The sequence below is a fragment of the Convolutriloba macropyga genome, chromosome 4 (assembly GCF_964194025.1).
Source record: "Convolutriloba macropyga chromosome 4, txConMacr16.3, whole genome shotgun sequence".
In the NCBI taxonomy this organism is placed as follows: domain Eukaryota; kingdom Metazoa; phylum Xenacoelomorpha; order Acoela; family Convolutidae; genus Convolutriloba; species Convolutriloba macropyga.
The window spans coordinates 79,686,952-79,831,130 of record NC_134471.1 but is presented as its reverse complement, the minus strand read 5'-3'; the positions used below and the strand labels follow the sequence as shown (position 1 = coordinate 79,831,130).

At 35.6% G+C, this 144,179-nt stretch overlaps 2 protein-coding genes, 1 long non-coding RNA gene and 1 pseudogene across 3 annotated transcripts; all 4 read left to right on the top strand.

Annotated features, from left to right (window-relative positions):
• Window positions 1-17,339, top strand: part of LOC142337923 (organic cation transporter protein-like) — a 21,617-nt pseudogene extending 4,278 nt beyond the window's left edge.
• Window positions 17,340-44,188: 26,849 nt separating this feature from the next.
• LOC142337921 (uncharacterized) lies at window positions 44,189-129,640 on the top strand. The gene is made up of 12 exons (XM_075387561.1): window positions 44,189-44,278; window positions 44,626-45,473; window positions 68,692-68,844; window positions 69,688-69,886; window positions 82,548-82,681; window positions 84,604-84,885; window positions 89,990-90,294; window positions 90,475-90,732; window positions 94,859-95,083; window positions 121,946-122,156; window positions 123,153-123,400; window positions 128,840-129,640. The coding sequence occupies exons 2-12, from the start codon at window positions 44,644-44,646 to the stop codon at window positions 129,217-129,219; spliced, it is 3,225 nt and encodes a 1,074-aa protein (XP_075243676.1). The 5' UTR covers window positions 44,189-44,278; window positions 44,626-44,643; the 3' UTR covers window positions 129,220-129,640.
• Window positions 110,243-112,924, top strand: LOC142337941 (membrane frizzled-related protein-like). The gene is made up of 4 exons (XM_075387574.1): window positions 110,243-110,753; window positions 111,569-111,818; window positions 112,518-112,833; window positions 112,898-112,924. Exons 1-4 carry the CDS (start codon window positions 110,543-110,545, stop codon window positions 112,922-112,924), a joined length of 804 nt encoding a protein of 267 aa, XP_075243689.1. The 5' UTR covers window positions 110,243-110,542.
• Window positions 113,429-117,080, top strand: LOC142337922 (uncharacterized). Its single transcript, XR_012758959.1, has 3 exons — window positions 113,429-113,554; window positions 114,326-114,478; window positions 116,693-117,080. It is a non-coding gene; the product is annotated as an uncharacterized LOC142337922 (long non-coding RNA).
• Window positions 129,641-144,179: the final 14,539 nt, after the last annotated feature.

Sequence of the window (144,179 nt, the reverse complement as noted above, 5' to 3'; positions counted from 1 at the left end):
TGGTTTACTACCCTTACTTATCAAGGTACATTGAACTTCATGGTGTTTTGTTTATGCGTGATCTGTTAAGAAACAATTATGACTACACTACCACTGACGAAATGAATTTCAAAGAGAGTAAAAGAACAAGACAAGATGCACGAAATGAACTCGAAAATTTCTTCCATCGAACTGCCAACTTAGTCAACATCCTCTCGAGAAAATTGGGACCTTTGGAGGATTTAAACAAGCCAAAATTGAGTTATTTGTACCGAAACTTTTTCCTGGAACAGTACAACGAGTTGAGTGCGTGCAGCTGGAAGATTCTGTGCAGCTGTGGTAGCTGCAACCCTCACTCAAAACTCTGAAACTGTTATATTTTTATTTCAAAGCAACGAACTGATGAACTGAAGGGTGAAAACCCTTGGCTGTGCCCTAAAGTCTCGACTATACTTGGGCATAATCCAGAAGTCTCAACTACTACTACTAAGGGGGGTTTTAAGTTCCTGGTGCTGCTCAGGGAACAAATATACTACTGCGGCTTCTACTTGCATGTATTTCAGTTATGTAGTGGCTGCGAATTATTTGAGAAACTAAAGCATGAAGTCGGACGCTTTGTTTCTCGCCATAGGAGAGTTCGGAAAATTTCAAATCTTAACTGTAACCTTTATTACTATCTTGGGCGTTATTGGACATTCAGATTTCATTGGGTACACCTTATTTTATTACGTTCCTGACCATAAATGTATTATACCTGACAATTATTTAAGTAATAAGACGAAAAATTTAATAGCCATCAACAACTCGACGATTGATGAGGCGTTTCAGTACGAAGGTGAAAATGACGATGACCTTTTGGAGACCTACTGTTACCACTACACTATGCCTTACTTCAGGCAATCGTCGACACCGGAGCCGGCTAAAGCGAAACGCTCAGAATGGACGTTCGATGATGGATACCCATTTGGTGAAACTTTTGTTTCCTCGTTTGATATGTTATGTCAGTACAAATTCCGCAGAGCTCTTGGACAATCTCTGACCGCTATCGGATTTCTTATTGGTGCGACTATTTTTGGAAGCGTGTCTGACAAATATGGCCGCGTGTGTACAATAGCTTTATCTGCGGTTCTCAAATGCCTGTGTAATTGGTTGTTAGTTCTCGCGGGCGAGACGGGTCGATTATGGCTTTTTTACATCAGCTACTGCGCTTGTTGTGGTTGTTCACATGGTTTATATTTGGTATTTTTTGTGTACATTATTGAAATTACAGGGCCACGAATGCGACTGTTCGCTCCTGCTTTGAGAAATATGTTCGAAGTCGTGGAGGATATTTATTGTCTTAGTTTTGTTGTCATGGGTTGGGAAAAATACCAGATCTTGATGTGCGTTTGTGGTCTTCTAATATTACTGGTGCTGAAATGCTACGAATCGCCGCTCTGGTTAATATCGAAAGGACTTGAAACTCAAGCAGAGCTGATTTTGCTAAAGATAGCTGATATAAATAAGAGGAATATTCCGATCGAGCATTTGAGGAATTTTGTGGCCCAAGCGGTCAGGGAAGAGAGACCAAATGAAGAACAAAGGAATGGATCTGTACATGGCAGGGACTTAAGTACCAAATGGACCAGATGGCTCAACTTCCATTATACAAGTATGTTGATTGATTTTGATCACAATTGGCTATGTACATCTACTTTTTTAATGGCAATTTGTAACTAAAATGAAATTAGTCATTTTTTGTTACTTTAAATGTTTTGAAGGGCTTTTTAGAATAGCACAACTATCAATTTTTTTAATCGATTTGAACGAAGTTGAAGAAGTCAGAAACAAATACTTTATTAATTGCTCTCATACGAAGTTTTTTTTAGTAATTATATTAAGGCTGCTTGTTTTTGCAATTTTTCAAAACTTTCATCAAAACTTTAGAGACCAAAATCCAAATTGTTGTTGTGCGCGAGGGACGCCAAGTTTTACCAAGCTGTCTTATCCCATCAGGTTCTGTGATTTGTGTTGTACCACTAGAATGTAACACTTCGGGGCAAACCACGAGCCGGAGGATAGATCCAATTGGAGTTGTCCAATTATTGGTATGTTTTTATTGCTGATGCATCGCAACGGTGTGTTTTCGTTGTATTATTCGATCTTGCTTTTTGTGATGTTCTTCGCTGTTTCGCAATCTATGAAGCATCACGGGGATCCGGTGACTGCTTATGGTTGTTGTTCGTGTAATTATTCCTCCGTTTGGAGTAATCTTGTTGAAATGTTTTTTTGTTTTCAAATGTTCTTGTAACAAGATTTGTCTGCGCCCAGTTTTCCATCAGTTCTGTAATATACATTATTGATTCTGGGTCGACGGATTCCGGTTTCCTCTTCGAGTGGTGGTGGTGGTGTTTCTTCTTGTATTGTTTCTTGGATGTTTTTGACTCTAGGTGTGTGTTAATTATTTCTCGGTGCATATTGGTTGTTTCTTGGAGGAGGCCTTTGGAGATCGACATATTTTGCAAAACGTTCCTGGTTTTTTACAGATGTTGCACTGTGCTGCTTTTACAGTGCAGTTTGCATTATGATTTGGGGTGAATGAGCCAGCACAACTCCAGCATTGTGGGTACTGTTTTGTGTTTGGTGTTGGTAATATTGGTGGTTTCGTTTTTCTTGCAGACAGGCGTGACACTGTTGTGCTCCATTGGGAATGATTAATCCTTAGGATTTCTTTTTGGTTTTGTCCTGTTTCTCGTGCTACTGCAAAGTGACATGCTTGTGCCGGTGTTCTGACCTCTGATAAGCTTATTTGGATAGTAGTATTCTTCATTCTTCCTATGAAGAAATCGTACTAAATCCTCTTCTACTGGTCCTAAAGCTGCTTTTGCTTCAAGTTCTTTTGATCGGCTGAAGAATGTGGTTCCTGTTGTGCGTTGATTAATTAGAAGCGAGCGTATGCGGTGTTGCTTTGTTTTGTGAATATTAAGTTGAGTTCGTGTGTAAATTTTTAAGTGGTGAAGGTGTCTGTTTTTGTGTGAGGGTTTTGTTGGTGGTAGATTTGTTTGGCTTCTGCTCCGATTGATAAGTAGATGAGGCTCTTTATCTTTGGGTCGGCTTCGTCCCATGGTTAACGATCAACATAGGGTCACCGGAATTTTATGTTCTTGCATTATTATCCCAATCTACCTCGCTCCGTTGGTTTATTCTTTCTTTTGCGTGTTTCGTCCTCCGCTTCATTCTCTCTTCCTTCTTCAAATGCTGACATTGTGGGGTAAATTAGGTAAGCTGCCGTTGGTCGTATTCTTAGAAGTTTATCTACTTTGAGATTTTCTTTCGCGGTTACAGTGAGTTTAAACATCGTGAACCAAAGCGAACACTCGTGAGGAGGGTTTTCTCCCGTGTCCCAGAACAGGGGTACTCCCATAGGAGATTTTGAATTGCCGGACTGCGGCATGGTATGCGTGATGAAAACGGAGGCAGCGAAAAAACTTTGTTTGCGGTTATGGTTTCATTCCAACTTTGTAACAATTACGCTGAGGCAAATCTGCGCTCGCTTTGTAGCGTGCGTTTTCACCCTAGCTAAAGAAGACTATATAACCTGCCATCACTAACAGTATTACAAAGATTATTCTGCGTACTTGAAGAGTTCATTAAGCTGTCTGTTTATAATAGTAATGATATATAGATCACAGTATGGTTTGAAGTGTTTATAATAATAGGTTTACTGTGCTTGGTTACGTTCCATATGGAGTCTTATATGAGTCCGTATGACTTGACTTCCCCTTGGTCACGTTCCTCTTAACCCACCATTTTACCCCCACTCCAACTTATTCCACCCGTATCCCCGCATGCTGGCACCTATCTGCACCCCCCGTTTTGTTATTTTGCGTTTTTGTCAATGAGGAAATTTTTTAAAAATGTGTTTTATGTAGAGTCAATCGCATTAAACTGTTGAGTTTTGATATGAAGACAGATCCGGGATGACAGTCCTTGAAAACAGACGATTTTGATTTAGTGACAAAAACAGAAATTGCATTTAAAAAATGATATATAAATTCGTTTTAGTATGTTATAGTCCATACATCACGTACGTCAATTAGGCTAGAGGCCTGTTTTCAGACGCCGTACAAGATTTTCAAAAAAGGGGCGCTCAATTAAAAATTAAAAAAACCTAGTCGAATACGAAAAAAGTCAGTTTAAAGGAAAAATTGTTCAATTTATTATAAGCGCTTACCAAAATAAGTTGGTGAAATACTGTGAGTCTACTATATACAGATATCTGAACTTCTGAACAAAATCGTTCAATTTGCTGTTTTCAACACTAATAATATCTCTCAAAATCTGTCGGTCGAAATTAATGTTGGAGTTGAATATCCGTGTTTCGGTCCTTTTTTTATTAGTCGTTGTCATTTTATATTTAGTTATTAGTGATTTGGGTTTTCTCTGATCATAAACACGTCTATTAGTTTCAGAAGTAGATATGAAGTTGTTAACAAATGAACTATGATGCTCTCTGCGAAATATTCTACAAAGTAGTTTAAACAATTCGTATACATGAAACTCAAATATTGAGAGAATGGAATATTTTCTAAAGTTCTCACTTCATCGGTTCGTTTCAGCCCAAGAATTATCCGAACGAGATAGTTTTGTTGTCTTTGAAGAGCCCCTAGATGGCTTTTTGAGGCTGTGCCATAAAGAAGACTTCCGTATTGATAAATGGATTTAACATACATTTTGAGGATGTTTATCCGCATGTTGGTTAATAAATACCTTTTTTGTCTGATAGAAGAGAGAGATGAATTTAGTGCATTTGTTTTTTTATGACTCGTAAATGTTGTAAATAATTAGATCTTCATCTAACCAGACTCTGAGCAATTTTGCTTATCCAGGTTGCTCGAGCCTGACTTCATTCCAATTCAATTTAGACGGCATGTTCAAACCAAAGGTGATAACCCTTGTTTTGCTCTGATTAATTGTAAGTTTGTTCTAGACATCCATAATTCCACTGCTGGTAGATCGTCTTGTATGTAATTTGTTTTTAGTTCCCCAACAATTGTGGTATCATCAGCATAAAGTACAGGATCGCCACGATTCTATAAGTTTACCAAGTCATTGATATATAGAAGAAAAAGAAGCGGTCCTTAAACAGAACCTTGTGGTACTCCACAGGTAACTCCTAGATTGCTCGAGCTTTCACAATTAAAATCTACAAATTGTTTCCGGTTACTCAGATACGATGTTAGGATACTCGATGCTTGGCCTCGTAGTCCATAGATCTCACACTTTCTGATTAATAGTTTATGATCTACTGTGTCAAATGCTTTCGACAGATCAAGTTAAAAACAGTGAGCGACTTGTTTTCTAGATATAAGTTCACAAATACGTTCAACTACGTCAACCACAGCATCTATTGTTGACCGTTTATTTAAAGCCGAGTTGCTTTTTTGATAAAACATCGTTTTGATTTAGGAAAGTCATCAATCTTGAATGCAGCACTTTTTCACATGTTTTCCCATTTATTGGTATGAGTGACATTGGTCGGTAGTTATTCGGGTTGGATAGAGGACCTTCTTTATGTAAAGGAATAACTCTAGCAACTTTCAGGCATTCTGGATAAACGCCATTATCTATTATTTTATTAAAGTGATCACAGAGACATGGAAATGGATGGCGTGACAATTTTAAAAGATTGCTTGAAAAACCATGTGATCAAGGCTGAGTTTGTTTTTTTAAGTTTTCTGGTTTCCTTCAGAACTTCAGTTTCCGTAATAGGTTCCAGACATATTGTGTTGCCTATTTCTCACGTGGTTTAAGTTTGTGTTACTGGCTTTTTTTGCGGCGAGTGTTGGCCCTATTTCGGCGAAATAGGAGTTTATCTGGGTTGCTGTTGATAGATTGGATATATCAACTTTTGGTGCTGTTGGTTCCGATTTAGTTTTGCTTACAAATTTGTAAAAGAGTCTCTTCTTGGAATCGTTGTCTTTGCTGAAAAGATTTTCAAAAAATTGTATTTAGTTCTCCGCACAAGGTTCTTTGTGGTGTCTGTGTTTTATATAAATACTTCTGTCTTTTTCTGTGTATGATTTGAGACACGCTTGAAAACATTTTTGTTTTTTCACACGAGTTTTTCACCTCGTTGTTTACCCAGCATCTTCGGATTGGTTTGTTTGAGAGTTGTTTAGGAGGTATTACTTCGTCCAGAGCATCAATATTTCCTCATTTTTACGGAAGGCTTCCTGTGTTGAGCATTGTTTCAAAATATGGTTTTCCTCTCTTAATTTAGTTGTCTGATTACAATTCAAACGGGCTTGCATTTTGTGCTGTTTCAGTTACCAATTTCTTCCTATTTATTTTTCTCTATTCGAGTTTCTGTCATTTTTGAGGTTTTTCCCTGTTCGTACTATGATACTACAGTAATCTGTTATGGTAGTTTCAATAACATTTGATTCGCAATTAAAATCTGCAAAAACTATGTCAATAGTAGTTTTTGTTAAATGTCGTATTTCTCGTTGTTTCATTTGGTCTTGAGATTAAATTAAAGCCCAGGTTAGAGAAAGCTTCGATGAGCTCTGTTGTTATTGCAGATTTTTTATTGAATTCTTGATTGAAATCCCCAAAACTACGTGGTTCGCATTGCTATGGTTCCCAATTTCTATTTTTATCCCAATTTTAATAAAACGTGTTCTGATCAATTCTACCCATTCAACCTTTCTTTGGAATATAACTTTTACTCCCTCCCAACCTCCTATCATTACCCTCAGTAATATAACATGCGACAATATACTTGTTAAGTAGGAGTTCATAAACGGCAATAGCAACAGAGTCAAAGATTAACGAGCCAGACTTTTTCCAGTCTATTTAACTGAAGCGTTTTAGAAGCGAGTATCTCAGCAAAGTTACACGATACCAGAATCTTCATTCGAAGCTATCCCAACATTTGTATCAAAGGAATGCTGCTGGGTGTGAACTGGTGTGTCGTATCTGCAGGATTCTACGCCATTTTCTTCTCAGTTCCAAATCTGAGCGGTGACCAGTACTTCAATTTGTTCATTATTAGTGTGATTGATTACCCCGTTTACTTTCTGTGTTACCTGGGTATGGAGCGTTATGGCCGAAAAATAACATATCTCATTTGAATAATAGCAGGTGGTCTGTCAGGACTTTTCATCATGGTATTTCGTCACAATGATGCGCATGAAATTGTAACAATTATAAGTTTGTTTGGAGCCATGTGTTTTTCGTCCTGTTTTACGATTATATACATTTGGACCTCCAAAGTGTTCCCGACGCCAATTAGGAACTTCTCGATGGGATTGTGGTGAGTTTTTTTTCGAAAAAATTTGATCTTTTACCGCATTTAATCATTAGTTAATCAAAAATGATAGAGGATGTATCATTTAGCTGTCTCATCACCCTAGAGGGATTTGATTTTGAGGAAGAGTGTAAAACCAATTTCTCTCTGCCAATTTTGGCTGCGAGTTATATTGCGTAGAAATCCCGTCAAACTTAGATTGTTTATTTGCTCTCAAATGGAGTTTGTAGCAGTAGCATTTATATTAGTCTGACTGGTCTTTTAATGCAATTTTTCGCGCGACAAACTTTTTATCTAATAATTTTTAGAACACATATATACAACGTTTAGAAACCCTCTACCAAAATAGTATATACATTAATGATAGTCTAATGACATTGCCGTCCTCTAAGAGGAGTAAATTTATAAATGATAGAAAATTGTCACATCGAAACTTGGGTACATTAGTTAAGTTAACTTTTTGACCGTGTCAAGCTTTGGCATTTCGCTTAGTTATATTATTAATAGCCGCGAAGCGATAGCGCCTATTATTGGGGACATCGTGGTTTTTTACAATTCACAGAATTTGAATTGTAATGGGGCGCTGTCTTTTTTTTAAAGATCTCTTCAAACATTTTCATGATTTTTGAAGTCAAATTGGAGTAGTGATTTTGGTCACGCCGAAACAGGAAATGGAGCAAAAAAGCGAGTGGTTTTGCGGCGTGAATTTTTTTTCGCTGTAATTTTAAAGTAGAGTAAGAAAACGGTGTTTGAACAAAAATTCGGTTTCTCGGTAGTGGTTTTTTGTTCACATGCGGCAATTTCACTCTGATTTTTACTGTTTTTTCGATTTTTTGGATCGGATTTTTTTTTCTAAATGGTTTTCCCAATCCATTCACAGCTCATTCTAGGCCTAGTTTTTTGGTTTGAATTAAATTTTAATTTCTCGGTAGTGGTTTTTTTGTTCACATGCGGCATTTTGACATTGATTTTCTGTTTTCTTCTTATTTTTTTTTATCTGATTTTTTTAAAAATTGTTTTCTCAATTCACTCATAGTCCATTCTAGGTCTAGTTTTTCTGTTTAGTCAATGAAAATTCTTTGAATTGTACGTCAGGACTTGTCCTGCTATGTTTTTTTAATTCGTCGTCTCCATCGATGATTCTTACGACCTGACTTCTTGGAATTGACTTCAGTGACCTCTATTGCTTTGCAGTTAAAATGTCTGTTCGTGACATCATTTCTGCTTTTAGGCCAATTGCGTGACTTACCTCACTCAAGAAAATGACTTCTGAACTCACTTATGGAACTTTAAATTTTATGAACATTTGCTAATTAAAGTTCAGTTGTGTGCATCTAAGTAGTGCCAAATTATATGCCCTAATTCTTGAGTAATAGAGTCTTGAGTTTTAATATCGAATATTGATTTTGAAAAAGCTCCATTAGGGTTTTTTCCTTGTAGAGCAAATGTGGCTCATAAAAATGACAGTCCGAATCTAACCCAAAAAGTAGTGGTCTATTAAAAAGCTGGTGGTCGATCTGTCTATCTTATTTCTTTGGTTGTTTCAATTCATGGAAGGCCACAAACGTCTATCGCGGCTGTTTTCCGGCAATCTGCTGGCTATGTTTAACTTGCGTTGTTTATTTTAGCTTTTCGTAGGTTTAACATTCCAAATGCTTTTTTCAGGGATTATTTTTCAGGGAAGTTATTTTAGCAAGTAGGAAACTTTTCATATCGCGTAGTACCTTTATGGTTAGTACAGTACTAAAGATCAAAACCCGTAGAACAATATTTTTTATTTTTTCAGTCTTAAATCGCCTTTAGCGTTTTCAAATCCTGTATCTGTTTTCCAAGAGCTACAGGTTTTTCAGGAAAAATTGTGATTCCTATGATATTGTAATGAAGCAGAAACTAGCAATTTTAGAAATTAGAAGATGTTCGTCTCGTCACTTGCAAGTTCAGCATTGCCCACCTTTTGATTCTTCTTCTCCTTTGATTTAAAATGAGATTTTAGATCACTGTTTTGAGTCCTGTGTTTAACTTTTTGGTTAGAAAATTCTTGGGTTCAAACTGCAGTTTTCAATTTATTACCTCAAGTTACCAAAATGTTACCTCGCTTCGTTTATTTGGATAGGTGATCTTAAGCAATTAAAACTACTTTTGATGTCTGATTGATTAGTACAGGACTTCGTTTCAACTTGGCTCCGTTTTGTCTTCTCTTCCCAGTTCACTAATTAATTCATACCTGCAAATCTATCTCTCTAACTAGTACTTTTCTGTATGACTTTTCGTCTTCAAAAACGGGATAAACGGGCATTTCGCTAGAGCATTATGCCTTAAATAAGCTCTAAGTATGCGGTTCCTCGAGTCATGACATAAATTCATTGTGTGAAGGGTGGTGATTAGAGTTTGACACCCCACTGTAACAACCTAACCCCCACTCCATCCCCTCGTACATCTCATTCTACTGGTAACCCGCACTCTCGGACGTTCGTCGATTATTTTGTTTGTCGAATTTTTTCAATTACTTCGTTTTTCAGAAGTTATCGAGGGTACAAATTTTTCGAACAGGGCCACTTTCCTGACGATCGTTCATTTCGCTAAATTATGTCTAGTTTTGTATTGATGTAGCAAAGTTTTGTTTATTTTGACTGACAGAAATCCATCCATTTTTCGGCTAATTTTCTACGTCTTTTCCAATGAATTGCTTCTAAATTTTATGACGACAGCTTCAAAAGAACATGGGAATTTTTAGTTGGTTTATCTATTTAGCAAGCTTTCGAAGGCAAATTTAAGCTTTTTTGGAGAAATTTCAACCAAATGGTTTTATTCATTTGTCTTGTCGTGAAGTTTCAGTGCTGTAATTTAGCATCTTTGAGACCTTGTTAATTTGCACCGTTTGTTTTTCATCTGAGGTTATATTTGTGCAAATTCATTGTTTCAGACACATCTATCTGTTCTCTGAGAGCATTTTTGTCAGACAATACTCTGATTTGATTTCAAAATGTTTAAACCATGTTTAGAAGTCAAGAACTATTAAATTAATACAAATATTTGTTATCAAACTTTGATTCGGAATCAAAAGTTTTTGCTCATTAAATGTTCAAATAAGGAAGTGTTTGTTTTGTTGAAGAATTCTTCATTCTTCTCAATCGCTCGCTATAACATCAGTTTTGTTCTCCTTAAATTTCAGAATTCTTCTCTTTCCAATCTTCAATGAACTCTTGAAAATTGTTTAGAATGTTTTAATATGTTTACCCCCACCATGTCTCCAAGCTTGCTGTTCCACTGTCAATAACTGTGAAAATAGTCTTAAGCGTATTTGATTACCACTAAAAACAGTTTTGTGATAGCAGTGAGAAAGCAAGCCAGTATCGGAACAAATTATTGAAAACTCGAATGACCTCCAAAAAGTCATGAATTGTTGTCTGTTGAGATTTGTAGCTTATTATAAAGCTAAGTGGCTAGATTGTTATGACTGGTGCAAAGTTTTATTACTATATTTAATGCGACGTAGTTATATTTATATCTCTCAAGCCGTTATAAATAATATTTAAAAGTATTGTTAGTTGGCTTCTTTTTTTCAGACGACTGAATCTGCAGAGTTAGTGAGTTTGCAAAGCATGAAATTATAATTAATTTTAATCAGAGAGCGATAGCATTTTTCACTATTAACTAATAGTTATGAAAATATTTTTTTTCAAAATAGCATGATTACTAAAAACGATAGCACCAGCACAGTAATGCGAACCTGTTTTCCTCAAACGAAAGATCAGATAATAACTGGATGTCTATATATTGGCGATTTTTCATAATTTCAGAAAGCGGGGAGAATAAAAACAAAACATTTTACATGTGAAAAATAAAAAATTCCGATGAAATGAGATTTATAAACTGTTGATCTGTTGTATTGACAACCACCGTTTTGTTAACCAAGTTAATTGTCAATTAACTTTTACTTTCCCCTGAAAAAAAAATTTCAGAAATATGACAAACAGTTTTCTGCATTCGCTGATCAACCTTATAAATTTGGTTTGTTTCAAGCCTATTAGATACAGAGTCGGCATAAATAAAGCAGAAGTTTCCACAATTCAATTGCTGGGAGATTTTTTGAATCAATAGTTCGCTAGCCTAAATATTCTGAGATGTGAAAATGTATGAGAAAATACAAAGTGCACAAACCCGTGCGCAGCTTTTTGAATTTCTTCTCAAACCTCAATTACTCCCTCACAATTCAACAACTAAAAAAACTATTTAGTGAATTTAATCTAACCCTACAAATCACCTGCTTCAAAACTAGAGACAAAACCTAAGTTCTTCGTCATCGTTTGTTTTAGCAAAGGACACAATGATAGTTTTGAGAAATTACCGTTTTCAATCATAATTTCCAGGAAAAAGGTTCTAGCCGCAAATCTATAGCGGGACTATTATTGGCTGTCTCTTGGGTGTTTTTACAATCAAAAGAATTTGAAGTCTGTTGCGGAGCTCTTTTTACGACTACGAAGTATTGGCGGACTACGAGGAGTATTGGTTGAGCGTTTTTTATAGGCAATTTTGTTGAGTGTAGTTGAAACAGGAAGTGAAATACATGTTTAATTGCTCTTGAACGAAGTTCATAGCAATTATTGTAAACGTGTTGCTTTTTATGCAAATTTTTCTTGCGCTTTTCTTCTAGAACATTCTTTGACTTCTCAAGTGACTTTTTCACGCTTTCGTTCTTCGTTTTTGAGTGATCTCTATTGATCTCACTCCGACGTAAAGCTTGTTGCTAATATTAAATCGGCTTCAGCATAGCAAAATTTAGGGCCTGATAGCCGAGTTAGCAGTGCATCTGGTTATGGAGCCGGAGTTGACTGGTTCGAATACCTTCTGGGTCAGATGTTTTTCACCCGCCTGTCCTTCGAGAGCAATTCTTCCGACATTAGTCGGTTTATGTTTAGCAGAGAGAAGCGAAAAGCGTGGAAACGAAGTGATTAAGTCAAACTGCTGAAGAGACCTGAAGAGTAGAGAGTGATTTTCTGTTCGTATAACTTTTTTGACAGAGTGTGAGAAAGTAGCTGTGAAAAAATTTTCACGTGCCTTGTTTTTCCTGTTAGTTTTTTTGTTTTAACCCCAAAGTTTTCAGTTAAAAGCGTTTCTCGTAATTAAAGTTCTGGAACGAAAGTTTTTGCAGTTATATTAGTCCTCTGGCCTTTTTAATGCGATTTTTTGGTTGACCGATTTGTCGTCTGAGACTTTTGATTTTTTTGTCCTCAAAAACAGGATAAACAGGTAAGGCTCGGAGGGCATGAATTTTCTCATTTCTGTTTGTTAGACTCTAATTATGCGTTCAACCGTAACTGTTTTGGAGACAAAAAGGGTGTGAAAGAAGGTACTTAGAGCTTGAATCGACAGTAGTTTGAAAGCAATTCGCTAGATGTTAGTCAGTTAAGTTTCTCGAAACTAATTATAGTGGATTTAGAAGCGTTTTTGACCATCTGATTCATTTGTTGATTAGCCGCTGTTAGCCTTTCAACGGATATTGTGTAGGCGCTCTTTTAAAAAATTTGTTTTACCTTTTGATGACGTTTTTCGTTTTACATAAGCTACGAATTTCACGTTGCTTCAATCGTTACTTCAATCACTTTCATTTAAATTGATTTTAAGTTCTATTACCCGTTGAATTACGCAATGTAAAGAAAGGGTCAATGTCAAAAAAGTGAAATCAAAAGAAACTGGATAAACTGGTAGTTACAATGCATTAGGCTATGAAAGTTCATTAGAGCCATTGCTTGCTGACAGTAGTATTAAGCTTATTGGCTTTGTTAAAAAGCCAAATTAGTCATAGTTTTGGAATCTATCTGAAAGTGCACACCAAAAGACAAAAATTCTGCCAATTTCTATCGCCCTTTTTTCTTTTTCTGTTTCAATCCTAGTGTGCGTCAACGCGGGATTTCTTCCGGCAATTTGCCGGCGATATTTAAGCTTATTTAGCAGTTTCTGTTTTCAATATTTAAAGCGTTTGGGTTTATTGTGTTTGAAGTTTGTTTCGCAAGTTTGAGTTGACTTTTGTTTCGGTTAATTTTAATTTTGAGTTGTTTTTGTTAAAGACCTTTGAGTAAATTTGATCAAATTTTCGCTCTTTTTTATTTTTTTTTCTTTTTTGTTTGATTTTATTGTTATTGCTATGCTTTGTATCAATTAAGAGCTATTCTCTAGGTACAGCTACCGTGAAGTGACACTTAAAAGCTAGACTCGGCTCTCCTTGCTGAAATAAATTATAAAATTTTTTCAGGTTTTTGCTCTTTGAATTTTTCATTACTATTTTTTATATCTCTACTGTGTATTGCAGAATTAAACTTGTGCCGAATAATGTTTGGGAAGACACTTGGAAGCCAGATAGGGCACTTTTTTGAGAATTAAAGTCAACATGTTTAATTTTAGGTTTGTTCTTTGCATTTTTGAATGTTTCTATACCTAGTAGTGTGTAGGTGACTGACATAGTAGAAGATATAATTAAAATATGTTGCCGCATAATGGTTGGGAAGACATGGAAGCCAGAAAGGGCGCTGTTCGCTGAATTAAATTCTGCAATTTTCTATTATTTTCAGGTTTTTTGTTCTTTACAATTTTCAATTGTTGTTTAATATTGCTGTGAAAAGTAATGGTCAGGTGTCTGATTTAGAAGTAATTAATTTTAAAATTGTTTCCGAATAATGCATTTTATGAAGATTTTTGTGTTTTATGTTTTTTAGATTATTTTTTGATTTGCTCCGTCACATCCTTTGCCATACCGGGCTTTTCTCTTTGCAAACAGATTTTTTAGATTATCTATTAGTTGGTATCTCTCATTCCAAGCTATTTGTATAACAGCCTTTGAAGAATAATTGTTTTTTGAGCCGCAACTAAACTTGAACTTTATCAAATGTTATATCAGTTTTTGTCTGGTACTTTCATATTACTTCTCCTGTTATTGTTTCAAAACGTTTGATATAATTTGTAGGAGGTGCATTTGAAGGAGGTCTGTAAGTATAGTCAGTCTTCTACTTCGAGTCGTTTCCGGAATTCTTCCTGCTATGTTTTAAGATCTGTTCGCATATTTGTGATTTTTGAATCCAAATTAGAATAATGAATTTGGTCACGCGGAAACAGGAAATGGAGCAAACAAGCCAGCGGTTTTTTCTCCGTGAAGTTTGTTCACCCGAAATTTAAGTGGTTTTCATTTCATCGACAGGATTTTTCTTTAGACCATATGGCGGCACGAGCACTTCAAATTTGTTTTTGTTTTTTATTCATGCGTTTCCGACTGCATTGCCTTGGTTACGCTTTTTTCCATTTTTTATGGAGTTTTTTTTCATTTGCATGATTGGGCCCGATTTGACTGACATCACTCTAAAAAATGACTCCTCACTGTAAAAATGAATTTACTTTAATTCAAGTAGATTATGCCAGCTGAGTGTATGTCTTTCTAATTGGTTAGTTGATAAGAACTAATAGAAGCGGCAATAGGTTATACAGATTTATAATCAAATTAGCTGCAACAGCTCAGCAATTAATAAAAAGGTAAATTTCTCGTTGGGTCGTTTTTAATCATCTTAGTGAGATGCTAGATCTACAAAGCTATCGCGGTTTTTTTTTCTGTCAACCTGCTACCTATGTTATTTTACATTTTTCAATTTCCTCCGTAAGCGTGAAGCATTTCGTTCTTTGAAAGGAATGAGAAGACGATAAAAAACGTTCGAATTTTCGAAAAGATGAAGTAGGGTGTAATTTAGTAAGTTTGTTAATAGCCGCCGCCAGCCTCTCAACGACCATTATTCGGGCGCTCTTTTTTGAAAAAATTGCGATAACTTTTGATCACGTTTTTTGTTTTATTTAAGTCACGGATTTCACGCTTAACTCTTGACTTATCTCGTTCACTGTTTCAACTAAATGGGCTTCAAATTTTTCTCTTAATGCAAAGAATATAAATCAAGAGAAACGGATAAACCGATGAAGGCCGGTTATTAAGTCAAGTGCATTAAGTTATCAAATTTCATTAGAGCGGTTGCCAGCTGGCATTAGCATTGAGCTTTATAGCTTTGTTGAGAAGCTCAATTAATTATAATTTAACTAGAATCTAACTTGAACTGCTCAATAATTTATACACTTGGAAAATTATGTCAGTTTTTATTATTTTCTTTTATTTTTCTGTTTCACTCACGATGTGTCAAGTGGGTCAACGGCTGCTATCTTTGGCAATTTGCCGACTATCTCACTTTCCATCTAATTTGAAATTCAGATTCGATAACGTCATGATTGATATCTGACTAAGCAGTTTGTAAGAGACATGAACGAAGGTAGCGGAGCCTTAGTGACGGCGTTTTTCCTCATCTAAATTCTTTGAAATTTTGTGCATTTTCAAAATTTGAAGGATCAGATTTTTGTTCTCTGAAAGGGTATTGGACGATAACCGGAATAACATGGAAGTCCCTCAATTTTGGCGCAATGTTAGTATTTCCGGATAAGTTGCATACAAAAGAAGTCGATGTTTGTTACTATCCAAAATTCGAACTGTTCATCTCAATGGTACAATTAGACAGATCCTAGTAGGTGATTTTTTCCAGAAAAGCTTTCAAATCATAAATGATTGACAGAGCGCTTTCGATGAAAATGCTATCTATGAGAAATTTTGCACCATCGGATTCTTTCGTGCATCACATGTATTCTCTCGCCTAGTTTAGTTTTCATTATCAGTAAGTTTTTACTGGAATTATTTTGAATGGTCAAAATTAACTGAAAGAAGAGTGACTTCAAATTTAGTATCTGACAGTTGTTTGGGAAATGTCTTACAATTGGATTGGTTTGTAGCAGCAAGAAACCTATTTTTCTGGATATAGACTTGTTTTGAATTTCAGCTCTCTCAGTGGTCGCATCGGAATGTCAATAGTTCCCTTCTTTCTTCTCATTGGAGTGTTTGCTGAGGCTGCCGTGTGCATGCTGGCTTTCGGGGCAGCAATTTTAGCCAGTCTTCTGCCAGAAACAAACAAACTTCAACTGCCACAAACCCTAGCCGAAGTTGAACGAATTGGTCTTAGTTTACTTCCGGGAGGTTTGGGTTCTTTCGGGCGAAAAGTACAGGGCTTATTCTACAGTAAATACAAAAGAGAAAATCTAAACGAAGACACTAATTCGAATCAGGGTAATGTGAGTGAACAAAATAACAGCGGGCGTGATGGATCACGTGACCAAAATAATGGCGACGTTCAAGCTGCCGATTTGCAGTTCTCGACTGTAGTTGACGACGTTGTAAGTTCTCACGTCAATAATAAGGACGTTCAAGTGATCAACGGTTCTCAAAATCAGATGTTGGGTAATGCTGCCAATTTGACGCCAGAAGTTGTAACTTCAGATTTGATAGTTCCAGGCGTTGAAATGCAACCTGGTGGTTTATAATGTGGTCGACAGCACATCTCATATAGAAATTTAACGTTACAATAATCAGTGTTGTTTTTCGTGCTTTTTAACGCCTTTGTATCTTAAACCTTTTCTTTTCTGCAAAATAAATAAGCCATTCATGACATTCCAAATTGTTCAATGTAAATTATGGTAGTTATGGATAGTCTCATTTATTAGTTAATTGTATTTTCAACCTGAACATAATAATTTGGCGTGCAATTTTTCTGTTTATAATTGTGTTGCACTGATATTTTGTTGTTTTCATTCACCTCTATCGTACTGTAAAGTGTAAATATCCTTTTCTCCTCTTCTCTGTTTCTTAATCTGCCAATTTATAAATCTTTTTTTTTTCAAAGTAAAAAATGTCAGTATCAATTTCTGAACTCAATTTCCAGATCTGTGTGCCATAATTTTATTTGACCCAACGGCTTTCAAATTTCAAAACCAGCTCGTCACATACGTAAAAACGGTTTATTGTTTAGTTTTCCTTGAAGATATCAGCTGAACGTTTATTTTCTTTCAGCCCAATTCTAATGATTTCAAATGATTCAATGCAGTGATCTGGATTCTATTTGCTATAAAAGCTGTTCTTTGGTGCAATTTGCTTTATAAAATGGTGCCGCCTGCAGTGATGAAATGTGAAGTTAAACATCAAAAGTTAGCATCGATCCCCCCCCCCCCCCCCACCGATGTAATGGCCCCTCTTCTAATTGCAATTGATCTTTTTTACCCCCAATTACAAATGGGTTGGGTAGTAAAAAGGGAGTCTAGGAAATTACACAAGAAAAAACCTTTGAATAACATTGTATGTCCATTGAATAAATGTCCACGCGACTTACACGAAAGCGCTCATATGCATACCTAAAAAAATGTTTCGTACCAAGGCGCGCCCGATAAGGCATGGCTAAATGCCCAGCTATTTACAGTCAAGTGGGGTTTAATTATTTCTGAGGGGTTTTCTCCTGAGATAAAAAAAGGTGTGGTATTAAATATTCAGCGTGATCTAACTCGAAAAAAAGTGGAAGCATAAAAGTTGATGGAAACAGTATCTTTTTTACGAGACACCCATTATGAATCAAAAATGGACCTTGTTCTGGGTTCATCGCTACACCAAGAATTGAATGAACAATTTAATTTTTAAACAATTTATTGCTGTAGCTACTATTCGTTGTTCTATAGTAATTAAATCGCTCATAAAATCGACAAAGTTATCTGTCTTCTATAAATGCCCTCGTTTAGTTCCTGTTCTTATACGATACGTGTGCTTTAATTAGATTTTTAGTTTTGTTATCAATATTTAATTTTCAATTTCTCAATTCAAGCCTCTTAATCACTAATTTACTTAAAACTCAATTTAACCCCAGAAAGTTCACAAATTTAGAATATTTTCTCTTAACCATTTTGTGTAAAAAAAAGTTTGAGACAATAATCAGTGTTTTAGTTAATCAAGTTTTCCATTAAAGGCAGAATCATAGCATTGTATGTGTATTATGATATAACAAGAGCAATAGACATTAGATACAATATGGCCAAGAATCGTTTCGAGAATGTCGAGCCGAATGGGGGTAAAGCCGAATGATGAGCAAAAAAAGTTGAAAAGTTGGACCTCCGTCCATATATCGAGCTCCTTTCGCTTGAGCCGATTGAAATCACAGATGGACCTTGATTGCACTCAAAAAAAGCTTTTAAAATAATGGGATCTGTTCCGTTTTTGTCCCCAACTGTGGGTGTATATCATTTTCACTCTAAGGGAACGTGCTAAATTATCGCGCATGATTTGCTGCTTAATTGGCAGTGGTGGGGGTGGGGGGGAGAGGGGAGGGGGGGGGGGTTTCATGTATGAGGAAGAGTAACGGAAGAGATCAACATAATGCTGCTAGAATTGACCATTAAGAACTCGAGAAGTATTTGGCTTGAAATATTATTTTATGCCATTCTGCTACACGACCTTTCGTCTCTACCGACAGCCCCCGCAAGAATCATCTTTGTTTGTATGGTATGAGTAATTGAGAGATGGTACGATCTACCTCAGAAGAGGTTTAAGAAGGCTTCATTTTATTTGTTGAACTGATTAGAGAACTGTATTGCCTTACATACCAAACCCTCACTTGCTTTCACTTTGTGTTTGGTCACTCCTTTCTTCTGTCTCTCTTTCCAAAACTGATTTTTTCATCCGACAGGTAAAAGTTAAACTTTGTCAAAAGTTGTCAATAGGCTTTGCAGAAAAAGTATTTCAAACCTGAAGCAGATTTTCGCCGCTTTGTTTTTCGCAGCATTCATCAAAAGTTTTTTCGTCAATAGGTTATGACATTTGTTACCGCAACGAGCGTTGCATGACGGTATTAGGTAAAAATTAAACTTTTCAGTAGACTTTTACGTGCGAGTGTTAACCCATTCAAGAGATATTTCAAATTCTATTCTGTTCTTACGCATGGCCGTCGATATCTGCAAAACCTAATTAACAACCCTCGGGAGAACTTTGAAGCAATTGTGCAATTTAGTGTTTCTTTTTGCTTGACCGTATTTGAAATTTGATCGACTTTTGGAGTTCTGAGTAATCTAAATTGCTCTCTCATTCACAATTTCGGGCAGCTTTTCGAGCGAAAGTTAATGGAAAATTCGACAAAATTAATCTAATTTTTCCTTTTTAAATCATTGCAATGGTTACCGACATTTGTTACCGCAGCGAGAGTTGCATGACGTATTGGAGAAGGGCGCTTTTTGTGCAGTTGATTGGGGGGGGGGGGGGGGTATCTGCCCACCAAGGGTGAGAGTTAAATGTGAAAGAACACAGGATGTCAACGCAGCGTCTTTTCAGCAAATCTGTAACTCTGTTCAAACAATATAATGCAACAACTTATTTCTACAAGAAATGAGAAGTTATAATTAGGATTAAGTTCACATTGAATGAAAAGGCTAGCAGTTAATTGTCTTCGCAAATTTCTGATTGTCAAAAATTTTGTCAATAACCAATGACTTGATGTAACACAGCCCGCAAATGAAGTTTATGCTCATTATTTCTTTTGTGTACACGCGCTGTGAGCATTTGTTTACAGTCAATTACCCCCCCCCCCCCCCCCCCCGCGTATTCGCGTGAACTTTTTATGAGTTTACAATTAAGCCAGGCTAATTTTAGATCTGCCGGTTGTCATAACTTTGGATTTTTTGTTCTCTGCAGAGATACGCTTTCTGTTAACTTTGCAGAGCTAATACCTGGAAAAACAAACAAATTAGTTCATTTTCTGCGCCTTCTTTTTTAAACAATTTTCCCGTTTTTCAAGTGACGAAAAGTTAAATTTGCATTTTGTTATAATATAATAACTCTTTTGTACATGTAGCAAAATAAGAGTTCATTATTTTGTTTATCACTTTTGCAAATTTGTTTACAGTTTAGCACACATTGTATACTTGATTCTAGTTCTTATTTTCATTTGTCTGTCACGTTCATTAGCAAGTTATTGCCTGCAGACGACGAACTAGACCAGATCAAACATAAACCAGTCTGTTATGTCTGGACCTTGTCTGGTATTGTCCAATGATGCAGGTTACAATTTTTAACCAGAAAATATAATTGATACATGTCTGCTAAGGTTGCATTTTTGGTTTATTGTTTTATGTTCTTGATACATTTTGCTTCATATTATAGAATTTTTGACAGTATTTGATTAAATTTTTTACATTTGATACTAATATTTTTGCATATTATTTTTGCATAATGTTATCGTTTTTGCATGAGTTTATTTATCTTAGCAAGCCATATAAGTTTTGCAACAATTATACACTGTTTGCTATTATTTTCTGAATTAGGGTGGGGTCTATTTCACCCGACGATTTTCGTCTTGTCTTGACCATTGGCTGGATCAGTAACGGCAGGGCAGTGGATAGGGGTAATGTAGAAAATATCCTAAGTTTTTGACCGCCATTTTAACCGATTGTCTGGGACAACTATTTAGTTAATCTTTATTGCGCCAGCTTGATCCCAGACAACTTAGTTTGTTTCTCAAATGTCTACTAATTTTTTTTTACTCATTCTTTAGTCGCTTAATATCTGATCTTGTACTTTCTTGTTCTTCAATTCTTTTTGTGCCTAAATTCTGCTAGCCCTAAGATGTATATTGTGTCTTGAAAATAATGCGTGTATGTCGATGTTATTCTTTGAATCATTAATTGGGTAATTTAAGATTTAATCATATTTCACCATTTTGGAGTGGTCGTGGAGCAGAGTTAAGCAAACTTTTTCAAGGCGACGTGATGACATTCGTTCCTTAAGTGATGACGTTCATTAAGTGGCGAAGTGATGACTTCGTTGTCAATAATTTTTTTTCAATTTCGCTCATCACTGATCTCATTTCGCTCATCACAAAGTCAACCGTTTTTTCAGTTTTACACATTAGCGAAAGAAGATTTATTATGCAACTCTAAAGTTTTGAACTGATTGCAAGAAAAGGCACTGTGCAAAGGTCAGCCCAGGCATGCGTGCCAAAAAGGAACTTTTATTCCAAGTTTTTAACTTCAGTAACACTGGCGTTAGTAAAGCCAGATGATTAGCTTGGTTCTCTGACGTCTAATTGCAGCACCGCCATCACACAGGCAAAATTCAGTGAAGGCGAAACGAGGATCTTTTCTGCTAGCGCCCCAGCCTTTTATAGCCGTTAAATTTGCACCCCCCAAAATCTAAGTTTTCGCGAATTGTAAGAGCGATATTTGCATTTCATTGAAACAAGAGTTTTTAGGTAGATTGAAGACACTTTTAGAATAGTTTCCATAAAATATTTCAAAAAATCAAGCCCTTATTGTAGCCGATAACACCAAAAATTATCTAATACAGAAATTTTTATTGATGCTTACGTTATATGCAACAAATTTTGGTTGAATACGTAATACTTTTAGACCAAAGCTGTGCTAGCTTTTAGTAAATGCATATTGCTCATATATGTTCACGTATAAGATTACTTAGCTTTAACAATATGTTTACACATTTATAGGGGGGGGGGGGGGGGGGGGTGCCTAACTAAGCGGGGGGGGGGGGCGCTAGCAGAAAAGATCCCGAAACAAAAGCACTTCTAAAAATTGCAATTTTGCACCAAAACGCTTCCAAATATCCAAATCCTATTGTCGGTGGATCAAATTCTGTTTGCACAAGAGAAAGGTTTTTTAAAACAGGTTCTTGGGGCTAGAAATAGGGAGTCATGGTAACTTTCTGGAGAAATATTCAGTCTGATGTACTTTTAAGAGGTGGCAACTTGATCACAAAATTAACCAATCCATTTCAATTAGCGTAAATTGTATCACATTTACGCCAATTAGAGCGAATTGTACCGCAATAGTTGACAGGCCTATTTTCTTCAAATATCTCCAAACCCAACTGCAAGGAAGCTTTTCCCGCATTTCAGTATCTCAAAGGTACCTATACAAATAATTTTCTTTTCCTTCCCTTTTTTGTTAGGAAAAGGCGCATATTTTCATCAATATTTGAAGAGAATACTTTTTTGTTATACTTCTCAGGAATACTTTTAGTATAAGAAAGTTTTAGTATAAGAAAACTTTCTAGGGATAATTACGTAGTGTAAAAGTGCTTAAATTGCTGCTTTTCTGTTTTGCGAGGTGCCGTTCTAAAAAATTACGAATTAAATAGAATTTTGCATATTAAGAAAAAAGGCCCCGATTCAACACCAAGCTTCTTTTTCACTATAATTGCCTTTCTGATGGTGAATATCTTTCTAATTTCATAATTTTCTCGATGAAAATTTTGGCTTCCAAACAATTTAATTAATTACTTTGAACTGACTATGAATTGTAGATCCCATTTTCGAAATCCAGGACCTTACGGCAAAGTAATTCCCCAATTTTATTAGAGCGTGCCTTGATTGTCGAAAAGACAACTTGCTCATAATTAAACTCATTTTGTTCATTGCTACTATTTTCGTATATTCTTTGTGTATTGATAATGTCGAGCTTGGTAATTATGTTGATACTCCATTCAGTTATTTCACTTTCCATTAAATTTCAATTTATTCAGCTTTTTGTCAGCATTTTCAAGGGAACAAATTCAAGTACCATTGCATTAAGCATTTTGTATCTTATCATTCAACTCGCTTGAAGGTGCTTTTTAATTATTGATTTGACCGATTTTAACACAGCTTCTATTGCTGGAGGAAATGAAATAGGTTGCTAACAAGAACTGAGCATTTGATTTACGTGTGCTTTTTTTATTGCCATGTTTTTACATTTCAGGGGCGTTTTGCTTAATGACAAAAATTAATCCCTTTTCCCGTTTTTCATGGCATGAACATGTTTGCAATACAAATGCACTTGTGAATTAAAAATGCTGATGTTGAGCTATTTAAGCAGCACCTAAAACTAGACGTCTTTGGTGTTCTTTTTGTCTTTTTTACAAAGGCGAAATTTGGGATTATTTTCTGAAAGAACGCATTTTAGAAATGTTGATCAATTAGTGGACAAAAGCACCCTTTTTGAATGAAGCACATTTTGCTTACCAAAATTGCAATATGCCCCTGATGTGGTATATTTGGTAAAACAATTGATATACTCAGTTCATGGGTGCAAAATTTCAAAAATTTATTTAGACAGAACTTTTTTTAAACAGAATTTTTTCAAACCTTTTTTTCTGACTGCCTACTATGAGAAAATTGTTACACCTGCAAAACATTCAATCACTTGGAGCTAACTATGATAAACTGAATGCTCAACTTTGAAATCTGTTATAGAATTATAGTTGAAAGTGTACTCAAATCTTAGTACCCTTTTACAGATAGATGGAGTTATTTAGAAACTTGCGACGGAAAACTTGAGGTGGCTTAGCAACTATTAGTACGAAAAGTATTTGTCTTACTGCCAATAAGAAGACTAAATATAAGATTGTTCAGATTATTACTTTGAAAGCTTCTCTAGCTAAATCAAATAGCTTACGAATTATGGCTCTTTCTAGTGAAATAGGTCAAGCTTTGCCGAATATTTTAACAACAATATTGATAAATGAAGCAAAGCAGGGAATAAAAAATTAGTATTATTAGACAAATCAAAAGGAGATTTTCAATGAGCTTAATTGAGCATCTCATTGTGAAAATGTTCGGATTGTTATGGACAATCTAATTTTTTACTGAAAGTATTGTATAGATTTCTACAAAAGGATAGTAACTTTAATGATCAAAGACATCCTATCCTGTCAAATAGAAAGCTTGATTTTCTTAGCAAACTGTCAACTGTTGGGACAGTTAATATTGCGCACTTCTTGACTTTAGAAAGCCTTCGATAGGGTAAACCGCCGAATGCTTCGAGATAAATGTGGTTAGATATGGTCTGAGAGGGAAAATGCATTGCCCTATAATTTGCTATTTATCGGACCTGAAACAGTTTGTCGAGAAAACAGTTTATCAAATCGAAAACAGCTTGCCGAGAAGTGTGATTGATAATACATAGTGTGCCAAACATTTCGTCGAATGAACTAAGTAGTATTTCCTAGTAGATGAAAGATAATAAACTTAAATTGAATGAAGTAAAAATGCGGTTAATGTGTCAGTAAAAGTGAAAATCACCTTCTCTGCGTTAATTAGAACCTTAACTTTTATCAAAATTGAAAAAGTTGTTTTGTATCGTGGCTTTTGACCATCAATTAATTTTCTACACATCATAAGGTTTCATTTGAAACAGATGAGCCAGCTTTAAAAGCATCTTGTACAAAACACGTCAGTACTTAGAGAAAAAAATGTTTTGAGAGATTATGGAGCTATCTATGCAACCTCCTTATCAATATTGCTTACTATTATATAGAACAGCAAGTGAAGTTTTACTATTGGATCTACTAAATGTTCTAATTCGAAAAGTTCTTAAATTACAGAAACGGGAAGAAATGTGGACGACAAGAAGACAACTTGAAATTGCGCCAATATTTTAACTTCATGTATATGAAGTTTATGTGTTATTTTTCAATCTTATTAAAAGTCATTCACAGGATTATTCTGTTAATAGCTTCCTTTAGTTTTCTGTTGAATTTTGAAAGATCGGTAATTGATGCAAAGCTGATAATGTTTTACCACACAAAATTTTCAGCTCACAAAACAGAATAGGATTTGCGATATCTTTTGGACTCGGATTTTTTTTGCAATTTGTTTTGGTAGTTCGTTAGTTTCTTTTCGCGAAGTTCGTTCAACAGCGAGTTGTTTCGTTTTAGGCCTTCGAAACTTAAGGCGATTGCCTTGAACGTAGAAAAAAGCTCTAAAGCGACATTTCACACAGGTTTTCAGTCTTTTTGTTCCCATGCGATGTCTACTATTGAGGTTTAATCATTTGTATATCGCAAACGGGGATTTATTATCAAGAAAAAGTGGATTGTTGTTCTGATAATTTTAAAAAAAAATTATCTGAAGCTTAGAGGGGTGTGGTCGAATTTCAGTATGAACTAGAACACTTGTCGCCTTTTTGTTATGATACTTTACATAAATTTTAATTGAGCTACGGAAACAATCAGAAGGTTTCTTATAATAATAATAAATTTGTTTTCAGTACTAAATACTCAAGCTTCGAATAACTAAACCAAATTAGAGTATAATGCGTCGTACTGAACGAATGCTAGGAGGCAATTTGCCTGTTTCAGCACCGTTACAGAGCTATTCAAAAATAGATTGTGTGTTCGAAATTCATTTACTTACTTACATTGAGACCATATAAGAGGAATTGGAAAAAGGGGGGGGGGTCAATAAGCCAATTTTACGCAACAACTGTCTAAATGGTTTTACTTAAAAAAAGGTTTTTTTCTTTGTTATGGAGCATGTTACCAATACATTTTTCCAAAAAAATCGGAATCGATTTTGTAATTGTCCAGAAAGGAGTGTAACAGTTTTTTTAAGTTCTTTTTTTTTGCAGATTCTCAAACTTTTTATTATATCAAAATCAAGAGTGCAAAGGCTATTGTAGAGTATTCTCAATCGAACTGAGATTAGTTTTCGTTTCTTGCATGTTAATTTTTCTATGATAGGTATTGTTTTGATTCTCCGCTCATTGTCGAATGATCTGTCGATTTCCCTGTCAGTTATAAACGAGTTAATAGATTCACTAGGATGTTCTCTTCTGATTACTTTTGATAAAAGTTTCAGAAGTTCGTACACATGTAGCTCAAATATTGATGGAATTTTGTTTTTTGATCTACAACTGCGAATTTCTTTATGTTTTGGGAACCCAAAAACTATTCTGATTAGGAAATTTTGTTGATGTTGTAGTCTCTCAAGAACACTTTTGTTTGCGGTGCCATATATTAGAACTCCGTATTGATACTGTGGTTGAACGTATTGTTTATAAATTTTCAGAAGTAATTCTCTTTGCAGATAGTTTTTTGTTTGATATAAAATCGAAATGTACTGGTTACATTTCATTTGAACATAGTCTATGTGCTCTTCAAAAGAGAGTTTTTTGTCAATTTTAACACCTAAATATTTGACACATTTGCTCTCCTCTACTTCTTCCTCATTCCAAATAAGTTTTTTGTCTGATAAGTTGTTGGGTCCTAGCAGAACTAGTTGTGTTTTTTTAATATTTGGTGTCAGTTTGTTACTCGCTAGCCAGCTGGAAATCAATTTGAGATCAATTGTATGTTGAGTTTGCTCATATTTGCCAAATATGTTTGTGTCATCTGCGTATAACAGAATATTATTGTGCTTTGGTATATCTACGATATCGTTTATATAAATCAGAAGCAGAAGTGGTCCTAATACTGATCCTTGAGGGACTCCGCACTCAATTTTCTTAGTTGAGGAAGATTTTCCTTTATATCGAACGAATTGTTTGCGATCTTTCAGATAAGATTTGAGTATCTCTTCGGTTTTGCCTCTCAAACCATATTTGGAACATTTGTCTAGCAATATGCTGTGGTCAACAGTATCGAATGCTTTTGAGAGTTCAAGCAAGGTACAATGAGCCGAGACATTTTTCTCCCTTAATCTGTGAATGTTTTCTATCATCTCTGTTAAGGCATCGACTGTTGATCTCTTACCAAGGAAACCAAATTGTTTTCTGGAGAGCACTTTGTTTTTCAGCAGAAATGACATTAGTCGTCGTTTAATAATTTTTTCAAAAATTTTGCCAAATAGTGGTACTAAAGAAATTGGTCTATATTTGTTTGGCTCGCTTGGATCTCCATCCTTGAAAATTGGCACAACTTTTGAAACTTTTAAGCTTTCGGGATAATGTGATTCATCTATGATTTTGTTGAAGATATCTGTGAGGTATCCACTAATGACTGGATTAATTGTTTTTAAAAGATGGTTTGTTAAACCCATATAATCGGAACTCTTTTTCCCAACAAGTTCCTTTATTTCGGACTTCACTTCGTCTTTTTGGATCGGCTTTAAAACAAAAGAGTCAACAACCCGATTAATATTCCCATCATATGGTTTCTCATTTTTCTTTGCAAGTGAGGGTCCAATATTTATAAAGAAATTATTGAGTGTTTCGGAGTCAATTGTGTTTGTGATTTCTGGTTTTGTTTTTTTATTTGGATGGCAAATTTGATTCAGATACCTATAAAAACTTTTGCCATTGGAATCATTTTGTTTATCGAAAATTTTTTCGTAGTAGTTCTTTTTGGCGTTTCTTACCAGTGTTTTCGCTTTGTTGTTCTGTAAGTTGTATTGTTTTTTTACTTCTTGTGAACTGGACTGCAAAAAATTATTCCAAAGACGTTGTTTTTTGGTACAAGCATTTTTAACTTCGTTGGTAATCCAGTTTCACCTGTTTTTGTTTGTGATGATTTTTTTAGGAGTTATAAGATCCAGAGTTTTATTTATAATATTCTCGAGATTGCGAATTCCTTCCTCCGCTGTGCATAACCGAAAAATATCATCTTTTGACTTAAGTTCTATTGACAATTCAACATTCAACTCCAGAACGTTAGTAAACCTGTTGAGGGCATTCCAGTTTCTCTGTTTTTCTCTTTCATTTTCTATGGTGTTGTTTTGATCATCGTTAAGGTCACTTACTTTCAAACAAACTCCATAATGGTCTGACACTTTTGTTTTCAGAACCTCTGTTTCACATTCAAAATTTGAGAAAAAAACATCTAAAGTTGAGTTGCTTCTGATTGTTTCTCTTGTGTGCTCGTTTTTCTTTGATTTTAGGTAAAGGCTTACGGAGCCGATTTCCCTCAGAAAATTTTCTGTTTTTTTTTATTATATTTCGAGAAATCTATATTTAAGTCCCCACATAAAATGTGATTGATTTTGGTCCCATGGCAAAAAGATGTTCCAGAGGAAAATTTTGGAATGTTAGTATATCCGTTTGTGGAGCCTTGTACACAATCGTTACTACAAAACACTGATTTTTTGAAACGCAATTTGCCGTTAAAACTTGTATATCATTGCTTGCAGAGCTCTTTATTGTTGTTAATTGATATTCTTTGCTCGCGAGCAGAGCTACTCCTCCACCCCTTTTTTTAGGTCGGTTGCACGTGACAATATTTTGTAAACTTTTGCTACAAAACAATTGGTTGTTTGAGTAATCTTTCAACCAGGTCTCTGTAAGCGCCAGCAAAGGCGGCATTATTTGGTTGGCCTCAAAAGTTGCTATAAGTTCATCGTAGTTTGCACCCAATGATCCTATGTTCTGCAAGAACAGCAGCATGGCTAAAGGTCCTCTCTGTTAAGCGCTCTGTTGTCATTGTTTGATTTTTTGAGAAATTCTTCCTAGAAGGTTTTATGATTGTTTTGATTACCTAATTACATTTTTTGTTCTAATGTTGGGCTTTCTTGGCGTACAGTCGCCGATTGCCCACTAATTATCTTTTTAACGGAAAAAAAAATTTTAAACAAAGTTGTGGTTTAAACAACGAAAAAGTTTTCATGAGGATTGTTTGTTGTTGTTTATTCAGCTTATTCAGCGTACAGTCGCCGAAAACGAGTAAATTAGCTATCTACAGAACTAAAAAAAAATCTTCAAGTTCTCAACAGTTTTTTCTATACTAGTGTCAGCGGACAGTCGCTTCCACTATAGAAAAAACTATAGCACTTTATGATTGGTATCAAATGATTCCTTAATGTTTGCGGACAGTCGCCTGGAATCTGTTTGGTTATTTTTGATTAACCATCAATTTTAAATAAATTTAATGGATTTTATAAGAAAGAAAATTTTATTTAAAAAAAAAATGAAAAAAATTTAAAAAAAAATTTGAAAAAAATTTAGTTTTTTTTCCTTTTTATTTTTGAATTTTGAAAAAATTAAAAAAAAAAAATTTTTTAAAAAAAAGTTCTTTTTTTATTAAAAAAAAAATTAGTTTTTTTTTATTATTTTTGAATTTTTTGCATGACTTCGATGATTTTGAAAAAAGTCTCAAAAATCCAATAATTTCGTGGTATGCAAAAACTTTTGGTTTTTTTTTATCATTTTTGAATTTTTCTTATGATTTTGTTGATTTTCAAAAAATCTCAAAGACCCAAAAATTTTGAAGTTTATTGCAAAACTTTTAGTTTTTTTGATCATTTTTCGATTTTTTCTATGATTTTGTTGCTTTTCAAGAAATCTCGAGAACCCAAAAAAGAGGTTTTTGCAAAATTTCAGTTTTAATCATTTTTAGTTTTCCCATGATTTCGGTATTTTGATTTTTCCCATGATTTCGGTGACTTTCAACAAAAAAAAACTCAAAAAAAACTGATTATTCAGGAATAACTTCAATACCCATAAAAATAAAATAACTTTTTAGGTCTGGTAATCTGAATAACTGTAGAAGTTAAGTATCAAATCAAGGCGAACGTAAGAATTAATTTTTTACTCATTTGACTTAAAGTTTTTCTCAACTTCAAGTTTTTATCTTGTTAACAGCACTCACAGCTTTTTTCTTTAAAGACTTTCATCATTATGTACATAGTGATAACATTTTACTGCATTCACAAAGTTAAGTATCAAATCATCGCGAACTGAAAAATTATTTTTTTTTCTATTTTGACCCAAAGTTTTCAGAACTTCAAGTTTTGATCTTACTTACAACACTCACAGCTTTTTTTAAAGACATTCAACATTACGTACATAGTAAAGGCACTTTTACTGCATACATTCCTGGGTTTAAAATTGTCCGTCAATAAAATTATCCCGGAAGAACTTTTTTTGCTCAGGCGATAGTTTTTCAAGGATTTCTTTGGCTTTATCAGCATCACTTTGTGTTGAGAGGAAGCTTCTTTTGAATGGATTGCCAGAAGGAAGTGGTTTTCTTGGCAGGTTTTTAGTGACAGGGTTTTTCAAGTTGTTCACTTCGTCAGCATTTTTTACCGGTATCATTTTTTTGTTTACACCATTTGGATCATTGGGATCTAAACATAGCACCGATACAACGCACTTATTAGTTGAAGTAATATAGTTTTTCTCTTCAGCATAGTTTTTTATCATGTTTTCAATAGCTGGTAGTCTCTCATTTAAATAGATTTGCTTGTTGTTGATAGGGTTTTTCGGATAATAATTTTTCTTAGGATCTGGCTTGAGGAGTTTTCTTTGCCTATAAGCTGTCTCTTTTTCTCGGAAATAAATAAACTTCAAGATCACAGGTGGCATCAAGTTGTCTGGTAGATTTCTTCGGGTGGGTAAAACATGAAACGCTTTCAGATTTTCCTCTTTCAGGTCCAGTTTTAGATACTCATGAAAAAAGGTTTTCAAATTCATGAAAAGGTTCTCTGAGTCTCTTGAGTTGAAGGGCGGATTTTTTATTACAAGAGAATCTTTGCTGCTGTACCTTTCTTGCTCTCGCAGTCGGTCATTTATGTCGTTGTACAAATTGAAAATTTGATCAAACCTTTCGTTGTCCTCAATTTGTTTTTTTTTTCTGATTCTTACGGCCAATTCCATTATTGCCTTCTTGGTTGCTTCGTCTTGGACAGCATCAATGATATTCTGTAGTTCGGGATCCAGGTCCACATCACATTGGTTTTCCTCACAGCCATTCAAAGTTTCCATGATAAGTAAGAAAAAGAGCAGTGGTCAAAGTTTTCAAAATCTGTAAGTTTTTTCAATGTGTAAGTATAGAAATGCTTAAGAAGAATTCTCAAGGTTAAAATTGTGTTAGCGCTGTAGAGAGAGTAAAGTTTCACGCTTGCAACTGCATAGCAGCAACGCAAAAATATTTTTTTTTCTTCTCATTTTTTTATTCTGGCATGCATGATCTAATTGCTGCACAGCACTTCTTTGAATATATTTTTGACATTTGTCAAAAATATCCAATATGGATGGATTATCACTAATGAAGGCGTGCTTGATTTGCGGTGCTGTAATTTTTAATTTCTGTTTTGCGAGATGAGATAGATCTAAATGACGTCAATTAGTTAAAATTGGCTCCATTTTAAAAGAAAATTTGAGGCAATCAAACTTGTTAATTCGAGCATTGATTCTCTTAAGCTGTCAATTATAGGTTTTTGCAGCAGTCTTTTATGTCGAAATCGATTACCTGTTTTTGTCAACATGAAAGTATATGTTTTTTTTAGATACACCTCTATTATTTGTTCAACAGACATTTTTAGATTTTAATTTTCAGACTGTTTTTGTCATTGACAACCAGATGCGTTCAAATGTAATTTGAGAACTTTTGGAGAAAATTTAGTTCAAATGAACCGAGCACCTTTCAAAAAGTTTGTTAGAGGGCCAATGGGAATAAGCGCAGCCATTGATATTAACATCAATTATATATCTTATTGGCAGATTAAATACTCTGCTCTTTCCTATTTTATATGCTCTTTTTTTGAATACACAAAATCGTTTCGTGCACATTGAATTGAACAAATTCTCTCAGTTTCCTTTACATAAAACATTTCTTGTGAAGATTAAAGCAATGAATATAGATAGCAGCTGTCAAGTTCCCAACCTGCTAACTCTTGATGAATGGAAACAGCTAAGTAAAGATACTTCCTACAAACTTTATGTTGATTTGTCTAATAAATTACATCGAAAAGATTTATTTATTGAACAAGTGTTAACGGGACTCAAAACGAAAATTGATGCTCATCCCTGCCTTGGAGGAGAACAAGGCAACAACTCTGAGAAACAGTCAGCATCATCCCCCAATGGTTTTGGTTTGTTCCAGGAACAGGTCAGAGATTTCAAAAAAAATGATTTCACGACTTTGCAGGAGAATTGTGTTTTGGGTAGTAGCATAATAGCAAAGCTGTATGATGATGCAAGTATTCCACTGGACGTTGCAATTCATGCATACCGGGGTTCCACGACGCTTGAAAAATTAAAAGTTGTTGACAAGTATGAATCAAAAAAACTAAAAACCCTAATTTTGCAGGATGGGACTAATAGCGTTTCAAAATCTTCCAAAAATGGTAAAGATTTGTTTGCGGACTATCAAAAACTGGTTGATAAATGCATGGAAAAATTTACTCCCGATTCAATGGTGCTGTGTGAAATTCCTCCTTTTAGAGAGATACCTATAAACAGTGATAAAAATGAAAAAATTGCAGTCTTTAATGATTTGCTAAATAATACTTATGGGAATGTTGATAATGCAATTGTAGTGCTTAAGCTAAATGATATTATTCGAAGTGTTTCAACATACAATCCACGCATCACACATTTCAACCAATTGTACCATGACAATGTGCATTTAAATTATAAGTTGGGAATACCATTCCTGAAAAACATACTGCTGGGATACCTATTAAAAACCTCAAATGGGGTTATTGACTTTAGTAAAGTAACATCTAACGCTTCTTATAAAATACAAAATAAATTCTCTAATTATCAGCAACGCTACTTTTCACAGCCTCCAAACAACAACCTATCATTTAATCGCTATCATCCATATTAACTGTTGTCAAACCTTGACTTTTAGATGAAATAAATGGAAACATTTTGATAGTTTGTTTGATTCATTAGGCACGAGCGGTTTGACATCAATAACTGAGTATAATGTTGAAAGCTGTAATTCTGATAAATTTATGTTATTATTTTTTGACGGGGCAAACAGTGGTTTTAAACTTTCCCACGCCACTGAGCCTCACTTACAATTCTAAATTAAAAAAACTTGATTTGTGTTTGATAAAAGTTGACCTGCTGAAAGTTTTCGGCTTTGTATGTTTTTTCTCATCTGGGCTCTTTTTCCTTCTATATGTTCACATACTTATGTTAATTCACGGGGATGTTGAAAGAAACCCAGGGCCTTTGGAAACCTTAAATAGTATACACACAAAATGTAAAAAATGGCCCATGCAGCTGAAAATTGTGCATGCTAACTGTCAAAGTATCCAGAAAAAACAGCTACAGTTGAAGAGTTTACTCAATGACATCGGTCCAAATTGTATTTACGGTTTAACAGAAACCTGGTTGACCAGTATTGATAGTAATAGTTTTTATAACCCTAATCCCTATCAGTTTGATATCCACAGATGTGATCGACAGGATAAAAAAGGAGGAGGATTGTTATTATTAGTACCCAAATTTTGCAATTCGAAAATCAGGAAAGACCTTAACAACATGTCCAAAATTTTTGAAAGTTTATGGGTTGAATGCAAATTATCCTCTCACAAAAGTATCTTGATTAATATTTCTTACAATCCAAATAAACAATTTTGTTCACAGTTTTTGGATGAATTGGCTTTATGCATCGATAAGGCTTCCACTGAAAATAAATCAATATGCCTAATAGGAGATTACAACATTAATTACTTGAACAACAAAGAAAAACAGAAACTGGATACAATTATTCTACCGTACGACTTGCACTTGATGAATTCAAGAACTGCAACCAGGCACCAGAACGGTAGCTGCAGTTTATTAGATTATATCATAACTGATAATGGGCTGAGAGGGAAATACTATTATGTATTCGACTCTCCTATCAAAAGCGATCATCTTGCACAAATTCTATTCACTGATTTCACGCTGACTCAAAAACAAAAACCACTCAGGAAACTGATATTTGATAAGCGTAATTATGATCCCCACAAATTCAGAAATTCTTTAAATTACATTAACTGGAGCCTCATCTATGAATCTAATGATATCGAAGAAATGTTCTCACGTTTTGAAAGTCTGATTGCAAATGTAATCAGATTACATGCACCAATCAGAAAAATTTTTATACGGAACAACAAACCTAATTTTTCACTTGCAGATAAGTTTGTCTCAAACGCAACAAAATGCCTCAATAAAAAGAGGAACGAATTTCTACTATCAGAAAATTTTGATAATTTCCTAAAACTAAAAGATCTGACGAGTAAAGAGTATCTGAAAGATTATGAACGCTTCCAAACACAATTGATTGAGTCTGCTAACAGCTCCAGGAAACAATGGAATCTGATCAACGAAGTCAGAAATAAATCTAGAACAGGAACTAAAATTCTCTCTTTGAAAAACTGCTTTGAGGATGTAATAACCGACAGCAAAAAAATAGCGAATTTGCTTAACTATAAATTTAGTAAACTTGGTGAATTTCTTTTAAATAAACCAACCATTAAACAAAACTTTCAGCAGATCAACCCTAATTTGTTCTCGTTTCGTTTCTTTACCACATTTGAGTGTCGTAAAGCTCTCAACAACCTCAATAAAAACAAACCATTGGGTCCTTCAACTATTCCGGCTTGGGCATTAAAAGATGGTGCTCATATTTTAGCAGAGCCGTTATGTTTTCTCTTCAACGGATTTCTTAAACAAAACAAATTTCCTTCTCTACTGAAATTGGCAAATATTACACCTATCCACAAAAAAGGAGACACTGAGAACCCGCTGAATTATAGGCCTATTTCTATAACGCCTGCTTTGTCAAAAGTTCTTGAGATTTTAATCAAAGATCAAATAGAGGAACACCTATCAAAATACAACCTCCTATCCAAAACACAGTTTGGATTCAGGAAAAAATTTTCAACAATTGATGCTCTTGTATATCTGACAGAAACTGTAAGACAGAAACTTGATGAAAAAAAAGTGGTCACTGCGGCGTTTTTAGATTTGTCAAAAGCTTTTGATTCAATCGATCACTCAGTTTTACTAGAAAAACTTAAACACCTTGCTTTCTCTTCTTCGGCTATCCTTTTCATTAAGAGTTACCTCACTAACCGACATCAAAGAGTAGTGATACCAGAAGCTGAATCTGACTGGCTGGAGGTTAGGCAAGGAGTTCCACAAGGCACAGTTTTAGGACCACTCCTATTCAACCTATATGTAAATGATCTACCAAATTTCATCAACTGCAGTTTAATCCAATACGCTGATGATGCAGTTGTTTATACTTTCGGCAAAAAAATTACTGATTGCAAGCTGCATTTAGAGAAATCAATTTCTTCGCTTGTTGACTATTTTTCATACCATTCTTTAAAACTGAATTCAGAAAAAACTGAGTTCATTGTCTTTGGCACTTCTTCCGCAGCAGAGTCTATTAAAGTTGACAACCATATAATAAAAGAAGTTGAGAATGTGAAATATCTCGGAGTAATTTTGGACAAAAAATTGATGTACCAACAACAAGTTAAACAAATACTCAGCAAGATGGCGCAAGGAATAAAAACACTTTACGTCCTGAGAAACGTAGTACCATACCATTTGCGCAAAATCCTACTGAATTCTCTTGTTATTAGTCATCTCCAGTACTCAGCTGTTTTGCTTTCGTCAATTTCCAAAAAATCTTCTGACAACCTTAGAAAAGCAACTCAATTGGGCAGTTAAAGCTTGTTATGTTCAACGATTTAACAGTTCATCACTTAGTATCAAACTAGATAACTATATACTGCCAATTAAACAACTACTTGAATACAGAACAGCAATGTATGTCAATCAACTCTTGACATTTAAGAAGCCTGCCTTCCGAAGAATAACAGGACTTAGCTTGCCAACCTATAAGTTCTACAGACATTCAAGGACGAAAACTATTTTTCTTGAGAGGTCAAAAACATCATGGTTGGACAAAAGTATTATCCGAAAAGGCTTATCAATTAATAATTGTCTTGAAAAATACTTAAAAGGGAATGAATCAAACAGGCGGGTTAAAAAAGTCTTCAAGAACTACTTTTTCCAACAACTTCAGAAGGACCCAATGGGAAACATTGTCGGCAATGTTTCTTGGAAAGCTTTTAAATTTAAATAACGCTTCATTTTTGAGTTTGTATAATTTGTTTCTTCTACCTGGAGAAGAAAATCTTTTACCTGTTATTTATTACTTATGTTATATCTTTACGCTGCCATTTGTGTTATGTTTAGGCTCCTTGACCTATTTATACTCATTTGGAAATTCAGTGTTTTTTTTTTTTTTATTTTATTTTTTTTTTATTTTTCTGTTTTAAAAGTGTGCATAATATTACCGTCAAGTTGTTCGGTTGTTTATATGAGATTAGTTCTTTCTTGCAGTCGTCGTTTCAATTTTTTAGAGGTAATTCTCTGAAAATCAAGACTGATGAAAATATCTCTGTTCATCAATTTAGATTAATTTTCTCGCAGGAGGAAATGTTTTCGAATTTTTATTCTGAAGTGAAATGTTTTTTGTCATAATGTTGTAACGAAATTAGAGCCAGATATTTAATCTAAATTTTAACGAGATATATAAATGATATCTTTTGTGTTTTCTGCCATATGCAGCTTAGCTGGATATAGTTATGTTTGCAATCATTAGATAGAGTTTTCGATATTTTATGAGATCTTGCGCGTTACTCAATTCTGTGTGCTATGTATTGTTGAGTTTTAATTGGGAAATACGATAATTGACAATAGTGAAGGCTTGAATTGCAGTTATAAATGATAATCCTGTTTTTGACAAGCATTTTCAAAGTCCTTGAATCCATGAGTCGACGCAGAATTTTAAACCTTGTAATTGCACCGCACGTCTACATTTTCGTCGACTAATAAAACAAGGCGGCTCGGTAATGTACGATGGCACATAAGGTTCCGACCCCGCCCATCCACAATTATGGCACAATTGTCTACCAAATGAGGAACAGATAGAAAAACCCAAAAATTATTTTTTGCGAATCCCAAAAAAGCCGAAGTCTTTTTCAAAAAATTCTGTATGAACGATAAGATAGCCTCCAAAGCAAATAACTCAGTGGAGTAAAAATTGATGCATTAGATTCCTGTAATATGTCAATATTAAGCAAGAGAGTCAAGACGAACAGCAAAATCAAACAACAACAACAACAATAAACATTAATTACATCAAAAAATTTATGTCCCTCTGAAAAGTTAAATTTAATAACAAAGTCAACATATCGTCAGATAACCTAAAACTAAACAAAAACAACTTATAAATCACCAGAAAACATATGCGACCAGTCCATAAAAAGGTTTGGTAACAATTATACAAAAAAGAAGAAAAACAGTAAAGTAATAAAATTAACTTATTTTTTGAAACAGTTAATATAAAAGTAATAAATACCATTAGAAATCAATTAATATTACCACAAATTTAACGATTACCACTGCTTCTATAGAAGGGCATTAGGACCTGTCCTTATTCCTTTTTTAAAGCGGCTAAAAAGAACAACAAAAAAACAAACAAAATTTCAATTGAAACTTGCCAGAAAACGCTGTCAAAACCGTCAAGCCATATTTTGGCCCTAAAAAAATATTTGATTGCGCCTTCTTCAAACAGCTATAATGTAGTACGTGGCCATTCATTAGTAAGACTAGGTAACAAGTAGACAAAAAAGCGAAGTGCTAAAGTATTTAATACTTTTAATTTTTTTTTTCGAAACAAAATTACATTCAATGTCATGAAAGGCATTAATTACAAAAAGAACTATTTAAATAGGGTCGTTTATTCATGAAAATGAAGCCCTCGAGTCCTGCAATTATCCAGAATATTTCTTGCATCTACAAAAGGAACGCCAAATATGACAAAAATCAAATTGATTTACTTTTTTTGTGAAAAACCGGTGTCGAAGCCAGTAAGGTCATGACAAATTCTTAAAAATAAAGATTTTGGGACACCAATGCCTTTTATTCCCTTGACACCCATGATGTCATATTTGACCTGTAATTATTTAACGAGATTAGGTAACAAAAAGAAACATAAAAAGAACAAAATTGCGAAGTTAAAAAGTTTTTTTTTGAATTTTGGAAAACGATTGTTTTCAAAGTCATGAAAGCCACCAGCTATCTACTATTATCAGAATATCAGTTCTTCTATACCTCCATGAAAAGCCAAAGAAAGCTATCACTATACAGGAAATTTCATACGACGGAAACGACAAAGTATAAATGACAGTTAAAGTCAAAATTAAAAAACTCAATTGATTTCTTCAAGAAAGAGGCGTCGAGGCCGTTAAAACGATGATGTATATCTTTCAGGATTTTAATATGTTCAATTGTACCTTATTTTGAACGCTAATAATGTGACATGAGAACTGTCAATAATGTGATAATGTGACAAAATTAGAAAACGTGAAAAACTGGCAAATATCAAAACAAACAAAAATCTGAAATCTTGTATCAAAGCCAGAAAACAATAATTTCAGGCTTAAAACTGCAACCGAGAATAAATGTTAAATCAGTAGAAAGAAGAAGCATTCTTTCTTTGCTGACACTAAGCTGGAAATTGAACAAATTAAGATAAAAATAGAGGAAAAGTTAATTAAGCCATTATTTTTTGAAAAGTCAATTATTTGAAAAAGAAACGACCATAAACTTTCAAGTAAAAAACTAAATGCATTACCTTGGAGCTGCTTAGTAAGCGAATTGATTGGACCTATAACTCCTGAGCTTTGATTTGATATTTACTGTTCTTTATTATTAAAAAAGGTCTTTTTTAAAAAAAAAAGACCGACTGATTACAACCCGATTTTTTTTTGAATTGTAACAGTCCAAGAATGGCACAAAACTAGCCCTGCTAATGCTTATTGTCCACTAGGAACAATTGATTTTTCGAATGTTGTAGATATAGATAATTTGCTAGTTAAAAACTCAAAATAAATTCTGCATTTTTGATAATCAACGAGTAGAGTTTTAACTACAGAGCACCCTCAGCGGACTCTGATGTAGAAATAGTCCCCTCTGATTCTACAAAGATTGTATGAGTGTTGTTTGGGGTTGCACTGTCGGCAAATTTAATCAAAGTGGACTAAAGTAGCTTATTTCGTGCTATTTTTGATGAAAAAGGCTAAATTTTGAAATGCTAATCCAGATTTCTTGACCAAAAATATTAAATCAAAACAATCAACAATGCTTGTTCGTCTTCAAAAATAAAATCAACGACACTATTCTTAAAAATTATAACAAATTTCAGCAAAATTGTCGAAAATTTAGGCAAAAATTCCGGAAAATGTGAATAAAAACAGCGTGAATTCACTCTAGTTTTCGCAGAAGTTTAAACCTTGATAACTCCCTGTAGAAAACGAAAATTAAAAAAATCTTTTTAATTCCATATTCTACGCTGGACGAGCTTTCTAATGATACCAGTCTCACCTCTCTACGATGTATATATCGATCGGCGAAAATTCACGGATAAAAAAACCCATTTGAGTATATAGTTCCTCCCCCCTCAAGAGGGTCGGAACAATGAAATTGGAAAGATACTAAAAGTTGTGATTCCTATTTTTGTGAATCAGTGTGCTCTATTTAGAGGAGCAATGGGAGCATATTGACTGGCGTCAAATAGAGGCATGTTTTTGCCTCGGGCCTTTGAGCAGCCTAAAGTTTTCGCCTTCATATTACCTTTGAGAGGTTGTTTTGAACAAGAAAATTGGGATGTGGGTACGATGAAAACGGTGCCGTGAATATTAGCCAAAAGGACAATTGGCCGAATGGAATATTAGCCGAACAGGAGATTTTAACCAATCAGATTTGAGAACGGCGGTGATGTTTTGTTCGGTTGTGATAGGTTCATATCAAGTCCCATAGGCCGCTGAGGCATGGCCAAATGCATTTTTTTCATGTGTAAGTGAGTTAGATAATAGCGCGTCCCACTTATGTTTGCTTACCTCAATGATCTCATGCAATTAGTTCTTCTAATTTTCCTTCTTTTGACTTTTTTGGCTAATTTTTACGTCGACTAATATTCCGGACACCGATGAAAACGTTCTGATATTTTCCTTCTGGTTTCAACATTTCATTGTTAATATAATCACCAGCCAATTAGTCTGGCGGTAGTATATATGGAATAATGAGATGTCACTTCTTCGCTCATAATCTCATTTTCCAAAAGTGAATTGACAAACCCTCGAAAACTCATAAAAGGTAGAAAACTCAATCTAATGATTGCAAGTATAACTATAACCAGTTATTTACTGTCTTCGCTATCCAAGGCCTTGTAGTTCCTTTCACCCGACTCATTTAACCCTCTAATTTTTAATAGCGTATCGTTTCAGCCCTACATCATTGAACCCGTGTACTTATGACCTTAAAACCGTTTCTCAAACCCTACATATCCCTAAATTTGAATATTATTTGTGAATATTATTTATTTTCCAAAGAATAAAATCGGAATGAATTGAATGAGGGGTCATTAAAAAGCGGTTAAAAACGGGGCGACCTAATAGGGGTGAAAAAGCGGGACTCGGTCACCCCCCCCCCCCCTTTTTATCAAGTAATGATGATCCAATAATGACAATTTCTTTTTCAGATTAGTGTACGTAGGTGTCTGTTAGGTGTCGTTCGTGTCGTGAACAGAGGCTGTGAAACATTCATAAAATCAGCTCCCCAACAATACTGACGATCAAACAACACTTCTCGATATTTGGCATCAACACTAATTTATTATAACCACTTCGCTTACTTACCTATTATTACTTTTGAGCACTATTAGACGTTTCCATCACTGCTTTGGGGTATAAAGTTGAATTTTTATGACAAAATATTCAAAACAATTATCGTTGGCAAGAAATTTTTGACCGAAAATAAACCAATTGTTCGCTGAACTTATTTGTATTATCTAAGAATGAATAGATGGTTAGTACAGTTTAGTTGTTTTCTGGTTAAATGTCTACTCCTCAGAAATTAACAAGTTCAAATTAGATTAATTCGCCGAATCAATTTATCATTAATAGACACTTGCATAAGCTCAGTTTATTTATGTGCTTTATATAGGTTTGTTACACGATTTCTAAGAATTCAATTCATCTAGAATGTGACTGTTTATTGGGTTTTGTCAATGCTAGTCTGAACGTGACAGCGAGTTCTATAGTTGTTGTTATTTATGAAATTTACTTTCTAGTTATTAATTTGAAGACTATGACAGAGTTAAATCCAAATGTTGTCTTGTCTTGTTCATGAGGTATTCTGAAGATTGCACAGCATTTTCTACTTTAGATTACGTAATAATTAAATAATTTCACTTAGTGACGCTACAATTTTGAAATCCTCTTTTTGTGTGTGTGAGTGAACTGCAAAGGTGGATGAGCTTTTCGTGGTATGTGGCTACTGTCGTCGATAAATGATGCTTCATGAGATCTCCTCCCCACGACATTTTCGGACACTGTCTTCAGTCATTACGACATCTTGCAACCGACCACACCTTTTCTTACAGGCGTTCAAACACGTCCTCACTCTCACAGGTAAGATGTCACGCAATTGTGTCTTTTCCCTTTTGCTGTAATTTTTTCCCAAAAAGGTTTTAAACAAGATTTAAATTGAATGACCTAGTTATGCGTGAAAAAGTAATCAGTCAAAACATTTATAGATCAAAGGTGAATAACCAAATGTTTTAAATCTTTCTGCATCGGGTTAACATCTCATTGGGTGTTTTTCCCCAAAAAGTCAACTTTATGATTCGAAAGAAAACGCGAAATGAGAGATCCTATGAAACTTAAGTGTTTGGTCATATCACATTCTTTTTCTCGGATCATTTAAGTGAAATGTTACGTACCGGCCGTAAAAAATCTTCATACTCCATTTAAATAATTTCTAGGTTCGGTTAGTTGTGCAAGAGGTCTTTGAAAACATTTGGCTTAAAGCACTTGAAAAAGGGTTAACTAGACTAACTAATGGGCTCTCGGTTGCAATAGTTAGCAACATGTCTAAAAAGAAATCTTGACGTATTTTTTATTTCAATAATACTAACAAAACTGTGATGATTTTCTCAATCGTGAACAACTTGTTAATTATTTGCTTCTGATTATCAGATGCTAATTGACCATACAACAATTGTTAATTGCTACTGGAGCCGTATTCGGCAAAAACTCTTCGACGAATTAGAATTCTGAAAAAAGCTCATTTTGTTTGGAGTATAACGAACGGGATGGGACCAAAACTTCTGTTCTAAAAGGGTATATTCAAGGAAGAAGAGTTTGTTAATAATTACTTTTTCCATGAAAGATGCATTTTGCGTGTTACCATTGAATTGTTCAGGAAATTTAGATCATGGGTTAAATGCTTTATTATATAATCTTTCAAGTAATGCTTATTTCTCTCGTTAAACTTCTCGTTTCAACATAATTTCAAAATGAAAAATTATTATTTTTTTATCTCTTCATACCATTGATCCCCTACACCAGTCCTCCTACCTACGTATGAATTTCACATAAAACGCAACGTTGACTTACCAGAAATCTCAATGTAAATTTGATGAACTGTAATCAGGCTTCACAGTGAAAAGATAGTTGTCACAAGATCACAATTTAATCTCATCTTTTCTCTCTCTAATGTTTAACTTACGTCCAATCTTAGCCATTGTTGAACAAACCTGAAAACATATCACATCTTTTTTTTTTACTGTGAGACTTGTATGGAGTTCATCAACTTTACGTTAGGATACACTCACTGACAAAAGTAAACTCACAAAATGCAGTTCACAATGGTAAATTTCCTGTTTTCAAGTCTATTTTAGTCAATCTAATTGTGGTCGTTTTTTTTATTCTTCTGTCAATCGATGCATAATCATTAGAAGTTGAATAGATCTATTTTTGGGTAAACTGACCCGCTTACTTACAGAAGAAATGCAGGTAGAAGTTGGTCAGTTTTTCATAAGCAGCTGAGTTTTGAATCCCACGTGAAATCTGTCCAACTTGCTCATAAATTTGTTGATTTCACAATGCAAAAACTTGTTTAAAATTAAGGAGGCATGTAGGTTATAATATATTTGTAAATTTAATGATCTTTTTAAAGCCATGGCTGTTCTTTTAATAAAGATTCTTTTTCTCACAAGTGCTTGAAATAATTTCATTTCTGGACCTGTTTATTTTTCAAAATAAGTTGACTGCTACTAATGGTGGATGTTTTGCTCAGAAAATTGAGTAAAAGTTTATTTTGATTTGGGGTAAAATTTTTCAAATGATTATGATTTGTACATCCGTAGCGCCAGATATTTTGCGTTGTGTATTTTCTGCAGATTTTTCTCCACAACAGTCTGAGCTATTTCTTCTTCTGCTTCACAAAAAGTTGAAATCGTATTTTTCTATTATTTTTGTCGGCTAAACGAGCCGACCCTGAAATTCTCAGTGATATTAGTGGACAAATCTCAATGCAATTGAAACCGATAGTAGAAATAGAAATAATCTGAAAAAAAATCGAAGATAAATGAATGACCAAGATAAAATTTATTTTAGTTTCATAAATTCACCGAATTCAATCTGGTAAAGAAATGACTGCAGAATAGTTCAGTGTTGACGGTGTGGCTAGTTTGCTATATGGATCCGTTTTCGGTATTCTTCCGGAATTATACCGGAAATATTGTAGTTTTTTGTCATTGCGTGGATAAGTTTTTAGAAACTCGTGATTTACTGCACTCTCAAATTAGCGTTTCGCACTCTCAAATTAGCGTTTCCTCTCCCCCGAATCGACTTTTGCTTATTTCAATGGGGTCATTGAAATAGGATTACTGTAATTGCAGGTTATTTGAGCGCACCGTTCATAAGTCTCAATCAATCACATATCAGAAAAATCTTTTTAATTTTTTTTACAGCTCCTATTCTTTTTCATTTCCATTTTGAGACTACAGGTCTACGAAGCAATTGCAGATATTTTCTGACAACCTGCCAGCTATCTTTAAATTTTTCTCGGATTGAGGAACGTTTAAACTGTGTTTCAGTGATTTGTCTGCTTCTGTGCCAGCAATCCACGGCAGAAATACTGTCACGTTCAACGTCTGACTCTGCCCTCAAATTCAATTGGGGTCCACAGTCCGCAGCTGCCAAGGTCAAGAGGTCAAATCTCAGGAGCAAGCGCGACGTCAACACCACCAGCCATTTTGACAAATTGACACGATGTGACCCCATTGGCTGGCTAGACTGGCGACAGCCCAAGTTCGAGTGCAATGCTTGGACTAGATGGGGGCTGAACACTTCTTCTGGTTTGAACTCTACTGGAAAGGTCAATGACCTAAATCAGAGCAGAGGTCAAGAGGGGTCAAACGTATTATCAACATCTCGCCAATGTGTGTCACTATCGCGACGATGTGACTTTGTGAGTGATTGCCCGGACGGATCGGACGAGTATGGTTGCTACCAACAATTTTGCGACAACGAATCGGATTTTGTGTGTGAGAGGGACTTGACATGCATACCCCATTCTGCACTGTGTGATGGACGATACGACTGTAGTGATCTAAGTGACGAAAATGCACCCCACCTTTACTGTCATCTGTGGGGGAGGGGCAAGGAGTGTGAGGAGGGGTATGGGGCCATACCTTGCGACGGGAAATGTATCCCAAATGAAAAATTGTGAGACGGCAGGGTAGATTGCAGCACGGCCATTGACGAATCATATGCGGTAGGTTCTGAATCGTCTATTTTTTCAAGGAACTCGGGACGATGATTTGGAATGAACCTGAGTTGCGACCAGATCTTTGAACAAAATTGGTTGGTCCAGTTTTGAAATTGGGTTGATCACCCGGGGCTCATAAAATTACTAAGGGGTGCACCCAAGCTAGTGAGTTAATTGCTGCAGTTTTAATCGTGGAAATTGCTAAAAACAGCAGGTTTATATTCATATGAATGTCGTGTACAGGAAGAATCTGGTAAGAGCTGTATGTCATTCTCGTTCGTTGAGAAGTTGTGAACAAAAAGATTCTATTTTTCTTTGATTTTCAGAATTTTTGAAAATTCGTCCAATTTCAGGCGTGCAATTATCTAAATATGGACAGTGGTCAGAAAAGGCCTTGTGGGTTGTCTCATTTTGAATGTTGGAACCCAGAAAACCCAACAGAACCCGAATGTATAGAGTACAACCAAGTGTGCGACTTTATCTATGACTGTTTTGACGGCTCCGATGAATCACAGCTATGCGGTGTTTCTCGGAGCAGTAGTTGTCAAGACTCAATATTATTGCGAAATTGTCTCGAATCAGACAACAATACTTCAATATGCAGAATTGATCTCAACAATGGTGCTAAACAAATAAACAACACTTCTTGTGTTTATCCACTGTGCACATTTGATTTGTCTCAAGTTTTACGAGACGACTCAACTTGCGAACCTGTTTGCCCGGACCCGCTCGACAGAATTTGCCTCTGTAACCCAAGTTTGTTAGCGGGGACATCTGAAAACCGGGCACGTGAGAAAATACTTCAGTGCGTACCCCTCTCGGCTTTTTGCAATTCGTCTGTTGAATGTCGCAACGAAGCGGACGAGCTTCTATGTGCTGCCATAATTTGCGACAATGCAACTCAATTCCACTGTGGAGGGTTAGCTGGTCAGTGTATAAGTATGGAGCTCGTTTGCAATGGATTTAACGATTGCTGGAATGGAACTGACGAGCAAGGTTGCACTCGTAAAGAGATTCACTGTAGTGAGAACCAGTTTTACTGCCCAGATAATTTTTCGGACGCTTCCAATTCTGAGACGCACGGAAGGTGTGTGGATTTAAAGTATGTTTGTGAGCCTGATCTGGTTCCGTGCTTACTAGATGAGGGAAAGATGGAGAAAATGGGCAATCGCAACTGTACGAGTAATCCGAATGTGGCAAAGTAAGTGCTTATCGAATGCGAGCGAACAAATGGTGGGGAGGTATATTTTTAGGTCCATTTTTTTGTCAATTTTCTCTGAGCGATATGATTAATTGCTCTCGAACGAGGTTTGAAGCAATTGTAAGCATGTTGGTCTTTTTTATGCAAAAATTGAGAGCATTTTTGCGCTTTTGTGAGCATTTTTGCGCTTTTGTTCTAGAATATTGTGACTTCTCGAGTGACTTTTTCACGCCTTCGTTCATCATTTTTGAGTGATCTCTATTGCTCTCCCTTGTTGCTAATATATAATCGGTTACTGTATAGCAAATATTAGTGCATCAGAGCGCAGTGGTTAGTGCGGTTGGCTGTGGATCGGGAGGTCCAGAGTTCGAATCCCGTTGGCGGAAAGGATTTTGCACCCATAAAGAAAAATTGATTTAGGCTACAGACACTGAATTAAATTGCCTCGCCTGTCGTCCAAAAGCAATTCTTCCGACATTTGTCGGTTTATGTTTAATAGCCGCCCTCGTCTTCTCAGCTGGCTATTTTAGCGCTCCTATTTTTTTACTTCGTCGAACAAAAAAATGTTTCGCTTTACCTCATTTTGCCGCTTTTTCAACATTTTGCGTGAAAACTTTTTGACTTCTCTAGGCTAGTTTCTCTCTTCTCTCATGCTGCTAAAAGTGATTTTGAACATCAGTTGCTTAGCAATGCAATTCAAAATGATCAGAGTCGGTATAAAAAATTGAAGTCAGAAATAGAAACGGGATAAACCCATAAAGCCAAATTTTAAACCCATAAACCCATAGTGCCCGCCATTTGAACGTCGTTCCTATAAGTCTTAGTTACCATCTCTAATGCTTATTGGTATTGATAGTAGCCCCTGTAGCCTCTCTCTAAGAAACAGAAGTATGTTCAACTACGAAATGCCATCAAAAGAAATCGAACTTAAAAAATGTTTTTGTACAAAAATCTTTTTTTAAATTTATTCTATTCTTTCAATCCCAATCATGCTTATTGGAATCAACGGCGGCTATTTTCCGGCAATCTGCCGGTTATGTATTCAATTGCTCTCTCTCTCTCTCTCAAATTAATTTTGTTGCTGATATAAACGTGAATTTTAGCGGTTGAATGACAACGCCGTTGTGGGTTAGGTGTAAAGATGTCTGACTACTATCCAGGAGGTCGCGGGCTCCAACCCCTATAAGGTCTCAATTTTTGCACCCAAAAATTTTAAGTTACACCTCTATTGAGCTTTAAAAGAGTCTTAAAATCTTGAGTGAAATTAATCTAATAATCTTTCGTTTCAAATTTGAAACAGTTGGACTCAGTAAGTATCTAATTTCTAAGAACTTCGAACAAGTACTACACGTTAAATTTTTTTAAAAGAAGAAGCCTAATATATCTTGCTCGGAAAGTTATGTTAATGAACTCTACTATTATTATTCAAGTTGCTCTTTTAAAGAACTGCATTTAAAAGTGCTCCAATACTTCTGTGTAGTAAATAGCTCTTTTGGTTTTGACTTCAAGACTGGCTGATTTCCATTTTCTCTGCGTGCGTTTGTCTTCAGTTTCTGAAATTTTTCCCTTTCAAAGAGGGCGTTCAATCAGACGTTAAAGAGAGATGTAGTTATATACCGGAAATTGCTCAAACCTCTCTCATTTCTCTTTAACTTTGACGCAAATTTGCCATTTGAATCTTCATCAGTTGCAGAATAGGTAAACATTTTTTTTTGCATGCAGTTTGATAGGGTGCGTAAGATTGTAAGCACGAATAATTGTATTTTTTTTGCGCAAAGAAACAGCTAAAATTTTTCGTGGGCATTTTCTGAGCTTTTACCTTAGTAGTAAGGTGTCTTACTGGGCACGCAACGGGGGGGGGGGGGGGGGACATTTGGGTGTTACTGTGTTCGCAACGGGGGGGGGGGGGACACGAAAAATTTTTTCGAAAAGTTGATAGCTTTTGGCGTTCTCCAAGAGCGGTGGAGAACGCCAAAAGCTATCAACTTTTCGAAAAAATTTTTCGTGTCCCCCCCGTTGCGAACACAGTAACACCCAAATGTCCCCCCCCCCCCCGTTGCGTGCCCAGTAATACACAATTTTGGTATTTTTCTTGAATTCTTGATGTTTTTGATGGGAATGTTTTGTATTAAGAGGGTTGTTGGGAAGTAGCAGTTATGTAATGTGTGTCATCGTCAGCCCAGGTGAGCCTCATCATTTAAAAAATTTTAAAAAATTGAAAATCTGAAAAATTGATGAATTTTGAAGTGATAAAATTTTGTGTAATATTTTTAGCACCGGTTTGCAGATCTCAAAGACAATCGGCTCTGAACGTGAGCGCCTCCTCCCCCCCCCCCCCCCCCAGGTTCAGCGGTTCAGGGAACTAATTGGAGAAATATAATGAAGATATATTTAATTCATTTATGAAAAGTTTAATTTCTTTGAAAAGCAATTTGCTTTTTCAAAGTGGAGAGTAACAATTACACCTTCCACCTGGAGTTCAGATGACTGATGTGTGTTACTGCCCAAGGAAGATGCGTGGTTCCAGCTTGTAGCTTTTTAGGCTTAAGCTGAGATTCCATACATCTTCCGGGTGGAGGCCCAGAGTGAGGGGTAATTGAAGATAGTAGAAACACTATCTTCAATTACCCCCCACCCAGTCTCCAGCCTTACCACATTCGCAGAGAGGTGGTAAAGTCTAACAAGAGACTAAGGGAGAGTTTTTTGTTCTGTTGAGCAAATGGTTTCAGTAGAGTGAGAACATTTTAGTATCAGACATGTTTTCTTACTCATTAATATAGTTCATTTTTTTCCGAAACAGAAACTGAATCCGTGGAAAAAATCATTCATTTCAAAAAATGACGCCGTCTGAAGCTGTTGAAGCTGTAGATAGTTTGAAAAAGATTGGTGATTGGTGTATCAAACAAGATGATAGCTCTTCAAAACAATTTTTGAGAATTAAATTATTTCATGACAGAAATTTTCACTTAAAAACGGTTGTACTGAGCCGGTGGAAAAGCACAGTCAGCTTACTCTCTTCAGAATGTGTTCGAGTTCGAATGGAGAAGTTTTACTGCGTTGAAATTTTTCGACTAACATTTGAATTAGTTCAGAGTCTTTGTGGAGCAGACGGAGTTTTTATTGGTCAGCATTGCTTGGAAAACAGAAATTGTTCAGGGTAGAAGATACGATTGCTACTACGAGTTCAAAACAATTTGCACGGAACTAGGTGTTGAGAGGAAGACTGTTCTAAGTATCAACACGAAATTTACTTCCAAAAATATTCCGAGGCTTCATTTAACAATTTATCAAAAAGCACGCGGCCGGTGGCAATACTACGGTTATTTTTACTTCTATTGGAATGAAATTCACCGAATACAACAATTGCTCAGAGACGGTGTGTAATGTTGTTTACCAAACCTGTTATAACAACAAATGACCTGGAAATCATTCACAAAACATATTTATCATTACAAAAAATTTATCCTGACAACTCTGTAAGACGCAACTATTTTTTAGCAGCGTGTTCCTTGTTCAACGGATCAACAGACTTTGATTTTGACATTGCTATGAAACTTCGACCTTATGGAGGTTTGATTGGAATGGATAATTCATCAATGGATCGTTTTCTGAAAGATTCGAAAATATTGAGACTGCATGCTATTCTACATGATGCAGCCGGATACATTCAAGAGTACTACAAACAAGGACCGGGCTATGCTTACATGTTACCATGTGACATTAACAGCCCTTTTGCAGGGCATATTACAGGAATTGCTTTTTGTTGGTATACAAAATTGTTCAAACCTATCACTTTTCATTTGTTAGAATGTTGAGAGAGCGAGCAGTTGTTATTGACTGTGAAACATTTCGTTATTCAAAACAAAATTTTATTGTGAAGGAATTGGCAATTTGTACAGAAGAGTATATAGATTGCATTCTTTTTCTTCCTCCTAGCTCATTCAATTCATTGCCTCCAGCTGAGCAGCGAGCATTTAATTGGCTCACCAAGTATCTTCATGGTCTACATTGGGAACATGGTGTCTACCCGTATATTTATCTTACACAAATTTTACAAAGCGTGAAACTGAGAAACCCGAAAGCTGTATACTATGTCAAAGGAAAAGAAAAGTCAGAGTTTTTGGCAAACCTGCTCGACTGTAAAGTCATTAACTTGGATCTGATTGGTTGTCCAAAATTTGATGCCAGAGGCAACAACTCAAAGATTGTAAACATTTGTGAAAACCATTACCCTAGCAGGATAGCTGGCAAACTCCTGAATCATTGTGCTCGCCGAAAAGCTAATTTCTTCTTTAATTGGTTGAAAGAACAAGCTAATGATGAACAACCAGAGCAATTACAACTTTTGGAAACAACATCAGATTACGAATCAAAATCCATCGAAGTTGGAAACACTGATATCTCCAAATTTAGCTATCTCAACTTGGATAACAACATCGGGTCAAGTTCTGACATCAGTGATTAAATACGAGAAAGTCAGTTTCAAAAACCAGACATTGCAGCACAAGCAGGAAATCGTATTATCTCAAGAAGAGTTAGTACACTTTGCAACATTTCTGCCCATACTTGATCAATTCATATTCTTCCATCAGACTAGAGGACATCATCATGGAGCACAGCCAACAACTTGTAACAGACAGCAGCAGCTGCAGTACGACTATCAGTGCTACCAACAATATAATCAACAACAACCAATTCAACAACCGCAGCACCAACAACACGAACCAATTCAACAGCAACAGCAGCACCATCAACAACAGCAGCAGCAACAACAACAGCAACAATTGCAACCAGAACGCTCGTCTAAAGAAACTCAGTCCGCCCAAGTTAATACTGGTTCCAAAACAACCAATTGGAAAAATCATGGAACCATGTAGCTCTTCCTTGCCTTCAGCTCTAATATCATTTCTTTCAACGGAAGAAATTCAAAGCATTATTCATTACGAGAAAACAAACTGTTTACCTGCATGTTTCGTCTGTCGTCTAGTGGAAACCGAAGAAGACTTGAGAACTGGTTTTGTTCGTTATCAAATCTTTTATGAAGAAAAGTAAACTTTTGTAAATTATTTTAAACTTTTATAAAAATTGAAATGGATCAAGACAATGCAATTGATGAAATTGACTCTTCGCATGTTGTTCAAGATTTTGTATATGACAGTAATGAGAGCGAAAGAAGTTCGTGGAAATTCTGTAATAATATTAACCTGCCCCGGTCAGAGGTTGTGTTCTTTGTTCAAATGTTTGTCATATTCTCGCTGATGACACTTTGTATAATCAAACTAGCTTTCTCTTCTTCTAACTGTGAAGAGACATCAGTATGGATATCTATTCTGTCAAGTCTAGTCGGTTACATTTTACCCAACCCCAGATTATGAACAAAATTATTTCAACAAAAGACAGGGTTTTCATGGCTGTTGTAGGACCTTCTGGCTCTGGGAAAACGCAATTGATATTCAATATGTTACTCCGGGGAACTTTTCAGCCACGCTTTTCAAAAGTTGTGTTTTGCTATAAAGACTTTCAACCCCAGTTTCCTCTTATGAAGAAAAAATTGTCCATTCAATTCCTACGTTTTCAAAATTTTGACTTTCTCGCAGACTTAGAAGATTGTCTGCTTATCTTTGATGACTCATGCGAAGAAATTTACAGCGACAAAACATTTGGAAAGCTGGCAACTGCTGGTAGACATAAAAACATAGATACCATTTATGTAAAACACAATTTGTTCCAGCAAAGTAGATGGTCGCGAACAATTGACTTGAATACCACTCATATCATTTTGTTCAAGTCCCCTCGTGATGTTCAACAAGCTGATTACTTGGGAAGACAATTGAATCTCGCAAAATTCCTTCGTCATTGTTATCAGTTGTCTACAAAAGAAGCGTTCGGTCACTTTTTAATAGACCTGAATCCCAAAACATCAGAAACTTTAAGATTTTGTTCCAATATTACCGGCCCTGGACCCTCAATATTTTACCTACCAGCTCCACAACCCGATGAAATACCCTTGAGCAATGAGAGAGACAAAAGTTTATATGCTAAAACGTTTGAATCAGTTAACAAGGTCACAGCTGAGGAAAACTTTGAGATCGAAACGTAACAATAGAGTGTTAGTTTTAATAACTGAATGTTTATATAATATAGTTAAAGGTGTAGTACCTGTTAGGATTAAAAAAATCGAAAAGTATGAAAAAATTTCAAAAATTATCCTACGGAAGTCCAATACAGCAGAAAGGAGGAGAGCAGTATTTCTTTCTAAGCTGGGTTTCAAATTAGTGCAACAAGTTATCTTCTTCTGTTACAATTACCTTACAAATTAAAAAATGTCAATAAACAGTACAGCAGAAGAGTTTATTCTGATTCCAAAAAAAACGGTACCTGAGAATGCAACAAAAAGATGAGTCGTATGTTGGCAGAATTTTGAATGATCCAAAAGTAAGACACAAGGAGCATCAGCTGTCATTTCTAAAGCGTTTACAAACACGAAAGCAGAGTTCAGACACAGTTAATCTTGGCTTAGAAAGTGAACCTGAGCAGTCAGCAGAGGAATCTGTTGAAACTGTGCCAGATGAAAAGCAGAGCTCAGGACAGTACGAAAAAGTACTTTTTGGTTTATCAATTCTCGAAGGGCATAAACTAGATAGGGTTCGAAATATACTCGAAATTGTTAAAAATTCTGATGAAATTACAATTGATGAAATCAGCGGCAACTTTGTTTTGACATCGCTTGGCGACACAGGTTTGAAGGCAACAACATTTTTGTACAACATTCAACAACCAACAAAGAGAATAGATAAAAACTTGACTCCCTATGAGAACATTTTGAATGCTATTGACATTGAAGAGGAGATGGTAATTAATAAATACGCAAAAGCTGTAGTCAGGCGAAAACTTGAAAAAACTCAATTGAGGTCAGAAAACGAAAAACCTTCAACTTCCACGCGAAGTGAAACAAATACAATATCACTTGAAAATGAGTCCAAATTTAAGACCCAGGACGATGAAGAAGAAGATGAATTCAACGACGCCAAAGATAACCTCTTCACCTCACCAACCACCAGAGGAATCAAGCAATGGTTTACGTTCAAATAAAACGTCAAAAGTTGTAGCGCCTGATGAAAGAATGAAAAAATTATACAGAAAGGGTCCGGCAGCATACGGCAGTGTAAAAAGTCTTCAAAAGGCATCGAAACTCCCAGAAAAGACAGTTGAAAATTTCTTACACACACAAAACGCTTATACCAAACACAAAACTTACCGTAAAAAATTTCCTCGATTAAAGGTCAAAGTGTTTGATCTGAATGAGATCTGGTCTCTGGATCTGGCCCACGTTGACAAACTTGCAAAGTACAATGGAGACGTAAATTACTTACTGGTTGCTGTCGATTGCTTATCTCGATATTTACGTGTACAACCAATGAAGTCAAAGTATGCTACAACATGTATGGAAGCATTCAAAAAAATGATAAAAGTGAAGCAACCAAAGAAGGTCTGGGTTGATCAAGGAACAGAATTCAAAGGCTCGTTCAAAAATCTATGTGAGAAAAAAGGAATAGAACTCTACACAACTCACAGCGAAAAAAAATCGGCATTTGCAGAGCGAAATATCAGATCATTAAAAAACATAATCTACAGATACCTCGAGGACAAATGGACATACTCTTATATAACAAAGCTACAAGATTTTGTGAACACTATTAATGGTCGTACTAACAGGGTTACCAAAATGGCTCCTAACAAGATAACAAAAAGAGATGTGCCGTATTTACGCTCTCTCACAACAGATGCATCATATTGCATGAAAAAAACAACCTAAATATAGTGTTGGCGATTTAGTGAGGATTTCGAAAGCAGATACAACGTTTCGAAAAGGTTATAAGCAAACATTTACCGATGAGTTGTTTGAAATAATAGACATTCCAACTAAAAACCCACCAACTTACAGTTTATTAGACAAAAACGCTGAACCAATTCTGGGGAAATTTTACGGAGCGGAGTTGAATAAGGTTGTCGTGAAGAATTAATACGACAACGAAACAAAATTCTAGTTATCATACGATTCTGACAATGAGTCGGAGATTTTGGAGAAGGCGAACTCACAGTTCATCTTGTTTCGTCTGCTTCTATGGGTGTTTTCACAGACAACACGCTAGCAAACTTTAAAAATTTGTTTAGTGAAGAAATCATTCTTGAAGGCGACTGGCGCGTGGCACTGAGTGAAGTAATTTTTCCTGCGTTTATTTATAATGTTGTCGACACAGAGGTAAGAGTGTATAGAAAAAAAGAGAAACTAGAAAACCGAACAAACAGTGAATTTACTGTTAGTAAACCATACATTGGAGAAAGAGGAAGTGTTTTGAAAGGGGCCTACGAAAATGTTGAAGAATTGATTCAACAGCTCAATAATCAGTTGAAGCTGGAAATGAAAGCAAAAGTTAACAAAGTAACTGGTCATGTCAACATAACATTCAAAAACAAAGAAGAGGGAATAACGTTCCCCACGCCGCAAATTCCCAGTCTGCTCGGTTTTAAAGGATCTCAAGACGGAGGGACAGGTTTCCACATTGGCTTCAAGTCAAAGCCTCATCTGCAGTTGACAAATAATCTAAATGAACACGACTCAGATTACCCTTTTGACCTCTCGGCTGGAATTGAACTCATGTTTATTTACCTCGATATCATCGATTACCAACACGTGGGACACTCAAAAGCTCCTCTGTTGAGAATCATTGACACAAAAAGACGATTGAAAAACGGTAACATTGGCATTGTTGAGCCCAGTCACAGAATAGTATTCAGTAATTTGGATTACAAAAAGTTGTTAACAAAAAGTATTCAGTGTGTTGCAGTTCAACTCCGCAGTGAAACAGGTAACTTAGTCCCATTTGCAGGGACCGGAAAAGTTATTCTGACCTTACACTTTAAAAAATTCTACCCATAGTTTTTGTATGGAGGCATACTACGCGCAACAAGCAGTATCGCCCAATTTTTTGGGACACTATAGACAACGAGGAAGTGGTTTCGGTGCTCTTGCTGCTGGAATTGGGAGAGCAGCCCTACCTATTGCCAGGAAATTTGTGCTACCTGCTGTTAAACGTATTGGAAAAGAGTTATTACTTCAGGCTGCTCCCGTGTTAATTGAGGTAGCTAGCAAGCGCAAAACACCCAAACAAGCGCTCAAAAGCACCGTCAAGAAAACTCTACGGAAACAAGTTGGAGGTTCAATGGGAGCTTACCGCGCAAGAAGGCGAAAATCAGTTCAAAAAAGAGTCAAAAGACCATATGGGAGTGGAAAAAAAGCACGGTTTTCAAAAGTAAGTAGAAGAAAAAACAATTCTCCTACAAAAGTACCAACGTCAAACATTTCACGGAAAAACCAGGTCACGCGCAGTCGCTCTGATTTTTTCTCAAATGTGAACAATGATTGCTAACCTGTTACCATCCGAGGCAACACACACAACTCTAGATCTTTTCGAGAAACCACCGCTTCTGGTTACTTTCGAGAACGCTTTCACACAAAAAATTGGACCATCTTTCTCGCCCGATGGCCCAGTCTTAGAATTTGAGGTATTGGGTGATCGAAACAACTTTATTGACCTTCAGAAAATTGTTTTGGAGATCAAATGTAAAATTACCCAAGCAAATGATGCTGACCTACGAGCAGGAACTGAAGCCGCCAATAGAGATACCCCATATTTTGTGAACAATACCCTTCACTCCCTCTTCTCTGAATGCACTGTTTCGGCTAATGGTATTAAAATTTCTAACACAAATGGTAATTATGCACACAAGGGATTCATTGAAACTGAATTTTCTCACGGAGACAGTGCTAAAAACACTTGGTTGGTCTGTCAAGGATATTATTACGAAGACGAACCTCAGAAAGTTGACGGCGCCGATACCCGTGCAACAGATGTTGGTGAGCGTAAGGCACTGGTTTCACAGTCAGCTGAAGCCACTTTTATTGGTAAGCCGGCTTGTGACAGTTTAACATGTGATAAACATCTTCTGAGTGGTGTAACTCTACGATTTTCTTTCCGAAGGAGCTCCAATGAATTTGTAACCATAGCAGAAGCAGCAGCTAAACATTATAAAGTTAAAATAGTACAAGCCAACTTATACGTTAGAAAAATGACAATTACTGATAATGTTCTGGTAGCACTTGAAAAACAGCTAATGAAGACACCTGCTGTGTATGGTTTCACAGAAGTTCTACCTCGAACGTTTCTGGCTACAACAGGTGTTCAAAGTTGGCGTCAAGAGGATGTATTTTCGAAAGAACCAGTACGCCGGATGATAATTGCAATGACAACTAATCAAGCTTACCTGGGTACAAACAGGACAAACCCCTTTCATTACCGAGCTTTCAATTTATCCGAAGTCACTATATACCGTAACGGTTTACCTATTGTAGGCACTCCTATTTCAACAACACAGCGTAAACGAATTCACTACAACACAATTGAAGCCTTGGATTTTCTACAGAAGGGCACAGGACATGGTATTCCTCTTGGAGATTATGATAATCATTTCATTATGGCTTTTGATCTTACATCTACTCAGGAAGCTTCTCACGATTTCATTCATCCAGAACTAACCAACTGTTCAATATCAGTTGATCTCACATTCTCCCGAGCACTAGCTGACAATGTAGAAATTCTTCTATTAGGAGAACGCAACTCTACGTTTTATATTACTTCGGACCGTAAAGTAACAAAAAAGGCTCTGGTAACTTACCCAGGACATGGATAGTTTTGAAATTTTAAACTTTGTGCGAAAATGTTGCCATCTCAAGCATAAATTTTTGGGTGTCTTTGCAGCTGACAACTTTCCTGGACTCAAACCAGAGAGTTTCATTATTGTTAATGCATCCGAATCGTCAGAACCATGAACGCATTGGCTTTTATTATGCAGACGCCAAAACAACGTGTACTTTGCCGACCCCCTGGGATACTCTCTAGAAAACTATCAAGAAGTTTTCAAGCGATTGTGTCAAATGTATTTACAAATTATTGAAGTATTCAAATCACAACCTATTCAACCCATGGACTCTGTTCTTTGTGGTCTTTATTGTATTTATATAGCTCATATTTTGTTCGATTCTAAATTTTCATCATTGATTTTCATGAATGACAATGATTTAATGCGATTTAGTAAACACATGTTGTAATTTAACTTTTGAAAATTTACCACTCTTTTCCAAAGTTACAAGAGGTAAAACATCCAAGGAAAATTTTAATTGAAGTTAGTAACAGTACTATCCATAGAAAATTGGAATCTGTAGTCATCAATCTTGAAATCAAACTCTCCATAACCACTTTGTAATATGTCTAAAATTCTACTTAAAACTGCACCATGAGGAGAATTATAAAGAACATTTGTTATACGGTTGATAGTAACAAAAGGTAATAAGTTAGTTTGAGTCTGTTGAGTCCGTTTGCAGTTCCATTGGACACAAACTTGTGGTAATTTCTTCTTGGAACGCCGACACGGTGTTTCCAGGCTGTGATGACTATTGTATAAAACCGCTGCAGTCAATTTATCCATTATGGGTCCCACTGCAACGTGATCTTCCACATTTGAAATGAGTTCTTTAAAACATGTAAAAAGGCATGGAACGTTGAAGAGTTTTGACGTCAATGACTTTCGGTCTTCGGCTGAAAATTTTTCAATTTCAATCAGAATGTGATAGTGAAATTGACTGTCAAAATTAAATCCATTTTTAAAGGTGCATATGTTATCCCTTGAGTGCTTTGAATAAGCATAACTAACTTCCTTGTTTGTTGGAGAGAACAAGAATTCGGGCAACGTATTAGAAATACAAAACTTGAAGGACTTTTGAAATTTTCTGAAAAATTCTGGAGACTGTTCATACATAGCTTCAACCACATTGCGATAATTGGAAAACGAATAGCAATTCTCTGAACACGATCTCACTTTATGTTTCAGTTTTCAGTAGGTGACAAATTTTCTTTCTCCTCATCTGACTGAATCGTTCTCTTTTTCAATCTTCCTGAGGATTTTCGCGCAGTACTTTTTCTTTGCTCTTCATCTGGTTCCTTGAATTTCTGATGAAACTGATGGTTTTTCGGGTTTTTCGACAACAAACGCTTTATTTTGTCAATTTTACTGCTAAGTTTTTGAAACTCTGATAGAGACAAAGATATTCGTTGACTAAAACTCATATCGCCAACTTCATTGCGCTTGTATAATGTCAAGAACACGTATGTACCAGTATTATCATAAGTTTTCACATAAGCCCTTACAGTTCGTTTGTCGCTCTCACAAATCGATAAAGAATAGTCAGAATAAGCACAATCTTTTTCAATTGCCGATGTCATAGCTTAACTAAACGTTATCAATACAACCTACTTCAATAGTCTAAATTTAGGAAATGAATCATTTTCTTTGCTGTGATTCATTTGCTACTATGTTTGCTCTTAGACAAGCTCGTAAAACCCTGCATACATGTAAAAGTTCTCGGATCACAAATACACCTATACACACACACACACACACACACACACACACACATATATACACAAACAACTATTCTTCAAATACATGTACTAGACACCACACCCTGTAAACGTCTCTGTTTAGCTAAAGGCTAGTCTAATTGAGTATTGTGCTACTTACAAGTTCAAACTTGTTCAATTCTAAATATTTGTTCGTTTTACTAGACAAAAATGGTATTCTCAGTAATGATTCTACAAAAAACAGGCTTTTTTCACCACAGATACCTATTTCTAGAAAATTATCAACGTCGGTGTGCGGCCGTCATTGAACAAAATCGCGAAAACAGTCAGTGGGTGAGCATTAATAAGATTATGCTACCAAAATACGTCTACGATCACTTGTTCCTCTTTTTATTAGAAACCAGATCCTCTCTCGGAAATCTTGCACCGATCGACCTTATTCCAGGACTTGAAAGAGAATTTATTTCAGACCCCTCCTCTCTCGATAGCTCAACTTTGAAATCACTGTATGAAATGGATTGTTCAACCGTCCCCTTTTATGATAATCAGGAAGGGACAATTCGTGACTTACATCAGTTAGATTCAATTTATGGAATAAAAAACCTAGAAAAAGCAGATGATTTATTACAACAAGGGGTCTCAAGCTCGTGTGAGAAAAACTCAGTCGATGATTCTCAAAGAATTATGAACATCGTTAGTCCAACGTCACCCTCCCTTTTCGATAATTGTACACAAAAGACTCCCCAATTTAAACGTTTACAAAGCATGTCAACCATTGCTGACAGTTCTGAAGAGAGTACTATAGATATTCCGATGCAACGTCTGTCACCACTCAATGAAGAAACACCTCCAATTACTTATGCCCCGGCCAAAAAAAGTTGAAGCGAAGTGATAGAGTCCTGTTCTACGAAGATGATGCAGGCAAAAAACGAAAACTCTAATCAAAACTATGATTAAAACTTGAATTAACATTGTTTGTGTGTCTGTGTGTTGCATTAAATTATTTTATGCATGAAAATAAAAACAAATTCAATTGATTTTTTTTGCTTCATCTCCTACTCTATTAAGGATTTCGAGACTTGTAGTTTTTTAAGTTAATGTATCGAACAACAAACTGATTGATTTCACTATAGTCAGAGTTTTAAAAGTACTGCAGAGGAGTCGAAATGAAATGTTTCTAATTCAATATATTGTATTATCTAAAAGACAAGCATAAAGGTTATTATTTGGTATAAGGAAAATCTGGGTTAGTAAAAAGCAATTAGTTAGAAACAAACTAACATAGTCAGGATCGACCACAGGTCGAAGCAAGATGACCCCATCTACCACATCTGAGGCATAGTGGGCGGCCGGCACTCTGCATTTGAAGTACCTCCACTAGCCTCGCACTCTGCCATCCTTGGAATTCGATGGCAGCGGCAAGACGATTTTGAGAAGCAATAAGCCTCTCCATCTGATCGCCCTGCCCAATACCGTTCGAATTCCCATTCTCTCCGCCCACTGGAGTCTGTGTTGCAGCATCTCTACGTCTGCGATACGCAGCAACACCTGTTGTGCTCCAGCGGGACGGACTTCCCTCTGATGAGGACATCTGAAACAAATAAAGTTTTCAAACATAATGTCTATTAGTTTTTAACTTAGTGCAGTTCTATGTTGTCCTATACTATTCAAGTTAGAATCATACCAAAAATTGTTTGTGAGTAATAAATGAGTAATCAATGCCTTGAGACCAAAAACATTATATCAACAAACACTTAGTTATATTTTCCTAACATTCAACCGCGCCGAAATAACTTTACACTCCTTCAGATCTAATATAAACAAACACTTTATTTATGGTATGTATTCAATTAGGTGTGTATAGTTGTATGCGTAGGTTAAGTAATAACAAATTATCAGTGACTTGTATAAACTTTTGTCTCAGGAAACTACGGGAACCGGAATTAGAAACTCAATTCTTAGCCACTTATTCCGCGAGCAAAATCCCACACAAAAATTTTAACTTCAAGTAAACAAACACAGATCCAGGAGCTATTGTAATAATAATAATAATCAGAAGTTGATCACAAAAACTCTGAATTTCTCAGCAATCAGTTGGTCTTTCTCTTTCTTGTCGAAGAACACAGAAAACAAAATCACAACAAAATGACTCTCCCTTGTCCTCATTGCAATCGAGAACTCTCTGATAAAAGAAGTCTGCGAAGACATCTATGTTTGATTCACAAAATTGAGCCGGAGCGTCCTACTCTAATTTGTAATCAATGCAATTTCCAAAGTCAAACCCTACTTGGGATCACTGGTCACTGCCGCAGCCGCCACGGAGGGAAAACAGTCGAGAGTGTGTGCATATACTGCAATCATTGCTTCATGAGCAAAGATAACTTTGCCCAACACATGAGAAACAGGCACGGACTACCTGTCTGGGATACAAATGAAGCAACTGAACCTGAATCTCCGAACCAAGCTGGACCGTCCCGAGGCCGGATGTTTGAAAGAGCACCACCAAGACAGAGGGACAGTTGGCCAAAACCTGTACATTCAGCCTTTAATGGTGGTGTGGAGATTTACAATATCAAGCCAACATTGGAAATTGACCTGTTGGCTTATCTAAATTCGGTGAAGCCGGAGATAGATGAAATTCTACTGAACAAAACAAGTCATGGAGCTCAGAAAGTTCAACTGACAGCCGAGTTGAAACTATTGAAGCCACGAGTTGACGACGAAGACGAGCACATTACAATTTTCGCCAAGACTGATATGAAAACTGTCTACTACGATGGTTTATCCGAAGAAGAGTTTTTCACAATGGCTCAACAAATGATCTGTGTTCTGAACTGTTTTGCATCGAATGGGAGTGGATGGGTGCTAGAGAAAATTATCAATTTGGAACTAAAAGTTGTAAAGTTCAACCCTATTCGTGGCTCGTCATATCTAGCGCTGCCATCAGAATTGGTGAATAACCGAAATCTACTAAACATCCGCAATATAAATGACTCGAAATGTTTTCTCTACTGCTACACCGCAGCTTACCACATGAAATTCGGTCCTACTCTAGAGTCTAATTCTTGGCGACTGATTACCAGCCCAGCCCTGTATAACAGTACGAACGTGAGTGCCCATCAACCTCAAGGCGAGTATGAAATGCCAATGGCTGTCGATAAAATTGATTCCTTTGAGACATTTGAACAAGTAAACGTTAATGTTTTCCGATATCATAAAAAACAATTGTTACCTCTCAGAGTATCCAAGAAAAGATACAATTTTGTTATCGATTTGATTCTGATTTCTGATGGCCAACGCTTTCACTATGTTCTGATAAAAGATCTAGAAAAACTGGTATCAAACATAAGAGGCACAATCGTTAATCACCGCTCGGCTCTTTGTAGAAACTGTTTCCACCTTTGCAGCAGCTCGGAATTATTGAAAAAGCATCAAGAACTGTGTTATGATTATGACGCTGCAATTATCACAATGCCTACGAAGAAAGAACTGGTCTTTAAAAAACATAAAGCGAAAATTTTTTCCCCAATTGTTGTGTACTTTGACCTTGAATCAATATTGGAAAAAGTTCATAGCGTGCCAAATGACCCAGAAAAAAGTCATTCCAGGTTAATAGAAAAGCATACACCGAGCGGATACTGTTTTGCTGCAGTTGAACACGACTGCTCAAGTCTGTTCAGATACCGACTGAAACGAGGACCTGACTGCATGATAGATTTTGTAGACCAAATGGAGAAACTAGCGCGTGACATTCACTATAGAAAACAACAGCATCGTGTATTTTCTGGAACTATTCCAACAGACAAGCAAAAATCAAAAGCAAAAAGTTGTTGGATTTGTGAAAGAGATTTTGATGACAGTGATGTAAAAGTTTTGGACCATTGTCATTTCAAAGGTAATTTTCTGGGCTGGGCTCATGAAGCTTGTAATGTCAACCGAAAAACCCAAAACTTTACTCCTATTATCGCTCATAATTTGAGTCATTACGATTTACACCACCTATGCAATGCATTACACAATTGTCACTCCAGGAACAAGTTTACAATAATACCGAACACAGATGAGACATATATCAGTTTAACGCTTAAAGTTTTTATAGAAGAACGTCCAGGCCGAAAGAACAGGCTTATTCAAGTTTATGAGGATCTTCGTTTTTTGGATTCATTTCGATTTATGAACACTTCGTTAGAAAAATTGGTCGATTCACTGCCAGACGACAGTTTTAGAATATTGGATAAGCATTTTGAAGATTATCAGACGAGTGATGTTAAACTGTTACACGGCAAAGGATTTTATCCTTATTCTTATATAGACTCTTTTGACCGATTCAAAGAATCAAAACTTCCACCTCTGAGCAGCTGGATCAATTCATTGTCAGGTAAAAACAACATACCATCTATCACAAAATCTGAATTGGAAAAAGCACAAAAAATTTTTGGAAACTTTGATTGCTTCAATTTGGGTGACTATCACGATCTTTACTTGTCAGTAGATACGTTGCAGCTAGCAGATGTTTTTGAAAAATTTCGTACCCTATGCTTTCAAACATATGGGTTAGATTGTGCTCAATATTTTTCGGCACCAAATCTTGCAGGCGATGCTTTCCTGAAAATTTGTGAACCGGAACTTGAATTACTCACAAACAGAGACCATTTAGATTTTGTGGAAAACTTGATGCGAGGTGGTGTGGCTTCTGTGTTTGCGAAAAGGTTTTTTGAAGCCAATAATGAATATCTTCCCAACAGTTTTAACCCGTACAAGGAGCATAGTTTCGGTCTAATGATAGATGCAAACAACTTGTATGGAGGAATCATGAAGAATTTCCCACTACCTTTTGGAAATTTTGGACTGACACAACAACAAGCCTGCAAACAATTCTCGAAACCAATGATGAAAGTCCATGTGGTTTCATCGTGGAGTGTGATCTTGAATATCCTGATGATTTACACGATGACCACAAGGACTTTCCTTTGGCACCAACAAAAGAGTCAGTCAAACCTTTCTGGTTGAGTGAGTATCAATTTGAACTTTTGAATGACATCAACCTGAAGGGTAATTTCAAAGTGAAAAAACTGTTACAAACTCTTTACAACAAGGAGCGATATACACTGCATTATATCACACTGAAGCTTTATGTGTCACTAGGTCTAAGGGTAAAAAAAGTTCATCGTTGTCTCAAGTTTTCCCAGAGCAAATGGTTATCGGCTTATATTGATCTAAACACAGATATGCGCCAGCGTGCAGCTAATAAATTTGAAGAAAATTTTTTCAAGCTTATGTCAAACTGTGCTTATGGTAAATGTTGCGAAAGTAAAAGAAATCATCAGTCAATTTCACTGGTTCGTACTGAAGAAGAATTGTGGACGAACACAGAAAAGTTTAACGTTAAAACATTAAAAGTTTTCAATAACGATCTGGTTGCAGTTACAATGCGGAAATACAAAATTTTTTGGAACAAGCCAACAATAGTGGGTGCAACAATATTGGACTTGTCAAAAATGTACATGTTTGATTTTCATTATAACACAATGAAGAAACATTTTGACTGTTCGTTATTATACTCAGACACAGATTCGTTGACCTATGAAATAAGAACAATCGACCTGTACAAGGATCTAAAGGAATCAAACGATTTGAATGAGAAATTTGACTTTTCAAACTATGAGCGGGACAACAATTTGTTTGATGACAAAAACAAGATGGTGGTTTTGAAATTTAAAGATGAGTTGAAGGGACGACCGATGGAAAGCTTCTGCGCTCTCAAATCGAAAATGTACTCCATCACAACTGAAGGTTAGTTATCAACTTACTTTTTTCTTTTTTATGATAGCATCTACGATATCCTAAGCAGTGTGTTAACTAGGGAAAGTTTTTTATAAAAGCAGAAAATTGTTAAGATTTTTGACATTTCAAAACAAAAAACTTTTTCATGAAAAAAGTCTGAAACTTGAAGCACAAAAACGTAGTCATGATACGGATAGCTTTTTATTTTGTTTTACAGATGAGCAGAAAAAATCGGTTAAAGGAATCACTAAACACGCCCAGGCTCGACTCACCCACGATGTGTTTAAATCAGTTTTGATGGGGGATCATGGCTTAATTAGAACGCCAAACTACAGAATCGGTTCGATTAATCATCAGCTTTACACAATTGAGACAAACAAAATAGCACTGACCGCCTTTTGTGACAAGCGATATTACATTGACTCAATACACTCACTCCCTTTTGGTCATAAAGCAATTCGGGAGAACGCGGTGTATCAAGAAATAGCACTGGATGAGGAATGGGGTTTGACAGACATTGAGGAACAAATTGAGGAAGGGGACCAATCTAACCCGAATGCTACATTTGAATTATCAGATGGAACCATTGTTCAGCAAGGTGAACAACCTTTCTTCACACCTCCTGATCCAGGTTTCTATCAACAGATCAGTTACACTGAAAGTGAGTTAGAGGGAGACTTAGTAAACTTTGATGAAGAAAGTGCAACTAATATTAGTAGCGATAACAGTGAGGAGAGAAACCCTTTCATTATTCATGAAGCTATTGAGGAGTCTGGAGTAGAAAGTGAATTTGAACAACAAATAGAAAGTAGTCGTTCTAAATCTAGAAAAAAGAGAATGAAATCAACAGAGCAGTCAACATCGAAAGGGGAGGAAACACCAATTCAACAAAATTATAAACATAGTCGTAAACGACGACGCATCTATTTAATCGAAAGTGATTCAGATTGATGCTTGAAATGTATTTATTTTAATGACAGTTTGATTGATCTTAGCTCTATTAACGACTTAAAATGTGCTTGATTAATTTACTGTTGAAAATTGAAAAATTTCAGAAATCAGTTGTTCGGATTTTAAAATTAGACTAACGTTGTGAAAAGTGAAGAGACTATAAACAATAAAGAAATTACCTTGCTTGCTGTGGTCTGTTTTTGGACGAAAGCTGTAGAGTTTTAAATAACCAAAAGTTTCTGAAAGAAAAATCAATGAAAAAGATTTGTTCGATTGACAATTACTTGTGAAAAATCTAGGCAGAGTGTTTGAAAATTTTGTCAGAAGAGCTTCTTGTGTTACATAGATTATCATTTCGAATAAAAGAAAAACTCGAGAAATTTTAAATATTTGTTGATTTTTGCAATTGCAATTCTCTTTTACATTTCAGGAGAAACTACTATTGTTTGAACTTTTATTATCAGTGCCTTTTGATGTATTTCAAGACTTTGAAAAAGTTAGAACTTTTAAAATAATTGAAAATTTAACTGAAATACAAGTTAGAAACAGACAAGTTGATACCAGCAAGGTGGTCCGTTCAACAGATATATTTAGAAGTAATTAAGGCCTTCAAACCCTATGAAAATGTTTGCTTTTGTCGGAAACCTAACAAGTTTTAGCGTTCCTTGGGAGAAATCCTTTGAAAGAAGTAATAGTAGCGGTAAATTGTGTGACACTCACAATAAATAGTGTCTCTGCCTTCAAGCAGCTTAAAACCTCCTATCAAGTTTGCAGCTTGCAAAAATTTCGCTTTATCTTGCTTCTTTTGAACCTTAATACACAAGAATTCCCTTTTGATACCATAGGCAGAGATAATTAAAAATTTGGGTTGTTTGAAATAGCTGCGGTGCTTAATTCATTAGAGACAAAACAGAAACGATTCACACTGTTTTCTAATTAAATGCCCGCAAACAATCAAATGTGTTTGCGCTAATAACAGACGGGCTACGTTGCTGTTTATCTCAACAGCAATCTCAAACCGGCGCGGTTACTTGTTTCATAGTACACTGAATACAGTTTTATTACACCCAGGCAATCCTTGTTTGAAGTTTTCCCTCGCCGCTTTCAAGCATTCATTTGTGAACATTCCACTTTGTAATTAAAAGAAAGTATTTCAGGCGAAATTGACAGAAAAGTCCTTCAACTATAATTAGTAAACAAATAATAAAAGTAGAAGACTGAAATGACCAGAACGCAATTGCAAAGTATTTGAGGGAATTATAAATAAAGTCGAGAGTTGAAACAAACAATCAAAACAAAACCAAATAACAAAATGAAATGACCGAAAATTGTTTGGAATATTTGAAGGGAAAACCAGAAAGCTTTATCCGCTTGTTATTACAATGAAGTGTACGAATACAATTTCTTTAGTAATAAATAGGTTCCCTTTTTAACCCATGAAAATTTTTTGAAAGAAATCGTGTCTTACTGGGCACGCAATGGGTGGCGGACATTTGGGTGTTAATGTGTTCGCAACGGGGGACTGTTCTCGCCAAAACGCCGAAAAATTACAAAAAATTGGGAAAAATTTTCGTGTCCCCCCCCGTTGCGAACACAGTAACACCCAAATGTCCCCCCCCCGTTGCGTGCCCAGTAAGACACCTTACTACTTACCTTTCCTCTTTTGTGTCCAACTCTTTTTTGCTATTAACTGTTTCATTCTTCTCTATGAGCTTTTCTCTGAGCATAGAAGAGCTGCTTTTAGTCTTTGCTCTTTGTGGTCTCATCGTTTTTTTCCTTGAGCATCTTACGGCTAATTTTTAATGGTTTTGTATACGAGTTTGGTAGCATGTCATCATTTTTTTAGCTGCTTCACTCATGCAATATGATCTTCTATAGAAAATTGATTTTTGATTTTCTTTGAAAAACTGGATTTTGGACAAATTTTTTTTTAATGGAGATGGTCGTGCTCGTGTTTTTCATATGTTTTTGAGTTATTGATTGTGTATGTTAATAGTTTACGAGCTTTTTCTTGTTTTTCTATAGTTGTCTGCATTGAATTTTGCCTTTGACATTTTGATTTTTTTGTCTCTTCTGATCCGTGTTTTTGCTGAAATTATATACCCAGTGTATCATAACTATTCAACAATAGATTTTCAACTGAGATGTTTTTAATCAATTGTGTTCATTTCATTTATTCAATTGGCTATTCTTTATAAAAAAAGAAACCAATTCTGCGGCGATTGTCCATGTTTTGTCATACATAGAGCTATATGGAAGCTTAAGAGAGAATTGCTATAATGCGTGGATTTGGTTTTCAGCTGAGCCTTTTCGAGTAAAACTTGAGAATGTTGAACACTCCTGACAGCTTTGAGGTTAGATTTTATAGATCGATTTACTATTCCCAACGAGTTCTGAAAAATATATTCCTGCTGTGGCAGGTTGTTTCAATTATGAGTTTGAGAAATTGTTTTTTGAAATAGTGAAATTGTTTTTCAACGGTATCAAAACAAGGATATTCGGTAATTTGCGTTTGCAATGTTCCGATACCGCTCATCCACTTTTGTTTGACTAAAACAAAAAAAGTTGAACTAGGCAAAATATTTGGTATAAGAAAGAAATCAAACTAGAATAGTATCTCAAGGAAAAAATATCAAGTAATTACTTAAAAAAATGAGATTTGGAATTGTTTTTTTTCCTGAACAAAATAGGTTTTAGGGTAGAGATTTTGGGAATTATCAGCAGTTTTAAGCTAAAAGTAACTTCATTTGTTGCCGGGTTTTATCAAAAAATGGTAAATTGTTAGAAAAATTAGCCAGGTTTTTGCAAAGATAGCTAACAAGAAGATTCAAAAACCCTGTCTAATCGTAAAGAAGAGCATATTTTGAGCAAAAAAAATTCAGAAAAGTGAAGAAGAATAATGAAAGTCAGCCTATATTCACAGGAACTTTAAACCGCGATGAACTAAGAAATTCGAGAAAAAAACTTTACCACTCAGAACTCAGTACGATAAATATATCGATCGGCAAAAATTGACAAAAAATCAGTTGAGCATATAGTTTCTCCCTCCACTAGAGGGGCTCTCAATTATTTTTTGCTCTAATGAGTTTTAGGATTTGCTATAAAGTTTGTAGGTAGCCCTTTGTTTTAATCGCTACCTCTAAAGAGATTCGGGATTTCTTTCGTATCTTCTGTCTAATGTTCTGTTTCGCAGTTTTGAAGTGTTTGAGCGACAGGTCACCAATTGTGTGCACTGGAATTGAGTTTACCTATTGTTTTCGTTGTTTACCGGACTTTGAATTTTATTTTTCTCGCCCATTCTTCAACCAATCATTTATTTGCCTTCAATTTTAGAAAGCCAATTGAAAGGGGTTTACAGATGTTTGTCATTATAGCAGCGCTACTATTGGTTAAGTCGAAGTAAATAACATTCTACTGCTTGTAGGAAGGCTATCACCGCTTTTAATAACCATGTTTAAGTGTACTAATACGTCTAGTTTCCAGTTAGAAGTGCAAATTGTCTCAGCTGACAGAGACAACAGTAATCAATTATAAGTGTTTATAGTTAGGCTGCCCACGAAGACTGTTGGGATATCTGTGAAAAGAAAAAAAACAGTCTGGAGCTCAAAGCCCATTTTATTGTTTCCGGTCTGCTTAAATCAAGGTAGGATCTTTTCCGCTTGTGCCCCCCCCCCCCCCATCTTAGTTGGTGTATATTATTTTTGCACCCACCAGCCTCACGTGCTATTTTTTTTTACTATTTGCTGCTAGATTTACTATTTAATGGCAAGTGCTCTGTAACTAGGTGCAGGTGCGTCTGGAGGGGGGGGGGCACAAAGGGAAAAGATCCGGAAGGCATCAGAACTGTAACTGGTCTTACCCCAATTTGTTAAACTAAAGTAACTATCACTCAGCCAATCGAAAGAACACTTTGATATTACTGACATGTTTTGAGTTCTAGTGCCGAATAAACCCGTCTAGTGTAAAATTCATCTGTTCAAGTGTCAATTTTTGCTATGTTTCAGTTGCAAGTGTAGCAAAGGCTATGAATTTGACGAGGAGACCAAATCGTGTGTGGACATGGACGAGTGTAATGTAGATGCGAGTAAAACTCGCCTGCCTTGTGACCAAATATGCACAAACTTCGACGGATGGTATCAATGTAGCTGCCATAATTGGTGAATTATGTTTCTACCGATATCTTCTGGATTTTTTTTAAAAGTGTAAAAGGCATATATGACATTAGGGATCTACTCTGTTTTGACCTCCCCCCCCCCCCCCCCCCCCCCCAGCTTAGTGAGCATAAATTTTTTATGAACCCCAGACGCACGTGCTGTTTTCTTACATAGTAACGTGCTATATAACAACATATAATTTGTAATTGGGGATCATAAAAAACACTGGGGGTGTGGGGGGGGGGGCAATAGATCCGACACTAGAACTAGAGCGGAATTGACTCGATCCATAAAGGCTCTAGGTCAAGCGCGATCTAGTCAAGTCAAGTCAAAAGTTCTCTATTTCAAGTATGTTGGCTTCATGTTCTGCAAAGAAATTTTCACGCCCGTACAGTGAATGGGGATAGATGCGAATGGGGTTCTGACCTTCGAATAGCTATGCAAATGTTTAGTGGTTTGTTTATTTTTGAACAGAGTGACATCGTAGTTAAGTGAATTGCAAAAAATAACCACGAGATTTCAGTTATTGATTGAAGAAATCTCAAGGCAAAGAAGAAGAAAAGATCTTTTAATAAGAAAGAGAAGAAGAGAAAAAAGATCTTTTAACCTGAGATCGAACCAATTATTTTCTGTATTGGTAAGAACGCCTTTCATGCATTCGATTCCACTTTTGCCAGGTTTTCATATATTTGAGAATGGAATTAATATAAACAGGACCAATAGACAATAAGCCCGTTAAAAACGAGTGTCGAAAGCAGCGGTCGCGTGATTTTGAGTGTGATATAAATACTGACAACATAATCCACGCGATTACGCCGGCTTCTAAAGGTTGTTTTATTTGTTCAGGTATTACGTGAGTCCGGACGATGAATCCCGATGCCTAGCTGTGGAACAGAATGCATACTTGCTAGTGACCTTAGCCCACCTAACTGTCATTGAGATGTTTCCTGAGAACAATGCCGACCCCTTTTCCATTTCCAACGACCGATTAGCTTTAGATAAAGTCACCCCATTCCCACCCGAGGATGGCCAGCCTTCGGGACCGGTACGTGTTCATCTTTTTCACTCGCTCACTCTAAACCAACGCCCCTTTTGCAGCTTAAGTGTAGCTCATATGTTAAGACTTAATGTGTTATTGAAATAAAAAAGTGAAATAGAGATTTCTTGCAACAAAATATCGAAAGTTAGTGTCATGTTGACTTTCGTTGGTAGTTAGGCTTACTCCTGCCTCTAACTGACCTTATAGAGGGATTATTATCAATGCCAATAAGAATTAGAAACAACAAGAATTGGGAGCAATAAAAATTATTGCCATTTTTAAATCATTATAACTATTTTTGCTCAATGTTGTTGCGAAAGCGCGTGGAGATGATTTTGGACTTTTATAGGACTATCAAGCTTGAGTGATTTTCACCTGGCATTTATCTCCAGAAATAATTTTTTGTCCTGGGTTAAAGCCAAACAAGATAAATTGCCCTGCTATTAGTGTTTGATATTTTTTGAGATTTTTTATTCTTGCCTGAGTTTGCCCGAGTTTGTTCATTTTCAGCATTTTTATCAATTGCGATAGTGGAGTGTCATTGTTAGCCTAATCTTCCCAAAATCCCCAGAGGGATAATTTTTTCCGCGAGTTGTTCAGCGTTTCATTTAAAGCTGTGGACTTTTCACGTCTATTCCTACGGATTTCAATTATTAACTGTGCAATTTAATGTTGATACGCTTATAATCTCACAACTCATAAGCCATTTCTGTCGAACTGGCAGATGCTAAAATGGTGCCCTTTTACTATGGACTGATGTAAATTACTTTTATGGTTTGCGATTTCTTGTTTCAATCCTCCATGAAGTTTGTTAGAAACCTTGTGCAAGCCCGGCCTCCTTCATGAGCCGGCCCTTCGTTTGAGGAGATCATCAAAAGCTAGTATGCAAGATCCTTTGAAAGAATCAGCTGCTCGTCATTTTTTGTGATAGATAATGATTTAGCATCAAGAATATGCTGTTTCTTTTTAATTGCTCTTGAACGCTGTTCAGTTCTTAGCAATTATTGTAAACGTGTGTGTCCTTTTTTTTATGCAAATCTTTTGTTTGAAAATTTTGCGCTTTTCTTCTAGAACATTCTTTGGCTTCTCAAGTGACTTTTTGACGCCTTCGTTGATTATTTTTGAGTGATCTCTAGTGCTCCGAATTAAAGCTTATTGCTAATATAAAATCGGTTGCAGCAGAAAAATTAAGTGACTCGTAGCGCAGTGGTTAGTGTGGGTGGCCAAGGATCTGGAGGGCAGTGATTCGAATCCCGGTGGGGTCAAGGTTTTTTGCACCCATAAAGAAAAGTTGATCTATACTAAAGACCATGAATTAAATTACCTCGCCTGTCTTTCAAGAGTAATTCTTCCGACATTTGTCGGTTTATGTTTTTTAAAGAAATTGCGCTGTTTTTTAGTTGTCGTTTTTTAAGTTCTCGCATTTTATGGTGCAGCTAATGCAAACTAGTTTTAGAGGTCCATTAGGTTATAAAAAAGACGTAGAAATTAAAGTAAGTAAAGGTAATCAAGCATGTTAGTCATGTGGTTTTTTGCTCAATTTTTCGTTTGACCAATTTTTCGTCTGATCCTTTTCACTTTTCGCCCTCGAAAACGGGATAAACAGTTAACTCCTGGAGGGCAATAAATGGCTTGGCTGCTCTCTTAGAGCCTTAATATTCTCTATGTATATGATTCACCGAAACTGTTTTGAGGAGACAATTTTGAGGCATAAGGGGGTGAACCTTAGTCTTAAAAGTTTGCCCCCTTAGTCACCCCCAACAACACCCCGACACCCTGGTCCTTCCTCCCCCAACCTGGCGTTTTGGACACCCTCTCTTCAAGCTCCCTCCCCTCATCGCTTAACCCCGCTCACCTCCAATGCTAGCATCTCTAAGCTGCAGCTGACTGCTACAGAAGCCAACCGCTCGCTCGTCGTTTGAGAGCAGTTCGCCGACGGTAGTCGGTTGCTTTTTTGCAAAGATTTTTTGTTGCGACCATTTGAGGTCACAATTAATTCTAATCTGCCGTTTGTTCGTTCAGGGCTTTATGACTGAGGTTATTTTTCAGTCTTAGTTGTGTAATTTTTGTTTAGCAGCGTGATTAAGTTACTCGCAAAATTGACTTAGCTCACTTTTAAAAAGTCTTTTCTTTACTTCCAAGGAGATTCAGTGTCAATTGACTGTCTGTTACTCTAATTGAATTGAAGGTTATTTGAAAGCAGTTGATGGAAGCAACAATATATTGTACTGATAATATAACCTCTCAACAATTAATGAAAAGAAAAAACTGCTTTGGGTCTGTTTTCAATCCCTGGTCAGCTTTTTTTGACGCTTTCCTTTTTTTTAAATCGTTTTACCTTTCGATCACGTTTTTGGGCTTAAAAAAGTCCCGGTTTTAGGAGTTTGGCTTCTGATTTCATTCACCCACTGTTCCCATTGATTTTTATAGCTGCGAAGCTGTAAGCTGAGCGGAGCTGTATTCGGGTCCCCTTGTTTTGTATCATCGTCTGGCGCTCTTTTTCGTTTTACATTTTTTCACACAGCGAAGCTGAAAAGGTCAAATTTTTTGAATGACATCTTCCTCTCACTAACAGCGTTTGCGCGCGTGACGTCATTTCTCACTCTCTTTAGCAAAAAGATTTTTGCGTGATTAGATTTTGATCACAAGTGACTTACCTCACTCAATAAAATGACTTCTGCGCTATAAAACTTAAGTTCAATTTGAATTAGTTTAAGGTCAAAGGAACTCATATGTGCAGTATGGTCCCTAATAAGAGGCTTCTGGGGTGAATTTTAACAAGCTTTATTAATTTATCGCTGAATGTTTGTTTTACATAGCTTTTTGAGCGGCGTCGATTTTTTTTTTCATTTTAGATCTTTCTCTTTTTCTATCTCTATTATGCGGCACGCAGGTCTCTTCTTTCGCGGCTATTCCGGCAATCTGCCGTCAATGTTTAAACTTTCACTTATTGAATTACGCCATGACAATATGGTCAAGGTCATGGGTGCAAAATGGAAAGAAACCGGATAAACCAATAAAGCCCTGTCATTTAATTGTAGTAGATTGTGTTATCAAATTGATTAGAGCGGTCGCTAGCTGGCATCAGTATTAAGCTCAATAACCTTCCGTTGTGAAGCCGAGCTAAGTATAATTTTTGAATCTAATTTTAAACTGCTTACCAAATTAGTATAATTTTAATTTCTCTCAAAGTTTGTGGCAATTCTATTAGTCCTTTGGTCTTTTTTAATGCAATTTTTCGTCTGAGCCTTTTGACTCTTCGTGCTCAAAATCGGGATAAACAGGTAGCGCTCAGAGGTCATTAATTGGCTGAGTTGATCTCATTGAGCCTTAAAAAGGGCGGTTCGAAATCTTAGTTTGACCCCCTCTTTTAAGAACTTTAATGTTGGTACTCATAATCTCACAGCTCATCAGCCATTTCTTTCGAACTGACACGTGATAAAATGATTCCTTTGTACTATGGATTCATCTAAGTCACGTTTGCTGCAATTGTTTTCTTTCCATAAAGCTTATGTTAGAAACCTTGTGCGAGCCGGGCCTTCTTCATTAGCCAACCGTTCGTTTGACAAGATAATCGAAAGCTATCATTGAAGATCATCCTTGAAAGAGTGATCCGGTACTCATTTTTTGTGATAGATAATGAATTAGCCATAATAACTTCGAGAAAATGGTGTTTCTTAGATGTTGTTTTCTCGCGATTTATGGCGCAGCTAATGCAAAATAACTTTGTAGTATCCAGTAGGTTATAAAAAGAAGACGAAGTTGTTAAAGATTATCAAACTTGTTAGTCATGATCTTTTTTGTGCGATTTTTCGTTTGAGAGCCTGTTGACTTTTCGTACTCGAAAACGGGATAAACAGGTAATGGCCGGAGCGCTTTAAATGGCTCGGCAGCTCCCTTAGAGCCTTTCAGTCTGTGAGGAGATGGTTCTGGGTTTTTAACGATTGCCCCCTTATTCACCCGCACCTCCATCCCCCCCCCCCCAACCCACGACTCATCTGTCCGACCTCCTCCAACATCGCTCAAAGTCGCCGTTCATTGTTGCTTAAAGTCGTCCCACCCCACCCCCACCACGCACACACTGACTACTACCAAAGCCAACCGCTCACCGGTCATACGAGAGCAATTCGTCCGACTTTAGTCTGTTTTGCTTACACTCAGAAATAAAATTCTGTCAATTTCTTTATTCTTTTTACTTGCTCTCGAAATTGAAAGTTTGAAGCAGTTATTCTAAATGTTTTGACCTTAGTCAAAGTAGGCCTTTGACTTCGTCGTTATGCGTGATCTAAATTTCTTTCTCACTCACAAGTAACAGCAGCTGATCTCAAGTTGCGGCGGTTCACTACTAAAAGTCAAATGGAAAGTGCGCTGAAGTTGGTTTATTTTATTTTCTTATTTTTTTTTTAGTAGTTGTCTCATGTTTCGTACCTACTCTTTTTATGTAGTTGAGAGATTGCATTATTGCATATTTTGTCCAAGGTTGTCAACATTATACCTGATTTAAATTATAACTCCTTCAATAATTGTAATTAATTGCTTTCGAAGTTGAAAGCAATAGATGTAGTCACGTGTTTCTTCATGCAAAGTTATTGTCCGGCGGTTTTTCTTCTCGAACTTCTCTTTGCTAGCTTGAGTGATTTGACTTGGTGATTTGACAAATTTTATTAAGGTTAAAAGGTCTTTTTTAGGCGTTTTTGAGCCCAAAATGTTGCAATTTTTTGTGTTCGTCACCTTTTGAAATTTTTGTTGGACCAGTCTAAAATTGAGGTTGGTTAAAGTTGATAAAGGTCTTCTGCTAGGCACGAGTACTTTTTTTGACCTTTATAAGAGCTATATGTTTTGGTAAACCAAACAAAAACACGCAAATTAATACTATTTTTCAATTGTTTTCAAGCTTTTTGAAGATTTTTTGTCATCTTCTGACTTTCTCAGCCCTAGGTGCCGAGGAACCTCCTCTAGGGTTTGATAATAGTTACTGCACAGTTTCTAGTGGAATTGCTTTCAACATTTTAACATCACCAATTTTTGCAAATTTTTGTTTACAAAACTTGCAACTTTTTCGAAATTTATTGTCATTATTCAACTTTTTCCAGACCGAGGGGCCCTCCTTAAGGGTTCGATTATAAGTAACCGGCAAAATTTTTTTGGCCATGTAGTTTTCAACTTTTAAATATCTCAAATTTTGGCATTTTTTGCTAAAACTTGCAATTTTTAAATTTTTTTGACATTGTCATTATTCAATTTCTTTCCAGACCCAGGGGCCCTCTTTATGGGTTAGATTATAATTTACTGGCAATTTTTTTGGCCATGTAGTTCTCAACTTTTTAATATCACGAATTTTACCAATTTTTTAATAAAAATTACAATTTCTTTAGTTTTTTTTTGAAACTTTTAGTCATTTTATAGGTTTCTCCAGCCTCAAGAGCCATTGAACATCCTCTAGAGTTTGATAAAAGGTTATTGTATTTTTTTAGATGTAATGGAAAGGTTTTGAAGTTTTTAATATCACGAACAAATTAAAAAAATATTTGCAATTCAAGATTTTCGAAATTGGTTGTCATCTTTTAGTTTTCTCCAGCCTCAAGAGACAAGGAAACTTATCTTATGTTTGATAATAGTTTACTGCATAGTTTCTGCATTTAATGGTATGTTTTTCAAGATTTTAATCACGAAATTCAGCTGTTTTTTAAGTTTCTTGAAAAGTTTTGAGTTTTTTTCTTTTTGCAGCACCAGTGGCCCAGGGACTTACTCCGAAGATTAATATTAAACTGCAGCATAGTTTATAGAGTTAATGGAATGGTTATCAATCTTTTAATATCTCGAGTTTTAGCAATTTTTTGATAAATTTTAATTTTCCGATTTTCGATAAATTTTTGTTCCAAGTTTATGGATCTTTATGGGCCAATTAAAATATTTAAGGCTTGATATAGGGATGCTGGATAGTCTTTTTTTGACAATGAAATGGTTCTGAAGATAATAATATCACCGATTTTAGCAAGATTTTTTTAAACTTGCAATTGTTTTTAAAATTTTTAAATTTTCTGAGTTTAATGATCATTACTGGCTAACGAAACTTTTCCAGTTTTGCAGGTGGGTTACATGACATTATTCCAGACACAAAAATTGGTTTTGAACTTTTTTTTACTGCGAAATATGGAAATTTTTCTTTGGAGTTTTGCACTTTAGGCTAGACAATTAGAAGTTGCAGAGTCGAATCTCATGGAAAATATTCCTAGCTCGCTCTCTCTCACTCACTCTCTCTCTCTCTCTCTCTCTCTCTCTCTCTCTCTCGCTCTCTCTCTCTCTCTCTCTCTCTCTCTCTCTTTCCTTAACTCTTTTGTTGATACCGCAATTCAGCTGCTGTTATGTGGGGTGATCTCATTATCTATTACCCTCACCTCGTGCCCTTCAATTAAGCTTAAGCTAACCTCACTAAACCGTGGCTAGCTACTGACGAAGCCAACTGCTCGCCATTCGTTTGAGAGCAATTCGCCCGACGTTAGTCGGGTATGTTAAATGTTGTTATAAGACGTTAGTCGGTTATGTCTTTTCTATGCAAAATTTTAGCCTGACCGTTTTTGCGCTTTTCCTCTAGAACATTCTTTGACTTCTTGGGTGACCTTTTCACACTTAAGTTCCTCTTTTTTGAGTGATCGCGTTCTGATGTAAAGTTCTTTTTAAAAGCGATTGTGAACGAAAGAAAAATCAAAAGCATTTTAGCTGAGTTGTTAAGATGTGAGAGTGCCAACCTGGAGGTCAGGGGTTTGAACCCCTATGGGATCAAGTTTGTTGAAATCATAAAACATCTAAGATACACCCCCTCTAAACTAAGTTGCCCCCCTCTTTTCGTTCGAGAGGGGTTCATCCGACATAGTTTGTTTATTTTTTAATTTTGTAAACTTTTTTGTCATCAGTTACAGCTTCACGCTCAGTTCAAGTCATTGATTTCATTTGTTCGTGCATCTTTACACAGCATTGCGTTCGTGAAGTCGGTTTTCTCAGTTATCGGAGCAAGTTTTGCTCATTCGCGTGAATAGTTTTTTATTCACTCGTGATATTCCTCGCTCCCAAATTGACTTTACTTCTTCAACGAGACAATTTAAAGTTAAATAGCCATGCTCTGATTGAAGGTTAATTATTTAGAGGTAACTTAACAGTACATAGATTGAAATCAATTACTGACTACACAACAATGGATGACAAAATCATTTGTCAAATTGGTTTAGGCCTCATTTTTTCAATGGTATTGTGAGACTACAGGTCTGCAAAGCTTTCGCAGCTATTTTCCATAATATGCAAGCGGAAATGATAACCTTAAACGCTTTTAGCTGTCGTGTTATTTTCATGAAAAACAAACCATCTGAACTTAATAAATGAAATTGTTTTTTTATAGCTGCGAAGCTGTAAGCTGAGCGAAGCTATATTGCGGTGCTCTTGGTTTTTTACAATTCAAAGAATTTGAATTGTATTGGGGCGCTGTCTTTTTTTAAGACCTGTTCACACATTTTCATGATTTTTGAAGTCAAATTGGAGTGGTGATTTTGGTCACGCCGAAACAGGAAATGGAGCCAAAACGCGAGTGCTTTTGCGGCGTGAATTTTTTTCGCTCTAATTTTAAAGTAGAGTGAGAAAGCGGTGTTTGAACAAAAATTCGGTTTCTCGGTAGTGGTTTTTTGTTCACCTCCGGCATTTTGACATTTTTTTGTTTTTTTTTCTTATTTTTTTGATCTGATTTTTTTAAAAATGGTTTTTTCAATTCACTCATAGTCCATTCTGGGTCTAGTTTTTCTGTTTAGTCAATGAAAATTTTCTGAATTGTACGTCAGGACTTGTCCCGCAATGTTTTTTGTTTCGTCGTCTGACGCTCCATTTTCGTTTTACATTTGTTCTAGAACATTCTGTCTCGTCACTGCTTAAATGGTTTTTTCGCGCTTGATTTCTGCGTGACCTAAATGGCGGTTATTCAGAAGTTTTCTGTTGTTAAAACAAAGTTGATTGTAAGAAAACAGATTGTATGTCCGGCAGCCGAGAGGTTAAGGCGACTGGGGTTTTGGCTAGTTAATAGCCGCACAGCGATAGCTGGGGCTATTATTGGCCTTCTCTTGGATTTTTTACGACTCGAAGAGGAGTATTGGTTTTCTCTCGGTCTTTTTTTTTACAGAAAATAGATTAATTCACGCGGCGTTTTGACCTAAAAGCGAAAGTGAGAAAAGCTGTCTTGGTGAACAGATTTTTGCTAAGCGAGAGAAGTTTTTTGATCATGCGCGGCGTTTAATGAATGACTTTTTGATTTTGAAAAATAGTTTTTGACTGAATGGCACATATAGATAACCGTTTTTAGCCGTTTTTCGTCTAAGTGGCCCATTTTTTTGCTTTTAATTTGGTTTCTTGTAGAAATAAAGTTTATTCGATACTGTATTGAAATGTCAAGATCGGAAATTGATGTCACAGTGTTTTGCAGAGCCTGAAAATGCGTTTCAAGTTGAAAATTGGCACATATTTCTTGATTTTTTAAGTTAATTTTTGGCTTTTTTCTATTAATTTCTTCATTTTTGGATCTCTTAACCGTTTTTTGTCAACAATCAGTTTATAGGGTAACTTCTTTTTGATAATTCAAATACTCAAGGCCTCTTTCTACCTCGATGTAGTTTTGTTTTATAAAATTGTACATATACTAATCCGATTTTTTTGTAGTTTTTTTTTCCGATATTCGTCAGTTTTTTGTTTGTATATTGGTTGCAAATGCTAGAAATAGTCTTTTTGTGCAACATGAGGGACTTTAATTTCGTTTCAGTAAAAATTCAATTTTTTCTTGGCGTTAAGTTTTGAAAAACAGTTAAAATTTTTTCATAAATGCAGTCTTAAAAGTTTTTTCACCATTTTTTTTTTTGCAAAATGTTTCAATGTTTCGTATATATGAATTCCATTTTTTCCTATTTTTTTGTTCTCTTCAGGAGGATAAATCTTTTTATCGGGTGACTAGTTATCTTTTCTATGTCTTGAATGCTGAACAATGTATTCGTTTTTCTTGAATTTTTCTGTATTGATTTTTAACTTTCAAAAATCAATAATTTCTTTGTTATTTTTGAAAGTTGGTGTTCTTTACACTGTGCCCATATTCTTCACATTTTAGTTAGTATCATGCTATATTTGTCCTGGCACCCACATTTTTTTTGGTATATTGATTTTTTAAGTTGTTAAAAATGAATGATTTCAGCTTTTTCTTAGATTTTCGCCATTTCATTGGTTTGCAATTGATTTCATTTAACTACTAAGAGTACTAAGAGTTTGATAGCAAGCCTGTTTCCAAAATTTCCACTTATGACTATTTAGTGCAACTTTTTTCCGGCCTTGGTTTTAATTGAAACGATTTTTTTGCCTTTGAATATTCTTCTGCTGCTTCTGTTTTTTCTATGATCGATTTAATTTTTGAAGTAGTATGAAATCATGTTGTCTAGCATATGTACAACAAAGAACAAGTGTGTGTTGTCTGTTGTCTTAATTACAGTGATTAGATGTGTAATTATAGGTGTTTTCTGATTCTTAAATTTGAGCTTTGTTCTTTGAAAAGATTAAACTTAGTTTCCAAGATTATTATCTGCCGTTTGCTTTCGCTATCTTTTTCAGAATAGAATCATGAATTATTTGAGGGCAATTGATAACCTTGTCAGCTTTTTCAGACTACCAGTTTTTTTACCACCTTAATTATTTCAGGTTTTTTAACGTTACCAAACGTTTTCAATAATATAAAATTTTGCTGCATTTTGTTTCTCTTGGTGACTGGTTTAAGTTGCACCAATTTTTAGAGCAGGCCTGGAGAGGAAGTGAGTTAATGGTTTAGTGTAAAAGGTAGTGGCTTCTGCTGCAATTACGGTTTTCTTAGTGAAGTTTTGATGCTTCGATTCGCTTCCGGAATTCTTCCGGCTATGTTCTTAAGGTTTTTTTTTTACCGGAAGTACTATTCTTTCAGACGCTGTTTTGACCTAAAAGCGAAAACTGCCGGGTGAACTATTTTTTTCTGAGCGAGAAAAATTTTTCGATCGTGTGCCGCGTTTAGTGAATGATTTTTTGACTTTGAAAAGTAGTTTTTGACTGGCTCATATAGATAACCGTTTCTGGCCGTTTTTTCGTCTAAATTGCCCAATGTTTTTTGGCTTGTAATTTGGCTTTTAGTAGAAATAATTAATTGAAAAGCCAACCTCGGCAATTGATACCACGATGTTTTGCAGAGCCTGATGATGCGTTTCAAGTTCAAAATTGGCACATTTCTTGATTTTTTAGTTAATTTTTGATTTTTTTTCTATTAATTTCTTCATTTTTGGATATTTTAACCGCCTTTTTTGTCAGAAATCAGTTAATTTGGCAACTTCCTTATGATATTTCATATACTCAACGCCTCTGGTTCTACCTCGATGCATTTTTGTTTTATAAAATTGTACATACGAGAATCCGATTTTGGTACTTTTCTCCATTTTTTGTCAATTTTGTTTGTATTTTGGTTTTAATTACTAGAATCTTTTTGTGCAACATGAGGTTCTTTATTTTCAAATGCTGAACAATGAAATGTGTTCGTTTTTCTTGATTTTTTAAAGTTTGATTCGCAACTTTCAAAAACCAAGTATGTCCTTTTGTTACGGTGTTCCTTACATTCTGTCCATATTCTTCACATTCTAGTTAGTATCATTATAGGTTTGTGCTTGCACCTACTTTTTTTTCGGTACAATGATTTTTTCATTTGTTAAAAATTTGATTGATTACAGCTTTTTCTTAGATTTTTGTCATTTCTTTTTGGTTTCAATTGATTTCATTCAACATAAGGAAGTACTGAGAGTCTGCTATCTAGCCTTATCCAAAATTTTTACTTTTGATGGTTATTGCAACTTTCTCTCGGTCTTGGTTTTAATTTAAACGATATTTTGCCTTTGAATTTTCTTGTGCTGCTTATGTCATTTCTATGATCAATTTAATTATTGAATTAGTATGAAATCATATTATCTAGCGTATGTACAACAAGGAAGAAGTATGTGTTGTTTTAGGTCGTATTTGAAGTGATTAGAAATGTAATTGTAGTGGTCTTTGGTTCTTAAATTTGAGCTTTCTTTTTTGAAAAGTTTTAACTTAGTTTCTAAGATTATTATCTGCCGTTTGCTTTCGCGATCTTTTTGACATTAGAATCATGAATTTTTTGAGGGCAATTGATAGCCCTGTCAGCTGTTTCAGTCCATCAGTAATTTGGCCTTCTCATCTATTTCGGTATTTTTTTAGCGTTACTAATTATTTCAACAATATAGAATTTTGCTGCAAATTGCTTCTCTTGGTGACAGTGGTTTAAATTTCGCCAATTTTTAGGTCAGACCTGGGGAGGTAATGAGTTAATTGTTTAATACAAAAGGTCATGGATTCCGCTGCAATTACGGTTTTGTTTGTGAAGTTTTGACGCTTCGAGTCTCTTCCGAACTTCTTTCGGCGGTGTTTTTTTTCAAGATCTGTTCACACATTTTCATGATTTTTGAAGTCAAATTGGAGTGGTGATTTTGGTCACGCCGAAGCAGGAAATGGAGCTTAGAAGCGAGTGGTTTTGCGGCGTGAATTTTTTTGCTCTAATTTTAAAGTAGAGTGAGAAAACGGTGTTTGAACAAATATTCGCTTTCTCGCTAGTGGTTTTTTTGTTCAAATGCGGCAATTTTACTTTGATTTTTACTGTTTTTTCAATTTTTTGTATCGGATTTTTTTCCAAATGGTTTTCACAATCTATTCTTAGTTCATTCTAGGCCTAGTATTGTGTAAAAATCAAATTTACATTTCTCGCTAGAGGGTTTTGGTTCTCCCTAGCGGCATTTTGACATTGATTTTCTGTTTGCTTTTGTTTTTTTATCTGGTTTTTTTTAGAAATGGTTTTTCCAACTCACTGATTTTCCGTTCTAGGTCTTGTTTTTTGTTTAGTCAATGAAAATTCTTTGAATTGTACGTCAGGACTTGTCCTGCTTTGTTTTTTTTTTGTTTCGTCTGACGCTCTTTTTTCGTTTTACATTTGTTCACAGCAAAGCTGAAAAAGTCAAATTTTCTGAATGACTTCTTCCTCTCACTGACAGCATTTGCGCGCGTGACGTCATTTATCACTCGATTTAGCAATAGTTTTAGTTTATTTGCGTGATTAGATTTTGATCATACGTGACTAACCTCACTCAATAAAATGACTTTTTGCTTTTTAAAACTTAAGTTTAATTTGAATTTGTTTAAGGTCAAAGGAACTCATATGTGCAGTAAAGGTCCCTAATAAGAGGCTTCTGTGGAATGAATTTTAACAAGCTTTTTTAATTTATTGCTGAATGTTTTTTTACCTAGTTTTTTTTAGCGGTGTCGATTTTTTCAATTTAGATCCGTATCTGTTTCTATCTCTATTATATGGCACGAAGTTCTATTCTTTCCCAGCTATTCCGGCAATCTGCCGGCTATGTTAGCAAATGCTTGATCATTTATGCTGAAAACATTTTTCGAGCCGTTTTCGAAATTGCCCTTTAAGCAGCAGCTTATTTCCGACGAAGCAAACAGTTTGATGCAAACAGCAAGTTTTCTTAATTTTTTATCCGAATTTTAGACAGTTCATTCGGCTCTTTAGAATGAATTAGGTCGTTTGTATATAAAGGGTGGGGTGTATGTGTTATAGACGCATCAGTACCTGTTGAATGTGAGTTACCCCAAAGAGGTGGCATTTGACAAACACTACACCTCATTTGCTACCTTCGACTACCACAACCGATTCATCTACTTCGCTGACCGATTCACCTGCTCTATTTACAGGTTAGAACAGGCTCCAACATTCTATCATACCCATATAGTACACATTGCAGCCTATTCACGAAAAAACAGGCCTCATGGAAAACACAGTCCCACCTCACAAAAATTACAGGAGTAGTAATTTTTGGTGAACGAATTATATAGAATACTATAGAATTATATAGAATATAGAATATGCATTTACAGAATTTAAAGATAAATTCCCCCTAAGCTGCCGGGGCCAGAATGGGAAAAAGGCCCATAGTTGTCTTGTCACATAATCTTGTTGATGACAGGTCTCATCGGTTGCTAATGAGGATTTAATTGATCGAAATAATTCTTTAATTATTTTCTACATTTTCAGCGACTTTCACGCTATTCGTTTCAAGAAAGATTAGCGAATTTTTGTGTTTTTGCTAGTATTGGCTATTATTTTTTGTTGCCTCATCGCCTAGTGTCTTTTTTGATTGATCGGTTTGTCAATGAGACACAAGTTGATTTAATTGGTTGCTTGATATTACAGCAACCGTTCATAGCAATTGTTATGATTTTAAGGCTGTTTAAAAAAATACTTGATTTTTATATCTGGCATATTTTTTTTTGCTTTTCTTGTGATCTGATTGCGGTTCTCAATAAAGAACAGTTATTGGACTTATTGTCCGCTGTAATATGGTCACTTTACTTGCTCTAATTTTTGTCTTATGTTTTGACTTAGTGAAATGCCGAAAAGTAACTTTGCAAATCTCAGCTCCAATTGTAGTTCTATTATTCCCTTTTCAGACATTAGAACTGCTATCATTTATTTGATGACTTCTAAATTTTTATTTTGCGCTGGTTAAAAATTGTGGCATGTTTTGTGTTCTTCTTGCCTGCTTTGCAGGTTATTATTAATATTTCGCTTAGTATCTTTTTGACTTTCAACCTCGCATTCTTCTCAAATGTTTTTAATAGCAGTTTGATTTTCGTTCAGATGTTTTACGTTCTGATAATTTTTATCTCATTTAAGTTGATTGCTGGTTTGTAGCAAACCCTTCGCTGTATCCAACCTTCTCTCATCTCCTTTTTAAATTCGTTCTTTTCTTAACTGGTTCTGATAGAAACAATTTTTGCCACCATTTTTGTAAATACTGTTCTTGACCTTTCTGTAACTGTTCTGATTAAACTTCATATACATTTTGTCTATATGCTATTGCAGTTTGTTCCTTTCTAATTTAAATTTACATTTTCTTGAACGAGAAACGAAATCAAAAATAGAAACGGGATAAAGTGCAGTTTTAGATGCACTGTATTTGAACTTTGGTCTGATAAGTCTTTTTTACCAGGTCTTGGGTTTTAATGGTATGGATACCATTCCCTGTAGTCTCTCATTAAGAAACAGGAGTTTGTTCACCTACTATTTCTTTAAAGGGGTTTATGGGAATCAGTTACTGCCGGGTATGTTTTCAAGTTTTCACCCTTTTTTTTTGAAACTGTAATTTGGAGGATTTCCCGAGACACAATGAATTGTACAATAAAAGCGCTGATATAAAAGATGACATTGAGAGCATTAGATTTTAATTTTTTTTTAATCTTCATGATGTACATATAAAATTGTGAGAACATTTCATGCTCGCATTTTAGGACATTTTTTTTACTAATGTAAGGTCAAATTTTTAGTTAAGTAATTTAATGATTTTATAATTTTACATAATGTTATATTCCTAACTTTACATTGCTTCTTTTACCGTTTGCTTTTTACTCTTATGTGTACCAGAGGAAATTAACAAAGTTCTTTTTTTTATACGTAAGACATGTGATTTTTCAAGACCATGGGAACTGATCGTTTGTTGAAACGTTTAAAGAAAATAGTGTGAGTTCTGTGAGCACGCGTGGTTTTTACTGGGGGAATTACCTACCTGAGATTTAACTAATCGGAGATACGGAGATAGAATGTAGACTTGTTTCAGAACTACATTGCCACATTGGAACTGGAACGCACTACTGAGTCGTAATGCCAACCTCACCAACACCCAAGTGATGGTTAATGGATCGACATTTTCCCAAAATTTGGGAGCCGACCTCTACTCGGAGGGGATGACAGTAGACTACTCCTCAGGCAATATCTACTGGGTGGAGAGATATCCAGTCACACAGATCCATCTTTCATCTGCAGACTTCAAGCACGATATCGCCTTGATCAGGGATAGGTTGCAACAGCCACGGGAGCTCTCACTTCATGTGCCCAAGAGGTAATGGTAAATTGGTTGTGAATCACGCTCTTCTGGTATTTGAAACTGTATTCGAGTTGACTTGCAATCAACGCCTCCGAAGCATGTTTGGGTAAAATTGATTGAAGTGTTTGAGCTGCTTACTATATTCTCTGCCTTTGAATAATTCAGTTGATTTGTTTACTAATAGCCGCACAGCGATCGCTGAGGTTATTATTGGCCTTCTCTTGCTTTTTTACGACTGGTTTTCTCGGGGTTATTTTATACCGGAAGTATTTATCGTTCAGACGGCGCTTTGACCTAAAACAGAAATTAAAAGTGCCGTGTAAACGAATTGTTTTTGAGCGAGAAAATTTTTTCGATCATGCGCTGCGTTCAGTGAACGACTTTTTGACTGAATAGTGACTGAAAGTGTTTTTGACAGAATAGCGCATATACATAACCATTTTTAGGCGTTTTTTCATCCAATTTTCTTGCTTGCAATTTGTTAATCATTTTTGTTCGATGGTGTATTAATGTGTATACCTCTTAAATAGATATCAATGTTTTTGAGAGCCTATTAATGCATCTCATGTTGAAAAATGGTACATAATTCGAACATTTTTTGGCTATTTTCAGTAATTTCTTAGTTTTTGGACCCTTAAGAAGACTTTTGTAATTAAATTATCAGTGCATTGGTCAACGTCCTTCTGGTTATTCAGGCATTGAATGGCTTTTTATAACTTGAAGTATTTTTGTCTTACGAAATCCTACTCATGATAATCCGTTTTTTTGGCAGTTTTTGTCCAATTTTTCTTAGGTATTTGTTTTTTACTAGCCGCCGTCAGCCTCTCAAACGGCTATTATTTAGGCGCTCTCCTTCTTTTTACAATTCAAAGAATTTGAATTGGATTGGGGCGCTGTTTTTTTTTAAGATCTGTTCACACATTTTCATGTTTGAAGTCAAATTGGAGTAGTTATTTTGGTCACGCCGAAACAGGAAATGGAGCGAAAAAGCGAGTGATTTTGCGACATGAAATTTTTTCGCTCTAATAAAGTAGAGTGAAAAATGGTGTTTGAACAAAAATTCGGTTTCTCACTAGTGGTTTTGTTCACATGCGGCAATTTCACTTTAGTTTTTACTCTTTTTTCAACTTTTTCGATCCGATGTTTTAAATGGTTTTCCCAAACCATTCATAATTCATTCTAGGACTAGTTTTTTTGTTAGAGTGAAGTTAATTAACATTTCTCGCTAGTGGTTTTTGTTCCCATGCGGCAATTGTGACATAGATTTCTGTTTTTTTTTCTGATCTGATTTTTTAGATATAGTTTTCTGAATTCACTCGTAGTCCGTTCTAGGTCGTTTTTTTGTTTGGTTAAGGAAAATTCTTTGAATTGTTCGTCAGGACTTGTCCTGCTATTTTTTAAAATTTTTTTTAGTATTTTTTTAATTCGCTTTACCTTTTGATCACGTTTTTCCTTTTACGTAAGTCACGATTTTCACGTTTGACTTCACTCACTGTTTCAACTGAATGCATTTTAAATTCTTTCAAGCATTGAATTACGTAATTAAGTGAATACAGTGAAATAGGGATAAACGGATAAAGCCCGGTCATTAGGTCTTTTTGAATTAGGTTATCAAAGTTCATTAGAGCGACTGCTAGCTTATATTCGTATTGAGCTTAGTACCCTTCAGTTTAGAAGCTGAAGTAAGTATAGGTTTAGATATTGGTTTAGAATCTAACTGAAACTGCACACTGAGTTAGAACAATTTCTGAAACTTAGGAAAATTTCTTGTCAATTTTTTTGTTTTTCTGTTTCAATACCGATGTGCGTCTAGCGCGTCAACGGCTATCTTCCGGCCATCTGATAATCCGATTTTGGCAGTTTTGTCCAATTTTCCTTAGGTATTTGTTTTTTTGTTTGAATTACTGGGAAAATTCTTTTTCTTCCATGTTCTGAGTCTTTGACTTCGCTTTGTTTATAGCCGCACAGTAAAAGATGGGGTTATCATTGGCCTTTGTTTTTTTTCATTTCGTCACGATTTTTTGCGACCATATGAATTTACAACCATTTTGAATATGCTTTTTGTTCTTTCGTGCATGCAATTTCAACTGAAGTGCGTGCGTGACTTCATTTCTTAGTGGAGCGATTGTTTTGTTCGCTCGCCTGATTAAGTTTTTATTCACACGTGACTTACCTCACGCTCGAAATTGACTTTCTCATTTCATATTGACTTTACTTTATTTCAAAGAGATAAGGTCAAACGAGTGTGTGTCACTCTAAATGAAGGTTATTTGAGAGCAGCTAATAGTGTTTTTTGTCTGTCTTTTTTAATAATTTTTTGAGACTGCAGATCTACGAGGCTATTTTTGCCTTTGAACTCAAACTTTCTCTGATATCTGCAACAAGAGATAAGTATATCTTTTTTGTCGTATTTATTTTGGTATTCTTTACAAATATTCAGTTTCTAAGATTGCTATCGACCTTATGCATTCGCAATGTTTTCTGGTTTGCATAGTTGATTGCGGAGTTCTATGTTTTCAAGACGGCTAGCATGGGCTCTTTCTCATGTGAGTTTTTAGCGTTTTCTGTTATCTTTCTTTGTAAAATTTTGAAAAGCGGTTTTCTCTGTAAATTTTTGACGATTCGAGTCGCTTCCGGAATTCTTCTAAGTTTTACTTCGTTGTCAATATTTCTGTTATGACGTCACAGTTACTTCAAATCTTCTTTTTGTTTATACAATTTCAACTCAATTGCCTGCGTGACTTTATTTTCCACTCTTTGTCGAGACAGTTTTTTTGTCATTCTTGTCATACGTTTTTGTTCCGACGTGACTTAACTCTCTCAAAAATGACTTCCTCGCTTTGAAATTTATTCTCTTTACTTTAATTCAAATAGATAAGATCAAGTGAATGTGTATCACTCTAATTGAAGGTTATTTGAGAGCAGCTAGTAGAGGCAGCATTAACTTAATCAAAATATAACATCTCATCCTTTAATGAAAAGTTTTTTGTCTGTCTTCACTGTTTTTTTGAGACTACAGATCTGCAAAGCTATTGCGGCTACTTTCTGATGTTTTGAATCTTCATTTTATAATTAGGAAATTAATAATTGCTCCAAAACAAATTTTGTTGCTGTTTTTAGCCCTATGGTCTTTTTTTAGGCGATTGTTCGCTTGACCAATTTTTGTCTGGCCCATTCTGACACAAAAACGGACGGGATAAACAGGTAACGAACGTATGACAAGAATTTCTCTTAGAGCCTTGCGCCTGACCAGTTTCTAAGAATCCGATTCACCAAAACTGTGAATCGCTCTATCTCCGCTCTTTAATCGGTCATGTTTTTTTGTACATGGTTATGTACATGATCTTTTTTTGCAGCACATTCTCTTCTCGTGAAATTAGCTGCTTCAGGAATTTAGCTTCTCGTGGAAAGTTGTTCATGTTTGTTCTTTTGTCTGTCTGTGCTTTCCTGTTTATGCCAAGCAATTCTTTTCTTACATGTCTAGTTTTGTTATCCGTCTCTGACAATTCTGATCGAAAACTTTTGTATTTAACGCGTTGATCCCAAAAGCATCTACTATTCAAATGATGTTTTCTCAATTTGTGAAACTATATGTCTTTGATTCATTAAATTTCAAGCCGTCTGCTGGTCAGGTCGAGCAGTATTGAGCTTTTCATTCAAATATTTTAATTGTTGCAGGACTTGTCCGGCTATTTTTTTATTCCTTTTTACCTTGTCACGTTTTTCATGGGTCACTTCAAATTTTGTTTAGGCTAGCCTCGCTCATTATTTCTACTGTTTGCAATTCAGAATTCATTAAGAAATAATACGCGGAGACGTTCAAGGCCAGGAAGCGAAATCAAAAGAAAGGAGATGAACTAATAAAGAACTGAGACTAAAACATAATGTTGCATGAAGTTATGAACGTACCCTGGATTCTAACTGTTATTAATATTAAGTTTCTTCTGTTCTAATGATAGCCAACCTTCTGCGATTCTAATGATAGCAAACCAATTTGAACTTCTTGGCAAACCAATTTGAAAAAAATTGTGTCTTCAAACCATTTCTTCATTTTTCTGTGTTTCAATTGGGTTCGATGGTGGCTATTTGCTGGAATCTACCTGCTTGCTATGTTTTCCATTATTCTCATTTGTTTTCTCGCTACAAACTTTTTCTAATGCCATCTACATAACTGTGCAATTTGTCATGCCCACAGCGCAAAAATTCTTTATCTCCGATTCCCAGGTGAAAATATAGGAAAATTTTGAACATTCATGGTATTTGATTGTTGACGTGAACATGCAAAAATTAAAGTCTTTAATTGCTCTGAAACGATGTTTGAAGTAATTTTATTAGTCCTGTTGTTTTTTTAATGCGATTTTTCGCGTGGCAGAATTTTCGTCTGACCCATTTGACTTTTCGTCCTTAAAAACGGAATAAACAGGTAGCGCCCAGCAGGCATGAAATTTCATTAGAGGCCCTTAACCGCGTTTAGTAGTCTTTCAAGTGCTTAGTGTAGTGAAGCTACTGGGAAGGCCGTGGTTTAAGGTTAAACGGTCATTTTTAGGAGTTTTTGAGCCCAAAATGTTGCAAAAATTTTTCTTAGAAATTGATCCCCCGCCCCCACATCATTCCCTCCCACCGTTGCTCCCCCCCCCCCACTGTTGCCCACCCGCTGCGTTGCACCACCCCCCTCCCCCCCCCCCCCACAGCTGCGCTATCCTCACGCCCCTTCAATTAAGCCAAAGCCAGCCTCACTAAACCGTGGCTAGCTACTGACGAAGCCAACCGGTCGTTTGAGAGCAATTCGCCCGTTGTTAGTCGGTTATGTTTAAAATTTTCACAATTCTTGTTACATTTTATCAAGCTAAAAGAGAACTTATCTTAGCTACCAATGTTTATTGTTGTGCTCCCGCTTCACAAACTTGTAGGAAACTTTTGATCTTCACTTTTTACTTCATGTTTAGAATAGTGGCTATAGTAGCCATGTTTTAGCCTCTAGTGATTTTTTTGCAGGAATATATGATGTGTTACTATGTTATATGATCTGGACTATACTTTTGACTTCAAAAAATTGGATCATTCGTGTGATCATCAATCTGAAGGTCCAAGAAAACATCTAGCTCCTTTTCAATTCCAGGTTGCTGTTCTGGGTCGACTGGGGCGAGGATGTGATCGAAAGATGCCGCTTTGATGGCTCCGATCGCAGAATAATAATAAGCCACAAACTGGACTTCATAAACAGCGTGGCAGCTGACGAGTTCAGTGATCGCATCTACTTTTTGGATGCGAGACACGATGAAATACGATTCGCTGATCTGGATGGGAAGAACGAGGAGTATGTGCTGAAGGCTTCAGGGACAATCCTGGCAAGGCCCTTCTCTTTGTCAATGTTCGAGAGTGCCCTCATTTGGTCAGACTGGGGTCGCAGCCAGATTCCGAAGGGTTAGCATCGGAAACAAAAATATTTTTATAGAAAGGTTTTGGCATTTTTTTTCGGGGTCTCTCGGCTTAGTGAGCATCGAACGCACTGCGCGATCAACAAGGATTGTTAACAAGATGTTATTGATATTGATTCGAATTGTGTTTTTCATTCGAATTGTGTTTTTCAAACATCATGTTTAGGTATTCACAAGTGCAATAATCGAGCTTGCCACTTGGAGAAAGACAAGTTTCCCGGTCAGTTCCACGGATCTTTGCATCTCACAATCATCCACAAGACACTGCAAGATCTCACCAGGGTACCCTCTGCATCATGTCTCATCAACAATGGACAGTGTGGACCTGACAGTCTGTGTGTGTCCTTCCATGACGAGAAGGAACCAGGCAAAACTAACACGTGCTTTCGCAAGAGCCTCTTTACTGTCACGATTAAGAAAACAGGTTCGTTTTTTAAGCCACCATTTAAAAAGGTGGTTAAATTTATACCTTCCAGTCATCACATATCCACATAATCAGGATGACAAGAACGCACCTTAATTGTAATTAACGGATATTTTTAAGCTTCACCCATTTATTGTATGTGTCTTTGGAACTATTCTGTTTGCCCCCCCCCGCCCAACAAATTATATATTGTTATAAAGCACGTTACTATGTAAAAAATGGCACGTGCGCCTGGGAGGCGTCAAAGATATAAGCGCACTAAGCGCCGGGGGGGGGCAGTGGAAAAGATCCGAATCTTATGCATATTTTTGCTTGTCATTTTTGTTCTTGAGTATTTCTTTCGACTATTCGAGTGACTTTCACGCTTGAATTCTTGATTTTGGCAAATCTAAATTACTCTCATTCAGAAAGTGAGAGCAAACTTGATTTGCGGCATTTTGCAGTTAGGTACTCAACGCGTAATGAAAGTTCAATGAAGTGATTTCATTTTCTACTGTCTCTAACATCGAGCATCGAAAGCAATTCGTCCTGTCGTATCATGTTTAATTGCTCTCAAACTACTTTGAATTACTGTGAACAAATTTTGCACCAATTATATTAGCCCGCCTGGTCTTTTACAGTGCGATTTTTCATACTACCGACTTGTGTCTGATAGTTTTAGATTTTTTAGTTTGTTCGCTAAGCCGTTTTGGAGACCTCTTAGAATTTGAACCCCCAAACCCCCACTCCGCATCTATCTGCCTCCCCCAGTCAGCTCTACCCGCCAGCTCACCGCCCCCCCCCCCCCAACGCCCCACCACCAACAACGCTCCACACTCCCTCTTAATCCCCCTTAATTAGTCTTAAGATAGCTTTCTGAAGCTGCCGCTAGCTACTGACGAAGCCAACCGCTCGCTTTGAACTTATTTGACTCAACCCGACGTCATTCGGTTATGTTATTAATAGCTGCCCTCATCTTCTCGGCTGGCTATTATTGCAATCCGATTTTTTACGACTCGAAGAGGAGTATTTATGGAGCGTCTTTTTTGATCGATAATTTTTTGGAGTGTATTTCAAAAACAGGATGTAAAAGTCAATGTCGCACGTGAAACCTAAGTGTTTAGGTCAAAGTGCTGAACGAATTGAAGAGCAGAGAGAAAAAGAGTTATTTTTAATTGCTCTTGAACGCAGTTCATAGCAATTATAGTAAACGTGTGTGTCTTTTTTTATGCAAAGTTTTCGCTTGACGGTTTTGACTTTCCGAGTGACTTTTACGCCTTTGACTTTTTGCGTTTCGCGTGATCTAAAATTCTCTCTCAATCACAATTTCAAGCAGCTGAACTCAATTGGCGGCAATTTAATACGAAAAGTCAAATCAAAAGTGCGCCGAAACTTGTGTCATTATTTACTTTAAATCTTAATAGTGGTGTATGTTAACCTCTAATGTGGTTATTTGAAGCCCACTATTGAACTTTTTGGTCCCATTTAGGCTCCCGCTACCTCCTCCCTCCCCCCAGCAGGCTGCAATTGATTAGAGCTCCCACTAGTCGTGCAAGAGCAATTCTTCCGACGTTAAGTCGGTTATGTTCTGTTCATGCCGCGTTGTTGAGAGAGCGAGAATAGTAGGTGTGAAAAAAAATCGATAAGCGAGCGAATTATTTTGATCGCCTGCAGCTTTTCGAAGCAATTTTTTTTGTTTACATTTCTCGGGTAAAGTGGTCGTTCTAAGCCACATTCAAACGTAAGTGTTTGTTTGGGAGCATTTTGACTATCGCAATCATATTTTAGAGTTTTATATATAATCTTGAGTTGTTATTTTGTTTCGGCTTTTTTGAACCTTTTTAGCGGTGTTCAGTGTCTGGGGTAATTTGTTGGTTGGAGTTAAATTTTCTGTTGGTTTAATATTGACGCTCAGCTAAGACAGTTAACGAGTAGAAATATTTGATAATGGTTGCGATGATCTTAGCTTAGCGTAACTGCTGTTATTGATTTTTGCGTCGTCCTAGTTCGTCTTTTTGGGAAGTTTTAAGGTATTGTCAATTTGCCTGTTCGTTCTATATTTGCATTCTATATCTATATTTTTAGCAAATGAACTTAATTGTGTGTATGATTGCTTTTTTGAAAGCAATCAGTCCTGTATAAAAATGTCGGTGGTTATGCTCGTCAATTCGGAGGTTGTGTACTTAAATTAATGAAGTCGCAATTTTGCGTGATACGTTTTTTTCTGTGTTAATGGTTTTTTGGTAATAATAATATCTTTTCAGAGGATCTTCCCGAACATTGGTTAGCCCTTTGTCACATCCTTGCAATCCCCTTATTTAGAGCGGTTAACAATTTTTTAAAAGTGAGATTGTTATTAATCGATAGCTGGGGCTATTATTGGCCTTCTCTTGGTTTTTTACAATTCAAAGAATTTGAATTGTATTGGGGGGCTGTCTTTTTTTAAGATCTGTTCACACGTTTTCATGATTTTTGAAGTCAAATTGGAGTAGTGGTTTTGGTCATGCCGAAACAGGAAATGGAGCGAAAAAGCGAGTGGTTTTGCGACGTGCATTTTTTTCGCTCTAATTTTAAAGTAGAGTGAGAAAACGGGAGTTTGAACGAATATTCGCTTTGTTGCTAGTGTTTTTTCGTTCACATGCGGCAAAATGACTTTGATTTTTACTGTTTTTTTAATTTTATTCGGATCGGATTTTTTTCTAAATGGTTTTCTCAATCCATTCACAGCTCATTCTGGGCCTACTTTTTTGTTTGAATTAAATTTTCATTTCTCGCTAATGGTTTTTTGTTCACATGCGGCAATTTGATATTGATTTTCTGTTTTTTCTTATTTTTTTGTTCTGATTTTTTTAAAAATGGTTTTCTGAATTCACTCATAGTGCATTCTAGGTCCAGTTTTTCTGTTTAGTCAATGAAAAATCTTTGAATTGTCCTGCTATGTTTTTTATTTCGTCGTCGCGATTTTTGTTACGACCATATGACGTCACAACCACTTCAAATCTGCTTTTTGTTCATTCGTTCATGCAAATTCAACTGAATTGCGTGCGTGACGTAATTTTTCGCTCTTAGTGGAGCGAGTTATTTTGTTCGTTCGCGTGATTTAATTTTTGGTCACATTTGACTTACCTCACTCTCAAAAATGACTTCCTCACTTTAAAATTGACTTTTCTTTACTCTAATTCAAAGAGATAAGGTCAAATGGGTGTGCGTGTGTCACTCTAAATGAAGTTTATTTGAGAGCAGCTAATAGAGGCAGCAAAAACTTATACAGATTTTTAGTCAAAATATAAAATATCAGCGTTCAATAATAAGACGAATTTTTTGGTCTGTCTTTTTTACTGTTTTTTTGAGACTGCAGATCTACGAAGCTATTGCGGCTATTTTCTGGCAATCTGCCAGCTATGTTTTTTACAAGATTTGTTCTATATGTATCTCGCCATCGTACTCGTTAACATATAAATTCTCCAATACAAAGAAGCGAAATGACTTAAATGATTTATATGATTGTTCAGATGACAAACATTTGGCTATGAACTGCAGTCGGCCATCGTGGAGTCATTTCTTACACTTAGTGGAGCGAGTTTTGTTGTTCATTCGCGTGATAAGTTTTTGGTCGCACGTGACCTACCTCACTCCCAAAAATGATTTCCTCACTCACTTTGAATTTGACTTTTGTTTACTTTAATTCAAAGAGATAAGGTCAAGGGGATGTGTGTCACTCTAAATGAAGGTTATTTGAGATTAGCTAGTAGAGGAAACGATAACTTACAATAAATTATACAGATTCTTAATCAAAATAACATATCATCCTTTAATGAGAAGAGTAATTCTTTGGCTCTGTCTTTTTAGTGTTTTTTAGACTGCATATGTAGGAAGCTATTGCGGCTATTTTCTGGCAATCTGCCATCTATGTTTAATTTTTGTTTCTTTTCATCGGTGTTTTTGCTGAAGTTATATATCCAGTGTATCATAAATTTTCAACAAGATTTTTAACTGACTTGTTTTTAATCAATTGTTTCGATTTCATCACTTCAGTTGGCTATTCTTTATAAAAGGCTATTCTTTATTATTAGTATATTTGGTGGGGACAACACCAAAATCAGAGATTTTTTTTTACTTTTTAAAATAGTGATTTATGATTGTGCAGATGACAAGCATTTGGCTATGAACTGCAGTCGGCCATCGTCATCCTCCAATCACGTGAGGAAATCATCTTCATCTGGTTCTGGTGCTGTAACTGGCGAGAGGTGTCTGCCCACTGCTTGGCCCCTCTTGTCGGCCAATGAGACCACAACTCATAATGGGTCTGAGCTCACACTTGAGTACTGGTGTTACTGTGGACCTCCTGGAACGGAGGCTGAGATGTGGACAGGTTTGCGCTTTTACTACTTGCTGTTCACCTTTTGAATTTTAAACTTTAATTTATATGGCAACTGAGTTTAACACATAACTGCTGCAGAAATTTACTTGCTATAAAATTTGACATATAAAATTATCAACTCGTGGTGAACATTGGTTGACAACTTTCTTGTTGCCGCTAATTTGTACATTACCTTTTATGATTACTGAGATTCCATTTATGATCTTAGTAAGATTGCAACAAATGGTTGATTACTGAGAGTCATATATGACTTTCAATGATAACAATTCTCGTATGATATTAATTCCGCGAAGCATATTTCACCATTTACTCCGTTGAAACAGATTTTTAGAACTCTGGAAATGTAGTTTCTTGAACTGCATTGAAACGACTGCAATTCAAATATAGATCGGCCCTACTTAACTGTTTTTTGCCCATATTGATCAAATGTGGTCTAATTGTTCATTTCTAAACATTAGGTTAATTGAAATAATTAAGAAGCATAAAGTTTTACTTTGAATATTATCTGAATTATTTGAATTATTGTTTTGAATTACTTTTTGAATTATTGTTTATGTTTTGTTAACTCAACGGAAAGATTTTTTGGCTGGAGGCAAATATGGGTCGCTAGGCTTGAAAACACGACTAAGAAGTTTATTTGCTATTTTTAATAGCCGCACAGCAATAGCTGGGGCTAATATTTGCCTTCTCTTGGTTTTTTACAATCCAAGAATTGGATTGTATTGGCGCTTTGTCTTTTTACAATTCAAAGAATTTGAATTGTATTGGGGCGCTGTCTTTAAGATCTGTTCACACATTTTCATGATTTTTGAAGTCAAATTGGAGTTGTGATTTTGGTCTTGCCGAAAAAGGAAATGGAGCGAAAAAGCGAGTGGTTTTGCGGCGTGACATTTTTTGCTCTAGTCTTAAAGTAGAGTGAGAAAACGGTGTTTGAACCAGAAATTCGCTTTTTTGCTAGTGGTTTTTTGTTCACATGCGGCAATTTCACTCTGATTTTTACTGTTTTTTCGATTTTTTGATCAGATTATTTCTAAATGGTTTTCCCAATCCATTCATAGTTCATTCTAGGCCTAGTTTTTTTTCTAAGAATCAGATTGACATTTCTCGCCCGTGGTTTTTTGTTTTCGCTATCGGCATTCTGACATTAATTTTCTGTTTTTTATTGTTTTTTTTGTCTCCTTTTTTTGAAATGGTTTTCCCAATTCACTCATAGTCCGTTTTAAGTCTAGTTTTTGTTTAGTCAATGAAAATTCTTTGAGTTGTGCGTCAGGACTGGTATTGCTGTTTTTTTAATTTTTGTAAGATGTTTTCACTCCGTTTTTTTATGACTTTCAGCTTTCAAAACGGGATAAACCGGTGAAGCTCAGCGGGCATCAAGTTTCATTAGAAACCCTCAGCCGCGTTTCGCGTTTAGTTGTCCTTCAAGTGCTCAAAGTGGCGAAACTACTGGGAAGGCCGTAATTCAAAATTAAAAGGTCGTTTTTAGGAGTTTTTCAGCCCTAAATGTTGCAGTTTTGTTTTTGTATTTTTCAAATTTTTTGTTAGACGAGTATAGAATTGAGGCTTGTAAAAATTTATAAAGGTTTTTACGAGACATAATTACATTTTATTGCATTTGTAAGAGCTATTTGCTTTGGTACTCCAAACATAAACACTCAATTTTATTCTAATTTTTATATTTCAATTTTTTTTGACAGTTTTTATATTTTGAGTTTTTCCAGACAAAGGGGTCAAGGAACCTCCTCTATTGTTTGACAATAGGCTACTGCATAGTTTCTAGTGGTAATGGAATGATTTTCAACAACACGACTTCCAAAATTTTTCTTTATAAAACTTACATTTTGTCATTTTTTTAACCATTTATTTTTATTATTTAGTTTTTTTGAACACCAGGAGCCATGAAACCTCCTCTAGGGTTTGATTATAGGTTATTGTAGATATTTTATTGGCCATGAAATGGTTTTCAACAATTTAGCATCATAAATTATGGCAATTTTTTGATAAAATTTGCAATTTTCAAGTTTTTTGAAAATGTTTGTCTTCTGTGGTTTTGCTTTGGCCTAAGCGACCAGGCAACTTCCTTATGGTTCTAATAGTATGTTACTGCATGGTTGCTGGGGGGTAATGGAATGGTCTTCAACTTTTCAGTATCATGAATCTTTGCACTTTTTTGATAAAAATTGATTCTTTTTAAAGTTTGAAATTTATTGTCATATTGATTTTTATCGATCCTTATGAGCCATTGAAACTATTTATGGCTTGCAATAGGGATACTGGATAGTCTCTGGAGAGAAACAAATGGTTCTGTAGATATTGATATAACAAGATGTTGTTAAAAATTGGAATTGTTTATCAATTTTTTTGAAGCTTTTGTTTTTTTGTGAGTTTTAAGGATCGTTGCTGGCAAGTTTTGTAGATTAGTTACTAGACAGAACTCCAGAAAAGAAATGGTTTTGAGCAATTTCAGCAAAATTTACAAATTTTAAATTTTACACTTTCAGCTTCTTAGAAGCGTTTGCCATTTTTCTTGAATTGATCCACCTTTTGTGGCAAACAGATCGCTTTCAAGTCTTGTGCGTGAGCAAATGAATATAAACTATTATCATATTTTTTCTTCTGCGTGAAAGCTTCAAGAGTTTTAGCAATGTTTATTTTTTATTGTTTGATAATTTTCTCAACATATATCTGTATCTGTTTCTATCTCTTTCGGATCGCAATTTTATTCGTTCACAGCTTTTGCGGCAATCTGCTGGCTATTTTTGAGCTGTTTCTTTTCATATCTTTTTAAAACTGCAGATCTACAAAGCTTTTGTGGATATTTTCCGGCAATCTTCCAGCTATGGATTTGTTAATTGCTCTCAAACCGAGCTTGTAACTATTTTATTATTCATGCCGGTCTTCTTGAATGCTATTTATCGTGTAACCAATATTTCGTTAAATCGTGTTTTTTTTGTCCAACTATTTGAATTTTGGTCTTCAAGAGCGGGGCAAACAGGTAACGACTCTGGGTTTTTTTTGGTTTTTTTGACAATTTTTTTATTTTGAGTTTTTTCAGACAAAGGGGTCAAGGAACCTCCTCTATTGTTTGACAATAGGCTACTGCATAGTTTCTAGTGGTAATGGAATGATTTTCAACAACACGAATTTCAAATTTTTCTTTATAAAACTTACATTTTGTCATTTTTTTAACCATTTATTATTATTATTTAGGTTTTTTGAGCACCAGGAGCCATGAAACCTCCTGTAGGGCTTGATTATAGGTTATTTTTTAATTTTTATTGGCCATGAAATGGTTTTCAACAATTTAGCATCATAAATTATGGCAATTTTATGATAAAATTTGCAATTTTCAAGTTTTTCTAAAATGTTTGTCTTCTGTTGTTTTGCTTTGGCCTAAGCGACCAGGCAACTTCCTTATGGTTCTGATAGTATGTTATTGCATGTTTGCTGGGGGTAATGGAATGGTCTTCAACTTTTCGGTATCATGAATTTTTGCACTTTTTTTTGATAAAAATTGATTCTTTTTAAAGTTTGAAATTTACTGTCATATTGAATATTTATCGATCCTTATGAGCCATTGAAACTATTTATGGCTTGCAATAGGGATACTGGATAGTCTCTGGTGACAAACAAATGGTTCTGTAGATATTGATATAACAAGATGTTGTTAAAAATTGGAATTGTTTATCAATTTTTTTGAAGCTTTTGTTTTTTTGTGAGTTTTAAGGATCGTTGCTGGCAAGTTTTGTAGATTAGTTACTAGACAGAACTCCAGAAAAGAAATGGTTTTGAGCAATTTCAGCAAAATTTAGAAACTTTAAATTTTACACTTTTCAGCTTCTTAGAAGCGTTTGCCATTTTTCTCGAATTTATCTACCTTTTGTGGCAAACAGATCGCTTTCAAGGCTTGTGCGTGAGCAAATGAATATATTCAATTATCATATTTTTTCTTCTGCGTGAAAGCTTCAAGAGTTTTAGCAATATTTATTTTTTATTGTTTGATAATTTTAATTTCTCAATTACTATTTTGTCTTTTTGGCTGGGATCGTTCCTCTCTATTTTTCAGTTCAATTCTTTGGATTGTATTTCAGGATTTGTCCTGCTATTTTTTTTATTTCGTCGCAATTTTTGTTGCGACCATATGACTTCACAACCACTTCAAATTCATTCGTTCATCCAATTTCAACTAGACTGCGTCTGATGTCATTTTTTGCTCTTAGTTGAGCGAGTTTTTTATTCGTGTGATTAAATTTTTGGTTACACTTGACTCACCTCACTCTCAAAAATGAGTTCCCCTCTTTGAAATAGACTTTTTTAAATTTAATTGAAAGAGATAAGGTCAAATTGGTGTGGGTCACTTCAATCGAAGGTTTTTTAAGAGCCGCTAATAAAAACAGCAATAAGTTAAACAGATTCTTAATGAAAATAAAACATCTCAGCATTTTAAGAAAAGAAGTTTCTTTTTTAGCTGAGCTGCTGTGCTGAGCCGAGCTATATTGTGGTGATCTTGGTTTTCTTGTTTCGTCGTTGCACGCTCTTTTTTGTTTTACATTTGTTCACTCGCAAATCTGAAAGTTAACTTTTCTGAATGATTTCTTGCTCTCACTAACGGCCATTTGCGTGCGTGACGTCATCTCTCTCTCTCTCTCTCTGTGTGTGTGTGTGTGTGTGTGTGTGTGTGTGTGTGTGTGTGTGTGTGTGTGTCTGTCTCTAGTAAAAGTGTTCAGATCATTTGCGTGATTTGATTTTGATCATAAGTGACTTACTTAACTTGATAAAATTAGTTTAATTTGATTAAGTTTAAGATAGAAGGAACTCATATGTGTAATAAAGGCTCCAATTGAAAAGAATTTTGCGCAGTTACCTATAATCAGCTTTATCAGTTCATTGCTGAACGTTTTTTACGTAGCTTTTTAAGCGGCGTCAGTAACTTTCTCAACGTATATCTGTATCTGTTTCTATCTCTTTCGTAACGCAATTTCATTCGTTCACAGCTTTTGCGGCAATCTGCTGGCTATTTTTGAGCTGTTTCTTTTCCTATTTTTTTGAAACTGCAGATCTACAAAGCTTTTGTGGATATTTTCCGGCAGTCTTCCAGCTATGGATTTGTTAATGGCTCTCAAACCGATTTTGTAACTATTTTATTATTCATGCCGGTCTTCTTGAATGCTATTTATCGTGTAACCAATATTTCGTTAAATCGTGTTTTTTTGTCTAACTATTTGAATTTTGGTCTTCAAGAGCGGGGCAAACAGGTAACGACTCTGGGTGTTTTTTGGTTCTTAAGTCTTACGCCTTACTAGTCGCTGATTATGCGATTGATGGAAACTGTTGAGCAGATATAAACTCATGAAGTGCGGGTGCGGTTCTGTAGCGTTTGACCCCACCGCAGCCCCACTGACGGCTCCTCCTACCACCGTGCGCTCCACACCACCCCCTCAATTACGCCTCCCTAACCCCAAGCTAGCTACTGAAGATGTCAATCGCTCGAGTCGTTTTAGAGCAATTTGCCTACATTATTCAGGCAAGTTGATTTTAATTGCAAAGCAATTGGATTTTAGTTGAAAAGCACTTGGATGGTCAGAAACTACTTCGCGAAGTACACTTTTTTAATTCCTATTGTTTTGCCAGCTTCGAGGCACAAATTATTGGAGGTTTTTCCCCGGCAAATAAATTTTTTACCAGCTCTTTAAGTAGTGAGAATGTGGTCACAAGGCTACGGTGTTTGAGAGCAATATCTCGTACGGTTCTTCAAGTTCTTCAGCCATTAGTAATTGTATTTTATTAATTGCCTTCGAATGAAAAGAAAATTATTGTAAACGTGTCTTTTTGTGATTTTTTGCTTGACAGTTTTGCGCTTTTAGAATAACCTTTGACTTCTCAAGTGACTTTTTCACATATTTGCTCTCACTCCATTTGCTCCAACTGCTGCGGTTTCAATTGCCCTCACTTCAAATAAAGTCTTTTATTCAAACAGAACCGATTTTTAGAGAGTAGTTTACAAGGACCTGATAGCCGAGTTTTTAATACCTCCGTCGAGGTGACGGAAGCAGACTCTGGAGGTTGGCGATTAATCCTACCTTCGTTTGATGTTTTTGCAACTATAAAGAAAGTTTTATCTAGGCTACAGTCCCTGAATTAAATTGCGGCGCCTGTCATTTGAGAGCAATTTTTCCTACGTTGGTGGGTTTATTTTTGAAATTCTGTGTGTTGGATTTCCCAGGTTGGTAAAAGTCAGGTTAATCATTAATTTTTTTGTCAAAATTGTCTCATCGTGACCTTTCAGAACTTTTTCCAATTATGTCTGCTATGACTTTATCTCGCTATGAGATATTGCCCATGTCAAGCATTTCCCTTTTTTTTTCAAATGTGTCCGTCAATAGTTCAACTAAATTGAGTTTAGAGTGGGTTAGAGTTTGTTCAACAAAGTAACGGAATATAGTGAGTGCAGTTTTATCAAAAGGAAATAAGAATAGTTGAGATAAACCGATAAGGGCATGGCTTTCAAGTCAATGTGCATCAGGTTTTCAGCATTGATCAGAAATTACAATTGTTTTTTTTGGTATTTGTGATCTCGACGAGAAGTTTTATCGCTCAGTCTCTCTCAAAGTTTCATAGCCTAAATAACCTGGTGGAATGCCAAAAAATAAATTTTGGATACTGATTTTAACTCAGGTAAAAGATGGTCTTTTTTGTTAGTTCAGTGCTAGAAGTTGCCGAAGATCATGGGAGTTTTTTTCAAGTGGCCCAGAATGAAGTTTTAGTGTCGGCACAATGTCTGGCGATCAAAGAAGACTCATATGGTGAACTTAAAAAGAAATTGAGAGCTCAAGAATAAAATACTAAGAGGAACTTGGAAGCCAGGTGTGGTCCATGTTGATATCTTATAACTAACACAGATTGAAAGTAGCCGAATGTTCGAAGAGCAGATTTTCGAGTACAGTTTTAAAATAATAAAGAATGAGGTTTGAGCTGGCGGCAAAATTTCGAAGCTGTCGATTGAACATGGCTCAGGAGGACGTCTTAATATGAAAGTGAGAGTTAAAGTATGAGATAGTTAGTAAGAGAACTTTTGAAACTCATATATGTGGTCTCTTGATATCTTATTTAAATAGATTGATAATGGCCGAATGTTTGAAAAACAAATGTTACAATCTAATGAACAAAAGCAATGTGATTTTTGCTTACCCCCAACACTACGATAGCAATGGTTTCACGCTTTTTGAGATATCATATACGGGCGGGTTCGGGTTCCCTAATCTAAATTTAGGTAAGAAACCCCCCAAGGAAAATTACGCCCACGGAAATAAACTCCCACTAGACTTTTAAAGAGCTGAGCATTTAGCGCATCCATCGCGTCCCATGGCCATGCCTTAATGGCCCGTGGTTCTTGATATGAAATTATCACAACCGGAATTCAGTGTTAGTATCGGTGTTTATTTCCCGTGCAGATTTATTTCCGAAAAGCATATAACCTTTCAAGTCTTCAAAATTTTGTGTTTTTATTTTTATGAAAAAGAACGTTGAGCACTTTATTATAATATGGTTTAAGTCATGATACTGTTGTCGATGTAATCACCCCCGTTCTCTTTGTCGGTTCTTTAAAATTTCCTCAAAAATTAACCGTCCGCAGTAACACCTATAAGGAAATTGGAATCAAGAATGAATTGATACTATCAATTTAATAGGTTAATATAGTTTTTTTCTTATCGGTGATAGCCATCTGTGTTAAATGCAGTGCTGGAATTATAAATTACAAAAATTTTTGGGAAAAATTACAAACTGGGAAAAATTACAAAAAAATTTTGACCCAATTTTTCTTTTTTATATATTTTTTCGTCCACTCGCTCATTTTGTGTGGTTTATACCTTTCGGAATGTTTTGTGAATGAGAGTACTCATAGTACTTGTAGTGCAAGCAAAATAGAAAGTTTACTAATTACTTGGTAAGAGTTTTTGATAGGAGGTTTAAGAATTTTCACTACTATCTACAAGAGTTTAAATCTTTGCGGAGAATTTTTGAGATTTTGAATGACATTTCTATAAACAGGAAAGGGGAGTTACTTTTAACCATTGTAAATTTAGTTTTGTTTAGCTGATGTTTTTGAGTTCTAAAACTTGATATTAATAATTTTATTTACAAGTTTGTGATCATACTTCGCAAAAATTGGCTTTACTTAAATGACGCCAGTTCACGCTGTAAACGAAGCACCGCAACAAACTGCAGTGTCACAAAACAATATACCAGAACCAGCACCTGATTTTGACCAAAATGATTATACACCGAAGATTCAACCAGCAACAAAACGATCGCCGCCTGATGAAATTCGAAAGGAAATGCGAAAGCTGACAAAATGCGAGTTGATTTTGCTGACAACGCAGAGTTTCTCCCAGGCCGTGATGCCACAATTGACCTTCAATTGGGGCTTTCTACCAATCATGTGGGGCATTGCTTACATATCATTTCTCACCTTGCTCAGGGAACTGTTTCAGATTAAGATTTCTTATTACTCAACATATTAATACGAAGATCAATTTGTGTAAACGTACAAAAATTTTTAGCTGAATTTTGATAGATTTAAGCGCATAGTGCATTCTTCAATTTCTGGACAGTTTTACAGTAGTAAAACATCGTGCTTTCATAGTTTATTTGATGCCGGGCCATTTTTTGAGAGTGAGAACTTAGTTTAGTAATTACTATAAACCTTAATGAAATGGGGTCAGCATTTGGAATTTGACCCATTTCAACTATTTCAATTTTTCTCAAGGTAACTATATCGAAGTCACCAACATCTCGTATTTTAAAGTAAATCGGCCGGCAATTATTGCACTCCTTTTTTGTTTTCATCACGCCAAAATACTTTTTCTTTGCTTTATCTTTGCCGCTTTTTCTATTTTGTGTTTGAGTGTCTTCGAGCGAAATTTGAAGCAATTATTGTAAACCTGTGTGCGTTTTTGTGTCAATTTTTTGTGCTCTGACCGTTTTTGCGGTTTTGTTCCAGAACATTCTATGGCTCTATAGTCAATTTTTAACGCTTGACTAGAATTTTGCGTGATCTGAATTGCTGTCATTCAAATTTTAGGTCCGTTTCTAGTAATGAGGCGATAGTGGCTGAATGATTAAGGTGTCAGAGTACCATTCGGGTGGTCGCTGATGTGAAATCCTCCCCTGTCGGTTGTCTTTGCTCCCATAAAAGTTTATTTAGGCTTCAAAACCCGAAATGACGGCGTTTCTGAAGCGAGCCAGTTTCTTATTGTTAAGATATAGAATAGTGGTTAAGAGGAAAAGATGATTGTTCAAGTTCCAGAACGCTTCCAATTTTGATTTTTTGTTTTTGCTGCTAGAGTTTGGTTTGACAGTATATTGAAAAATAATTTTCTGAAAATCATATTGTCAGTGGCGGGCAATTCGTCGATCAATGTGATGTTGTGTGCTCAAAAAACTTAGAAGAATTAATTTCTCTCGATTCATGTATTTACAGTGCTACATATTTCAGCCAGAACACAGAGAGAGGACAGATAATGGAGCATTGATGCTCACTAGATTCTGCCCCTGGATACATCAAGTAACAAAAATAGGTACTTCGCAAGTAGAACAACATCTAAGAACACAGACATTTAGCGAATATTTTTATTGAATGGGATCATATTTTGGAAAATAGAGAAAGTAACAACATGTAAAGCTACCAACAGTTGGATCCATAAGAAGACAAAGGCTGCCGCTTTGATGCAAACTTACACAAAACTATTTTTCACTAGTAAAAAAACTACTAGTTACCATTTTTCAAAATTTGCAAGTCCGAAAATACACCTTTCCATTCATAATTTTGGCCTTCTGACCTCAGAAATGAACCCTCGGCACTAGCAAAGCTAGTGCCGCGACACTTTTTTTGTTGAGTTATGTTTTTTTTACTATTAAAAAGTTCCCTATTTCCTGATATATAGTTGTCCCGTAATATATGGGCAAAACTTTGGAAGTTTTGATAATTTAAAACTATTTGTTGACTAATAATCTCATTATCAACTAATAAATTGAACTTTGGCACCTCTATACGAAAGAGACTGTCTTTGCAATAAAGAGTTTTTTGATGGGATAATTAGTAGACACTTGTCTGTATCTCTTGTTGTACGTGTTCTAGAACTAAACTGATAAAGATTATTCAAATAATCTTCAGAGTGCAACCCGGAGGTTGATCTTAGCTCAAACTTAAGCAGCTCATAAGCATAAAGCTCATACACTAAGAATACCATTTGGTTCCAGCTGTTGGACACTTTCTTCATTTTTTCATGAAGTAAATCAGCCAAATAATTTTCTGCAAAATCAGAATAGGTCTCAAAAAACTTATTGATGTAGAGCCGTAGATTAACAATCCACATTGAATTACTGCTTAATGGTTGTCTGATGATGCCGGAGCAAAAGTTTCCTAGGAACAAAATGTCTCAACTTATTTATTCCACATTGTACTTGCAATAAAGAGTTTTTTGATGGGATAATTAGTAGACACTTGTCTGTATTTCTTGTTGTACGTGTTCTAGACCTAAACTGATAAAGATTATTCAAATAATCTTCAGAGTGCAACCCGGAGGTTGATTCTAGCTCAAACTTAAGCAGCTCATAAGCATAAAGCTCATACACTAAGAATACCATTTGATTCCAGCTGTTGGACACTTTCTTCATTTTTTCATGAAGTAAATCAGCCGAATAATTTTCTGCAAAATCAGAATAGGTCTCAAAAAACTTATTAATGTAGAGCCGTAGATTCCCAATCCATATTGAATTACTGCTTAATGATTGTCTGATGATGCCGGAGCAAAAGTTTCCTAGGAACAAAATGTCTCAACTTATTTATTCCACATTGTACTTGCAATAAAGAGTTTTTTGATGGGATAATTAGTAGACACTTGTCTGTATTTCTTGTTGTACGTGTTCTAGACCTAAACTGATAAAGATTATTCAAATAATCTTCAGAGTGCAACCCGGAGGTTGATTCTAGCTCAAACTTAAGCAGCTCATAAGCATAAAGCTCATACACTAAGAATACCATTTGATTCCAGCTGTTGGACACTTTCTTCTTTTTTTCATGAAGTAAATCAGCCGAATAATTTTCTTCTGCAAAATCAGAATAGGTCTCAAAAAACTTATTGATGTAGAGCCGTAGATTAACAATCCATATTGAATTACTGGCTTAATGATTGTCTGATGATACCGGAGCAAAAGTTTCCTAGGAACAAAATGTCTCAACTTACTTATTCCACATTGTACTCGTAACTTTTTACGTACCGTAACAATATGATCCATAAACCTTAACCTTTTATCCAAAAACACACCTAAATGATTAGCAGTAGAAGAAGTGTAAAGATTTAAAGCACCCAGTTTGAGCACTTTAGTGGAACTGGAAGTTCTAGTAAAATTTACAAAGACCGTTTTCTTGTCATTAAGTGTTAGTTTGTTGTTTACTAGCGATTCGCTTGCGCTCTTTAGATTACTTTCGAGGGAAGGTAAATCCCAGGCCACCCCACTTATATTTTTGTCATAAGCGAAAAGGAATACCTCACTGGCTTAACAACATTGGGCTAAATCGTTGATGTAAATGAGAAATAGAAGAGGCCCAAGAATTGAACCGTGAGGTACACCACAAGAAACCATTCTGAATGGACCCCATTTAATTTGACACACTGTTTTATGTGCGACAGATAGCTTGTCTTCCATTTCAAACAGATACCCCCTAAACCGTATTTAGCAAACTTACTCTACAGAATTTTATGATCGATGGTATTGAATGCCTTTTGAAGATCAAAGAAAAATGAAAAGACTTTTCTATAATTGCAAACCTGATTTTTTCGTCAAAAGAAGCAATAGCAACAATGGTATTATGCTTCTTCCGAAAACCGAATTGGTTGATGTGTATAAAGCCAGAATCTTCCAAATAACTGTAAACCCTTTTGTGAATAATATTTTCGAAGACTTTACTCCATATGATGAGCAACGATATTGGACGGTAGTTCGAGCAATCAGACCTATCGCCAGATTTGAAAAGAGGAATTACTTTTGATTTTGATAAAGCATCAGAAAAATTCCATTTAGAATCGATGCATTTATCACTTCTGTTAATTTAGGCACTATCGCACTTCCGCATGCCTGAATCACTTGGCTGCTGACTTCATCAAGACCACAGGAACACTTGCTTTTCATTGAATCAATAGCCTGGAGAACTTCGAGTTCATTTGCGGGATAGAACCACACACAGCGGTCAAATGAATTGTGGTAAATGAGAGGGTTTCGGGAGTTTTGCTTGAGTCTTTTCACCGATTGTGGCGAAGAACTCATTAATTGCATCCGCCACAACGTGCGGATCAGATCTTTCGACTTCGTCTACCTTAACCGTTCCAGCTGGTTCCTTAGTCCTTCCCTTGCCTTTCAGCTCATTTAAAAGTTTAAATATCTGTCTCGAGTCACCAATACATCTTTCGAACTTTTTAAAATAGAAACTTTTCTTAGCTAATTTAATCTGTTTTTCGCGTTTTTGCCACTTTCCAGGTTTTGTGAGCTTGATTGCGCTTAGCTAACAAAATAATTATTTGATTTGATAACCATGGAGGATTTTGCAATTTGTTTCCACCTGTCTAATGAGGTATCAGTGGTGCGTATTGAGTTAACACTTCACGGAACGAATTTTGAAACTCATCGAACATGCTGTTCACTTCATTGTCAAATTCTAGTTTATCTAATTTTATTTCCAAATCAGCAGCAAAACTTAGTACTTGCAACTCGTCTCGGAGAAACGCTGTATCTCTAGTGAACCGTTTAAATCATGAGACCTGTCAGACTCAACGTGCACGGTGAGAACAATTGGGTAGTGATCAGAAAAACATTGACTTGAAAAAGTTTGGCAGCTATGATGAAAGTCGCATTTAACCAGATAATGGTCCAGCAATGATTCATTTCATTTGAAAAATGCGTTGCATCAGAATTACCTAGTTCAAATCCATTTGAATTCACGACATCCATGTATCTTTCCGTAAGATTGTTGCTTTTAAAAATGTCAATGTTCATGTCTCCACAAACTATCACTAGGTGATTTTTGGTCGAATAATCCATAAAAATTTATCCAAATTAACCACGAATTGAATTTTGTTATTTCTAGTGGGGTTGTGTACTATTAACACCACAAAGACATTTCCATGAGTTTCCAATTTAACTAATAAACTTTCGCTTATATCGCCTTCCAACATGTCGACAATTTTCCCTACACTGAAACATCACACCTCCTCCTCTAGAGCTCCGCGTTTTAGATACAACGGAGCGGAAACCCGACATTCTAAACGACGCACTATCATCATCATTTAACCAAGTTTCCGTTAAACATAAAACCGAAGGTAGTGACTCGAGACTGCCTACTAGAACTTCCAGTTCCTCTAAATGTTTACGCAGACATCTGACATTTGAATTTGGAAAGTTAATGCTACTAGGAAAATGAAACTTATTTAAAGGTGCACGAGCTACTTGCTATTATTGTGGTTGTAGGAAACAGCTCTCCCCATCTTCCGGACTGTAGCCCAAAACCATGCTTCCTTCGAACAACCCACGCACCGATTGAATCGCCACATTGTTCTTCCACTTATAAAATATATTGCCTTCTCTAGTCAATGCAGATTCAATCCGAAAGTCACTTTTCAACAGACTTAAGAACTTCGAACGGGGTTGCGTCGAAAACTCTGATGTTCTTCAAAATTTCAATCTCCATGAGATTTTTCTTCTTTTTCATTCTTGGTCCTTCTTGAAACTCTCGGAATAATTGGTCTGTCTCCTCGCCTGCTGGGCAGTCGATGGGCGATTGAGATATCTCGTTCACCAATACTGGCTCCAATCATCTTTCCGAAGTCCACAACTTTTTTGATAGATGTCTCTGCATCCTCGGCCATGACCTGTCCATTGTCGCTTTCCTTTTCTCTTCTTTTTTTCCAAAAATGTTGATATTCTCTCGTCTGCTGTAGCTTTCTGCCTCCGAAAGGGTTTTGAGATTCGTCATAATTTCCGAATTTTGTACTTCGAGCATTATCTCACATCTCAGTTCCTCCTTGAGTTCCTTTTTTTTAAATATCCGCCAAAGCATCTGACACCATTCCTTTTTTTGAGGGTCGAATGATTCCTCAGTTCGGAAGTTTTTTGAGGAATTGCTTTCTTCACCGCATCTGATAGAAGTTTTTCGCGTTTCTCTGACACATCATTCTGCAGGTTCTCTTCTAATGGACTCAATACTGAACATCCTCGCCTGTTGTCTTGCTTTGTGACTGGGGTCATTGTCTCTGATGGTGTCATGTCCAGATAGCGTAAATTAGGAAATTGTTTTTGATTTTCCTCTGCGTCAGCCCATTCACTATTTTCCATGCTTCGCAGGCTCATCCCTGAAACTATTTATTAAGTATATCACAACAATTAGGCTAACTATTTCTAGAAGTTAGCCACAACAATTAGGCTAACTGTTTCTAGAAGGCTCAACGTACTTCGTACGTTGAGCCTTCTAGAAATAGTTAGCTTGCTTTTTTGAAAGCCAGAACCACTTCATCATTTCAGCACATAATCCAATTTTTTAAATTTTTAGAAACTGCAATCTGACCGAATTTCCATTTCTTTTTTTGCAGTTAACATATAAGCTGTTTTCAATTGTCTTCAAAGAACTCAAAGCCCGACGGTCGATGACCGATTTCTCAACTCAAGTTTGTTTTAGCAATATTTTGGGGGTCACAGATTTTTATTTTACAACAATAAAGGGTACGTATCTCTATTTCTGATTGTCTTTGTATTTTATTTTTGGGAACTGATATGCTCAAAAAATAATGGCTTCTATTTTGTTAATATGGCTTCCTTGAGCTAAGAGAAAAGGAAAAATACACGTTAAGCATTTTTTGTGCTGAAAACCGTCGAAAAAAACCGTCCTTGTGGTGTCGAAAAAGGTTTTGGTGTTTCGCTCGAGTGAGTAGCAGAAATACGGATTGACAAAATTGTAATCATTTGCTTTTGATTGTCCGCATTTAAAAAACAAGTTAGGTCAAATTTGTGCGTGGAAACAATTTCAGCGACTAGTTCTGGAGTAATCCATTGTTTCATATAGTCGATTTGGTTTCCATTAGGTTCATACAATGATAATAATAAATTGTTTGTAGTGTCGTTATCATAAAGTAGTAGCAAGAAAATACAATCATGTACAAATACAATCGATTACAATTTGCGACACTACAAGGTCGCCATTAAAGCGTCTAAGCCGCGACTTTGATTTTACATTCTTATAAATAAGTTAGCGAGGCGGAAAACAGTTTCCTATGACATATCAGCTTCCAAACGTACTTAACTTTTGCCGACTACTTCAGTCGCCCTGTTATCGTATCGATCAGTTTGGAAAAAGTTGACGACCCAGTCGAATTCCCTGCAATTACACTTTGCAATAACAATATGGTTAGAAAATCGGCAGTGTCAAGGATTTCCTACTTGAGGGACTTGGCCTTATTGGATGACTACATCAATCAATTGTTGAGGTCTGAATTCCCAGATGATTCTGACCCTAGTCTTCCAGGCGCTGAAGAGGGTTATGATTTCGAAGCGTATTGTGAGTCTCTGAATGGAAGCTTCGAATGCAAAGATGCTGGATTTTGTATTACTGATGGTATTAGAATTCATCAATTGTCGTCATGGCTGAATCTTATTTTTGAGCATTTTTAAAGAATTGGAAAATTAAAGAATTGGAATTGGTAGAACGGGAGCATTTTTTAAAGAGTTAGAAAAAACTCACCCTCCCCTCCCCCATACACACCCTATAGCTTAAGTCTGAGAATGGAGATTTTTATGGAAATGACCAGCTACTTAAATTCGAAAATGGAAAATTAGTCGTTCGGGACTGATAATGATCATTGTCCAATAAATATATACTAATGCAAATAATTTGAATTTGGGCTGAGTAGGGGAGGTGAAGGGGTTTATTTTCTTGGAACTTTTTTCTAGAGATGTTTGCACAATTCTCTTTATGGCTTGAAATAAAGTGAGTGCATTAGTTAGAAATTTAGAAAGCCCGCATTTTTTGCATGGCTGAAAATGCAACCATGAGAAATAAAACTGCAATCACGTGTATTGTATGGCATAGTTTTTCCCTAATATTTTTTTTGCAACAAGTAAATTAAAATTATAACCATATGGTTAAATATACTTGAAACAAAAAATACTTCAAATCCTTCAAACAAAATAAAATAATAAACATCAACCAATTTCTTGAAGAATCACATTATAAAATTCTCTTTCGGTTGTTTTCTTCCTAAAACTAAAAATAATTTTTAAAAGCTGCTAGGTTACTATTCAAAGGAATTTTTCATGTTGTGAGAGCAAGAAATCATTCAACGTTTTCTTTAAAACGTTATCATTTTGTAATATCATTGCTTTCTGTCACTTTTCCATCGAATAATGATGTAATGCCATGGTGATGTAAAGAGTGGGTGTGTAATGGCTTTTCGGAATGCCGAGACAACTCTGACGAAACTGACGAAGTCTGTAAGGAGTACAACAGGACAGCTGAAGAGAATAACGACAAAGAAGACGACGATGACATTTGCGTTGATGGGTTTTTGAAGTGTCCGGGAGAACTGACTTGTGCGTTGGCTTGTGACACCCTCATTGATTGTAGAGTCGTCGAAGGATATGATGAGACAGTCGAGATTGGATGTGTTCACGCTTGCACAAGGTGGGGTTTTGACCACGCTTTTTGCTGTGTTCTCCTGAGAAACGCTCAAAATACCTTTTTTATAGCTGCGAAGCTGTAAGCTGAGCGAAGCTATATTGCGGTGCTCTTGGTTTTTTCTTGTTGCGCCGTCTGACAATGTTTTTTCGTTTTACATTTGTTCACACAGCAAAGCTGAAAAAGTCAAATTTTCTGAATTACTTTTTCTCTCACAAACGGCCTTTGCGCGCGTGACGTCTTTTAAGGTCAAAGGAACTCATATGTGCAGTAAAGGTCCCTAATAAAGAGGCTTCTGCTGAATGAAATTTAACAAGCTTTATTAATTTATCGCTGAATGTTTTTTGCCTAGATTTTGAGCGGCGTCAATTTTTTCAATTTAGATCTGTATCTGTTTCTATCTCTATTATATGGCACGCAGGTCTATTTTTTCGCAGCTATTCCGGCAATCTGCCGGCTATGTTCATTAATTTGTTTTTGTACTGTATTATAGTTTCTATAATATTATAGCAATTATAAGGGGCTGGCATGTAAATCGTCGCATTGGGGGGGCAGTTCCCATTGATCTGATGATTGACTCTTTGGTCAGTCATGTAACTAACATGTGTCTAGTGATTTATCAGACAAGTTTAGTTAATTCAAACTTAATTATGGGGCTAATTTGACCAAATTTGGTATCACGTGTCAAAAACCTGCTGCGTGAAGGGACGTCTATATAAATGGAACGACAATTCTGACATCCCCTTATTTTCCGGAGAACTATAAAAACGAACTGGACTGCGACTATACTATAAAAGCGCCTAAAGGTCACTTCATACAGATTACGTTTAACTCCTTTGACGTCGAAGATGATATCACCTGTTCATATGATTACCTCATGGTTGCCGATAAGGGTTCGAACAGTGCTCTGAAAATAAATGGAAAGAGAAAAGCTTGCGGGATAATTGAGCCGAACGACCTTCCTGTTTTGAACTCTACGAATGAAGAGATCAATATTTTATTTGTAACCGACGGTGGCGTGGTAGCAAAATGGTGGAATTTCACTCTAGAAGCGATCTCGATTTCAAAGGAAATTTCTGAGGAAGCAAATCGAAAAAAGAGGTCATTTTTAATAGCCGCCCTCATCTTCTCAGCCGGCTATTATAGCGCTCCTATTTTTTTTTTTACTTCGTCGAATAAAAAAATGTTTCGCTTTACCTCATTTTGCCGCCTTTTCAACATTTTGCGTGAAATCTTTTTGACTTCTCTAGACTAGTTTCTCTCTTCTCTCATTCTGCTAAAAGTGATTTTGAACATCAGTTGCTCAGCAAAGCAATTCAAAATGAACAGAGTCAGTATAAAAATTGAAGTCAGAAATAGAAACGGGATAAACCCATAAAGCCCAATTTTAGATGCCCGCTATTTGAACGTCGGTCCTATAAGTATTATTTACCTCTCTCTAATGATTATTGTTATTGATAGTAGCCCCTGTAGCCTCTCTCTAAAAAACAGAAGTATGTTCAACTACGAAATGCCATCAAAATAAATCGGACTTAAAAAAATGTTTTTGTACAAAAATCTTTTTTTTTCAATATCTTCTGTTATTTCAATCCCAATCATGCTTATTGGAATCAACGGCGGCTATTTTCCGGCAATCTGCCGGGTATGTTTTGACTGGGATTTTGGCTTTACAACTACGCCAGATAGTGGAGGGGGGTTTTGGGTGACAACTACCACACCACATTGGTGGCGGAATACTCAGGGTTGGCTTGAATTGAGGCAAAAATAGGGATCTTTTCCGTTTGTGCCCCCCCAGCTTAATGGGCACATGTTGGGCTATTTGCACCCCCCAGACGCACGTGACAATTTTTTTACATAATGATTTACTATGTAATGGCACGTACTATGTAATGGCACGTGCTCTATGTAATGGCATAATGATTTACTATGTAATGGCGCGTAAAAGATCCAAAATTAGTTACAAAAGTTTAGCCATTGAAGGAATTATGGGAGACTCACTGGAACACATTTAGTGGGTCTACAGTAATAGAATAGATTTTTGGTCGATGGATTCTGGATTTAAAGCAGAGATTTTGAAATTACTCCTTCGGTTTGTTCTGTTTTACCCTATTTTTAGTTTTATAGTCATGCGGCTTAGCTTCTAGAACGAGATGTTTTCGTGCTTTTTTAGGTTAACGAGGTGAGGTTTGTGATTAGGATTTATCCTTTACTATGTTGGGTCTCAGTAGCATGTACACTGTTAAGAAACGGATCTCAACTTAAACATATCTGAAATATAGGTTTGCATGGTTTGTCTTTAACAGGCCATTGGCTCAAAAATATTATTTGAACGCCCGCGGTTACGCTCGATGGTAACTCAGCGTAGCAACGTGCTATAGAAGAAAAAATTTTGTGAAGTCGGGTTTTAAAATGGTGGTGTGGGAGGGGGGATGAGAAAAAATAAAGTTAGATCAGATAAATTTGCGATGTTTGTTTTGTAATCAATGCCAATCCTATTGTCAATATCGAAACAGACTATCACACTTTTCCTACAACGACGGCATATGATATGTACGGTTACTATGACCAAGACACCTATGACAGTTTTAGTGACGATGAAAATTATGACAATCTCTTCGTACCTGCTGCGTCATTTGACAAAAATCACCAAAAATGACTGGATCGAGGCCAGTGAATTGCTGCTTAATTTAAGACAAAAATTAGTATTGGGAACAAATATGATGATAATGTTGATCTTTCCATTAATTTTGGCCATTTCGATATCAGTGACGACTGCGGTACACCATGTCCTCTGTATGGTTGTGGACCCCTATTTGTTTGTGTAAGACCAGTTCTGTATGCTGCAGCGGTTTCAGTTAGGCTTTTATTTGACTGTCATCTAGTTTTTATTGCTGAAACTGTGTGTAAAAATAATGTGAATTTATCACTAGAGTAAACATTTGGATATTTTTCTCGATGATAGGAGTTCAATAAACCTCCTTTCTTAAAGGGTACAAAATGAAGCAGAGTGGAGCCCTAATTGGCGACGTGATTGAGTTCTTGTTCTCAAATTTTTTTTTCCAATTTAATTCAATTACTAATCAAGGACCAATTTTTGTGGCCAAGGCAGAGCAGTAGATAAGAACTGAATTAACTTTTATGTTCATTACCCAACTTTTCCTGTCTTTTTTAAAACAATTTTCTCGATTAATTGTCCTCCAGTCTGTTTTTCTCAAAGTTTTTTTCTCAAATGGAAAATATACTGAAAAAAAATGGAAAAAAAATTAGGAGGTAACAGAACCCATTTCGGAAGAAACGGGCAATTGTAGTGAGTTTAGGGCGGTTGAGAATGAAAACGAAACGGCGGTAGAAAAAGTCACCCAACTTTTCCCGTATTTTCAATTTCTTGTCGAGGCATTTTTAAACACCTCTAATCCCAACGACGGGTGAACATTTTTGAAAATTTAAAATTCATTTTAAATGTACTCTATTTGAAAAATTAGGTTTTGGGTGCAGCAGAAAACTGAATATTTTAAATTTAACCACCATACTTTTTGATAAAATGCATAGATTGATTACTCTTAAACGAAGTTGGTAGCAACTATATGAGTCCTGTTGGTCTTTTTTGTGCTACTGACTTTTCCTCTGATATTTTTTTCGTCTTCAAAAACGGGATAAACAGGTAGAGCCAGTTTTCAGGTAAAGCCAGACATTCAGATGCTGAGCAGTCCTAGAGCCTCAAGCCTTAACTAGACTCAAAATGTATTCCCAGACAAAATAGTCCCAAGAAAACAGATAAAACAGTCCCAGACAAAATAATCCCAAGAAAACAGATAAAACAGTCCCAGACAAAATAATCCCAAGAAAACAGATAAAACAGTCCCAGACAAAATAGTCCCAAGAAAACAGATAAAACAGTCCCAGGCAAAATAGTCCCAAGAAAACAGATAAAACAGTCCCAGACAAAATATTCCCAAGAAAACAGATAAAAACAGTCCCAGGCAAAATAGTCCCAAGAAAACAGATAAAACAGTCCCAGGCAAAATAGTCCCAAGAAAACAGATGAAACAGTCCCAGGCAAATTAGTCCCAAGAAAACAGATAAAACAGTCCCAGACAAAATAGTCCCAAGAAAACAGATAAAACAGTCCCAGGCAAAATATTCCGAACTAAATATAGAGTCAAACATATACACATCAAGTAACAAAGAAACCCCTTAAGATATTCATATGATTGTATTACTTTGAACAAATATTAAGATGATTACGACATAGTTGTTTCCAAATAATGCGTTTTGTCACAAGTTTTTGGTTTAATCCTAATTCATATCAATTAAAAACAATGCATTCAGAAGCTTAACTCATAGATTATGTTTGTAAATTGTTTGTAGATAAACCAATTGTTTCAATATTTTATATGGGACTATTTTGTCTGGGACTGTTTTGTCTATTTTCTTGGGACTATTTTGTCTGGGATTATTTTGCAATTTGGGACTGTTTTGTCTGGGACTGTTTTGTCCGGACACGGTTAGGGGCAGTTCACTTAGAGTACCCCCCCCCCCCCCCCACGTTACCCGCCATTCACCTTATTTCACTTTCTGGGTCCATATGACTTTACTGCTGTCTAATTTTTTTTGTGTCATTATCTAGTGGAAGGAATGAATATTAGCAGTGTGTTAACAACTAGCTGTAGTAATTTTTTAAAATCAACTATTGTTGCGATTATAATAGTCGCAAGCGTTGGCACTCGTTAGCTGATCAGGGTACTTTTATCCGCATATATCAACAATGGGGACAACATAGTCGCCTTACTTTGTTCTTCTGATATTTGTTCACATCGATACGTTGTTTTGGCGACAGGGATTGATTAAATAACTTCAAAGTGGCAATTCACTGATTTGAGGCGGTTCATCTTTCAAATATGCCTGATTTCTCTGACTTCAAAGATTTTGTAAAACTCTCCGACGCGGAAATTATTGGCAACGGACATCAAAAAGGAGCTTTCATTGTTCAGTGCGTTTTGGATGGAAAGTCATGTTGACATGAAATATTCACAACTATTCAAAACAAAGATTTCGGAAATTGTTTTGCATTCAACGCATTTCAGCAATTATATAACAACACAAAGCCGTACTCTAGCACGAAGACGGGTTTTGTTAGTGGACTGAAACTGACCCTGTTTGTGGATAAGGATGAATACATCGGAATTTTTGGGCAAAATTCTGGAGCCAGGTAGACCATCTCGAACCCCCGTGATTTCCCCCCGATTAGCACTAAGGATGGGAGCTGTTTTCCACCCTCAACGCCTCAATGACAATTTTCTGAACTAATCCAGATAAAAGCCAAAAGGTTGATAAATACATTCTGTTTAAACCTCATGTTTACAAGGGATGGTAAAAGGTTAAGTAATTATTAAATAATGTTGGAAATCAGGGATTAAAGGGCTGATTAAATGGGCAGCATTTTACAACAATATTGCCATTTTTGAGCTCCTGGAAACCACGAATTTGAATTCAGGTAATTTCGAAATAGATCTTATAACCCTAGCACTGACAGCATAGGGGGGCTCTAACCTGCACTCCCTCCTTCCTTTCCTCCCTTCCTGATTATTACATACACTATAATGGTGGCTATTTTTAGGGAGGCTATTTAATGGGAGAGAACCTAAAAAGTGCCTTGACATTTATTATAAAACAGCTCCCTGTATCGGAATCAGGCCCTGTATCTGAGTGCTGGTTTTGCAACTACCCTCACTCTCTCGCAAGAGTGGATCGTGCGAGCGGAGCAGCCCTTCTCCGATTGTTCCCCCTCTTGGCCTCGAAACGTAGAAGCATCTAAAGAGGCAATGATGTTCACCTACACCCAAGGGGGGTTTATGTTTGAGGCGCTTTTTGAATATCTGGAAAAGGGAAATGATGTAATTTATGAAAGAATCGAAATTTGGCATATTCACGGGTAGAAGCAAAATGCAACGATAATTGTAAATCTTGTAAACTGAAAATAATTTTAAACAAATCTTGAATTTGTTTAATTGTTGTAAGTTTTAAAGTACTCAATTTGAAGATAGCGAAAGAGCTTATCAACTGTAGTTGTTTTTGAAAAAATAGGAATACGAACGGTTTAAGTGAAATTATTTAGTAAGTTTTTGTTCTAAAGAAGTGATTTTACATTTCTTAAGCCCACGCTTTAAATCGTCTTGCTGCTCTTGGAGAGCGCTTGTTAAGAACAATCATGTTCTTTAAGTATCTACTAGCTCATTCATAAACCCCGTGTACCCATTCAAGCTTTCTGCACCCACCTCTGTCATGAGACAGCTTTGAGTCTGGTTTGTAACTGCAGCCAATTGTCCAATTTCCCATTCAGTTCAAATCCGGAAGTATCCCGCAATTCAAGGAATTATTGCGACCCTTGGAACAAAGGACAGTTCAAGTGCGTTGATCAAGTTCTCAATGATTTCAGCTTGAACAAACGGACGTGTGAATGCCCGCAACCGTGTCAGGAACGAGACCTTAAAGTGTCCAGTTCATCTTCAGGCGCGAATCTGATCTGTTTCTTATCTAGGCGCGTTGCTTTAAAAAGCATGAAGACAAAAGAAATTCTGAAATTGTATCGTTTGGGAGGAATTATTGGGAAAAGTAACTTCACCTCAAAGTTGATTGGAAATTAAGAATTCATACGAACCCCCCTCCCCCTCGCCCTTGCTTGAAAATAACAAAATGAATTTTGGTATGTACAAAGACATGCACAGTAGGAGAATTGACGGATCTGTTAAGTTTTGCCCCCCCCCCCCCCCAGCTTAGTGGGCGTATATCTTTTATGACCCCCAGGTGCACGTTCTATTTTTTACATAGTAACGTGCTATATACACATATATTTTGTAACTGGGGGCGTAAAAAAACTCTTGGGGGGACAGAATAGATCCGAATTGGCAAATTGTGGACGGAAGATATTCACTCAGAATTTGTTCACTTTTTTAATAAATAAGGAACAGATTTGTGAGCGTAGAATGGCCAACCGAAGCATATGCGCCTTATTTCGCCTACCTTCTTCGACGATCACCCTCTGACAGAGTTAGAAAGTTCATCGAATATGCAGTAAAAGCCACCGGACACGCTGATGCAACGACAACGCTCAGTGAAATACTGCGAAAGAACTTCGTACGTGTTGAGATATACTTCGAAAATTTGAATTACTTCAGAATCGAAGAAATGCCCAAATATAATATTCCTGTATTGTTCGGGACGCTCGGAGGAAATCTGGGTCTGTGGCTCGGATGGAGTATTCTGGCCTTGTTTGAACTGGTCCAGTGGATTATAACCTGCTGTTCGATTTTGCTGTCGAAGCCATAGAAATTAAATCGACCTTCGTTTCCAATTTTATCTGAAGATATCTGAATGTTTATTGAGGCGTGAGTTTGCGTGAAATTGCACTTACTCGTGTGGAAAGAAACTTATGCCAAAATATTTTTAATCTGGTTCTAAAGGATCCGCATTTATGAAATGTAAACTTGCCTGAGAGCATAATGTTTGTTTTGTAAAACTTGCAACATTTGATATAAAACTCATTTAGATATAGCGCCATAATTTTGCAATCATTTTGCATCTGGTGTGCTTTATGATGCCTCAAATTGATTAAATTTAACGTCATTCTGTTTAATTATTCGCAAATGAAGTTTGTAGCAATTATATCAGTCCTGTGGTTTTTATGCGATTTTTTGTCTGACTCATTTGACTTTTCGGCCTCAAAAATGGGATAAACAGGTAGCACTCGGAGGGCATTAACTGGCCGAGCAGCTCTCTTAGAACCTTACACCTTACTAGTCTTTAAGTATCCGATTCAATGAAATTGTTTTGAGGAGACAATTTCAGAGCCTGAGGGGGCGTTTGACCCCACCCCCCTGAGTAGCCCGAGCCGCTCATTAAGCCCGAGCATTATTATGACTTACTGCATTAAGTTATCAAATTGTGTCAGAGTAGTCTTATGCTTCTTTATTAATGCAATATTTTTGCTGGAATTTTCTGAAATACTCTTCAGCTTGCTTGGCCTCTCGTTCAGAATTTTAATCAACTAAACTACTTTGCCACAGTTTACTACTTAATTATGTTCACAGAAAGTGGTTTTATTTTCTATGGTATCGGTAGTTGTATTCAATGAATTCTAGTAAAATTTTTGAAGCCCAGCATCTAAATATATCTAAGGCACTACTTCCCGGATCAAAAAATTAATTGACTGTTCGTCTAAAACTTCGTCTTAAATTGAATTAAAATCAAGTGGTTTGACGATAGTAGCTTGGTGTTTATAGCTGCGAGGCTGAAATCTGAGCGTAGCTATATTGCGGTGTTCCGGGTTTTTGGTTTCGTCTTGTGACGCTCTTTTTAGTTCACACAGCAAAGCCGAAACTCAAATTTTCTGGGTGACTTCTTCCTTCCACTAACGGCATTTGTGTGCGTGACTTTTTATCTCACTTTCTCCAGTAAAAATGTGAAAGGTCATTTGCACGATTTTTGATTGTGCGGTACGAAAATTTCGCAGCTACTCAGGCAATCTGCCGGCTATATTCTTTTAAATCAACATGCCATGATCGATTTGTTTTCTGTCTAATGTGTCCACAGAATGACGGGATGTGTCTAACTCTTAGTCAGGTCATTTGAATTTTTGTTGTCTAATTGCTCTCAAACAAATTTGTAACAATTATATTAGTCCGGTGGTCTTTTTATGCGATTTTTCGCTTGTCAATTTTGGACTCTTCTGACGCATTTGACTCTTCGTCCTCACAGATAGGATAAACAGGTAGCACCCAGAGGTCATTAAGTTCTCTTAGAGCCTTTCAGCTCACTAGTCTCCAAGTATGCGGTTCACCGAAACTGTTTTGGAGGCGTATACTCATGGTGTGAAAGGCGGTTCTTAAAGTTTGACCGACTTGCCTTTCATTCATTAGAAACAGTAGATTCCAATAATTCCTCAAGCCTATCAGTCAATGTCAAAGGCATTTTGAAGCTCAACTGAAGGAAATAGTGCAGGGCGTGTCAGAAATGGGGGACGGCATGTTGTAAAGAGAAGTGTTTGAAGTTAAAGACGACAGTCTTGTGCATCTTTGATCGCTATTGTTCGATTGAATTGATTTTTGTTGAGTTTTTAATCTGAAATCAGTTTTTTTGTTTGCATATATTTCATTGAAAGATTGGACAAATTTTGAGTTGATACCCGGGCTCAGCGCAAAGTAATGTCTGCTGCGTTTATATGTCTGTCTGCTCAACCAAGCTTTTGAAAACAATTTTTTTTTATAATTTTGTTTATGCGCGGAGACGAAACAGAAATTAATCAGTTCTTCAATTGTGAAAATTTTAGCGTACGAACTGTTTTTGAACAATATATGTTATGGAATAGAAGTCGGCCGTTGTTGTTGTGCTGACCTACTCAAGATCAAGTGGCATTTAGAATTTAGAATTTTTAACTTTTAATAATACTTCGATTTGAGTAGTTTTTGATCTGTGCGTTTTGATTTTAGTTGGTATTTCTTTATTGTTGAAACCAAACGAGGTTACAGACTTTTGCATTTTTCAAACATTGACATTTTTAGTTGTTTTTTTTTTAATTGCTCAAGTATAATTATTATCAATCCATTAGAATAAGCGATACATTAAAAACAATGATTTGCTGCGCAATGATGTATGCATATTGTTACGGGGGGAAGAAGTATTTTATGTGTAACGGAAAAGATCACCCAAATGCTTTACGTCGGTAAGTTTGTCATTTGTCATTTTTGAAGACAGAAATTTTAAAATTTTACGTCGTTAATTTTATGTCATTTTTAAAGACAGAAAATTTAAAAAATTACGTCATTTTTAGCTCTGTGAATTTTTTTTAGCTGTCTGGGGATTTTTTGAGCCCATTTGAAATGCATACATTTTTTCATGGTGTATATTATCCCAGCTTTTGTTGTGTGTTGAAACAATTTTAGACAATCATCCCTTTTCCGTCGTTAATTTTATCATTTGTCATTTTTAAAGACGAAAATTTTAAATATTTACGTCGTTAATTTTGTCATTTTTAAAGAGAAATTTTGAAAATTTACGTCATTTACGTCGTTAATTTTATCATTTGTCATGTTTAAAGACAGAAGTTATATTTTGGTTAACTGTGGGTCTTGTTTTAGAAGATGAGGTGTCACTACCCCTGGTGGTACTGGGAGTGATGTTGGCAGTGGTCTTTCTCTTCCTCTTCTCAATCTTAGTCTTCTTCTACTGTCGCAACATTGTCAGTCGACTGGGAAACCACTTTGGTTACAGACACCACAGAGACAGTAGAGCGTCCAGTGGTAATGGTGCTGGCTCTACTGCTAGTCAGCATGCCAGTTCTAGATACAAGTTAGTGAAACTGTTTCCTCTCTGACTGAACAGATCATTAATTGCTGTTAAACAAAGTTTGTAGCAATTATACTATTCCTGTCGGTCTTTTTTTATACGATTTTTCGTCTGACCCATTTGACTTCTCGTGGACCAGATGGCTCAACTTCCATTATACAAGTATGTTGATTGATTTTGATCACAAATTGGCTGTATACATCTACTATATTAAAGACAATTTTTAGCTAAAACGAAATTAGTCATTTTTTGTTACTTTAAATGTTTTGAAGGGCTTTTTAATTGCTCTCAAACGAAGTTTGTAGCAATTATATTAGTCCTGTCGGTCTTTTTTTATCCGATTTTTCGCTTGACCGATTTTTCGTCTGATCCATATGACTTTTCGTCCTTAAAAACGGGATAAAAAGGTAGCGCCCAGCAGGCATTAAGTGCTCTTAGAACCTTTCAGCTCACTAGTCTCCAAGTATTCACCGAAACAGTTTTGGACACTTATACTGATGGTGTGAAGGGCGGTTCTTAGAAGTTGACTGTTGCCGGGTTCTTTTATGTTGTGAAGTTATGTTTGATATGAAGTACAAGTCCGGTATGTCTCTCGAAAGGGAATGGGCTTCAAGTACACCCTCTTTTAGCAGTCTCGAAATTTTCGAGGGAGCATTTTTGAGCCCATCTGAAAGGCATACGTAACTTACTTTATATTTTCCTAGTTTGTAATATCCCAGGTGTATTTTGTTGAAAAAATATTTAGACAATCATCTCTTTTGCTTATTAAATCGTAATTATGGTATTTTTAATCTGGAGGAAACACTGAGCCCTCTGGAATCCTCAAAAAACGCGGAAAAAAATGCTCTTCAAAAAATTTTACACTGAATAATATTGGTTAGATCGGGTATTTCATACAATCATGTAATGAGATATGTTTTACAATACTGGATACTGTGTTTTATTTCGTATTCAATGAACATTTTGATTGGCGTACGTTCCTCAAGACCTAAATTTAAGGTACGGGAAAGATTTGAAGTACGAGACGAGAGATAAGTACAACGAGACAGCCTTCACGTCATCCAATCCCTTAACGGACCACCAGACTGCCCTCGGACCCCCTCCGGAGTCACCTCTCTACTCGCCTGGCGTGAACGCATTCGAGTGGGAAGAGGAACGGGAATTGCAACAGAAGCAGAAGGGAGCAGCAGGAGAGGTGTTTGACTTCAGTACTCATCCTCAGAATTATGACGCACATCAACCACAAGGTCGCTTGTTTAATCAGTTGGTTTTTAATTGCTCTCGTACGAAGTCGTGTGTACCTGCGTTATGTACAGTTTTTGCTTGACCGTTTTGATTTTCCGATTGACTTTACGTCCTTATCACTTTCGGTTTGCGTGATATAAATTACTCTCTCAGGCAGAATCTTATGCAGCTCAATTGCTAAATTGGTTTCATTTTGATATCAAATTATGTAGTGCTCTATACGCTTCAAAAGCTGCTCGTCAAAATCTGCTCTGCAGTGAGAGTAAAAGAACGTTTATGCAGAATTTTTCCCAGCTTAGTGGGCATATAACTTTTAGCCCTCAGACGCAGGTGCTGTTTTTTTACATAGTAGCATGCTAAATAACAACAAAAATTGTAATTGTGAGTATAATGGGGGGAGACAGAAAAGGTCCGAAAATTATTTTAAAAGTTTTCTTGGTAATTGCTTGCAATCAAGCCCATTCCTTGACGAGATTATATTTTTATAATAAACTTGACGCATTTGTTTTGGTAAAATTTAGGGATCTATTCTGTTTCGCCCCCGCCCCAGTGTTTTTTATGACCCCCAGTTGCAAATTATATGTTGTTATATAGCACGTTACTATGTAAGAAAAAAGCACGTGCGCCTGGGGGTCATAAAAGATTTATGCTTACTAAGCTGGAGGGGCCGAAACAGAATGGATCCAAATTTAGTTTTTTTGTAGTTTTGTCCATAGTTCTTTTAAGTGATTCTTGTGAGTATCATTAATGAGAGATCTTATCTGCTTTGAAAAAAAAACGAAGCTTTGTCCATTGAAATGGTGTATTTTAAAGTTGAGGTCTTAATTACCTAGACACACCTTGTTTTAAAAAAGATTTTTTTTAACTTTCTAAGTTATGTCTAGATCTGCTGTTCGCAATTTAATGTTCTTTCGTCATAATGTCGAAATCAATGTCTCCTTGTCTAATTGTCTTAAGTTTTCAGAAAGGTTTGAATCAATTCCGATAAGAATTTTGCCGTCCTTATTATTTTTGACATCCTTTTTGTTTTAAAAAATAATGGTTGTAGCAATTATTTTAGTCTGGCTGGTTTTTAAAAGCGATTTTTTAAACTGTCAACTTTTTTCTTATAGTCTTTCCGTCTAAATATTTGAGTTTTTGTCCTCAAAAAGCTGATAAACAGGTAAAGTCGAGAGGGAATGAGATTTCACATTGAACCCTACGGTTTACTAGACTGTTAAGTTTGCGATTCAACGAAACTTTGGTGGACGTAAATTATTGGTGTGAGGGGTGGTTCTTAGAATTTAACCTCTCCTGACAACCCGTCAACTATTCCTCCCTTCCACCTCACTCCAACCGTAACGCTCGGTCCCCTCACTCCGCCAATGGTTTGACGGCAATTCGCCCGACGTCAGTCGGTCATGTTTATTTTCAGTGGAAACCACGTGGTTGAAAGATTTCGAGCGCTCCCTAGAAATGTGTACCATCGTTATTTAATATTAATATATACCATAATCTGTTTCAACCTTTTTGTGTATTGCTAACGGTTCTAAAGTCTTTCGTACAGATAGTTAAGAAAAGTATATAAATTGTTGAGTAAGACTCCAAATTCTTCTGTTATTTGTCAATTCGTCCCAAATTAGTTTGATTAATGGATATTTATGCTTTCAAATTGCATTTAATTGGTGTTATTCAACTATTCAGCAATGTATTTACTTGACGCCATTAAAAAGATAGTTTTGAAAAATCCTCTTTGAATTGTCTATTCGCCCCTTCGTTTCTTGCCCCCAAAGCTATGTCTCCGATTTCATTTGACTTGTATGTCACTGGAGCTCTAAAATTTGATCTCTTTTTTCAGATCTCGTTTTTATGGACTTTTTTCAAGTTCATCTGCTTCGGCAAATAAACGAAACAGCCAGTTCTGTGGTTTCCTCGTGTATTTGCCTTGATGCTCAGGATTTGCCCCGCTTTGTTTTCTCTTCTTCAATTGTTTTCAGTTAACCTGTTTTTGCACTTTAAATTTTTTTTGGAAAAAAATATCACTCTTACAGGGTAATTTTGTTCCCTCGTTCTGGTTATTACTTTAGGAAATCATTCCCGACAAAGAATTGGCAAGCAATTTGGACAGGAATGTTGTCCAGCTGTAGTTTTATGTCACAGTGGAAATGGTTGAAACAATACCATATTTTCTCCAGTGTAAAATGTTCTCCAGCCACATGTTTGAAACGAAATCTAATGGCCCAAAGTAGGCTGTGTTGGAAATAATTTTAAAAGAAAAGGTCTTCATGCGTTCTCTTGTCAATGTCAAAAAACAAAGTTCAAATGCGGATGCAAGTATTTCATTTTGCTTTCACACGTATGCAAGTTCATATGAATTGCTTGCATTCGCAGTTAAACTTTAAGTTTCTTGTGTTAGTTGACATTATCAAGACAACGGATGACTTATTTTGAAAAAAAATGAATTTTCTCCCGCCAAGTTTGGTATTGTTTTCGTCTGAAAAAGTTTTGCTTGTGTAAAATGCAGACGGAGTGAGACATTTGAATGTCAATTGGTAGTCAATCTGAGTTCAACAAATAGGAAAAATACAACAAATTTGGTTTTGAGTGTCACCCCTAATTCTTGTCATATTAGTTTTGTCCTAAGTGAGTTTTTTGAGTGTTTTTAATTGTTACGATAAGGTTTGGCTTGAATGGTCTTAAAATGAGGTTGTGTATTGATAATTTGTCACTGATGACCTTTAAAAATCTAATCTTTCTTCCTTTTAAACATCTTTTTTCTTCCTTTTAGGCCCATAGTTTTTCGTCGTTACCTTATAGTTCCGCTCGAACAAGTTTTATTAATTGCTCTTGAACGCAGTTCATAGCAATTATTGTAAACGTGTGTGTCTTTTTTTATGCAAATCTTTCGCTTGACAATTTTGCGCTTTTCTTCTAGAACATTCTTTGACTTCTCAAGTGACTTTTTCACGCTTTCGTTCATCATTTTTGAGTGATCTCTGGTGCTTCGAAGTTGCTAATATAAAATCGGTTGCAGCGTAGCAAAAATAACTGACTCGTAGCGCAGTGGTGAGTGCGCGTGGCCATGGAGTGAGAGGTCAGTGGTTCGAATCCCGGTGGGGTGAAAGTTTTTTGCACCCACAGCCACTGATGAATTAAATTGCCTCGCCTGTCGTTCAAGAGCAATTCTTCCGACATTTGTCGGTTTATGTTTAATCATTGTTAACTTGCGGGTTTTTACTGACAGGTGTTAGCTTGACCGTTTTTGCACCTGTTCTAGAACATCTTTTGCTCGCGTGTGATTTTTGCACCCTTGATTTTTGTTTGATCGGAATTGATCTCATTCTGCAGTTAAGTCTGTTTCTTAATGGAGGCGACTGTATGAGAAGGGATAACAATGTAGTTTTATCTTAGTTGTTGATTTGTCAAAGTATCCGTGAATTATTATTCAACTATCATTCGAGTGCATTTTGGTCGGCCTTAGTCCGTGTAAGTTCTCAAAAGCATATAATTTGTGTGTCCTATAGTAGTTAGAGTTGGAACATTTATTAGATATTTTAGATATTTTTCCTTTTTCATCTTAGATATTTATTAGATATTTTAGATATTTTATTAGATATTTTTTAGACATTTATTAGATATTTTTCCTTTTTCATCTTCTTTGTTCATTTGCTTTATTGAAAAACAAAATCTCTTGTCAAACCAACCAGATAGTCAGTTCTTTAATTTGTGAATTCCTTGGTTTGATTTTTAGGACTTGTCACGCTGTTTTTTGTTTTAGCTACGTTTACAATTTTTTTTTATAATTTTGAGTGAAATTTATTTGATTTTTCTTGCTAGCTTTTTTTTATTCCTGCTATTTGAAATATATTTAAGCAGACACTGCCCAGCAAACAACTAACAAAAAGTTGATTTTTTTTCTCGATGTCCTTTATTTAAATCGATATGATTAGCACGAATAATAAGACGATATTCGCGTCAGTCTGCAGTTATTGTGCATTTAATAAACAACATCTCATGGCTACAAAAAACTGTTCTCAAAAAGTTTTCCAAAATAGCGAGGTGGAAAGTTACTGACAAAGAATAAATAGCGAGGTGGAGAGTTTGCTCTTGCTGTCTTTTTCATTTTGTTTCATTTTGTCCCATTCATATATTTTTCATTGATTGCTCTCGAATGAACTTAGCAATTATTCTAAACGTGTTGGTCTTTTTTCATGCAAATTTTTTTCTTAACCATTTTTGTGCTTTTGCACTTGACTTCTGTGACTTCTCAAGTGACTTTTTCACACTTCACTTCTTCGTTTTGAGTGATTTCAATTGCTCTCATTTCAAAATTTGTTGCTAATATAAAACCGTTAGCGGTTGATTCTCAAAGCCGTTGTAGCTCAGTTGTTAAGATATCTAACACTATCATGGAGGTCTCGGGTTCGAACCACTATGAGTTCCGAGTTTTTGCACCCAATAAAAAATTCTAAGCTACACTCCCAACATTAAATTGCCCCCCAACTGTCCGAGATCAATTCATCCGACGTTAGTCGGTTTATGTTTGTCAATATATGAAAACACATTACTTTTAATATAGGTTTTGAAATTTCTACCTGAGCATTTGATAGTTTTTACCACTAGGCTTGTCCTGTAAAATGCACGCAATATTAAGTACAGTTGAAAGTCAATTTGTAGTCAATCGAATTGACTTTAAAATTGTTAAAGTTTACAAAATTTGGTAGAAATTGAAACAAAGACCGGGTGAACTAATGAAGTAAAATCAAAAACGTCAATGACACAAAAAAATGGAGACATAACTGGTTTATGTTTGTATCATAGCAACACCCTTCTGTTTAGAACAAATTACCTGGAAATATCTAACGAATTCTTTGCGATATCAATTCAGATACGGACGATGATATGATGTTAATTCGTAATTTCAAATGCAATGTGGGAACATTCTGTGTTGCGCACAGAATAATTCGATCCTTCTTGTCTGTTTTTGCCTTTCGTCGTCGAAAGTATAATTCCGACTTTTTAGTGACGCTCGTTTCAAAGCAGCTTTCCTTCATTCGCTTGCCCAATTTCACAATCAGGTATTGGGATTTTTGCTTCTGGCTCTCCAAGGAGTGAGTTGTATTTTCATTCTCATGAATGTTTTTTATCACAAATTACTTTCCTCGCCGCAGGTCAACAACTCGGTTATTAACTCAAGAAACGGGTATTGACTAGCTGGCATCAATGTTTTTAACACTGTCTGTTATTGGCGACAGTTTTGTCAATATTTTTTCTGCCTGTTCCAGTAGGTGGTATGTATCCTGCGTCACTGCAAATTTATAGGAAAAAAGATTCTCTGTTTGAATTATTTTCAGATACTTTGTTAAACTTTTTTGAGCGTCAATACTATTGAGTAAATACACCTTTAAGTCTCACAAATAAATACTCAGAATGATGTTTCATTCATCTGAAATATTTTAAAGGTTCCCAACAACAAACCCCTTTTATTCGACGCCCATCCGTCCGATCAGCTCTCCCGAGTATCAAAGAAGAACAGAACGAGGAGGATGAAGACGAAGGAGCCGAAAATGAAAACGAGGCAACAGAAGATTTGTACAACAACAGTAGTTCTACCAATTCGAACAGTCGGATTCCCAGAAATCATTCAGTGGGAAGCAGTACGGCGGGATTGGTCTATCCTTCAGACGATGAAGTTTTTGATAACAGCGATAATTGGAGTTCAAATTGTGTTGCTTATAACAATAATAATAATAACAACGGAAGTCTTCATAACCAATCGCAACATTCAACATTTGATGTTACTGCCGCGGATAATTCGAACTTATCATCGTCGGAAGCGTGAAATAAAGACGACGGGACACTGAAAACAAAGTAAATTTTATTTGCTTTTCCAAAAACTTTATTTCTCTCAAAAACTATTTTTTGTAGTCCATTTAATACTAAAAAAAAATGAAAAAACTGACTATTTTCAAATTTATTTTAATAATTAAAAAGCAGTTGTTAATAACATGTGGTTAGTTGTTTTTGTAAACATAAGTGACAAGTATCTAGCCTGATATTGAATAGTTCAAGGTAAGTTTTTTGATCTTTTAAATATGTCTTTGATTATCACTGATTGGTTTTGTATGTCGACTAGTTTTGAATGTTTTTGCTGCGTTGTGACTCAAACAAAGTGCAGCTTATGGTGCTAAAGTTTGGAAAATCGATTTACTCTTTTTGCTGATTTTGAATTTCTGACAATCAATGTTTCAACACCTGTACCACAGCCAATTAATTAATTTAAATTAATGAGTTTTAACTCGTCAAATTCAGCTGGTCTTGCTCATTTCTGTCATGTTTGATTTAGTGCACCAATTTTCAGTAACATTATCTATAAATAAGGAATTAGAGGTTTTGACATAGGGCATTTTTTTACAAAAAGAAAACAAAAATGGGTTTTTGCGATTACGTATTGACTTTATCATCACAAGAGTTTATTAATTTGACTGGGCCAAAAAGTCTTTCAAAATTTATTCAAATCTAATTGCTTGGCTTTGGTAAATAAACCAATTTTAAACACATACACTTATCAATTATTCTAAACACGTTCAATCCTCAGGTTTTGACTGCTCTTTGTACTTTTTTTTGCACGATTTTTGTTTGAAGCCTGATTGTCGGATCACTTCAAATCAGCAAATTTACCCCAAATTGCAAAAGAACCCCCGTGAAATCTATGTTGCTGTACACCTGATATGCAAACCATTCACACACATATATATCTATGTGAGTGTGTATATATGGTTTGTATTATCTGTTTTGATGTTTTTAACCTATAGTGTGTTCTGTTCTAACCAATCAATAACAACCAAAGGCGACATTAACCTCATTCTTGTGCTTTATTATCTTCCCTCTAACTCACTGTCTCTCTCTATCTCGTCTCAGACTATTTTTGTAATTGTATCTCTTGCTATTCATTTGTAAGACCACTTTATTGTTCTTCTCTCTATCCAGCCCCTGATCACTGTCACCATTTTGCATTTGTAAAGACACGTTACCTTGCCTGCTTTTTTGCTAGGAACTGTTTTGTCAAATTAGAATGACAGTTTTTGTGTTCTGAACACATTAATGAAATATAATGAACACCTTAGATATCAATATATTGTTTTTTTTTTCACCGAGGAGAACTTTGAAAGTGGCCTCAAGTTGGGAGTTTTGAAATTTTTAATAAAAATTGGTAGCAGATACGAGTAGCGTGGTTGATTAATTAAATTTCAAGAAATTATATCACCTGGCCATTCAAGATATAAACAGAAATTCAAATTTTACAATGCGAATTAATTAGGTTTCATTGAGTTATTTTTCGATATTTTACTCTGAAGGGTTCCATATATTCAACAAAAATTGATAAGAACAAAGTATTTTAAATAGTACAACTGCAATCAAGTTTGCAAAGGCAATATCCCACCCACTGTTTGTAGTACCATGTTGTCTCATGAACCATTGCAACAACCCTCTTTCTATTAACCCACAAAAGTGCACCTATTATAGAGATTATCTATTTGTGAATATGGAGATAGTTATTTCTGATACCAATTCACTTCATCAGTCGATTGTCCCTTCATGAATGTGTGTGAAAGTGTGTTTTCTAGTCAACTGTACTTACCATGAAACAAGTCATTTGTCTGTTTAATGTTACGATTTGTAAAGCATCGTTAGCTAATTTCGTGCGTACTTGAAGTGATAATATTAATGGATTTTCCAATTATGAGCAAATTTTGCCTTGAACAATTTTTCATTGAAAATTTGCAAAATATTTTGGTTAAAGTTTCTTGGAAAATTGATGTTCAATAATAGTTATGTTTGAAAGGACGATGAACCAACCTTGTGCAAACCAACCTCTGGCCCATTTCTGATTGATATGGGAGGGGAGGGGGGGGGGGGGGTGTTTTTGTTCCCTTTGAACACTAAATGAGCTTAGTAAAAAATCAATAGTGTGGGTGAATTGAAAAAGTGTTTGCAAGATTTGCGTTGGATAGAAATCAATGATCGAAGCTCGTATTGTGCGTGAATATTCAACTATTGATGGGTAGTAGTCAGTCAACTTGTAATTTATTTAACGTAGATTTATTTGTGTGATTAAAATAGATTTTATACTTAAATTGTGAAAGTCAGATCATGGTCTGTTTCTAACTTAGGAACAGATATAATTGTCAATCGATCATATGTGTTAAGGTTACCAAGACTTTCTAGTCAGCCAATCAAAACTCGTTTTAGTATTTACGTGGGAAATGATGATCGTTTTAGTACACTTGCAGAAATTAATTTTGCAGAAAACTTTTCTTTTTTTAATGACTGACTTATATGGCCATTTGGATTTTTAGGCTGCCTGACTCTGGAGAACTTCTGGCGTTAATCGAGAACCAATTTGTAGCGACTAAGATCGACTTAAGGTAGAGTTTTGCATAATGACTCCTGTTGAGTCATGAGTCACGCTAACAAACTGTTAATTTTTGTCAGGTTTTTTTCTAACGTGCGGACAATGAGCAGCTTATTAATTGCTCTTGAACGAAGTGCATAACAATTATTGTAAACGTGTGTCTTTTTTATGAAAAAAATTTCGCTTGACCGCTTTGACTTTTCGAGTGAATTTTACGCCCTTGACTTTTTGCATTTCGCGTGATCTAAAATTCTCTCTCAATTTCAAGCAGCTGAACTCTATTGGCGGCAATTAAACACTGAAAGTGAAATGAAAAGTGCGCCGAAACTGGTGCCAATTTTCACTAAAAAATCTTAATAGTGGTATATGTTAACCTCTAATTTGGTTATTTGAAGCCCACTATTGAACTTCTTAGTCCCATTTAGGCTCACCCTCCTGACTGGGGCAGGCTGCAATTTATTAGAGCTCCCACTAGTCGTTCGAGAGCAATTCCGACGTTTAGTTGGGTGTTTCTATTTAATTTTGTGTCTCTGTTTATGTTGTCTTGCTGCCTAGTGTAAATATTAGCAGGTTTAATTCGCCTTCTAATGCACTCTGTTTAATTTATTAATAGCCGCCCTCATCTTCTCAGCCGGCTATTATAGCGCTCCTATTTTTTTCAATTCAAAGAATTTGAATTGTATTGGGGCGCTGTCTTTTTTTTACGGTCTGTTCACACATTTTCATGATTTTTGAAGTCAAATTGGAGTAGTCATTTTAGTCACGCCGAAACAGGAAATGGAACGAAAAAGCAAGTGGTTTTGCGGAGTGAATTTTTTTCGCTCTAATTTTAAAGTAGAATGAGAAAACGGTGTTTGAACAAAAATTCGGTTTTTCGGTAGTGGTTTTTTGCTCACATGCGGCAAATTCACCCTGATTTTTACTGTTTTTTTGATTTTTTGGATCGGATTTTTTTCTAAATGGTTTTTCCAATCCATTCACAGCTCATTCTAGGCCTAGTGTTTTGTTTGAATTAAATGTTCATTTCTCGCTAGTGGTTTTTTTTTGTTCATATGCGGCATTTTGATATTGATTTTCTGTTTTTTTTCTGATTTTTTTTCTGATTTTTAAAATTTTTTTCTCAATTCCTTCTTAGTCCATTCTAGGTCTAGGTTTTCTGTTTAGTCAATAAAAACTGTTTCAATTGTACGTCAGGTCTTGTCCTGCTATGTTTTTTTCAATTCGTCGAATAAAAAAATGTTTTGCTTTACCTCATTTTGCAGCTTTTCAATATTTTGCGTGAAATCTTTTTGACTTCTCTAGGCTAGTTTCTCCCTTTTCACATTCTGCTAAAAGTGATTTTGAACATCAGTTGCTCAGCAAAGCAATTCAAAATGAACAGAGGTCTAAAAAATTGAAGTCAGCAATAGGAACTGGATAAACCCATAAAGCCCAATGTTAGATGCCCGCTATTTGAACGTCGTTCCTATAAGTCTTAGTTACCATCTCCAATGCTTATTGGTATTGACAGTAGCCCCTGTAGCCTCTCTCTATGAAACTGAAGTTTCTTCAACTACGAGATGCTATCAGAATATATCGGACTTCAAAAATGTTTTTGTACAAAAATATTTTTTTTCAATATCTTCTATTCTTTCAATCCCAATCATGCTTATTGGAATCAACGGCGGCTATTTTCTGGCAATCTGCCGGGTATGTTTCTTTGGTTTAGCTGTTTTTGGCCGATTTTTAACTTCTCTCAAACGAAGTTTTTAGCAATTCAAGTCCTGCGATCATTTTATGCGATTTTTCGCTCGATAGATTTTTCGTCTGACCCTTTTGACTTCTCCATCTCAAAAACGGGATAACCAGGTGACGCCCGGAGGGCATTAAGATCTCGGCTTACTAAGCTCTAAGTATGCGATTTGCCGAAGCTTTTTTGTCATAAATTCAAGGTGTGAAAGGCGGTTCTTCAGTTTTTTGGTTCCTTTCACTTAATTACAAAATTGAACGTATGTTTTTTTAATTTTACGTCCTTTCCATTTTTTGTCAATTTCGCACCTCTGTGTCTAATTAATCCAAGAACTTGGAGTGTTCATAGCCATTCAGAATGTTGTTTCTAAATTTGACGGCATTGGTTTTTGAAAAATGATTTCTTTGATTTTTTATTTTTCATGTTTACGCATCTATATTCATGTTTTCTTGACTATGGAAGTTTGTTGCTACTAATGCAAACTTCAAATTGATTGGAGGTCACCTAAGCTTGATAGTTTTAAGGTCATAATACTTGAAAGAGATCATTGCTTAAATTTTTTTTGAACCTCAGAAAAGTTTTAATCCGCGTTAAGATCACCCAATTTGTCTTTTGTCACTTTGATTTTGTAAAGTATAGGGTATCAGGGGTCTACTTTGAGGCGGCTACCCGGCAATCTATAAGTCCGGCTTTGTTTTATGCTTCTAAGCATTTTACGACAGCATAAATGTGTACCCAGTATTGTTTAGCTGAGATCCTGAGTTCTTTGAATTTCTGCTATTTTAACTTGAGGAATTAAATTGTTAATTTTCTATAACATTAAGATTGGAATAGATATCCAGAGATTTTTGGAACCCTTTTTGTGCGGCCAATTTGTTGCTTAATATTCTACATTTTTGGTTTGGTCGAGTACCAAAAGTATTAAATTTTTTGAGTTGCAATTTTTCGTTACCGTTGGAGCTGATGCATTGATTATCTGTCAATGGCAAGTTCGATATTAAATTTTTAACCTGATTTTGTCAATTCAGGCAGAGTTTTTGTTGATGCTTAAGGCTGCATAGTTCTTAATAGTACTAACAACCGGCAACTTTTATATTCTTTTTCATTCAACCTTTCGACCGTTTAAGGCGTTCCCTAAAAATGGGAATTGTTTCATGTCAAGAAGCAGAAGAATAGAATATAATTGATGCAAATTTAATACCCTTGTTCGAAACCATTCATCATTATAGGGCTCAGACTGATAATAAGTTACGTATATGATGAGTTATGTAAATATCAATGAGGTATTGATCCACAATTTTTGCAGAGCTTTTTGCTGTTACTGTAAAGCATTTAGCAGGAATTTTTTGCCTAGCCAGTTGTTCGACGTTTTTCGGTTGAGATTTATGCAATTAAACAAAATTGTAAACTAATGAACATTAATGGCAATGCAGTCTTTAGTCCATTCTTTATCATTATCGCTAATGCCTTGATTTGAGCAAACTGTTATAACATCGAATTTCTGACAAAATTTACATACTAATTTTACACTTATAAAAAGCAGTGAGTTGTACAATTACTGCTATCGACATAAATCCAAAAAGTGGTTTGATAAAACTTTCTGAAATATAATTTTTTGCTCATTTTGCTGTTTGAGCTTTGAAATTTCAAGAGTTCAATCTCAGGTAACGCGTTGTAGATTTTTATCTCCATTTTTAAAGTTTAATAGTTTTTCAGTAATTTTCTACTACTCTGGTTTTTTGTTTCTACTTTTCCTTTGGCTCGTACAAATTGGTATGAGTCGTTCGAGATCAATTTTTACGATGCTTAGTCGGTTATGTTTTTATTTTGATCACGTGCTTTAGAGGGTGGGTATGGTGAGGATGGTGTATCCTAACTTGGTATTACAACACTCTTGCTGTACTTTTGGCTTGTACGCTCTAAGCAGGCATAGTTACACTTGCTTTACTTCTTACTGATTTGTGTACTTGGCGACGCTGCCTCGGAATAAGATAAAATCTTCAGCATGAAGAATTTTCAAATTCCTTAAAATATTGGATCTATTCTGTTTCCCCCGCATTGTTTTTTATGACACCCAGTTGCAAATTATATGTTTTTATATAGCACGCTACAATGTAAGAATAATGCACGTGCTCATTATGCACGAGGGTCATAAAACATATATTCCCACTAAGCTGGGGGAGGGGGTCGAAGCAGAATATATCCAATATATGAAGAATTTTGAAAATGATGCGAATTTTTTTCCGTTTTCATGCTTATTCAAGTTTGTATGCCTAATTGTCCATGAAAAGTTGTTTTTAGTCAACAGGTGGAAGTCACTTAAATTGTCTGTAGTTTATTAAGTAGTTCATTTTTACGACCAATCTGTTGTCATTGACGCAAATTTTTACTTTTACATGAGATAATTTTTGTTGATGCGAGTAAATAACCTTTGTAAGAGATGGCTTAACTCGATTTCAAAATCATCTCCAATCTCTCAAATTAAATTAAATTTTGTCAATATAAAATTTGTTAAAACTTTGTTTGCACTAAAAGATATTTGCAGGCAGCTTTACAGTTAATAAATCTAAAGCACGTAAAGACATTAATTTAAAAAAAATAAAAACAATTTTTTCCTTGGCTTTGGGCCTGTTTTTAGGTTACAGGAATACAATGCTATTGCAGTTATCTTTTGGCAACTGCTATCAGTCTTTTTAGTCGGAGAAAATTGAAAAATTGAATTGATTGTTTTCAGTTTTTCAGTTTTTTTTCGTGACGACAAATTGAATTACATTTTGCATAAGAAATCGGCTATTTAATAGGTTAATCGGTTCTAACACTTTCTGTGCGGAGCACAGATGGTGCTAACCCCCTATTTTATCTGAAAAAACGTAGACTACAATTGCGAATACAGCGATAGTGAAACAATTTTTCATTATTTTAACCTTGAGCATCTCAACATTTTGGCATCATCAAAGTACAAAATATTCAAATTGTTTTGGATAGCTTACTTATTATTACTTATTAAAGATTTGCAGATTTTTCTAGTTGTTAAGAAAATAAGAAGTCCAAAAATGTTGGGTTTTGTTTTAGTGGTAGTGAAATGTTAGCCAAAATTTGACGTTTTTCTGCTTTTTTTTTATCAGAATAGAATCAGATTTCTCTTATCGAGTATTTTTGTTGAGTGGTTTAAGTGACAAAGTAGAAGGAAAACAAGAAACATTGCAATCCAACAACTCTCAAAAACTTATAAAAAAAATACTAGAATTTTTTGAAAGTAGGTGGTTTTAAGTAGTTTTGACTAAACACCAAAATGTTGACAATTATAATCTCAGGAACTCTACCTCATTTACTTTTAAGTTTCAGTTAAAAAATGCTGTGATCATTTATGCTTTGCCAAGCCATTCGTGCTCAATTTTAACTTTTTTGTGATCAGCTTCTTTTAGTTTTGTTTTTCAGGTCAGTGTCGAAGTTAATTTTGATATCTTTTTTCGTTCCGACCCTCTTGAGGGGGGAGGAACTATATACTCAAATGGGTTTTTTTTTGTTCCGTGAATTTTCGCCGACCGATATATTCATCGTAGAGAGTTGAGACTGGTATCATTAGAAAGCTCGTCCAGCGTAGAATATGGAATCAAAAAGATTTTTTGAATTTTCGTTTTTTACAGGGAGTTATCGAGGTTTAAACTTTTGAGAAAAGTAGAGTGAATTAACGTTGTTTTTATTCACATTTTCCGGAAACTTAGCCTTTTTCATCAGAGCCTTTTTCATCAGATTTAGCCTTTTTTAGCCTTTTAGCCTTTTTCATCAGAAACAGCACCTTTTAGCCTTTTTCATCAGAAACAGCACGAAATAAGCTACTTTAGTCCACTTTGATTAAATTTGCCGACAGTACACCCCCAAACAACACTCATACAATCTTTGTAGACTCAGAGGGGGGCTATTTCCACTTCAGAGTCCGCTGAGAGTGCTCTGTAGTTAAAACTTTTCTTTTTTTTGCTAACTTTACTCGTTGATTATCAAAAATGCAGAATTTATTTTGAGTTTTTAACTAACAAATTGTCTATATCAACAACATTCGAAAAAAAAGCACAATAAGCATTAGCAGGGCTAGTTTTGGGCCCTTCTTGGACTGTTACAATCCAAAAAATCGGGTTGTAATCGGGTTTAAAAAAAAGACCTTTTTTTAATATTAAAGGACAGAACATATCAAATCAAAGCTCGGGAGTGATAGGTTCAACCAATTCGCTCACTAAGCAGCTCTAAGCTATTGCATTTAGTTTTTTACTTGAAATCTTATGGTCGTTTCTTTTCTTAATAATATTTTACTTTTCAATAAATAATGATTTAGTTAAATTTTCCTCTATTTTTTTTCTTACTTTGTTCAACTTCTAGCTTAGTGTGTGTCAGCAAAGAAAAAATGCTTCTTTTTTCTACTAATTTAACATTTATTCTCGGTTGCAGTTTTAAGCCTGAAGTTATTGTTTTCTGGCTCTGATACTACAAGAATTCAGATTTTTGTTTGTTTTGATCTTTGCCGGTTTTTCATGTTTTCTAATTTTGTCACATTATCACATTATTGACAGTTCTCAGGTCACATTATTAGCGTTCAAAATAAGGCACAATTGATTATATTAAAATCCTGAAAGATATACATCATCGTTTTAACGGCCTCGACGCCTCTTTCTTGAAGAAATCAATTGAAATTTTTATTTTTGTCTTTAACTGTCATTTATACTTTGCCGTTTCGGTCGCATGAAATTTCCTGTATAGTGATAGCTTTCATTGGCTTTTCATGGAAAAATAGAAGAACCGATATTCTGATATTATTAGATAGCTGATGGCTTTCATGACTTTGAAAACAATCGTTTTCCAAAATAAAAAAAAAATTTAATTTCGCAATTTTGTTCTTTTTATGTTTCTTTTTGTTACCTAATCTCGTTAGTTAATTACAAGTCAAATATGACATTATGGGTTTCAAGGGAAAAAAAGGGATTGGTGTCCCAAAACCTTTTTTTTAAGAACTTGTTATGACCTTACTGGCTTCGACACCGGTTTTTCACAAAAAAAGTAAATTAATTTGATTTTTGTCATATTTGACGTTCTTTTTGTAGATGCGAGAAAAATTCTGGATAATTGCAGCTTCCCTTTCATGAATAAACGAGCCTATTTAAATCGTTGTTTTTGTAACTATTGCCTTTCATGACATTGAATGTAAAATTGTTCCGAAAAAAAGTAAAATTATTACATACTTTAGCACTTCGCTTTTTTGTCTACTTGTTACCTAGTCCTAATAATGAATGGCCACGTACTACATTATCGCTATTTGAAGAAGGCACAATCGAATATATTTTGAGGGCCAAAATAAGGCTTGACGGTTTTGACAGCGTTTTCTGGCAAGTTTCAATTGAAATTCTGTTTGTTTTTTTGTTGTTCTTTATTGCCGCTTTGAAAAATGAATAAGGACAGGTCCTAATGTTCTTTTTCAGAAGCAGTGGTAATTTTAATTTTGTGGTAATATTAATTGATTCCCAATGGTATTTATTACTTTGAAGTTAACTATTTCAAAAAAATAAGTTTTTTTTTTACTTTACTGTCTATGTTCTTTTTTGTATAAATGTTACCAAACCTTTTTATGGACTGGTCGCATATGTTTTCTGGTAATTTATAAGCTATTTTGTTTAGTTTTAGGTTTATCTGACGGTATGTTGACTTTGTTATTAATTTTCGTTTTTAAGGGGGACTTATGTTTTTTGATGTAATTAATGTTTGTTGTTGTTTTTGTTTGATTTTGCTGTTCGTCTTGACTCGCTTTCTTAATATTGGCATATCACAGCAATCTAATGCATCAATTTTTACTCCACTGAGTTATTTGCTTTGGAGGCTATCTTATCGTTCATACAGAATTTTTTGAAAAAGATTTGGGCTTTTTTGGGATTCGCAAAAAATAATTTTTGGGTTTTTCTATCTGTTCCTCATTTGGTAGACAATTATGCCAAAATTTTGGATGGGAGGGTTCGGAACCTTATGTGCCATCGCACATTACCCAGCCGCCTAGTCAATATAAAAGATGAAAATTAACAAGATGCGTTATTTCCAGCTGAGTAGACATGATAAGACGAAAAAATGATAAGATAAAATTTGATTGAAAACCTGCGTGTGCTAGAAAAGTTTGCTCAATGTGATTCATTACGTAATAACTATTTAATCACCAGATGCAATGACGTAATATATACGTATCAAACGGTGTAAATTAAAATAGTTCTACAGTTAACTCGTTTGAAACGAATCAAGCATGTTTTATCTGATGTGTTCTTTGGTTGAAGTTTTCAAATGTGTTGTTTTATTAACGAAAGGTTTTTACTGATTAATGCGACTTTGAAAAAACAAAATTTGATTGTACTGTAGAATTTTGAACTGAATTGAAATTATAAGACATCAGTAAAAAGCAGGAATAAAATGGTTTTTGCCAGAGCGGCGAGTGTGTATAATGCAAGATTATTATCCGAAATTGACGACTGGAGTCCTTTAGAACCCAAAACGCAAAGAAAATAGTTGTTATTATCTGGTGCCAGCGACCCCCCGCGAAACATCGTGACGTCAAACCGAAGACCCAGGGACGCTCCGCACGCGAAGGGCGGTAAATTCCTAACTGGGGTTTCGATGGATCTTGCAAACATGGAAAAGGCCGTGGGTTTCAATTTGCATAATTCAATTAAGGATTTGGAGCTGACAAAATCGAAGGCTTTTCGTCGAATTGAAAAGTTTTTCCAGCTTTGCACAAACAACGGATTTAAACCGATGTTGTACTATACTGGACATGGCGAAACTGGAACTGGTGATTGGTGTTTTTCGGATGGAACTATAAGCATGGAAGCGATATTTGATAAACTGCCCTGTGGAGATTTTTACCCTACAATTATCAGTGATGCTTGCTTGTTACAGTGGAAGGTGGGCTGATTTCTGTTTCGAAAAAGGCATCACTGGTTTTGATTGCCTTTCTGCGTGTGATACGGGTGAAACGGCTTTCGATACAGTTAGGGGTCCAGGGATATATATTTTGTTCAGGCCCGATGTCATTTTTGACCACCTCAAATTTTGCGTTTATGGATAGCGGGTTACTATGTAAGAAAGCACGTGCGCCCGGGAAAAGTGTGAAATTTTATATTCAAACCAACCTGGGATAGGGTCATAATGGTTACTCAGACCCAGTTAGTGGTTGTCTACATCTTCATCGAGGTTTATTTTTGTCAAAACTGCTGCCAAGTAATGAATTATAAGGCCAAAAATGAGTTATTTTTTGAAACATTACGCAAACGCAATTATTACTATTATATTTTTAACACGCGTCGGTTCGATGGCCATCTTTTCTGTTAACATCGCAATTTTTATATTAAGCCAATTTTTGTAGAAGTAATTTAAGATGTAGATAAAAAGTAGAATATAAAAAACTTATTCCGATGTTAACAGATGTTTGATGGCTATCGAATCTTAGTGTTAAAAATATAATAGTAATGTTGCGTTTGGTTTTGGAATTGGGAGCATGCGGTTCTGAAACAAATTTGAAACAAATTTTATCACGAGGTTACATGAATTTACACTTTCCAAGAAATGACTCAATTTTTGGCCTTATAAGTCGTTAGTTGGCAGCAGTTTTGACAAAAAATAACTGACGATTAAGATTTAGACACCCACTAGCTCGATCTGAGCAACCATCTAACCAGAGGTTGACGTTAATACACATTTCACGTTATCCATTCAATGCCGTTTACAGCTGGAAGTACAAGCAAAAGGCCATATTTGAATTGTGTGTTCCGGTTTTCTTCTGTTTTGAGCAAGAATCGTACCGGTGGAAATTAGAATTCGTTCGAGTGTTATGGTCTACTGAATCAATTAACCTAGGGATAACAATAAGAAATTTTTGATAACAGATAGATGAACTAGCAATTTGTATTTTCTACAATTCATAGTAAGCCCAAATCTGAAGAAAAGCATCACTTTAATGTAAACAAGTCAAAAAGGGATTTGATATTTAAAATGTACTTTTGTCACTTGTTTTTAGACCTTTGAATATCTTTTTCGACTGAGGAACACTCGCAAATTTACTGCCACAAAAATTGTTGCCGCGGATCTGGTTTTGAATAACTTTATTCGAACAATCTTTTTCTGAATTTTACAGATGGTTGCCAACAAAACAGTCCGGCAAAAATTATTGAGTTTCTTGTTCTAGTGATTAACATCATTATTGGGCACTTTAGAAAGATAATATCCGAGCCGAAGTTTTGGTGTCCAAATTATTTTAATGAGAAAGCATATCAATCGTACTAGCATATTCGTTCGCCATAAGAACAACTCTAACGGCTTTATATATTTTTATTTAAGCAAGCAAACAATTAGTGTCAAAAGTTGCACAAAAATAAGAAAGGATAATTATTTTTTTCATGATCTTCATCTTTTATCCCACAAGACTCAAACAAATACCATCTTTTTGTTTCGTTAACACAGTATAATGTTTAAAAGTGAACATAATTTTTTCAAAAACGTATATAGTTTAGAAAATATAGAGAAAGTTTAATGATACTATGGAATTTTTTTTGGGTTAATAGTGATTTTTTCAAACATAAATTGACTATTGGCATTTTAAAACTTGCACTTGCGTGTTTCAAGTGTAGACTACGTAACTCTTACGAAGTAAGTTACTGAGGAAATGTTGCGTTAATGTGGCGAGAACCGCGTCTCAGTTTTAGATTCAAGCCAAATATTCGACGGAACTTAAGCAGAAATTACGTACCTTTCTACGCATGTGCAAGTTTCAAGATACCGTATGTAAACAGTATACCATAGTTAAAAATTCCAGATATTTCTTTATACATTGACAGATCTCAAAACGTTGGTTGTCCGTGTTTCCAGCAAACTTTTATTATTCCGATAGTCCCTTCGAAGTTCTGGCTCAAACCTTGAACCACTACCCGGTTCTCGACTAATGCTAGATTTTCTCAGTGAATTCATGAGAGCGATCTCAGCTAGACTTGAAACACGTATTTGCATGTTTTGAGTTTGACACTTAAATTCAGCAAGCCTTTTTGATCAATTTGTCCTTTTTTAAAAAAAGGATTTGAATTTTTCGGACTCTAATGTTTGACAAGGAGGCTCGGTAATGTGCGTACGCACATAATGTTCCGACCCCGCTCATCCACATTCTTGACTAGATTGGCTACCAAATGATGAAGAGATAGAAAACTTTCAAAAACATACAAATGGTTCAATAAACAACCAATGAAATACGGAAATACGATGCCACGCTAGAGGGCCAATAGAAATTATTAATAAGAGGACTACTAGAAAGTACAAAAACAAAAATCAGATAACAACCAATATTTACGACCAAAACTATAATAAATCTATGATAAAATATTATAACGAAATCTAAAATAAAAAAAATCATAACAAAATTAAACTCGAATCAGATAAAAATCAAAAAAAATTTAATTTATACTTCATTAGAAGAAATATGAGACTTGTCCAAATGCGACTGGTTAACAGGTCGACAAAAAGAGCAGAAAGGTGCGAAGTTCAAAAATACTTTTCCGTTTTTGAAAATAAATAATTTCAGTTATTAATGCTATTAGATACCAACTGAAACCACTAAAATGTTAATTTATATCGAATGCAATTGAGAGAAGTCATCATCCAATGTTAGACTGCGCAAAGTTGCAAAGCCAATGGGATCAAAATTTATTGTTATAATTTAAAAAAGAAATCAAAAATCTTTTGAAAGGTACATATATAAAAATCTAACAATTTGTGAAATCTCGTAGTAACAGTAGTAACAAAGCCGAGAAAAAATGTTTGAAGCTAAGTCCGTTATAATTTTTAGCTCACTTTAAGCGGGTTGTGACCTGTGATGACAGAGATTGAGCTACAAATCGAGCGAAAACCTTTAAAAAAGACGAAGCTCAAAAACCCAAACTTATTCTTCAAAACAAATATTTTCAAAAATCACAACAGACTTAGCATTACAATAAAAAAGATGAATTAAGTTTCAGCACCTCGGGGGGCCTGTTATTTGGGCCTGTTAATAATGAGACTAAGTCAAGAACCCACAAAAACAAATTCATAAAGAAGCCAAAACTTCAAACAATTTTTCGACATGACATTGTTCATGGCACTATTATTATAAGATGTTGCCTGCAAGAACTGTAAATCATCATTTTCTTTTCATCTTAACATCAACAAATCTTTCTCATAAAATGACTACTTAGACATGACAACGAAAACCCCAAAAAACGAAGAGTATAGAAATCTCCAAAAGTTGTTATGAAAATAAATGGTCGAAGCAATCAGTCACAACGTATAAACAAGCGCGAAAAAAATGTATGAATCAGAAAAAGTAATTGAGACTTCTAATGAGTGAGATTGAGTTACATAATGACAAAAATAAAAGCAAAAAGGAGACAGATGAAAAAAAATCTTTGAATTTAATTTGAAATTTTTTTTTTTAATTTAATTTGAAAGTCATTAAAACAAACAGATACAAACAAATATCTTTTACTACGTTAAGTTATACGTCTTAGGAAAGCAATTACAATCTATCGTTACCGAGTATATGGCGTACAACAACGAAAATAAAAACAAATTTAGGCAAAATAAAAAAAACAAAGTTTTGCGAGATAATTGT

Excerpts from the sequence above, each read along its gene's own strand:
- LOC142337921 (XM_075387561.1), top strand. The coding sequence starts at position 44,644 with ATGGACAGTGGTCAGAAAAGGCCTTGTGGGTTGTCTCATTTTGAATGT. Across the intron at positions 68,845-69,687 it reads CAATGTAGCTGCCATAATTG|GTATTACGTGAGTCCGGACG; the intron begins GTGAATTATGTT and ends TTATTTGTTCAG. Across the intron at positions 90,733-94,858 it reads TGTCACGATTAAGAAAACAG|ATGACAAGCATTTGGCTATG; the intron begins GTTCGTTTTTTA and ends ATGATTGTGCAG.
- LOC142337941 (XM_075387574.1), top strand. The coding sequence starts at position 110,543 with ATGGTTAGAAAATCGGCAGTGTCAAGGATTTCCTACTTGAGGGACTTG. Across the intron at positions 111,819-112,517 it reads TGTGTTCACGCTTGCACAAG|GGACGTCTATATAAATGGAA; the intron begins GTGGGGTTTTGA and ends TGCTGCGTGAAG. Across the intron at positions 112,834-112,897 it reads TTGTAACCGACGGTGGCGTG|CAAATCGAAAAAAGAGGTCA; the intron begins GTAGCAAAATGG and ends TTTCTGAGGAAG.